This window comes from Rhinichthys klamathensis, unplaced genomic scaffold (assembly GCF_029890125.1).
Source record: "Rhinichthys klamathensis goyatoka isolate OS25496 unplaced genomic scaffold, OSU_Roscu_1.1 h1tg000161l_1, whole genome shotgun sequence".
In the NCBI taxonomy this organism is placed as follows: Eukaryota; Metazoa; Chordata; class Actinopteri; order Cypriniformes; family Leuciscidae; genus Rhinichthys; species Rhinichthys klamathensis.
The window spans coordinates 3,670,109-3,792,324 of record NW_026606695.1 but is presented as its reverse complement, the minus strand read 5'-3'; the positions used below and the strand labels follow the sequence as shown (position 1 = coordinate 3,792,324).

The window sequence follows — 122,216 nt, the reverse complement described above, 5'->3', positions numbered from 1 at the left end:
AGAGAGGCCATTGCCCCACTACTGGGGTAAGAAGCCCCACATGTCTAAACTTTTACAAAATGCATAAATGACTTTTGATATAATTCTTATTAATATCTATATATTTTTTAAAGTGTCATTCGTGTAAAATCAACTACTCTATTAAAAATTTAATTTTGAAAATTTAGTTGAATCACAGACAAAGCAGAATCCCATAAAGGGACTTTTCTAAAGGTATAAGTTGACTTAGCCTATATATGCATATGAATATTTACATATTTAATTGCCCATATTTTAATTGAAGATATGTCATAATAGGCTAGCATTACTATGAATCCAAACTGAATGATTTCACTCAACTAACCTTTTAATGAACAGACACAAATATAACAACGCAGGCCTTACAAAGGTTTTTAAGTTGAAATACTGTTTCGTATTTAATTAACTATTTAATCAATACTTTTTATTATATTTTACTATGCAAAACATAATGTGGGGGTAAAAATCAAAATAGCTGATATGTTTTTCAGGTGAAATTTAACACAAATTACTTATGACATATTTCATGCAAATATTAGAAACATCTTCTAAGCAAGATATCATGAGTGCTCTATTATTCGCTCTTATTTTTAATATGCTTATTTTGCTTATAAATTTAACATATATGCTTTATCGATTATACATACCTGTACTACAATTGCTTGAGCTGTCTGTTTCTCCCTTGTTCTTGTCTTGGTTTTTATTTTCTCGGCCACACTAAAATAAACAATATGTAGCTTACATTTTTCTTTTCAAAATGCATCTTGATTTTCACGTTACTGCCAGATTTGTTTTTGAGGTAGTTATTACTCGTCGTTCAAATGTATCAAATAAAGTGCAAACAACAAAAGACAATGCTAATCAAGAAAATTGTAAGTGGGCAGGTTAAGTCACTGGACAACCTGAGTTATAACAAAAGACATGGATAAAAGTTTGACTCTTTATACATAAAAAGAAAGATAATAGAAAATTTATATCAGATCCTTGAAAGTGGATACACACACCTAAAACACACATTTAAATCGGAACACACTATAGTCTATATTTCAGTAAAAACAACTATTACTACAGACTAAGTTTAACCCAAGCACATTTTTTTTAAAATAAAAGAAAACATTGATTGCTTTATTTTTGAACCACTGTAATTATTTTAGGGCATAAGCATGGATTTTCAGCAATTTTGTCCTCAGTGTTTGGGTACAAAATACGCACACAGACTGTGCAGATGGTTTCTACAATGCTTTTGGGAAACGCTGGCTAAATCAGTGTGAAGTTTAAATATATTGATGATCCGTAATCAGCATTTACACAATGGGACAAAATGTTTCCCATGTGTCTGATGTTTGATACTGTGTAGGACACCTTGTTTAACATTTGATATAAATGCCCGCTTTATGTGGTTTGAGCCTTAATTTGTAATATGCCACAGTTAAAATTGTGTCATATAAATGCTATTAATAAAAAATGTTTGGTTTGTACTGGCAAACTTGACTCCATATATTGCATGCCAGGAAAGAAAGGACACTTTTATTACCACATTTAGTCTGTTAAAATTGGTCCATGACTTTTAAAAACCTTAATTTAAACATACATACAATAAAATGATGAGTAAAAATATTAGATTCACAGCATTACACACAAAATGGAGAGTAATGACAACCAAAATGTTTTTAATATGTAAAGATGTGATCAAGTAGTCTCAATGTGTGTGTGTGTGTGTGTGTGTGTGTGTGTGTGTGTGTGTGTGTGTGTGTGTGTGTGTGTGTGTGTGTGTGTGTGTGTGTGTGTGTGTGTGTGTGTGTGTGTGTGTGTGTGTGTGTGTGTGTGTGTGTGTGTGTGTGTGTGTGTGTGTGTGTGTGTGTGTGTGTGTGTGTGTGTGTGTGTTTGTAAATAATTTACGAGGACACAAATTTGTATAATGACATGGGTATTACACTGGTGTTACAACATAAATGTGGTTAAATGTAAAAATGCAGAAAGTTTTCTGTGATGGGTTTAAGGGGTTATTGTTGGAAGAGAGAATATACAGTTTGTACAGCATAAAAATCATTATGTCTATGGAAAGTCCCCCATTTTTAGATTTAGATTTCAGTGCCTTCCGGAAAGAAGGTAAGCTGTCATTTTGAAAACCCCAAGTCTCATCATTATCAAGTTACAACCATTCAAAGAACAGTATTATGCAGTAGCTCTGAACTTATAATTTAAAATGTCAAAATCTGTAAAATGACAGACAGAAACGACTGGTGCGTACTGATGCAGAGTTCTCTCTGCAAACTGCAACCACATTGTTTCATTGTGCAAATTAAATAAATAAAGAATTACAGTATATTGCAATATTCTTCTATGCTTATCATTGTCCAGTCTGTATAGGTCAGGAATTGGAGATTTACTGAGGAGTTTCTTGAACAACCAACATATTTCAAGCATACAGTGAACAATAAAATCTGTCTAATGTAAGATCTATATAAACCCATTTCACATATATAAAGAAATCTTTAAGGAGATCTCTAAAGTGTCACATGAGAGAAAAATGCAGCCGGTTCTCTGCACATCTAAGCCGTGAGTATTACTGTTGGCAGGTGCACTCCTTACTCAGTATTCCGAATTGTGTTTATCCTGAAAAATGCTTCATTTTAAATCACTTGAATTGTTTTAATGTAAGTTTGCAATAGCATGATGAGTAATATTGAACCTGTCACAATGTCAAGAGCACAGAAAAGGCAGAGAATACAGTACATGGTTTGTATAAAACTTACAGGAAAAAAAGGAAGCCCTTTATTTAATTATTTAATTAAAATTAGTGCTGTCAAATCGATTAATTTCAATTAATTGCATATAGCATAAAAGTTTGTAAATATATAATGTGTGTGTATGTGTGTGCTTGCGTGCCTGTGCGTGTGTGTGTGTGTGAGAGAGAGAGAGTGAATACATCACACACAGACACACACACACACACACACACACACACACACATATATATATACATATACATAAACATACATATATTCAAACTTTTATGTTAGATGTGATTAGTTGCGATTAATCAATTTGACAACTAAAAAATATAAAATATTTCCATCATATTTTGCTGGTTTAATTGACCTTGTACTGTCATTAAAAAAGCTGTACATCACTTTTGACCACTACTGTATATCAAGCATGTCCATTAAAATGTCAACCAAAAAAAAATGTGTACCAATCATTTTATTTTGAGAATTCATATATTTTTTTAAATAAATCCAGCATAATCTGAATCTCACTTTAAGACAAATATAGTGAGGTAAAATCACATTGTGTTTTGTTAAGCAATACAAGAAAACTAGAAAACAAAAGCAAATCTGTCTTCTTTGTATTTAGAAAAAATGTAAAAAGCATCTCTTGTTTGAACAACAAGGATGTTAAGGATGCGTCTTTTTAATTAACCAAAAAAAGAGTATTGTAATGAGAGTATTGTTGAGTTTAGAAAGAAAAATGTAATTAGTGTTGTTCTTCAAAATCATCATACAATGATGTAGACTGACAACACATGTTATTTTGCAGAAGTCAGGAATCAATGCTCAATACCCTGAATCATCAGTAACACCCACACCACAACACAACCTGTTTTAAGTAATGAAACGGCAAGTTTAAACAATGTGTTAAGCCATAGAAAATGTCCGAGGCTGTCTGTGCCTATAGGAGATGAGTGATTTTTTGTTTTTTTAATAAAAGAAAAAAAACAATGTTATGCATTGTTAAAATATTATACATTATATATATATATATATATATATATATAAAGATTATATATTGCTTTGCTTCTTGCATGATTAATAATTTACTTTGCAGATTTTATAATTAGATTTTTACTGGGCTGGATATCACAACATGAGATTTGTCTTTGAACCTTATGCGTGGTGTGTTTACCAAAACAAACTAACCAGTTTGACCGTCTAGATACTTTACCATACTGCTAAAATTAATTTGAATGAAAACCTTGCTTGTAGTTGTAAACATTTGTTTTGTCATTGATGAATTAATACAAAATAACAATCCACTGTTTGTATATGCGATTTAGAGTAGTATGAGCGCGTCAGCTCCTAAATAGAGTCAGAGGACGGGAGTCAACCTCATGCCATATTTTTTGTTAAAAAGCATAAAAAGGAACAATTCCAAAAGCGTACAGATTTGTAATTCTGAACATTTAAACTAAATATGCAATCAGTGCCTGTTTACAATCTACAGCATTGTAAGAAGAAGACAAAGAAAAAAACAATCCATAAGTGTTGTATCCAGTAGCTATTAAATCAATGACATGATAACAAGCATTTGAGAAAACACACGTCATTATTCACGTGCCTGGCATCTGTTATTTAGGCATGGGCTCTCCTGATCTGTTGACTCGGATTCCCATCCTCTCTCTCTCTCTCTCTCTCTCTCTCTCTCTCTCTCTCTCTCTCTCTCTATGTGTGTGTCTGCTTCTCTCTGTTTAAGCTCAGACCCAGGGCTGGAATAACCTGCACACAAATTAACATGCATTGTTGTTATACATAGTTTTACTTACTTTACTGGACAAAGTGGATTGCTTTAATGGGTTGTGTCTGCTTGATTAGAGGACGAGACTGGAAAATAAAATGGAGAAGGCGGGAAAGTGAGAAGCCCTGAACATAATTTTGTCATAAAAAACTAGTCTGGAGAATAAAAATAAAAAAAGTTTTTGTTGGGGCATTTCAGTTGACCATGACAATTAGAGAGAAGAGAAAATTAAGGAAAGTGCTGTCAGCACCTTCACACTCATACACTTATGACTCATGAATTTGTAAATATTTTTATTTTTTGAAAACCAGGTAATGTTGACACCCAGTCCATTGAACAATTGCTATACTGTAATTGTAAGTCAATCCTTCAATAAACTATCATAACATCAATCATTACATTGCATGTTCTGAAACAATAAAACAAATATTCTCACAAGCAAGATCACCAGTATTTTCTAAACGAGTAATCATATCTCAAAGCATATTGGAGAACATGCAGCATAAAATTAAAAAAAAAAACTTGCATTTAAAACTTAATAATACTGTTGTGTGTTTTTTTCAGTAATGCATTTACATTACAGCACTGCTGCACCTATTGGTTTGCGTTTTTACAGTACAGTAGCACAGTATATTATCAGAAGCTGTGTACAAGTCTCTTTCCATGCCATGATGATGATGATAATATGATTCAGTTAAGGGTTTTTTTTTCTTAAAAGTTAATTAAGAGCTGCCTGATGTGCGGATAAATAATGTTAAGAAGTTATGAAAGCTCCCTTATGATTAGTTTACCTTATCTTGTATGCAATTAATCTGTCCATAACGTGTTAAGGTAAGTGTGAACAAGCTTTATTTTAGAACACAGGTAAGGGCACGTGACACTAGTAGCTGATTCTAAGCAAACATTTTTAAATGTTCCTATAGTGAGCACCTCACACGTGTTTTTAATTGAATTTAGCAAGGAGATATTCAAGGATCGGTCCGTCCATACAACGTTTACTGTTGACTATATTTCCATGTAAACTCATTGTAGTGCCACGAGTCGTGTTTAGAAATTGTGTGGTAAGTCTGCAAACACACTTGATGTTCCACGAGCTGTATGCAACAGCACCTGCGCGCGCGTCAGCTGCGTCTCTGCAAAACTCCAAATAAGATGTCACGATCCAGATGTAATATTCTTTTTATTGCATTTGTGCTTTAATTCAGTTGTTTATTCACATGGGAAACCCGTCAAGCATCGCATCGTTTATATTGGTTATAGTAAGCATGCAGTCCCCAACCCTTACTCTTAAAATTCAGAATAAAATCACATGTTAAATTGATAAGGCGCGGTTGGAGTCACTTGATACTGAAAGGGTGTGCCAGACATAGGTTTAAAAAAAGAAAGGAAATTAGTAAAGACCGAGGATTTGTTCCAGTTAAAAAGAAAAAAATCACATAATAACCATTCTGGGAATGAGTAGAATGATAGTCCAAGAGGAGCAGAAGTAAGAGAGAGCTTTCTTCTATTATTCGCTGTGTGTGCCCTCCGCAAATGCTTTTTGGGGTAAGGGCTTCCCATTGATAGTTGAGAACAGCAAGCCCAGACCGCAAAAAGATTCGTGAAAGACTTTTCCATTCGCTTTGAATGTGGCATCTGAGTTGTAGGCTTGGTCCATAATTACTGACAGTCCATGTTGTTGTAGCCAATGGCCGGACCGTGTGCAGTAGACTCCAATTCTACACATTCGCGGAGAAATGCACGGAATCCGCTCTAGTGTACGACTCCCTTCCCATCCGAGCCCGTGCACCGTCATTTTATCCGTACTCTGATGCCGTTCCTATGGCCATACTGTACATATTATCCTGTTCGTGATGTGGTTAAGCAAAAAGCTGATCTACTCCTGTCAGTCGATAGATCTGTTGAAGGAGGGGAATTACTGCGCTCCAGCTCACAGTAAATAGAGAGCAGTAAAGGATTTCATTGGAGCATGCGAAAACTCGTCATTCGACCAATCCGTGCTATTCTCACACAGGGACCCCCCTTTTTGAAAAAAGGAAAAATATAGAAAACCAATTCTCCACCGAAGTGCGAAATACATTTAATAAATTTGCTTCATTGTTGCCTTTGCAAAGCGCGTTTTCTTAATCCGAATGTGTCACCCTGTCGTTCCACATATCTGATAATGATAGAGAGATATTATACGGGTTTCGGTTGTTTACCGGGTGTTAATCTAAGAGTATTAACTCAAAGCATCTGGAATGATCCATTCAAATACAAAATGCATCTATCCATATCAAATAATAAGCACCACCACCGCCGATAAATATCAAAGGGATCCAGCAGGACACTTACCACAAGTTATTCAAGATCCTTGTGTACAAGCTTGCACACTGCTTCCTCTTTTCCTTGTCTCATAAAATAATGAACACCATTCTCTGAGTCTGGCTATATTTGGATACCCCACTCACGCACGCACACACACGCACACGCGCACAAACACACACACACACACACACACACAACCATAAAATAACCTCATCCTCACAAGCACGAGCACACATGCACACGCACACATAAACTCTCTAGCCAGAGAGCCCTACACTCAAAGTCGCTTTTCTCTCGAATTTCCTCCGGATTCCAAGGTCAGAACTGAGAGTGACAAGGGGAGAACAGCGAGATCCTAACATTTAAGTCCAGTCTTAACAGATAGCGCTCTCGTGGAGACATGATGAGGTTGTGGTTTCATTTGTGGAAGTTTCCAGTCAGTCACGATTCCCTCCATCTGTCTCCGGCACCCAGCGCTTTGCCCCTACTGACGCAGCCGACGCGCATTACTCACTTTAGCAGTCACGACTCGCCAATCTGTGCTGTTTCCGATTAAACCGCACGCCAAAAATGAATTACCAAGGAGCGCTAGGCTCTTACCCACTTCATACGCTTGGCAATTGTGAAGAATTGATTGGTCTTTGAAGTGATGAACACAAACCAAATGTATGACCGAAATTTCACAGCTACGTGTTTAGTCTGACGAGCTGGATTTACAAAGACCACGCTTTGGTCTATAAACAAAACCGGACTGTTTACAAATCAGCGATGCTAGATTTGATGCTTTGGCTCCTATACAGATCATCGATGGCTGTTCCAATTTAATTCTTTATTTTTTTTTGTCACAATTAACGTGATCTTGAGGTGCCATGGTTTATCACAGATTCTTGTAAGATGGATCCCAGGCTGGTTTTAGCTTTTGCGGATGAGGGACCATCTCGATCAGCTTGCCTGGTCATAATTAAGGCAGCTAGGACGAGCAAACCATCTTAGGCTGATTTAGGATGGTGTTTTCAGCAGGGTTCCCAGACTAACCTAAGGATCCCCGTGCAGGGAATGAATTATTAAACGTATGGGATATTCTGAATTATTGAGGAAATGGTCAGATGCTCAAAAGCAGTCTTCTGTATAGGCTGTAAAGACCAGAAAACGCACTGCCACATACAACAATTTCCTCATGACGGAGGTCAGAGGTCTATAAAGGTTTATAAATGTCTATAATGAATCGTCTTTCATGCGTTTCTGTAATGATCTTTGGACTGGGACACAAGCTGCAGCAATTTCAGCACCACTCGTGGTGGACAGCTCCTCTGCATTATAGACGCTTCATCATGTGATATCGGCCACGAATGATAATTATCGGGTTATTCAGAGAACCTTTGTTTTCTTATTTGAGCGTTTTCGTGATTAAATCAAGCTCCAATTAGATCCCCCTCCATCTCCATTCACTGAATGCAGACAGGGTGATTCCCTGACTTCGACATGATGCGTGCGATATTAAACCCATGCGTGCTGAATTGAGTGACCATACAGATCCGTCAAGAAGAAGAAAAATATACATAGCCTTTAAAGCCAGAACATGCAACTGAGGTCACCAGGAGAGCAAGAGATCTCGCCGGTGGAGGGAGCCCTCGATGAGAGAAATACACGTGTCAGTACTGAATGAAACGTTCAATAACACACGGAAATATCTCAAGGACAAAACGAGAGAACATAACGTGCCGCCCTGGTGTGTTTTTATGCCTCAAAACGAAGGCTGCATATGAGGGTGATACCCCTGTCTATTTCTGGATCAAGCTGTAACTATTTTTAGAGCACTTGGAGAAAAAAGCACTCACAAATGCTCCTCAATACGTGATCACCGTGACATGCGCGTTCACATCTACTCTCTAACGCGGGTTGCGTAAAGGGTCGCGAGTCGTGGCGCTCGGTTATGGAGACATGGCATCCTTTAGAAATGACTAATCGTAATTTCTGCTTTTATTCGAATGGATGCGGATTTCTCTCTCTTTTTTGACAGGCTGTTGAACTGATTTGAGCCACTGTTACGCCCCAATTAACGGCATCAAAACGATAATTATTAACAATAGCCTGACAGATACAATCATAGACAAACTCGTAATTATTGCTCATAAATACAATGATGTATGTAATGTATGTATGGAAAATAAGTATTTTCTGTTTCCTCCTTTATCCAAAGCTGCGTCAGTTGCATTGACGTCACGTTCATATTCTCCTCCTTTTGCCGTTGCCTTAATGAAAGACATTACTGCTGTTCGGTGGCTGTTTTTTCGTATAAGGCGATAGTGTGTAAATGTTTGAGGCAAACATTTTAACATTATTTATACCAGGAGGAGTTTTTACACACACAAGCTCCTCAAGCTAACGATTGTTTCTAATCTTAACCTACTCAAATTCGCGCAGTACAAACCAGACTACATGCAATAAAACCTGACACAGGCAGTCATATAATGGTTGTGCCAATGGCTGATGATGATGATGCAAAGACTAGCAGACGTTGCCAGTAAAATCCAGCTCTGGCTAGTCTGAGGCCTTATGCAAGTCCCAAACTACGTCCATCTGATCGCGATTGTGTTGCAAAAAGCCACAGTTTAGCCTTTTCAATTTATCATAAATAATCACAAGTTCTGAAATACTGTTTTGTAATAGCTACATTTGAGGCCGCAGCCCAAAGTACTCGGCCCTTGCAAAAACCTTAACGCAACGCGCAAAACGATAGTAATATATTTAAATGGAAATGTTAATGGTTTGCAAGGTGATCACTGGTGACAAAGCCTATAAAATACGCATTCCATAGTTGCAATGTGTTTATGCATCAATAGACTTGCTAGGCTATTTCATACTGTTTCATGTCAAATGTAGTCCGACGCAGGCGCTCGCATTGAGGCCTGAGGCACAAGTCGTGTAGTCGCTGTCCATGGTGCTGAACCCGTCGTCCGCTCATTTCAGCCGAGGGAACAGATTCTCTTACCCCTCATTGTTGTTACTGGGGGACAGAGTTGGCAGGGTCGGTCAAGAGTAGACATTCCAGGTTACATGTTCAGTGATTTAAGATGTAACGTTAGGTTAGGGAACCATTATCAATACTGTCGCAAATCAAGCTAGAGGCGTAAAACATGAACACTTCTGACAATGGAAAAAACATTGTTTCATTATTTAATCCGTTTGTTTGCTCTTTTTTAAAACGTAAGAGCGGACTCTAAACGTACCGGAGATATGAGTGCGATTCATAAATGTTACAACAGCGCGAATCGTGACCACTCGGCAACAATAAGAACAACACGCTTTGAGAACATCGCAGTAGTGAATTTAAACTTGTGAAAGAGCCGCATAATCGAATGACGAATAATCTGTTCTGCCAAACATCAAGATAAATAAAAAAAGTTAGTAGAAAGACTCATACAAACTGAAGCGTGTGACTCTTAAGTGGCACGTGCGCTTGCTTATTCTCTGTAATCCTGAACACAAACAAAAAAGTAGCATCTTTCGATCTAGTTTTGATCTGAACTGTTTATACTCCAAATGCCTGTATCCAACCAAAAGCAATCAAACTCTGTAGTTATCGCCTATTCAGTTCCTGATCATTTCAAAAACCGACCAAAGTCATAATAAACCCCGCTAAAGTTCAGAACGAGTTCAAAACTGAAACGGAAAGAAATATCACTCACCGTATGCATTCTCAGTCATCGAGGTTAAAAGTGATGTTCACATACATAGGGTTCTTCTGAGAGGATGTCCTATACGGACGCGCGCGTGCATTTGGACCTGCGTGAATGAGCACACTCTTCTTCTTTTTTTGAATGAAGAGAAATACCAAGAGAAAGTATCAGGGTTCCCAGTGTATTTAGGGGTGCGGGATTGAACTTGATTCCTGAGAAGTTAAAGAAGTCTAGGCATATCCCACAAGCTTGTTTTGGCATAGACAGAACACGATGTTCTGCGTATCTTCACATTCAAGGTAAGAATTTACTTAGTTTTGCTAAACAAAATAAATGATTTTAGTATCATTGTTTCACCCCGGGTTTGTGTAATAAAGCAGACATAGTGTAGCCTACGTAGTTTTAAAACGTGTTTTCTCATTCTTTATATTCAAGTACTTTGTGTACATACTCCGTATGCTTTATTGCATTTATATGCTTTAGCGGGGCTTCTTAGATACAGCAGTGTCATTTCTGTTGGGTGGAGAGCACAGCTTTCCCCGCCACCAGCCTATCACTGTGCTATTGACCCGCATTGACGTCATTGCGTCATTAGGTTTCCCTGGGAAACGCAGAAATTCAAAAATAGCATCAAATTAATTCAGCTGACAAAGAGAGGGGGCGGGGCTGTGGGTAAAACGGGTTTGATGGGGATGGCTAGTAGGGGGCTCTCCTATAAGTGTGGCACTCAACTAGACACGGTGTTACTACTGAAGTGTCAAGCAAAATCTATTGATGGGTAAGTCCAACTGCTGGTGTGTAGTTAGTTAATAGCATTTTTTTTTTTTTGTAGCAAAGGATCTTAAATATTCTGTATATTGGGTAAATGATCAGGATTAGCCTGCATCTTGATCTAAGCATAATCTTAAATTAATATTATTGACATTTTAAATAGCAATTCTTTACCATGGATTAATATAAGATTATTTTTTTTAAGTTGTTAATAATACACCTTGTAGTAGGCTACGCATCAAAAATAACCTATCAGTATGTTTATAATTGGCATGTTTTTATGTAGTAAGTGTTATGAGGCTTCACAGCCACCTTGTGGTCAAACTCGGGATAGCATAAACGTATAGCTTCCAATGTTAGAATTAGCCTGCAATCATATTAAAAAGTCAAAACATTTACAACAAATCCATCCTGCATCCCAACTACCACTTTTTATTAATTTAAAGTTAGAATTTTTCAAGGGGGTTGATTTGGTGGAACATTTTATAATGTGACCCATTCACAAGGTTGTTGGGGTAAACGCTTTACAAGAGACACAATGATATTCTTTTTTGCTTAACAATACTGAATGCGTGATTCAAGTTTAATTTAGGTCATTAATCAGAAAACAATCATAAACCTGTCTTTAAAAAGCTCATGTCCATTTCCAATTAAATTTTTGTTTAACTTTCCAAGTATTATACATAGAAAAATACAGTTCAAAACTTAAAGAGTCAACAGCTCAGCTGTGAAAAGTAAAGTGATTGGAAGTGTATTATAGAACTTTGAGCAAAATCGTCTTATTGAAGGTCCCTTTCAAAAAACGACAATAAATATGCTGTTAAAAACACAAACCACATTGTTATTGATCTTTTGCTTAGTTTAAATATTGCCAGTGGCTCTGTCTTCAGCCTGAACATTAAAGATTGTTTCCATGTCAGCTATAACAGTAGTTTGAAAGCAGTGCAGTAAACGATCAGGGGAAACTCTCCTCTCCACATGTTTGCAGTAGTGGATATTTTTAGCTAAGAAAAAGCAACAGGAGGACGTACAAGATGCTTCAGCCTGCTTTGATGGCAGATACAAGGAAATCCTCCGAGCATACAAGCCTAGATAACAGCAAGATGTAACGGTCTGAACTGTTAACATTAGCAATAACTAAATGGATGTGTAAAAGAAAGGATTATAGTGTTTCTTTTAACAATCTGTATTCTGAAAAACATTTTAAGATACCCTTTATACACCTAGCAGCTATTGCTGAGAGAGGGACATATGGATATGGTGGGACTAAAAGATTCATTGTATTATTTGTGTTATTGCAAAAAAACATTAGCATTCAAATAGTCTGGCACATTCCATGTTGACTCTCAACCCCAGAAAAAAATATCCCTTTTTAGAAATATCAGGATGTTTCACTAAAAAAGAAAATAATCAAACAACCCTTAAGCCATAAAACATTATAAAATTGTCTTAAATATCTGAAAAAATTAAACCGTTTTCATTGTTCAATTGAAAGCCAACCTTATAGACAGTAATGGTATGGTTTATATGTATGAAATTAAGACAACAAATAGACAAACACTCTGTTCCTCACTGATAGCTAAGATTAAGGAGCATGTTCAAGTTATGTGTGTGTGTGTATTTTCAGGGAGCTCGCCGGTCCCTCTTGGAGAGGAGGTAGCACTGGATGGTACGCAGACGGTCTTTGGCTGGCCCAAATTCTGGCTGGAGTTTTAGAGTCGACTCATACCAATGCATGGCCTTCTCAAACTCCTCCTATGAAGATATCATTTAAGTATGTATTAGACACAGTCATCATTTAACATCATTAAAAAACTTCATAATAGTGGGTCTCCAAAAAAAAAAAAAAAAAAAAATTATTTCACTGACCATAGCTATATAGACGTTTGCCAGAGTAAAATGATTAACAACAAAGTGAGGAGCAATTTCCACTGCCATGCGCGCCACAGTCAGGGCGTCCCCCCATAGCCTCGCATTTTGGAAGATGTTGGCAAGGCTGATGAGAGGCACATCCTAACAGAACAGGAATAAATATTTATGTCAAGCCAACCAATGGAAAATAACTTTCTGAGACTGCAAAGGCCCCGATATACTCACGGCGAAGTTCTTTTTTTGTTCTTCACTTAGGTGTAAAAATAATTTTGAAATACCTTTAGCGATATACTGTTAGCGAACATCCCAACGCTGCCCAAACTGCAGAGAGCATTTAGATGAATATGTAAATATGTTCTGTGCGCTTTCCTCTCAATAACAAAATAAACGCACAACAAAATATGTAGATATAGATATATTTGTACAAGCTCCGTAATTCAGCCCTTGCCAGGAGTCAGGACACATCAGATTTATTTATATAACACTTCATACAATAGATTGCTTAAAATCAAGCAGCTTTACAATATTAAACATGAAAAAAAGTGTCAGGGTCTCTTTCAATTAGAATTACGACTTCAATTCCTACTATAAAGCAACTCTCCATTATGTTCATGTTTTTACTCATGGACGTCTGACCTCAACAAACTGAACAGATCAACAGAATATATGAACCGGAATGTTTCCACTTCAAAGAAGGTGGAGCCACAGAGTAGAGGTCTGCACAGGCTTTAAACTGAAGCCCGAACACGGCCCGTCACCAAGATCGTTTGACCCGACCCGACCAGTACTGTTGCATTTTAAGACTGAACCCTGTCAGTCAAGGGTCTTTCATGCGGAGAATATTGCATAATGATGCATTTAAAAGTTAATGACCAAACGTATCTTTACAAAAGTTCACAATGCTGTTGCAGATGAAATATAATGATAACATTGAATAAATATACACTCACCGGCCACTTTATTAGGTACACCTGTCCAACTGCTCGTTAACACTTAATTTCTAAGCAGCCAATCACATGGCGGCAACTCAGTGCATTTAGGCATGTAGACATGGTCAAGACAATCTCCTGCAGTTCAAACCGAGCATCAGTATGGGGAAGAAAGTTGATTTGAGTGACTTTGAACGTGGCATGATTGTTGGTGCCAGAAGGGCTGGTCTGAGTATTTCAGAAACTGCTAATCTACTGGGATTTTCACGCACAACCATCTCTAGGGTTTACAGAGAATGGTCCGAAAAAGAAAAAACATCCAGTGAGCGGCAGTTCTGTGGGCGGAAATGCCTTGTTGATGCCAGAGGTCAGAGGAGAATGGCCAGACTGGTTCGAGCTGATAGAAGGGCAACAGTGACTGAAATAACCACTCGTTACAACCGAGGTATGCAGCAAAGCATTTGTGAAGCCACAACACGCACAACCTTGAGGCGGATGGGCTACAACAGCAGAAGACCCCACCGGGTACCACTCATCTCCACTACAAATAGGAAAAAGAGGCTACAATTTGCAAGAGCTCACCAAAATTGGACAGTTGAAGACTGGAAAAATGTTGCCTGGTCTGATGAGTCTCGATTTCTGTTGAGACATTCAGATGGTAGAGTCAGAATTTGGTGTAAACAGAATGAGAAGATGGATCCATCATGCCTTGTTACCACTGTGCAGGCTGGTGGTGGTGGTGTAATGGTGTGGGGGATGTTTTCCTGGCACACTTTAGGCCCCTTAGTGCCAATTGGGCATCGTTTAAATGCCACGGCCTACCTGAGCATTGTTTCTGACCATGTCCATCCCTTTATGGCCACCATGTACCCATCCTCTGATGGCTACTTCCACCATGTCACAAAGCTCTAATCATTTCAAATTGGTTTCTTGAACATGACAATGAGTTCACTGTACTAAAATGGCCTCCACAGTCACCAGATCTCAACCCAATAGAGCATCTTTGGGATGTGGTGGAACGGGAGATTCGCATCATGGATGTGCAGCCGACAAATCTGCGGCAACTGTGTGATGCCATCATGTCAATATGGACCAAACTCCCTGAGGAATGCTTCCAGCACCTTGTTGAATCTATGCCACGAAGAATTGAGGCAGTTCTGAAGGCAAAAGGGGGTCCAACCCGTTACTAGCATGGGGTACCTAATAAAGTGGCCGGTGAGTGTATTTTCGTCAGGGTTAGATACTGATTATTAATCACTCAAACCCCTTTATCTAAACCTCTCTACTTAACCGTCGGACTCGCACACCCGCCATGTTTTTAGTTTTACTTAACACATTTTATTCGTGTTAGTAGTTCTCATCGAATCCTCATCTGATTCGCAATGGGTTGTGGGCAATATTAGCGGTTAGAGTGTGCACGGATCTGCACTTCGAATTCTAACCGGAAAAAGACCATCCGGGTATCTTTGGAATACTCATTTCAACATTCTACAATTTGGGACACACTAATTCTAATTTCAAAAACTATTTAGGATGGATAGTATGCGAATTGGAGCGCAGCATTTGATTTAGAGAGAGATGCACAGAGACAGCTACTTGATTTCATTTAATTCATATAGTTTGCACTCAATCATGTATAATATCATAAAATGTTTTAAACATTTAAATACACCTATTAAATAGTCTAAAATGTGTTTTAGTTGATAGTAGTAGGCTACTCTTGACAAAGCTCTGATTTCTAGAGATGGCAGCGCAACTATTTGATGTGCGACTGCGCTGTGCTTAGTTTACTTTCATTCACTCCACACACTCATTATTGCGTAGTGCAATCCCCTGGCTCACCTGTTATTCAGCAAACACGAGGAGTGACTGTGTCTGCCGAATATTTTACCTATTCGGTAGAATTTGTTGCAGTGCAGCTTTCCCTGCATAAATTGTCATTGTAAAAAGTTCTTTCTTATTAAATTTTTTTTGTCTTATCGCACTCATAGTGAAAGGGTTAGTTCACCCCAAAATGAAAATTCTGTCAGTAATTACTCACCCTCATGTTGTTCCAACCCCGTAAGACTTTCGTTCATCTTCGAAACACAAATTAAGATATTTTTGATTAAATCTGAGAGCTGGCTCACTCCTCCATAGGCTTCTTAAGGGTTCGAAACTTGCCGGCTCAGAAAAGTTAAAGACATAGTTAAAATAATCCAAGTGACTACAGTGGCTCAATCTTTAAGTTTATCAAGCGACGAGAATACTTTTTGTGCGCAAAAAAACAAACAAAAATAACGACTTACTTAATTCAACTATTCATTTCCTTCGCTTCTGTGTTGTACGTCACACGCATCACACACATGACCAGCGTCGGCCAATAGTGAGCCTACGTGTGACGTACAACACTGAAGCGCTGCGCAGTTCCACTACGTGAACTATCTCGAGGCCGAAAGAGAAGGAAATGAATAGTTGAATAAAGTCGTTATTTTTGTTTGTTTTTTGTGCACAAAAAGTATTCTCGTCGCTTGATAAACTTAAGGTTGAGCCACTGTAGTCACTTAGACTATTTTAACGATGTTTTTACTAACTTTTCTGGGCCACCAAGTTTCAATCCCTTAGAAGCCTATGAAGGAATGATCCAGCTCTCAGATTTAATCAAAAATAAATTAATTTGTGCTTCGAAGATGAACGAAAGTCTTACGGGGTTGGAACAACATGAGGGTGAGTAATTACTGACAGAATTTTAATTTTGGGGTGAACTAACTCTTTAAGGTTTGAGTGCCGTCCGCTGTATTGTGACCGAAAGAGCACGTGAGAGCAGGGGCACATGCGCAAAAACAGTTTTGTTAATATATAAATTATTAACCTATATATAAATGTGCTCCCATGCTCTTTCGCCCACAACACAGCACACGGTATGCAAACCTTAATACATTTAGTTTTTCTTGGTTAGAAACCCAAACCCGAAGCTATTCATGAAACATTAAGCTGACTTTCGGGACCTGTCGGGCTTGGGATGGGTAGCAGACCTCTACCACAGAGCACACCTACCCATTACGTAATCGCTATGGACCAATGGTAGTTTGAAGGTGTTTACCAGTCAGAGCAAAGTCAGCGAACCTTTCTGGAAAGTTCGCTTTGGCAAGCTGTATCAAACTCCCGAAACAAACAGGAAATGAACTTCGTTTTAGCCTGATATGGGTTGAAATGACGACACACCAGTTCGTTCTTCGATTTCGCCTGAAGTAAGTCGGGGCCTTAATAGTAAGTGAATGAGCAGAACCTTCATTTGGTGAGGAGCGTAGTTGAGAGCCTGGCGGAGGCAGTCGATGGCTCTCTTTCCCTGACCTTTCACCCTCCAGTACAATGCTGCCATGCTGGACAGAACCCAGGACGTCTGATTCTAATGGATATACAAACAACCAGATCACGAAATATATCAAAATCGATCACTCTTTTTCACTGATAAACTTTCCATTGAGTTGTTCTCAGCTAGATATACAAACAGTCATGAAATATATTTACACGCACAGTTATAATCGAGCAACACTGTTTTTTTTGCACAGTTGAGCTACTGTCCTGTCTGTTTGTAAGGACAATTTTTGTCAGATTATACATGATGGATTTATAACCAAGCCGCACTATCACATTATCTATACTACTGTTCAAAAATTTTGGGGTCAGTAAGATTTTCTTTTTTTTGAAAGAATTGAATTTTGAAGAGCAAAGATATTTATCATGTTACAAAAGATTTAAATTTAGAATAAATCATGTTCTTTTGAACTTTCTATTCATCAAAGAATCCTGAAAAAAAATCTACCACTATTTCCACAAAAAAAAAAAAAAAAAAAAAAAAAAATTAAGCAGCACAACACTGTTTTCGACATCAATAATAATAATATTAATAATGTGTTTCTTGGGCACCAAATCATCATAATAGAATGATTTCTAAATGATCATGTGACACTGAAGACTGGAGTAATGATGCTAAAAATTCTTCAGCTTTGCATCAGGAATAAATTAAATGTTAAAATCTATTTTTTAAATAGATTGTTTTATAATATAAATATGTTTTAATGGTTTTAAATTGTAATTATATTCCATGATTTTAAATAAATGCAGCCTTGGTAACCAAAAAATTACTAAATCTTACCAAACTCAAACTTTTGAATGGCAATGTAGGTCTGATACTTTGCAAAAACCAGACTGATATAAATAATTTCAGACATCATTCAGACTAAAGCCCTATTCGCACTGGATTAGTATTATCTGGGGACATCGTGTGATTTAGAAATTACCCACCCACATCTGAATTTCGTGTGGCGCATTCGCACGGGATAAGCGAAGCCTGTGATTTTTTTTACTCGAATTTACTGACTTATCTCTCGGATATGATGTCGATAGGCTATTGCTTGGAAATGTCTTGTCGTTATTATAGGTCTAGCTGTATGACATGTCATAAACAGAATAATGTTCCTTACCGCATGCTGATGCTATACATGTCATTCATCTCCATCTAATCATTCTTTTTGTTTTCGCTCTTCTGATGATTTTCAGCCTTATCTTTCTGCAAATTGTATAGTTGTGGTGTAGGTATAGCGATATGACCCAGCACCCAAATTAATATCAAAACACTACAACGCAGCCTCCATTCTTCACGAAAGATGGATAAAAAGGTGCACAGGAAATAAAAACCTTGAAAAAAATATATACGTCCCCGCCAAATCAGAGATGCCGATTCGCATGGGACTAATATTATCATAGGACCTCGGTGTTAAAAAATATGATATATGGTAAAAAATATGATATATGGCGAAATATGGTAGGTCATTTGGGGGGGAATTTTTACTTTACAAATAACAGACACGATTCGCACGGGATTAAGATCAGACAACCTCCGCAATTATTATAAATGACTAGAGGTCATAGGTAATACTAATCCAGTGTGAATAGGGCTTAAAGCATTTACATGACATTATAAAAAAAAAATAGTTTTAATCCAACTGAAGGCAACTTTTAAAGCGCATGTGACCGCACTTGGCTACATTCCCATAGCATAAAAACACTCCGTGTCATACCTTTTCCAACACCTTAGCAATACGTGTTCCCACTTGTTCAAAAGACAGTGAGGGAAATTTATCTTTTCCCAGATTCTGCAACACCTGTGACAGAAGAACAAGAGTGAGACAAGACAAGACAAGACAGCCATCCACAAACATCAGACGCTTTCAGATCAGCAGAATCAGTCACGGATGTAAACAGGAGGAAAAAAGCACCTCTCTGAGCTGACTCTCTCCAGTATAGTGAATGCCTCCGCGGTTGGCCACACCGCTCAGATGGTCCAGTGTGTGCATACTAGCAGGGAGGTTGGCATTGCACACCGGCTCCACCGCAGGTTCCTGAAGTGGAGTGGCAAAATCTATATGCTCTGTGATACTGTAAGGAGTTCAGAATCATATGTTAGTGGAAAAGAGCCAACTGTGAAAGCATCCCAATTGTGTTTTAAGAGTACAGAATGACCCTAGGAATGATATCCTACTCTATGTTCTTGGCAGACACAGCCAACCAGGTACTAGCCACAGTTGTGAGGTCCACACGACGTGTGCGCTGACATTCCTCAGGACCGGGCCAACCCAGGCTGCTGTAGTCCTTCCATCGCTCTATGAACACAAAACATTAATGTTGTCTCAATACCTTTTGCAACAAAAAATATAAATATTAAATGAAAATCTTACAACTTAAAACATAAAAGGTTAAAAGTGTTGCCTTGGAAACCAATTTTTCAGAGTTTCCAAGGCAACACTTTCAATCTTTACGGTTTAAGTTTAAGATATTTTTTTCTTATCTTTTTTTTAAATCTTTTTTAAAGGTGCAATGTGTAACATTTTTGAGTATCTATTAACAGAAATGCAATATGACATCCATAACTATGTGTTCAGTGGTGTATAAAGAACTTACTTAATAAACCGTAATGTTTTTATTACCTTAGAATGAGGCATTTATATCTACATAGGCGCGGGAATCCCCTTCTATGAAGGTCGCCATATTGTGACGTCATGTTTCTACCGTAGCCGACAGCGAACAAACAGCGTTACAGAGCGCGTTTCGTCACTACATTGAAAGAGAAGCCGCAGGAAGCTAGAAGAAGCTAGTCATAAACACCGTGAGTAGTGACTTTTCCCTTGTCAGTGGTGTAAATATGTAGTTGGATTGTTTCATGTAACTTAATTCTTCTCCCTCGCTGTGTTATGGCTTTGCTATGTGGGGATAAATGTGCTGGTTAAGTTCGTGAGACAGCTGATAAGTAGGCTACTCTTGTCATTGACCGTAAAACAGTTACAGGAATCACCAACCCGTCGATCTTGGAAGCATTTTAAGTCGATCGAGTTTCCAAAATCAGAGAAAAAAAGCCTATTGTGTGTAGTAAAGGGTGTCTAGGGGAGGCGGAGGCGCGCGCGCTGTCACAATCACGTTATTTTTGCCGCACGCACCTTTGGGCTCATGCGGACGCGTCGAGTTTAAACAAGGCTTAACGCTTTAACCAGCTCAGCCACAGTAACAGCTCATATTAGCCAGCTAAACTTTTACTACCCTGTTAGAAAAAATATATAGTTGCATAGTTTCATGTGGTTCTTCTCCCTCGCTGTATTATGGGTTTGCTTTGTGGGGAGAATGTGCTGGTTACGTTCGTGAGACAATCAGCTGATTACTATTATTATATTATGTAAGGTGCATTGTGTAATATTTCTGAGGATCTATTGACAGAGATGCAATATAAAATCCATAACTATGTTTTCAGTGGTGTATAAAGACCTTACTTAATGAACCGTTATGTTTTTATTACCTTAGAATGAGACATTTATATCTACATAGGCGCGGGAATCCCCTTCTATGAAGGTCTGAAGGTATGTTTCTACCGTAGCCGAAAGCGAACAAACAGCGCTAAAGAAACCTCATTGCTTGACTTACTACTCTCTGCTGCTGACTCAGACGACGACATATTTTGTCTTACGTCGGCCACCGTAGCTTCTCATTCGAGTTTGAAAACCGAGGGATAGGCCGCGAGTGACTAGCTGTTTGCAATTTGCAAGTTTCACCACTAGATGCCGCTAAAAATCCCACACGGCACCTTTAAGTTTAAGATTTTTTGTTAACAAAAATGATTTTAAGACAACTAACTGAAATTTAAGCTGAAGTGGAAGTACTAAAAAATAAAGCTAAACAGAAATATTAAAAAACAAAACAAATAAAACAAAATCAAATAACAAAATTACTCAAATTAAAAAGAAAATATTCATATAAAACTGATAATTATATAAAATATAAGAATATTCAAAATATGAATAAACACTATAATTGTATCTAAATAATACTAAGATAGCACTGCTCTGCGTTGATAGTCAAAGCATTCTCAGTTCATTCTCAGCACCTGAGGGTCCAGGTGAGGGGATTGTGGGCCCACTGATCTCAAGGATGGAGTTGCTTGATGTTGGTTCACTCTGACGAACATCTCCATCTCCCACCCAACCCTCTGAGGTATCGGTTTTGGGCTTTTTCACACGTTTCACCTGGAATGTTATCTGAAGAGATAGAAAAGAACAGCAGTCAAATTCACTTCGATTTCAAATGCAAAACGTTCCTGGACTTTTCAACAGACAGACGTACCCATTCAGCCCCCTCATCATCCTCACAGTTGCCGAAGCAGGGTCCTCCCGCTCTCGCCCCCATGACCCTGTCGTTTTTCAGCACGCGGATGCCCCGTAGGTCCCCTGTCTTCCCGTTCATGTCCAGAGCCCCCTCAAACGCTCCTATCAGCTCTTCTCTCAGACGCCAGTCCTGTTCCTCTTCCTCCACCCCCTCGGCCTTTTGCTCTCGGCCCCTCTCCTGCCCACTCGCCTCCCCTGAGCCGTTACTGTCCACCACCACCTCTGCACAAGACGAGATAATGAAAGTAAAGAGGAAAGCTGTTGTTTAGAAGCACACTGTATTAGAATCAAGAGTTAAGCAGAAGTCCTTATTCAGATGATTTAATTCATTTATTTCCATGTGGATTGACATCAGCAATGTGATAATGGCTGTTTGAAATAAAATACTATTGTACACCATGTGTCCTGCCAACTATTGTTTAAAAATAGTAAGTGAAACAGCATGAAATATGAAACAGTATAAATTATGCAACCATACATTTTTAAAATAGAAGTGTACTATACTGCTGTATCACATGACCTCACAACAGTGCATGTTTAATTTATCAAGGACAGGACAGTTACCATCTCAGACTTTTTTTCACACTTTTAAATTGAATCTCGAGTAAAATGTCCATAAAGCATGGAGAAAGTTGTTGTATTACAAAATTATTACACTGAGTTCCATGTTTGCATTTTCTATGCGTTTTAATGCCGTTTAAGACATATAGAATCTGTTGTTTTTTTGTTTGAAAATCACATTGAAATATTTCAATGCAGTCTCGAGGCAGTCTCTTGATTTCTGATAAAATAATCAAAATGAGTTGAGAAAGACATAAATATCACAGATATAGTATTCTTACTATGGTGCCATCCTTTCCTGCACAGAGCCAATTTAAGACCCTAAAGATGCAGTCACAGTTATTTTGTAATGAAGTTTAGTGGACATACCAGGCATTTTAACAGGAATCCACAAGACCAGGAATTTCATGTGAGAGCAAAATTTCCCCACAGTTAATCCAACGTGTTCAAGTTGGTTGAGCTTAATGTGAACAAAAAGCTGCTTGGTTTGAAAATGACTTTCGTGTGTTGTGCTTCTTACATTGCTACACTATTGACAATAGACAATGGACCTATTTAACCTCAATAATTTACACAATCAATTTTAACCTGGAAAGAGAGATTTAGGATTTTGAACAATGTCAAAAGGAAATACTACAACATAAAAATGAATAGGAGATATTTAAGATTCATTGCTATTCATAAGTCACTAAAGGAATAAATATATTTGTGACAATGAGCATGTGAACGCACTTAAATTGTTATGCTAATATCATAATTTGTAATATATATATATATATACAGTATATATTGTATGTACACACATATATATATATAAAAAAAATTATTATTTTATTTTTATTTACTAAATTACAAAAATGCTAAATAAAAATTGTTTTGCTAGTGGTCTCAGACTGTTGGATGGAGTCCACTGCATCTTATGTGAACATCAAACACAAAGAAAGAAGCCACATAAGCTCCATTATTAATCTTACTCTCAAAGAGGAGAGAGTCTTCTAAAGCAGACACAGGCATGGCATCAGTGTCCCAGGCCTCCTGCCTGCCGCTGCTGCCCGAGTCCCAGTCCTCCAGCTCAGAGTCTTCCTCTGCCTCACAGCCAGAGCCAGCTATACACACACACATTACACACACACATTTCAGCTCACATGTTGCTTAACTTGCATTCAATCAATATAACTGCATTATTTATATAAAAAAGTAACAAAAGGTAGAAAAACAGGACACTTGGACACATTTTTATCATTTGGACTGTGAATAAACGAGTGTGTTAGTTCAGAAGGTGGTCACCAAATTAATCCCTAAATCATTAGCTTAGAGTTCCCCCAAATGAGAAGAGGACAATGAGTTCATTTTTGTCTGCAGAGTGCAGCGGCATCTAAATAAAGCCTGTGCTATTTTCAGTGCCCTGAATTATTGAGAACACGATTTCGCTATTTCAAAGTGTCTCTCGCTCAGATGAGTGCCAGGGGAGAGAGAGCTGAGCTAGAGAAGGGGAGCAGCACAGGATGCTGAGGAGAAGAGAAAAGGGGAGCAGGAGAGGGAATGGAGCAAACCCAGAATAGAAGATGCAACGGTAAAGAGTCTAAAATTGGCTCAAAGATTACAGTGCCTGGGCTATAAAAAGAGTGCTGAGCGCTCTGCCGCTGAAGTTGCAACATCAGGGAGAAGGAAGGAGTAAGTGATGGAGGAAGGTGAAGGGGGGTAGCTGTCCAGGGGGAAAACTCTTGGATCAGTGATGGGAGGGTCCTATGGGTTTACATAGGAGGATACTTACATGGACAGGCCTGGTGCTGGAGATTGTAAAGAAAGGGGTAAAACTGGAGACAGCGCATTAGAGGCAGGCTGGCACGACACTGGGGACAGTGAACCGTGAGAGTCAGGGCCCGACGAAACACTGCCAGAGCGCCAGACAGGTTACCCTGACAGAGGTGAACGTTGACCAGACTTAACAGGGTGTGAGGCTGGTAGAGAGAGAGAGAGAGAGAGAGAGAGAGAGAGAGAGAGAGAGAGAGAGAGAGAGAGAGAGAGAGAGAGAGAGAGAGAGAGAGAGAGAGAGAGAGAGAGAGAGAGAGAGAGAGAGAGAGAGAGAGAGAGAGAGAGAGAGAGACTTTTTTTTAATAAAGCTTTTGTTGGGCATCTACTGAAAGAGTCACAAGTAAGAAAAAGCATACACCCAATTTTCTTATATTAAACATTTTTAATTTATAAAATACATTTATAATAGGGCTGTCAACTAAACATGTAAGTGGCCAATGATTCCAAAGAAAATGATGGGAAAAAATGAATGCCCTCTGACTTGTATCAAAATACTACAATTTTAATTCAAGTTTGAAGTGACACCTGCATGTCCACAGGTAAGCTAACAATCAACTAGCCACACTTACTAGAAGCAGCTAAGCACAGTCACGAACGTAAGAGCCAGCGAGAGCAGCTATTATAAATTTGAATGTACATAAAAATAAATTATTAAATTATTAAAATTAGGTTCCTAGAGAAATGCTGTCCTAGGACTGGAGTCCTGAAACTGCAGCCTCCAGAATTGCAGGAATACCCTACTCACTTTTTCTAACTATGCAGACTACCGGTATGTGGTCACCTAACACATGCACTTATTTTCACAACTTTTTTGCACTGATTAGTTTGGACACAAGGTGGCAACGCTAATCAAAAAAGAAATGAACGAGACCAGAGATGCCAAGTCCACTTGTAATAAGCGACTGTGGGCTTCTTTTTTTGGTAAGTTGTTTAAATATATATTTTTTTTTTAATCACGGGTCACGGTTTGTTGGGCCTATTTTAAAAAATATGGTTGCTTGTTAGGAAAATCTGACAAGCAACTTTTTCTCCTTACATTTATGGTCGCTGTTTCCTCCAATACATTGCTCAACACGGTCTGCTCACAGCTAATAGCTAATATCAGTGCAATAATACAAGTGCTGTAGCCCCCTCCTCCCCCTCATTGGAGAAAAATCACGCTCAACGTGCAGGCATGTGACACTAAATCAACGCAAGCAATGATAGTTAGTAGACGTAAATAGACTTATGTACAAATAATGCCACCAACAGAGATGTACTAGAGATGGAGAGGAAACACGGGAGATCATGGACGGTGTATTCTTATTGCACGTTCATTGTGATATGAGTGAACCGTCTTTGTATATGTATAGTCTTTGGTGGCATGTCAAAATAAGATAATCAACAAGCTGTCTACACTGCAATCCAGTTATGTAATCACTTACAGTGTAAAGTGGGTGGTTGAAGTCAAAGTCTGCACTATAACAGGTGTGGTGTTCAACGGTCTCCATTGTAGGTCAGTGTCAGTACGTACCTCAGAGCGGTTGATCTGCAGGGCCTGTTGCAGCAGATCATGAGCCTCTTCATGCAAGCCGTAGTGCAGCAGCAGGTTGGCAGTGTTGACCAGAGGCATGTCTCTGTGCTGAGGAGGGGTAGAATGGAGCGCCTGACGCAGACACAGCAAAGCTTGTGAGCCATTTCCTTTAGCACGCCAGAAAAGACCTGCCTCATTCTGCATCAACCACAGCGGTCCATTCATCTGTGAGAAAGAGACTTTCCATTTGATCTTCTTTAATGCTCTTGATTTTACTGTCACATTTCTATTTCTATTTTAAAAATGCTGCAGACAGACAAATTCTGATGTTATACAACAACCAATTATAAGCAGCTAACAATTTCTAAGATGTGAATCCAATCAAAAATGAAACGTCTGTCATTATTTACTCACCTGCATTAGGTTCCAATATTTATTCAGTGGAACACACATACACAAATGTTTTTAAAGACTCTTCACATTGAAATGTTCCCCATCAAGACAGTGAACATGTGCTGTTCAGTTCCTAAAAGGCCAATTCAGCACTATAAAAGCACCATTCACCACCTATGTGTGTACCATATATACCACCATTCAAAAGTTTGGGTCAATAAGATTTTTTTTTATAAATACTTTTATCAGCAAAAATACATCTTGTGATCAGTGATCTTTTACATTGTTACAAAATTTATTTCAAATAGATCCTGTTCATATAAACGTTCCATTATTTAAAGAATCCTGAAAAACAAGTATCAAGGTTTTCACAAAAATATAAAGCAGAACTCTTTTCAACACTGATAATAATAATAAATGTTTCTTGAGCAGCAAATCATCATATTAGAATGATTTCTGAAGGATCATGTGACACTGAAGACTGGAGTAATGATGCAGAAAATACAGCTTTGCATCACAGGAATAAATAGGCTTTATGCACAGCTTCACTACTTCCTGAACTTCAGCCAGCCCTTTGTTTCCTGTCTGTCATTATTGGACAAACTGATTAGTCCAGGTGTGCCTGATTATTGTTACTGAGGCCAGGCACACCTGAATTAATCAGTTTGTCCAATAATGACAGACAGGAAACAAAGGGCTGGCTGAAGTTCAGGAAGTAGTGAAGCTGTGCATAAAGCCAATTACATTATAAAATAGATTGTAAAAGAGATTATCAGTGAATAATGGCTATAATTTGGGATTGTTCCTCATGCAAATGCATTGCATGGTTTCAGAACACTTTATATTATTTACATTACACTACAGCGACACAAGTCGTATTTTATGGTGCTTTTATTGTGATTATTTTTGTCCTATTCTGAGCTGAACAGTCAATAGTAACTATGAACTCTCATTGAATAGAAAAAAAAACCTTAGCAAAATGAACAGTATATGGGTGTGGAAAGACATGAGGGTATATTGCTATTACTTTTTACATTTTCATTTTAAATTGATTTGATTCTTCAATTCTGTCCGTACAGCTCCACACTGTCCATCCTTACACAATTAGTCTAATCTTTTTTACACATTTTTTTTAATCAAATTTTTAAATCTTTCATTTACATTTCAATGGAGTAATTTGGTCTCCAATTATCGACACAAAGCAAATTGTGCAACTGCTAATGCACTCGACATGAGCCATATGCAACCTTGATTCTTTTACCTTGTCCAGAGCCTGAGCAATCAGTGCTCCGGTTTGCTCCAAACTCCTCCCACCACTGCGCTTCAGCAGCACCTTCACAAAACACACACACACACACAGAATGACTCACCTGAGAAAACACAACCCTCCTACATACCAAATACCCCACTGCTTCATCTACCTGCACAAATAGCTCAGCTAAACTAAGGGTGTGGTACCAGAACTTCTTTTACACTGACAGTGTTGACAGCGGGCTCATACCTCGGCAGCATGTGGATCAGGCCGCTCCTTCTCCAATGTCCAGGCCAGAGAGTCCAGCGGGTCTCTAGCGGTGACAAGACTTTTAAAGCTACAGTCAGGTGTCTTTTCTGATGGTGGAGGACTTTTGCTGTCCAAGAGGATATGCAGAGCCCTGGTAACAATGATAAAAAGCTCATTGATTAATACAATTCAGAGAAATAAAAATACACCAGACCTGCTTTCCAGCTTCCAAATCCAGCCAAAACTCTCAAGCTTTCTGCCCTTAAAATAGCATCAATTATAATAAATGATGTAACATCTGGAAAGGTTATGCTACTATACATTGTGTCTGTGATCTTGTAGTTTATACTGATGAAGTAACATAAGAGTTCATGTTACGGTTCCGCATGTCTTACTTAAAGTTGCGGGACTCAGGGACCAGGTAATAGGTGGGAAGTAGGTGCACAGGAGGGATCGTGGGGAATCGTTGTGCACAGTCAGACCTCCTGGGCCACAGCACCGTCTGACTCTCCTGTTCACACACAACAACCAGAGAGAATGTGACGTCTAGATATACAGGACAGTACAGACATATGGTGCTTTCACACCAATTACAGTAATTACTAGATGACATGACAACCTGGACTTTCTACTCTGAGCTTTACTTCCTCAGAATTGGAATTATGCGTTTCTGTGGCAACATTATAAACACAAAATTACGCAACGCAAACTTTAAGTAATCAATAGGCAAAACCACAAAAAAAACTTGTCTTAAAATGTTAATGTTCATTTGTCTTATTTAGTAGGAAATTAGTTAGTTATCCAACTCTGTGCTATTAAATTATATTGTAGCCTGTTTTTCGTTTATTTTTCAGATTATGCTTGCATTATTAAGACATTACCAATTGTTGGACTTGTTAAACAGAAAAATTCAGAGATAACTACTGAACTACATTTTACTGCTGAAGCTGCCACAATTTTGAGTGTCTTCTCATGGTGTTACAATGGTCAAGTGACACTCTGAAATATCTCCAGAGCTCTCCGAAGTTGTAATCGTGAGTTCCAGGAGGATATGACTTTTTACGAGTCAGAATAATGTAATTACAGTAACTCCAACATAGTGTGAACACACCTTTATATTGTGTTCTAACATACACTGATCAGCCACAGCATTAAACCACCTGCCTAATATTGTATAAGTCCCCCTCGTGCTGCCAAAACAGCTCTAATTCATTGAGGCATGGACTCCACAAGACCTATGATGTGTCCTGTGGTATCTGGCACCAATACATTAGCAGCAGATCCTTTAAGTCTGGCAAGTAGCGATGTGGGGCTCCTACTGATCAGATTTGTTAGTCCAGCACATCACACAGGTGCTCGATTGGATTGAGATCTGGGGAATTTGGTCTGTGGCCACGGTGATCCATATACAGCAAACTGCGATGCACTGTGTGTTCTCACATCTTCCTATCATGGGCAACATTAAGTTTTTGCCACTGCATACAGGGAACACCCCACAAGACATGCCGTTTTGGAGATGCTTTGACCCAGTCGTCCAGCTAACTATCACTATTTGGCCCTTGTCAAAGTCACTCAGTTCATTTTTCCTGCTTCAATACATGAAATTCAATCATTTGTTTAATCAATCCCATCCCTATGTCATTGCATAACAATATAATCAAGATAATTCACTTTACCTCTCAGTCGTTTTAATGTTGTGGTTGATCAGGGTATATATTAGGGCTGTCACTTTTGTGAAAAAATCCTGATCGATTTTTGAGACATAAGTGTTCATTGAATCGATTGTAAAATCGATTGTTTCCATTTTCAACGCCAAATATAGGCAAATCCATGGACAACTAACAGGCATTAGGACGAACGTAAAGAGTGCGCTTGAGGCGTGCACAAGTCAGCAATATTTCTGATCTTATTGGCGTGAAGTTTCATGCACAATGACAAACAGGAGTGCAACATTCTCGAAAAACAATAAGCAGAGTGGACTGCCATAACATCAATGAAATACATTACTGCAGGCTTCAACATGGCTGTGCTCTCACGATAAGAAATGTCAAACAAATTTCGCCTACGTAGGCGATTGTAGCCCGTAGCCCGAATCTGTATCTGTATGCATGAAACTGTCTGAATACGGGCAGAATTCACATTTTTGTTGTAAAAAGAGACACATTATGCAGAAGTAGTTTGCTGTTATGTGTTTGTCAGAGCCTGCAGTTGCTGTCTGACGCGCGTTCGCTGCAGGCGTGTCGTGACGAGCTGGACGCTCTCCAAGAGAAGGCCGTTAAAATCAATTCCCTATTTTCGTTTTTGATACTTGTGTTGGTTGGTCCGATCGATTGTGCAATCGATTTTCGAACGTAAAGTGACAGCCCTAGTATATATATATATATATATATATTAGTGCTGTCAAACGATTAAATATTTAATCGCGATTAATCGCATTAATGTCATAGTTAACTCGCGATTAATCGCACATTTTTATATATTCTAAATGTCTCTTGATTTCTTTTTGTCCCATTCTTTTTTCTCATTTTAATGCTCTTATCAACATGGAAAAGTGCATCGGCTTGCTTAGTATTGTCAATGTTGTTTTCAATTAAAAAAACATTTGCACAGTGTTCAATTTCACACTAATATTCTCACTTGGAGCAAATAATCTCTCACACAATGTAACACTGTCCATCAATAAAAGGGTGAAAGAAATACTGACGAGGTCCTGATATTGACGAGGGGGCGGAGAATTCGCATCAGCTGTGTGTGTGTGTGCGCTTGGCCATCATCAAGTGGTATTTCAGACTGGACGTGCTGTGATGATGATAGCTCAGTTCACAACAACAAAACACACAGATCATTTTGGTCTTGTCAATGGAACCATTTGGCAACTTTTTAAAAGTAAACTTTCCATTCAGAATCTTATTGGCATCCATTTCGGCGTCTCGCGCTCATCATCCACTCAAAACGTAACGTTAACCAACTATATGGCCGGCTCGCAAGCCCAAACGAGTGTGTGCGGCGTGCCTGTTGTTTTGTTTCCGGTCTAGCTAGATCCGCTTGCGCTTTCAAAATGTCCTTGCGCGGCGCAAAACGTCCTTGCGCGTCCTGTTCCAAAAGCATGTGAAAAAAACTACAAAGTTTACTAGGCCAAAAAGACTGTTAATCGCGCGATAAAAAAATTAACGCCGTTAATAACGCGTTTAACTGATAGTCCTAATATATATATATATATATATACACACATATATATATAGACATATATACTCACCGTATACGGTGTGTGTATGTACAGTATATTTATCTCTATATATCTATCTATACTGTATGCTGTGTATGTATATATATATATATATATATATATATATATATATATAATAAACTAACCATAAGAGTGCTTATCAGCTCTTGACCATATTTAAACCCATTTCACAGAATTTTCATCTTTCATTCAAACTTTCATCAGATCTTACATCAGTAGAGGTGATCTCCTTGTCCCAGTGGGCTGCAGGTTCCCGTCCTAAGGACACAGTGTAGGACTGCTGAGGACTGTGACTCTCATTCACACTCAACTCGGACACCAGAGCAACACTGTTGGCTATTGACACCTCCTCACCGAACTACAAACACACACAACATGTCAGAGAATGAGATGACTGACATCTAAAGCAATATCGCACAAGCAGGAGATATTGCATTCATAAAACATTTTATAACCGTTTTATAATCAAGTTCGTTTCAGCTAATCAGACACCAAAAAGGTTGAGAACCACAGCTATAGACAGCTGCGCAGTGGTGATGTTTAAGAGTAAAAAAAATGCTCACTATTAAAGCCCACGTGAACCTGAAGTTGCAACCAACATTACATCAGTATTGCCACATGTTTTCAGTCTCACCTGAATGTAGTGGACATTTTCAAACACTTCTCCACGGTGATACCGTACAGGCAAATCAAAAGGGCAGTGCAGGGTGAACTTCTGCTGGCCCATATGACACATTTGGTGATTTCCTGAAACAAAACATCACATACCTCTTATGCACATTCATGTGAGCAACAAGGAGAGACAATAAACCTGGCGTCAACAATATCTGGCAGGCTTGCGAAACTTGTTTATCCAGTATATTGCACAATCTTATATAGAACCTTGAGTTTGAGGGTCTATGTAACAGAAACTGTATGAATGGAACTGAAAGGTGAAGATATGCAGTCTAACCGAGTTGTGCTTCTTTAGCCATCTGGGTCTCGTGGATGATGTTTCTCAGGATTTGCTCCTCCTGAATGAGCTTGTGCTTGTCCAGCATCTCCTGCTGCCGCAGGTAATGATCGTGTTGCTTCTGGTACTCCTTCAGTTCATTCAGGGTGCGTTGCAAAGACCTGCACAAACAGTGAAAGAAGATGTGTGTACATTTCACACTCGCAGTGTTTTTTTTTATTTGTGCTCCCTTCCTTGGGAGTAAGAAATGCAGAACAGTAGTCATTTTATTCCGTTTATTTGTTGTAACTACCAAAATATTGACAGAAACAAGAATATTGTGTCAATATTGACAAACTATTTACAACCGAATACGTGGTTCTTGGTTTGTAAGACAAAGTCTACAAGAAACAAGTAACTTTATGCTCAATCATATGAATTAAGTGTTATTTGTATTTATTTGTATGTTATTTGTATATATATTGAGCTACTTATTCATTTAACCTCATTTGACGTAAACACGTTTACGTCATTTACTGCTTCAAAATACATACTGTTATTGAAAACTATGTTTTTTACTATACAAATAAAAACAATATTATATAACACAACATCTACATAACCACAGTGAATAACTGCACATTGTGAATTAAGCAGTATGCACAAGCCTTACAAAGCATAAATATGTATTCAGATTTCAGAAGAATCATTTTGACATTTGTAATACAAATGTTGAGGCGTCTCGTCCATCAGCAGATCTGATATTCGCTACTGTAATGAAAATGAATGTAACTTAATAAGTGGGGAAACTTCCCTACTTTAAGCAAATTAAAGTTGGGAATTTAACCCTCTGGGGTCCGCAATCACGCCGGCGTGATCTGCTCGCTTTTTTTCTTATCAGTGCAAAAGAGACTCAAAATACTCAGTTGATTTTGATCTTACATTGAAGTGTTATACATCATTAGATCCTGTTAAGTTTCTATTTTTTTTGTGGATACTCACAATAAAAACAAAGTGTTGTGCTTTTCACCAAATAAAGAAAAACAAACATGATGCGAGTTCTGCGTTCTCTCTGTCAGTGAAGTCCATTCTGAAACGCGTCCTAAGATTAACTGTAACTCCGCGAATACTTGTCACACAGGCACGAGAGATTTTTCTTTATGAAGCTTGAATTCTCTTCTTTTAAATGAAGTAATTTATATAAAAAACAAATATTCTCAGTTTATGCAATCTGTATGAAAAGAGAGTGCTGTCAGTATTTTTTTCCCCAGCTCATTACACTTCATTACGCGTTAATCTGACACGCCCACGGAGGACGCGCGCTATTCAAACGCAAATGTGAGGCAAGCCATGACAATGCCCACATCAGCCGTTCCACCGCGGCGGTAAAATGTGTGGTGTATTTGCTGCCTTTTACCGCTAAGAGGCGCTACAATCATAAAAGTGTTCGTTTTTTCCGGTTTATTCTCCCTAATGCGTAATCTGCTGCCGCACCGCGCTGATTCAGAGCGATTGAAAGCTGGTAGCAGATGAATTCAACAAGTGAAACGTAGTTAAAATAATTCATAATCACAATACTGAAATTAGGCTACTGAAATGTAATTGAATAAATAGCTAATGAAAACATTTCAACATAAAACATAGCAATAAAAACATTTAGGCTACATCAATGAGGCTTTACAATTTTAACAGCGTACAGACGGTAGCTCAGTGATCTACGCATCAACACGAGCTTCGAGGAGCTTCAATCGACCCGAGATCGAATCTCAATGTAGCATACATGTTGTTAACCGATGTTGGCCTACAGCGTTTATATTTTACCACCTTGATGCTTAAATAGTAACTGTTTATAACTGTTTACTTATTTAAAGTCAAGAGTTTTGTTTAATTATCATTACAACATAAATTTGCTACATTCCTGTAGAACCGCAGCCGCTGCACAAACGACAAAAACTGATGAAGGAAGATTGTCAGCCGATTGCATCAGAAAATGAAAATGAAGAAGCTCGTCTTTAGTCTGCTAAATTATTGTGTAATGTAAAAGAACACTAAAATTACTTAAGTTTGAAACCAAGTTCGAACATTTCAAGGTTTAAATAAAGTGTCGGGACAGTTTTTTTAAATTTAAAACAGGGTTGCATCGGTTTAGAGTTTATTTCTTTTGCGATGCAAAATAAGAAACACTAGGCTAATCTTATTCTTGCGACATTTTAAATTTGTATTGCCAAAGAAATTACAGCTAAATTAAACAATTAAAACAGTACAAAACGAAAATTGTCCAAAGAAACATAATTAAATTAAAAACATGCGTTTCTCTTTGCCTCTCTCGCACTGGATCTCTTTTTAACAAGTTTATTTAGTCTCCCTCGCTGGGCGCGCTGGGTATCTCTCGAAATTAAACATCAGGGTGAAAACACATCATACAGCTGATAATACTGTATATGTCGCTGCGTGTCAGCCATACAAATCACGAAAAAATTATTTAGCCTTTAATTGTTGCTTCAAAGACACAGCATGCCTTGTTGAATTCACCTTACAATAACTTCAATTGAAATTTTTTACAGTCTGTAAGAATGACCAGAGTCCAAATTAAAAATATCGGAGATCGTTGTTTCCCCTGTCCCCTCCTCCTCAGACTTGGTGCTCACGCGTGTTGCCAGTTTGAGGACACGCAACAGGAACGAGCGCAATTGACAATGAAAGCCGAGGAGACTTACACACAGTAAGTTGATGAGTTGATTTATCCACGTTTTAATATGCTCTCGTTCATAGAGATTTTTAGATGGACGCCGAGGCTTTTTAGGTTGGGTAGAATTTACAATCTCTGACCCAGTTTGTTTGCTGGCTGCAATACGCTGTGTTTCCTGCCAACTGGCATCCCGGGGTGTCGAAATACTATTGGTTGAACTGGCAGTGGGCGAGATCACACAAACATTCCGACACAGAAAGCCCATTTCAAAGTAAAATAACTGGCTGTAGAAGTGTTTTTCAGAGAAACGAGTATGTGAACTCAGCATGTTTTCTAAATATCTCCAAACATATTTTATGCTTTAGAAGAGTGAAAAAGTTACCTATAGCACTTTTAAACCATTTAAATGTTTAGGACATTTGCGTTGTAAGAATGTACAGGGAGTCTTCAGATTTAAAAGCGTGGATTTGTTAGGTAATGTTTTCTCATTAAAATCAGATGATTTCTTTTTAATTCAATAGAATGTAAAGGAATACCAATACAGAAGCCAAGTGGATTCAATGTTTATGACGTCATGATCAATCCAGTCATTTATATAGATTATATATTATAGTGGTTTGAGACCTACAGTACCACCCTAGAGGTCACGGATCCCCTGTTGAACGGCTCTGCAATGATCCAAAATCAATTCCTCATTATAAACAGAGTGTATGGGGAGCCACTCATTAGCAGTAACAAGGCTAGGGCTGGGAATCGCTGGGTACTTCACGATACGATACGATATGCGATACATTGTTCACGATACCGATAATATCACGATATGGCGATACTGCGATAATCGACATATTATCAGTAATAACTCACAATATATCATGTTTTAAGAAATACAATTTTTTTTTTAATTAGGAAAATTAATCTCCATTTATTTTTTGGGATGAAACACAATAACAAAAACAACTTGTGTCTTATCAGTTGCAACAAAACAGTCACAGACACTATTTTAGTGTAGCATTGCTGCAATCAGTAGTAATAAAAATGTTTACGCCGGGGTGTGTCGGCTTCGAGCCAGCACCAACCACGGCTTTCTCACAGAGCTCCGGGTGATGCCGCGTGAGGTGTCTGTACATGTGGTCGTGTTTCCCGTTTTGCGGACTTTTGCAAAGCCAGACATCCCAAGTCTCCCGGAAGTTCCGGGAGTCTCCCGCATAATGATAGCGTCTCCCTGATGCCCGCAAATTAGTTCAAATCTCCCGGAATCTAGAGCACGCATGCGAGACAGAACAGCCTACTGCGCGCATAACACATAGCACGGAGAGAGGGAGAGAGCGAGAGACTTTGCGTGTGTGCCTCATGAAAGCTAGTCAAATCCAGTCAACTCGGATAATGAATAGAGCGTTTTATAACGGCTTTTAAGATCGATACTTGGCAAGAGCGCATCGAGAATCGATCACGGGAGTAAATATCGTGAGATATCGCCATATCGATATTTTGGCGCACCCCTAAACAAGGCTACTTCATACTCTGAAGGTTTTACCAATGAGATTGCATGGAAAAAGAGTGACAGTCCATGAGAAAACAAATGTTACCGGTGTTGAGCCTCAAGCCGCTGCTCCAGCTTTTGCTGACACAGGACGGCATGTTTCCTCCTCAGGGCCTGTTCAAAGCCTGGCTGAGCCTGCAGGGCCTGCTCATAGCACAGCACCGAGTGATTATACTCCCCCAACATCTACCACAGACACAGGAGGAAGGAGAGAGATGCAAAAGGAACATGTCATTTGATACAAAACAAGGAAATCAGATACTAAACCAAAACTGCCATTTCCTGTCCAGCAGAAAGTGCGAGCACAGACTGGATTATCAGGAAGTTCATAAACATTTTTAAAATGTAGCCATCCCTCTTCTTCACAACGCTGCACTCACAGCGTAAATGTTGCCCAGGGTGTAATGGCTGGTTAGCAGATCTGTGGTGAGATCCAGAGCCGCATGGGCAAGGATGGCTGCGTCAGCTGAGAAGTGTGCTCGGTGAAGTACATTTGCCATATTGACGAGAGCAACGTCTTTGTGCTGCCTGCAAAAAAAAAAAAAGTGGAAATACATGAAAATTTATGCAAAACAAGATGACACAACTTGTGCAGTTCTTTGTGCAGGTGGCGAGAGACCAATTTTACTGGTGATATGCTATGCACGCAATACATCTGCCATTTGTATCCATGTGTCATTTCCAGTTACCTTGGAGAAAAATGGAGGGCACGGACCACACAGTCCACAGTTCGGCTGGGTTCATTCTTTATCCGCCAATAGAAAGAGGCCAAGTTATAAAGCACCCATGAAGAGGAATTCTTAAAAAAAAAAAAAAAAAAAGTCATCATTAATCTTCAGGGATAACCATTTCAGCTGACTTCTGCTGTTATATGTGAAACTTTAACGGCTGCAATCATAGAGGAAAAACTGCACCATAGAGAAAAATGAAGAGATTTTCCACTAATGGATTTCAATTACTTCACCAGTTATGAGTACATTTTCCTAGATTCACATTTGTATTTCATGTACCAATCCTAAGAATTAAATAACAATTATTTTTTATTAATGTCTTCAATAAAGCAAATATTAGGCTGATAAATGCCCGATATTAAAATGATCTACTATTTTGTCTAAATAAATAAAACAAAATGAATCATTTCAAACACCACAAGAGCATCACATCATTATAATTTACACAGTATAAAAATGGGTATTCATTTTGAGATCTGCTAAAAAATTACATTTAACAATGTTATTAAATTATTAGTGTTATTAAAGATGAACTTTATGAAAATTTAAGTTGGTTAAATGTAAAAATAAGGGATATGAGAAATTGAGAATGCACAATTAAATATCCAATATTAACCAAAACCGATATAAAAAAATAAAAAAACATGCAGGTATGATGTTCATTCTATTCATCAGGATTAGTGTCCATATGTTTCATAAACAGTTCATGTTAGTGTTGTGTATCAGTGTATGTAACCTGATAACTGTATTTTCTGTAACCTTAACCAGAAATACCACTTTATTTTAGATTTTTGTTATTTTCTATACTTTTAATGACTGTGGTGGCTTATATACCTACTAACACAACATAAACTAGTTTGTGACTGCTATTTAATAGCCTGACCTTATTATACAGTCTTTATTTTTCTTTTTTTATCAGTGTTAGTGATACTCTTACAATTTATGTGTATGTTAATTAAAGTGGGACGGTGTGTGTGTGTGTGTACCATTATTGAGAAATACATTTTCTTGGTTTAAATTCCGAAAAATCTAGGTCGCAGCTTATTGGCCATGGGAAAATGTGGATCCCATGGCAAAACCAGTTGAGAACCACTGCCAAAAGAAACTATTAGCTTTGTGTCACAATGGCTGCTTCCCTCATTCCTGCATATTGATACTGCTTGCATCTTAAGAAGAATAATCATATTACATTAGAGGAGAACATAACAACAAAGATTTCCAGTCACTATAGAAAATTTGGTCACACTTATTATATTAGGTGTCCTTAACTACTATGTACTTACATCAAAAAATAATTACAAAGTACTTATTGTGTTCATATTGTATTGCAAAAAACACTTTTGCTGCTATTGAGGTGGGATACGGGTAAGGTTAAGGTTAAGGACAGGTTTGATGGTATGGGTAAGTTTAAGGGTGTATTAAATGGTACGGGAAGGTCAACAGTGTAATTAGGCTATATGTATTAACATAAATAAATTACAGCTGCAATTACATTGTAATAATGTAAAAACATGTACACAATTTAATTGTATCAAATGATTAATTTCAATGTAAGTATATAGTAGTTAAAGACACCTAATATAAAGTGGAACCAAAAATCCCAGACTTTTCCAGGCTTAGAAATTATAACTGTAACATTTCAAGGATTTCCATGATTGTGGAAACCCAGAATATAAAATCAAGAAAAACAACTTACTTTTAGTAGGGCCTGGTGTATCTGATGCCCAACCTCATCCATACTCTGCCCCAGCTTAAGAGGCAGGGAGGCAAAGATTGGGTCATCCTTTGAAAGCAAGGGTGATGTTAGGTTTACCTTCTCTTGGACACCCTTAGAGAGAAAAACCAGAATGAGGGTACATGTGAGAGAATAAAATAAAGATATGTGTAAGGGTGCAGCTTAAAACACTCAAAACACTCACCCTGAGGTGCTGAAATGCATGAATGCTGTAAGGGAGATCGAGAATTTTTTTGCAGTCAGGTTTTTCCAGGTCTGTGGGTAGAGGTGACATCTGATCTAAAAAATCCGCTGGACTAGAAAAAATGGAATGGCGTATGTGATAACAACGACTGAAATGTTCATTAAATTAAAATAAATAAATAAAAAAAATGCTGAGGAAACACATTTCCTCCATAAGCAAACACTTACTTTATGTCTTTGCTTTCCAGGGATATAAAAGTGCCATCATAGAGATCCAAGTCTCCCAAAGGAACCTTAGCTGTGACACAGTCAGCATCTTCTTTGTAATGCCGCTGCTCTAAACCAGTATCCCGGTCCTCGTTCTCTTCAATATGAATCTTCTGAGCAACTAGTTGCTTCTGCAAAATGTACAATAATTCACTGTCAGGCTAATAGTTTAGGGAAGCGTGTTTACTTTAGAGCGGTCTTCTTCAAGACACGGCACATTATAAAAGATCCTTTTAGGCTGTTGAATGTGAGACTTAACATCACCTCTAACTTCTTGAGGTAGTTCACACGAGTCTCTTGTTGCATGAAAAGAACTAAATGGTGGGGATGTTTCAAGTTAAGAGGAGAGTCCACCTGAAAACGAAAGAGTGTGTGAAAGGCAAAATCAATGCACACACATGCTTTAGAGCAAGAGTCACTATCTGATAGATATTAGATCACAGGTTATATGACATCAGGAAGCCAAAACAGGCTGATGATTTGAACAGTATTATTGAATCAGTACACAAGAGAGCGCTGTGATATCATGATAAGCAGCAGACAACAGCTGTCAACGCACGCATCTGCCTGACAGCTGTATAAAGCAGTGTTAGTGGGTAACAATCAGATCAGAAAGTGATTGTTGAGGCTCTCTCGTCTTTCTTGTCTTGTAAATATGATCTAGATAGCGATGGAGTGACTAAACACGACACAGTTGCTTACCTGCTGTTGGATTTTCCCGTCCTCCGTCACCACCCAGTGCGTCGTGGCTCGCCCGGGCTCGGCCAACAGTACACAGATAAAAATGAACGCCGGTCCTCGTACGGACGGGCTCCAGAAGATTTTATTACTGGAATGATTGCCTAAGCTATTGCTTTTGACACCCGCCATATTTCTACCGTCTGTCCATTCGACCCTAAAGGTTCGCGTCATTCACCTCAATCTGCTTCCGGGTTACAGAGTGACTCCGCCTCTCCGCATGACCTAAACATTCGCCAACTGTTTTTTTTATTATTATTATTAAAGAATATGTCATCATTACAATCAAATAAATAAACATGGCAAATGTTATTTTATTTAGGTAAAACGCTACTCTTTTTCAAACTACTATATGCATTCTATATTTTATTCCTTTTTTTAGTCAGAGTGCAATAACATTTAGGTTACATTTGATAACCTATAATTAATAAATAATTGCATGTACAAATTAACCATACAAATTTTGGAAGCATATTTTAAAGAGTCCATAATTTACCCACTAGTTTCACATGTTAGAAATACAGAGTTGGGGTTTCTATTTGTACATTTACATACACACTTATATATTTGTGTGTATAAATATAAATATATACACACACACACAAGTTTAAAATCAACAAAGTAGTTCAAAAGACTGCTCTTTAATATTTTTGGACAGTTACTATGGAGGACCAGGAGTGCCACTTAAAAATAAATAAATTTGTCCATTTAAAAGTGATGTATTTATATTTTATGTTTGAATTATTAAATTGATATATTGAATCTTCATTCTATTTTTGAGTGGCACTCCTGGTCCTCCATAAGTTACCACACTTTTCCCCCCAACTAATCAGTTTTCTGCTCAAAAAGAAAAATACAAATAGAAAAGTCATAGCAATAACTTTTTGAAAAAGGACTCCATTATTATTATTATGCATTTTCTGAATTTGCTTGTTTTTTTTAAATGTAAGTTGCTAACAAATAGCTAATGAACAACTGGATGTGAAATTACATGCTTGAGAAATATAATAACTTAAATCCATAAATTAAATAGCAACTTGTTTGGAATAAAACAATTTAAGATTAAATAATATTAGATATTGTGAACATAAGGAATAGTTTGAATAATGACAGGATTCATAGAATGTTCAAATGTGAATCTTTTATGTAGTAAATTGTACAATACTAAAGAATGCAATAAAGATTTATTTTTTTTACATTGTGCAAAACATTCAAAAGCATAAAAACTGTGATTTTGACAAAGTAGCTAATACTGAGAAAGAACTATAAAGTATTTCATTTTTTAATGTCTTAATCGGTTTGAGACAGCAGACCAGTTGTAACATTAAAAATGTACCTTCATTTGTTAAAATACAAATAAAGCAGGGCTTGTTCTAGTGTTAAAGTGAACATACAAGTAGAATCCCTCAAAAGCATTTAAATATATATTACCTTCATTTACATATAAAATGCATAGCTATAGCTATACAGAACAAGAACCCACAAGCATCATGTAAAGATCCCAGTCCTAATAGCACAAAGTGTTGCATGCGGTAGAGTTAAAGTTGAATGATGGTTGAGTTCAGGATTTCAGGCACGTGTTTTGATTTAGATGACTTGGAGAGGTCTCGCTGTGACAAGAAAATGACACATTAAGAGATTTTTAACTGGTTAATATGTTCTGAATATTGATTTGAACAGTGGTTATTCATAATAGATACTGATTATATTTACAGCCTAGAAAACAATATGAAACCTGTCATATACTGTAACAAACAGAGCGACGGATAATGGCAGAAAGGCATTAGACTGATTTGTAAATAAAGCTAGTCTTGGTTAGAAGTGTGGATTAGGAGAAAACACAGTCCAGTTCAAAGAGAGGACAAGAGGATGTAAAAGAGCAAACTAATCAGAGATTTACACACCCACAACCGTAGAGGCAAAATCATTCATTGTTGTTTTTATTTTATTCCGTACTTCTTTATACAATGCCGTCCTATGATATATCTCAGGATACAAAATAATGAATCGGCCATTTAACATATAAAGCATGTCCCACAGCAAATTAAAACATTACAAAAGTCAGAGGCAATGTAAATATAATAAATACAATTTGACAATATTGTATAAAAGATACAACATTAGATACAATTTGGTAAATATTCAGTTAACATTGTACAGTTAGCAAGTCATTACAAGACTGTAAGAGTCCTGATCACCCTGTCAGGGTTTATTTTTCAATAATCTGAATGCATATTATCCCTTACATACTTTTTAAAAGAGGTGTTATTTGTATTATACAGTACAGAATAAAGTTTAAACAATGTAAGCCAATAAAATGTTGTTTAAGTGGTGCATTGTTTAACCATGCAGTTGCCAAATTTAGGTTGTCTGGAAATAAATCATCTCAAACAAACCTTGATTATATGGATTCAGCCTTGACAACTTCCTTTAGAAACAAGTTTTTTTATTAGTAAAACATTGTGCCAGTAACACCAATATTTATATAGGAATTTATACAACTTAAAGCACATTTAAGTTTAAGCTCTTGCTCTCTTTGACCAGACTGTGAGTTACTGATGAAGAAGATGAAGAGTTTACCTGAAATTCTGAATAGGTGCTTGCAACAGAGTTAATGCTGAAGTTACGCTGTGGACTAGCTGGCACCTTCATCACCCCAGCCCCGCCGCCAGTTAGATGACAGATATTTTCCTTATTGCGTTCTAGCAAGCCTTGATGAGGAGGTTTGCTTTGGCCTGGAGTCCTCACTGCATTACCCTGCTTTGAAATAAGACATATAAGGGAAGAGGAAATGTAACATTACCTAAGTTAATCAGTAAATGATTGAGCAAATTAGTTCATTAAAAGCTTGAGAACAATAGTTTTGTCATAGCCATGCACTGACCTTGCTAGCAGATATCGGAGGGCGCGATATAGGAGAATTACAGACAGTACCACCAAAGACAGATCGGATAGTGCTGTTAGAAGTGCCAGTACTGGAGGTAGCATTTAGCTGAGGAAAAGTCAAAGAGTTAATACTACAAATGCCATGCATTCATTTAAAATGTACAGTGCATCACGGTGTGTTGTGTAATGAGAATATTACTTAAAATCGGTATAAACGCGCATTTTTCAGTACGTTTTCTAATGCAATACTTTTTTTTCCACTCAGAAATGTCACATTACAAGAAGTAAAGTGGACTGTGAACTAGGTTTCACATGGACTTTAAATATGCTGTTTTCATCAGGAAATAAATTCCCATTGTACTTGCCTTTCGAGCTTTGCAAGGTGTCGTGCTGCCCAGAAATCTTCGTTTAGTTGGTGTCCGGACCACAGTGCCATAGACCATGTCCTCCTCTGTCTGCTTGCTCTTCTTTAGTTGCTGCAAGACAGTTCTTGTATTACTAAAATCTACAACTAAATCTCTCTCTCTCATGGGTTTAAAGTTTAAACCGGTCATTCCATAGTAATGTATTGATTAACAAATACAAACGACTCTGTAGATTTGGTTGATGCAGATTCACAGCTCTAGGCTAGAGCACATATTTTCTTATGCCCAGTAATGTGAAGTACATACCCGCTCCTGCTTTTCCCGCTCCTTCTCCTGCCGGTACGTCTCCCATTGATCAGTAACAAACTGCATGAACTTCTGACCATTCACCAGGAACTCTCTGTTCTGTTCTTGTTCCCACTGTTCAATCTCAGCCTTCAGTTTCTTCTCAAGCTAAATAAGAGATACTCAGTTACTAAGCTTTTTGAAAAGAAAGTTTAAAAGAACAGCATTTAATTGTAATAGAAGTCTTTGTTACAATTTAAAACATTACATTTAATGCATCCTTGCTGAATAAAATAATTAATTTCTTTAAAAAAATCTTACTGACCCCAAACTTTTGAACAGTAGTGTGTATATAATTACCTTGGGGAGACCTTTGATCAGATCTGCCCGTTGTTTCTCCTCCTTTAGAAGGTTTCCTCCTCTGTTGGTGAATCTGGATGGATCTTTGGCCTTTTCCTACCACAAAACGTGCAATGTTAGTTAATGCAAAAACAGTTGACAAAGATTTTCAGACAGTTTAACTTACTTCAAGCTCTAGGAAAAGTCTCCAGCTCTCATCCCATTTGTGAACACCCTCAAAGAGTTCTTTATGATCCTCGTAATACTGTTTTAGTCGCACATTTTCTTCATCATGTAAGCTCAGGAGTTCCTCACTAAAATCATCTGAGAGAAAAGGCACCCCTTAAATCTTTATATTTTTAGAAAAAGACGGGCAGATTTCGAAAAGTCAACGGTGTAATTTTGAAAATTACAACTCACCAACATAATAAGGCACAAAAGCTTGCCGCTGGTCAGCACTATAAAAGCACTTATCCCAGAGCACAGCAATCTCCTTCCGAATGGCCTCAGTAACATTTTGCATATTTTTAAGCTTCAGTTCTTCAAGACGTTGGACCTCAGCTTGTAACTGGCAGTAGAGGACATAAAAATGTAAACTTTTGTGTTCAATGCAATGGTTAGCAATTTAAAAGCCTTAATTAATGCAGCATAGATAGTATAAGTGAAGAAAGGAAAAAGAAAAGCAGAAATTCAAAAGGTTACTAACAGCTTCCATATTCCTTTTCTTTGGCAGGGTCATGTGTTCAGAAATTTCATCACGCTCTTTCTGTGGAATCTGCAACCTTTCCCACAGTTCCTGGATCTTCTCCCGATAAGAGCCGCAGACATGTTCATTCTCAGCCTTTCTGCTCTCCAACTAAAATATCAGAATAATGTATTATACAATTGTTAATGCTCAAGTTTATAGTTTGTCAGACTGAGTTTATATTGTACCTGGTGAAGAAGGACTTTGAGTGAATCAATGTTTTCTTTAGACAGGCAAAAACTCTCCTCATCTTCACATACAACATCCTTTTCAAAACTAGTCTCAGGCAACTGATCCAGATCATCCATGCAAAGTATTATCTTCTTCTTCAATGTGACAAATTCGTTATGTCTCCGCACCTTGAAAGATAAAAAAAAAATTGTACATCAAACTGAACACAACTTTCATAAATCACTATGACTTTTATAAATAAATTAAAAGTCTAGTGTTTAAAACAAGGACTTATTGTTATACTTTCTCAGCAGTGAGACAGGAGATGTGCTGACGGAAATTCTCCAGCTGTTCCAGAGAAGGAACAGAATTGTCAGAGATAGAAAACGGCTGTGAGCAGAGAAGGTCACAGAGATCCTGATCCTGCTCGGTTAAGGCTTTGAGCGCCTGCATTCTCTGATTTTTCTCCTTTAACATCACTTCAACACGGGTCCGGAGGTCTTTTTCCTGCTGGAGCACAGTGCTACTCCTCTCCTCCTAAAATGATTAGGAACCACAAAAAAAGTTTTTTTGAAGACATTTCTGTTACTTCGTTCTGTAGATGCCCCATAAAATCAAAACAAAATTGTGGCTTTCAGTCCATGTCTATTAGTTATGAAGTCATCTACACTACCCCTCAAAAGTTTGGCATCATAAATGCAGCCTTTGTGAACATTAATTTGATCAAAAATACAGTAAAACCAATAATAGTTTGAAATATTATTATAATTTAAGATAAATGTTTATATATATATATATATATATAGTTAAAATGTAATTTATTCTTGTGATGTCAAAGCTGAATTTTCAGCATCATTACTCCAGTCTTCAGTGTCATACGATCCTTCAAAAAGCATTCTAATATGCTGATTCTGTATGAGCTGCAGGGCTAAGTAGATATGTGTGTCATCTGCATAGCTGTGGTAAGCGATTTGGTTCTTTCTCATTATTTGGCTCAGTGCGAGCATATACAGGTTGAATAGGAGAGGCGCAAGAATTGAGCCTTGAGGGACTCCGCATATCATGGATGTCCACTCAGACTTATGGTCTCCTATACTCACATAATAACCTCTCCCCCCTAAGTATGACCTGAATCATTTTAGGACTATCCCCAGTTTTCCAGCCTATCATCTCCTATACTCACATAATAACCTCTCCCTCCTAAGTATGACCTGAACCATTTTAGGACTATCCCCAGTTTTCCAGCCTATCAAGAAGTATGTTGTGATCAACAGTGTCAAATGCAGCACTGAGGTCGAGTAGTACCAGCACTGGTAATTTGCCTGTATCAGCATTTAAGCAAATATCGTTTATTATCTTTATGAGCGCCGTCTCTGTGCTGTGATGCGGTCGGAAACTAGATTGAAAATTGTCAAAGTATCCGTTCGAGCTTAAGAATTTGTTCAGCTGATTGAAAACAACTTTTTCAAATGACCAGAGAGAAGTGAGGCATTTACCACTTATAGGAGATCTGCTTCTAAACAGTTTAACACACTTTTGAAAAAAGATGTGGGAAGTGCGTTAAGGGTGCCGGTGGATGTTTTTAAGTGCTGTACGGTTTCTTCTAAAATTTTGCCATCAATTTCTTCGCAATCAGACATAGTAACTACTTTCTCAGGTTGTGGTCTGATCTGTCTGACCCCTGTGCAACTCAAGGATGAGCTGATCACCTTTCTGATATTATTGATTTTCTCAAAGAAGGAAGAAGCAAACTCACTGCACTTGCTGTCTGAGAGCATTTCACTGGGAATCTGGCTTGGGGGGTTTGTCAGTCTCTCTACAGTAGCAAAAAGAGTGTGTGTGTGTGTGTGTGTGTGTGTGTGTGTGTGTGTGTGTGTGTGTGTGTGTGTGTGTTGTTTAAGTTGCTGTTTATAATATTCGAGAAGAAAGTCTGTCTAGCTTTGCCTAGTTCCATATTGAAAGCATGGATGCTGTCTTTGTAGATGTTATAATGGACTACAAGTTTTGTCTTCCGGTACATGCGCTTTGCTTTTCTGCATTGTCTTTTCATATTTTGCACTGCTGTTGAGTTTCTCCAAGGTCTGCCACTCTTCTTTCTGACTTTCACAGGAGCAATATCATCAATTACGCTTTTAACGTTTGAGTTAAAAGAATCAAGGAGAAAATCAACAGTCAGCAGATATGCTTGGTGTTAAAGATATAGCCTTCATAAATAGTACACTAGTGTTCTCATTTAAGCATCTCTTCTTGACAGACACAGATCTAGCTTCAATGGCAGAATATCAATATATCAAAGAAAATACAGAAATGATCAGACAGTGCTACATCCTTAATAGCAATCGATGAGATGTGTAGATCTATTTTTTACAGTCTATGGTGTAGACCCTTACTGATAAGTAAGTCCGTGTACATGCTGAGTCAGATAAAAAAAATTGCAAACAGTCAAAACAGTCAAACTCTGAGGGAATTGTTGATAACAGTTCTGTAAAGTCCTCAGCAAAGGCTGGAGAGTATTTTGGAGGCCTGTAAAATGCGTGGAGCACCTTTTAACACAATACCCAGATATTTGAAAGACAGGTAATTCCCAAATGATATTTGATTACATTGATAGACACCTTTAAAAAGAGCAACTACACCCCCACTAAACTAAATGATAAAAAGTGACAAAGACATTCATAATGATGTCTTTTTTAAAATGCTGTTCTTTCAAATAATTCATGAAACATGCATCACAGTTTCCACAAAAATATTAAGTTGAACAACTGTTTTGAACATTGTTGAGATTGCATTTCACAATATTTCACTGTATTTTTTTTATCAAATAAATGCAGCCTTGGTGAGTATAAGAGGCTCTTTCTTTATAAAAAAAAATTAAAATTAAAATCTTAATGATTCCAAACTTTTGACTGGTAGTGCCATATGCTAGTGTACTCCCTATTGTTGTAAGAAAACAAAACTGTCTCTCAAACTTCCCATTTCAATAGGAAATACATTAACACAAGACAGACATTTGGTCAGGCATTTTCATGAGATCTTTGAGGTTAACATGGGGTCATCTAAAGATTGTATCCATGTTAAATACTTGCCTGAAATGGGGGAAGCTGCAGTTCCGAGCACAATTGACTCAGCTCTTTGTGACACATGTCAATACTGGTCATCAGTCGTTTACGCAGACTCTCTTCCTCTGCAATCATCATGTCCAGAAGACCCTACAGTACATGTTTTGTTAGTTTATCACTGAAACATATTTCATAGGATCCATGTTGCACAAGTACACTCAACACTCACTTTGATATGATTCTTAACCACATTTGTTCTTTCTAAACGCTGATCCTCAGGGATGCCAATTTCCTCCCAGATATCCTTCAGATGGCAGAGAGCTTTATTCAGACATGCCACTGATTCTGCAGCAATCACCTCACTAAAATCATGGAGAGAAAGAACATACAATACATTATTGATAAACATCCATTCTATGTGCTACTTTGATCCACGAGTGATAACATTCATTAAAAACATTCAGTAACAGAAGTTATTAACGTTACATTATTAACGTACATAAGTTACTTCACAAATCTTTCATTTTGTAATTTCAGGTGGTTGCAAGATGTTATTAAAACGTTTTCATATATTCATTCTAATGCACATGTACTAACGTTACTGCACTACTGAGCATTAACGTTATATATAATGTTTGCTAAAGGCATTAACGTTTATGAATAGAGACCCACCCATACGAGCTAGTCAAATGTGCTAAAAACACCTGCTGTCAATAGCATTAACGTTACCGCGTTAATCTCAGGAGTCAAATGCCATTTTGATCGCGTTTTGATTAACATACAATGCTAATGTCATATTCAAAACTATCTAACGTTAACTTAACTTACTGCTCAAACTTCATATTGATCAAATTAAGTTACACAAATGTTTAAATCTGTCTCCGTATTCGTAGAAAAACACCCAAAAATTATAACGTATCAGTAAACATACTCACCTCTTCCTCATCCTAGAACCCCAATACAAGGCTTTTAGCTTGTTTATTTGTATTTTAAAAAGGAATATTTGACTGTACAGTCCTCAAACTCGTACGCGTAACCGTTTCTGTCCGATTCAAAATATGCATCAAAATAGCGCCGCTCGTCTGATTGGCTGGTTAGAGCATACCTGCGCATGCGTGAAGATGTGTCACACAACAGAGGCGGATTGTTCCACCATGACTCATTTTTTAGTCTACACTCTATGCCATGACTTCAGAAACATTTTCAAAATGACCACTCCTGATTTTTTACTTCAAAATACACAGCTAAACAGGGCCACTTCACTGTGTATTCAATAATAAAATATTTATAAATATTATTAATAAATAATAACAATAAAATATTCACCTGACACCAGTAACTGTTTATTGTTCAGTCTTAAATCAGTTATTACAGTTCTTGCCACACTCTGAACAAAGTTTTAAAAAACTTTAAAAAGTGCAATTTAGTATCCTATGTTTGCCACTTCTCCATTCATAAATTCAGATACCTGCCTAGACAATTAAAGGGATAGTTCACTCAAAATGACAATTCTGTCATCGTTTATTCACCTTTTTTCTGTGAAACATAAAAGAATTTTGAGAAATGTCTCACTGTTTTTTGTCCATAGAATAAAAGTCAATGGTAACCAAAGCATTTTGGTTATGAACAATGGTCAAAATATCTTCTATAATGTTCTGCAAAAAAGGGAAGTCATCCAGGTTTGGAACATGACAGTTTTCCTTTTTGGGTGAACTATACCTGAACACATTTTATTGTCATCCCCTCAAACAATTGGTTATGAACAATGGTCAAAATGTCTTCTATAATGTTCTGCAAAAAAGGGAAGTCATCCAGGATTGGAACATGACAGATTTCCTTTTTGGGTGAACTATACCTGAACACATTTTATTGTCATCCCCTCAAACAATCCATTTGTTTTTGGGAGATATAAATGACCAGGATGATTAGTACACATTTTGTCCTTTTTGCTGTCCTAGGATCAGTCATAAAGTGTCCTCTTGTGGAATGTTGTCACAGACTCAAGGGTGGTTATCCAGTAATGCTTCCAGAAGCCGCGCACTGTTCGTGATGGCTGTAGTGAGCACTATGAATCTGCAACCTTTCAAATGGACAATTTTATGTTAATCAAATATTCCAATTTGTTGACTTACTAATATATTTATTTATATATAATATATGAATAATACTAATAAATTATAGAAATACCAATATATTAACTTATATACAGTATAATATTACTTACTAATAATAAGTAACTATAAAAACACAAAAAATACATTCTGGAATATTTCACCTCTTTCCTTGCCAAGGAACCGGAGTGCAGAGATCTCAGAGAAGGTGCAGCCACCAAGGAACATCACTAGAACGATCCTTTGAGCATCAGTTTTGGTCCTGGCTTCCGAACTACTACTGCCACCTGAAACAAAAATGGGGAAATGAGGGGTAAAAAGCAGGCTTGATAGGAGCAAAAAAGGTCCATTTCTAAGAAAAAATAAATGACTTCTAATTAAATCATTTTATAAGACACCTTCCAGGGTGCCCCCAATAAGTCTTAGGATTATTTATATTCAGTTATATTAAAATAATCTTAATTAAAATGTTACAAAATAAATAAAGATAAACATTAAACTGACATATTTTACTAGATATACATATAAGCCTAAATAGATGGGCCTTTGACTCTTAAAGCTTAATACAAACAAATACTTTGTTCAAACCTGTTACAGCAAACTCCTGTCCATTTAGCATACGGGAGACCTCCTCTAGACCAGTCCAACCATCTCTCTCCAACACCTGCGAGGAGCACAGTCCAGAAGCAAACACTGTGAGTTGTTCAGCAAGAGAGAGAAAAAAATAATGGCTAACCAGTCAAAGCCTTTTTGGAAAGCTAACCTGTTCGATAAGTTTGCAGCTCAGAGGAATATAAGCACCACTAAAAATATATGCCATGTCTCGTGGAACGCGAAGATCATATTCCTCCCCAGACTTTGGTACCTGTACACGTAGATCAGATGATTATGATCATTTTATACATCCTTTTTTGTGTTCTTTTTAGTAATTAAAAAAACTGGACATATTTGCTAACCAGAGTCAGTTTTTTACTCAGAGCTCGAAAATTGCTCTTCTTAGCCAGTGAGGAGAAAGCATCTGTCAGCTTCCCTGGACAGAAAACATAAGTAACTATCCAGTGCATGTACAATATGTGCACATTATAGTCAGTGACCTCAGTGTCATAAATTTGAGAGCGAGGGAGATAGATAGAGAGAGGGAGACTGCACTGGTCAAGATTCTCACCTCCAGTCTTGTCATTGACAAGTTTCCCTACTTTACTCTCCATGACTGTCAGAGTTTCTCCAGCTTGCTGTTCTTCCAGTAGACCCAGTTGCTTCAGGTTTGCAAACGTCAGCAGGTGCTCTATACCATAACTCTGAACAAGAGACAACAAAAACATCTTCAGTAATTTCATATGATTCACTTAAACACTTACTTTAGAGACATTGTTATTAAGTAAAAATATATGGCTTTATAAAGGGTTATGTAAATGAAGAGTTCACAAATGTGCAATTTCAATTCATAACATACCTGAAGGTACTGAGCTTTAAGAGATCGATAGTCTTTGGACAGAAGGCCTGTTGGACAATTAAATGCAATATTTAAAAGAAATTGTTGGAATAAACAACTTGAGCCATAAAACTTGCATACAAGAGTAAATCAGTCTCACCATTTTCTGTGATGGACAACAGGCAAAGGAGTCTAAGGCTTTCAATCATTGACACCTGATGGACAGAGTTTTTTTCATTCTTTAAATCAAGCATCAATCTTATTGTAGTGTTATTATACCAGGGCTTGACATTAACTTTTTTGCTCACCAGCCACTGTGGCTAGTGGTTTTCAAAAGTTACTAGCCACTCAGCAGCATTTTCACTGGCCACAATTTTGACATCAATACCATGGGGAAAACTGCCATATAGATATTTTTAATATTATCTCATAATGTGGCAGCAGGTTTATTAGGCTGCTGTTACTTTAAGACCTGACACACGCATCCATTATACTGTTACACATGCGTTTTCATTCTCAACTGTTTACATTCACTTAAAACATACGTGAATACTCGCCAAGTATTTTAACATTATGTTGTGTGTATTTGACTGTTAAAGTGCAATAAGCAGCGAATACTAACTCAATACTGAGAGGCAGCGTTATGTGCGCACACTTCGGGTGTGAGAACAAATTACATTGTGAAAACACAATACGTGCAATCGCCCACCGTAATTCAAGCCCTGTGACAGCAGCAACATTCATCCGGAGCAAATGAATCAAGTGAGTGAAGGGAGACGTGTTTGTGTGTAACTCGCTGTCGGAGAGATGAGAGAGTGAGAAAGCACAACTGCTATTGTGTATCTATTCGGCAGAAAATGAGTATTTCAGTATCGATATTTATTGAAAAATTTATATTTTTGTCAACACTACACATTGCACTTAGTTTTTTATTTCAGATGCCTTTTTAAAAGACTACAATTGGAAAACGTATATATTATATATAAAACTCAACCCGCCAAAGTGGCTAGTAGAAGTGACTGCATTAAACGACACTGCTGAAATATCCATCCACATTTGGAGGGTTGGCGGGTGTTTATGTCAAGCCCTGCCAGTGTCTTAGTAAAATAAATCTTTATTTTGTATACCTGTCTGTTGATATGTTCTTCAATGCAGGTGATGCATTCACGGATCTCAAAACCTTCAAGTAAAGCTGGATTTTTATAAAGGGCGGAAATATAGAAATGGGTGAGGTTACAGTGTCATGGTGTAGATTTCTATGTAGAAATTGTGTATCATGAGCTCACATTTATCAAGACAACTTACAATGTTCTGTCTTCAACAATTCCTGGAAGTCTTGCTTTGTTTTCTTCTTCATCATCGATTCACTAGCACCAATATCTAGTGGAAGAACATGAAAGCATGTTCTTTTATTTATTACTAAGAAAATTTGCTGCTCAAGACACATTTCTTATTATTATCCATCTTGAAAACAGTCATGCTGCTTAATACATATAATATATTATATATAATATATATATTTTTGTGGAAAACTGTGTAATTGTTTTCAGGATTCTTTGATGAATAGGCAGTTCAAAAGAAATTTGAAATAGAAATCTTTTGTAACTTTACTGCTACTTTCAGTCAATTTAATGCACCCTTGCTGAAATAAGTATTAATTATGATTTTCTAAAAAATCTCATTGACCCCAAACTTTTGAGCAATAGTGTATACAAAACTTACGAAGACTGAGAAGACGATGTTCCTGTTTCAGGCCTTTCAGTTCATCTGCAACAAACGCCTTCATCTGCTGGATGTCCATCCCACGCCGTTTCTGTTACCAATTCACACACATTTTTTGATAATCGTCACACTCAGAATATGCTCAAATGTATCCTGTTGTCTTTACACTAATGCGCTTTGAAACACATGCCATCTGCAGAAGACACTTACATCATATGCTGTTTGAAGATTTTTGGCCTTCTGACTTAAAAAGCCAAACACATTAGAGAAATGCTCGTTCCTTATTTCATTGAACACCTGATGAATTAAAACAAGCAGGGTCGTTTTTTAAAATAGCAGTTTCTAACCACTTTCAATTAAATAAAGTCTATATCACTCTTACTTTATCTTGAGAGTTAAGCATCACTTTTATACTCTTGTCAGAGGAAGTGACATCAGGCCCAAACTCCACACTACCTGGTAACAAAATAAAAAATGTTGGACAAAGGATGAACTTGAAGATGTCAGAAATAACTGTTCAGCTGGTGATGTTTTCATTAAAGGACAAGTTCGGTATTTTACACTTGAAACCCTGTTTCAAGATCGTTTCTGGTGAAATAGAACGGTTAAGATTAAAATTTGGACACATGCTGCTGTCCCGAGAAATTTCGGTTTCTGTGGTCGCACCCCCCCCCACCTCCACAATGGTTGCATAGGTGCACAGAAACAATCCTTCCTAAAACGCATTAAACTTTAGTTTACAAAGACGTGAAACTCACCGAGTGGTCAGGGGTGTTCACTGATATGCTCACACAAAAATCGCTGCAAAAGATGCTTTCCAACAGGTTTTATTGTAGTTTTTGTCCAAGTCAAGTCAAATGGAGTTGTTCAAAAACTACGATAAAACCTGTTGGAAAGCATCTTTTGCAGCGATTTTTGTGTGAGCATATCAGTGAACACCCCTGACCACTCGGTGAGTTTCATGTCTTTGTAAACTAGAGTTTAATGCGTTTTAGGAAGGATTGTTTCTGTGCACCTATGCAACCATTGTGGACGTGGGGGGGTGCAACCACAGAAACCGAAATTTCTCGGGACAGCAGCATGTGTCCACATTTTAATCTTAACCGTTCTATTTCACCAGAAACGATCTTGAAACAGGGCTTTAAGTGTAAAATACCGAACTTGTCCTTTAAACATGTTTTGAACAATTTCTTATTATTAAGACACAAAGACTCTGTAATAAAAACAATGGTTACTTACCACATTTTATTCTGAAAATGTCATCTACTAATCCCTCATAAACAACTTGAGAGCAGAGAGGAGTAACAAAGTCCACATCTAAAACAGTAAAATCCAGTGATCAGGATATAAGCGTTATTTTCAAGTTTCAAAAAAACTATAAGAATACATCAAAAGGTACATTTATTTTCATTTTAAATAACTGACCTCTGTCAATAAGAAAGACTTTAGCGAATTCAGGTTGCCTTGTTCTCTGTTCCCCCTCCTCCATTAGCTCCCTCCAGGATTCATACACCATCTACATAACAAGAGACATATGAAACGAAAGACTACCTTGATTTTCATCCACCAAAATCTCTTAATCTTTGAGGTTAAGGGTTTTGTCGCAAATCCTCACCTTGGCACATCTACCAATACCATAAATCTTTGAGAAGGAACCATAGACAGACTGTAAAAGATTTAGAGCACTTCCTCCAGCGGTCACCCAGCGCTGGTCTCCCTCCTGACAAATCACATACATATCAATTATCACTTATCAAAAATTAGACTACTGGTCAAAAGTGTGGGTTAATAATTATTATTTTTAAAGAAATTAATCATTTTATTCAGCAGGGGCACAAAAAATTAATTACAAGTGACAGTGAGGACACTTATAATGTTACAAAATATGATACTGATTTCAAATAAATAATTCAAATAAGTCTTATTTTTGAATTTTCTATTCATTAAATAATCAGCACAGCACTAATACTAATATGAAATGTTTCTTGAGAAGCAAATCAGCATATTAGAATGATTTCTGAAGGATCATGTGACACTGAAGACCATGGCTTTGCCATCACAGGAAAATATTTATTTTAAATTAATATTTCAAAATATTACTGTTTTTTGCTTTTGTTCTTAAAATAATGATATCAAGAATGATATCAAGATAATATCAAGAATACTTGTCATACTAGAAATCTCAAAAGAGGTAAAAATCTCACTAAAACTAAGCAAACATTACAAAACAAAAGCTTTCCTTAGCTCTAAAGATATGTACATACATAGCATCCAGAACAGCATTACCAGAAAGTTATCTCTGAAGAATTCAGGCAGCTCTAAACTCAGGATATCATCATCCAGAGGAAGAATGTAGAAATTCCACTCGTCGGTTGTAACGTCTATTAAAAGAACAACATAGTTAATGTCTGTATTAGGAGATGCGTTAACAAAGCTAGAAAAATTAAGCACACTTAACCCACCTCCATAGACTCCCTGCTCCTCCAAAACCGTCTCACATGCATAAAACTGTAAAGTTTTACGATAACATTAGAATCGGACAACAAAATAAAGTATTTGTGAAATTTACCATAATTCTCAGATCACTAGTTACCTTTTGTGGAGTAAATATGATCTTATATCTTCTGAATCTTCCAGCCGTCTTATCTGAATTGACTAACTCTGTAAACACAGTTAAGACAAACTATTAAACTATACTTCCTCCTGCTTTTATCAAATAGATTATTTATCACTATCGAACAGCCACACCAACCTGAAATCCACTTCACAGTTTGTATTCGAGGACGTATCAGGAAGCACAGCCTGTGAAAATTATCGAATATGTATAAGGCATGTATATAACCAAAACTAGTTTTCACTTGTTAAGAACTAAAGTTTACGCTCAACAAAAAAGGACCTTATTGGCAACAAGCACTGCTGCCAAAAATACTATTTTAAAGCTATGGATAGAACCATCCATACCTACAACTTTAATTTGGCTATCTTATTTTAGAGACATTGTATTGCTGGAAGGTACCACTGGCAAGGTCAACGGCGCAAAGGACAAGACTATTCAAAGCTGGACAAAAATAATAATTTATTTAGATAAGCTGAGATTTTGACATACTACATTTCTCTCTCTCCCCTTTTGCTTTTCATTTTCCCTCCATATTCTACATATCCCTTTTTATGTTATTGTTTTTTTTTTTTTTATATATATATATATATATGTGGACACTAGTTTTCATGGCATCTGTCTGTATATAGTTCATCTGAACTCTGATATGTTCCTGGTATGGTAAATAAAATAAAAATTTTGATCACAAAAAAGAGCTAAAGTTTACTTACTGGTCTGAACTGCTGACAATTGGCTTGAGCTCAACTTTGTACAATTTGTCGACTTCATGTTGCTAAAAGGCAAAATCAAGCATAGACTTGTTAGAATTATAAGGGTGCGACAACATATTTGTATATCAATAATATTTCAAGATGATATAAATTGCTAGTCATTTAGAAATACAGAGTGCCAAATTTTTCACCTAAAATTTCATACATGTTATCATACCTTCAAGATTGTGACATTTGCTATTCGATCAAGAGGGCTCATTAAATCTGCATCAATAAATAAATCCTTCTTCCCTGGCAACTGTGAAACATACAATAGAATTATTAAATGAAAAGTACTTATTTGCATTTAAAGAAACGGTGGGTGGTGGCCATGTCACCTGTTCAAGCAGGAAGATGAGCTGGTCTCTGGCTAGTCTTTTGAGCAGAGAGAAATCAGGCAGCTCAGGAGCATCTCTCCTCTCTGTCTGTGCCATATGGAGAGATCCTACCACACTATCCACAGCTGGATAAACCTGTCAAACATTTCAGCATAACATTAATGCCACTTAGATCTGTGGAGACTGAATTTTGAAGCTGATTTTCATCCAGCAGCTCAAACTGTCATTTATTTCCACAGTTTATAAAAAGATCGGAACGTCCAACCCCACATCCCAAGTTAGCCACATTAATAGCATTTTTGTAGTTATCCGAATTCTTTTAATTAGCATGTAAAGTTACACAAAAGGCAGTGCATTCGTATAATACCTCGTCCACCTTTTCCCGGAAGTGGTTTTGCTATCTGACGCTCGCTTAGTGAAAGTCCGATTCATTTCCGCAAATCGATTCTTTCGAACAGCAAAACCAATTCAGTGATTCTTTTCTCCATCCCGTGGTCTTTCAGTGTGGCATGTGCTGAAACTTTACAATAAAACCATACATGTAAGCACATATCGCTATTTACTACGTTTTTCTAATAAATCACGATGTTTGTTGTACTTTCATTCGATCTGGTCCAGTTGCAGCCATAATTCATCATAAAAGTTATTTACAAGTTGCAACCTTAATTTGTTTTTACAATGAGCAATATTTACAAGTTGTTAAACGTACTTTTGCCGTTTCAGGTAATGACATCACTTATGTTTCATCTTTACGATGATACATTTATTACTTGGCTAAAAATCATTTTTGCACGCTTTAAAAAAGATAATTATTGTTGATAAAAATGTAATACAATAACATGTTAAATGTTAATACATGTTAAATATTTTTTGAACCACCTGTCAAATATTCGGTACACAAACAAATCATCAAGGAATTGCAAACCGGTGAACTGATTCATTGGAAATATTTGACTCAAACGAACAATTCTTTGACGAATCTAATATTGCGATGCTTGTTTCAGTACGGACATCTTAGACTTGCGGACACAATACACCAGCCGTCAATACACAAACATCATAGATGTATAACATTGTCCACGGTTTTAATAGATACGTTACCTGTATATTCTGGCCAATCTATTTATAGACCCAATTATCAGACTGTGCATTCTCTTATTCTTCTTTAAAGTAACTATGAGTTCGTCGACTGCAGTGCTGCTGGAAACGGTCAACTTCGCTGCAGAGAAACATCGTAATCAGCGCCGTAAGGATCCTGATGCCACACCATATATCAATCACCCTATAGGTACTTTAAACTAGAGCACTTCACTTCAAATTATATTTAATCCGTCTCACTCCAAAAAATAATATGGTGCTCTTCTTATCTTTACAGGGGTGGCAAGGATTTTAAGTTATGAGGGTGGAATCACAGATATCGAAGTTTTACAAGTGAGTCAGATATATGTTTGTGTGTGACTTTTAAGGTACAGTTTGTGCTTCATCTATAAATATTGTAATCTATAGAGAAATAACAAGAGGTTTGTTTCATGAGCCATGCAATGATTTATTACAGAGGCTAATGGAATTTTGCAAATGCATTGATGTGATTGAACTGTGCACTTGTGATACAGGCAGCATTGCTTCATGACACAGTAGAGGACACTGACACAACTTTTGATGAGCTGGAGTCTGTGTTTGGAACCACAGTGGCAAGAATTGTCCAGGAGGTGACAGACGACAAGTCGCTGCCAAAAGAGGAAAGAAAACGCCTGCAAGTGGTGCATGCGCCACATCGCAGTCATCAGGCCAAGCTAGTTAAACTAGCTGACAAGTTGTATAATTTACGGGACCTCAATCGTTGCACTCCCACAAGTGAGATATTGAAACTGCTGCTCTGGAGATTTGCGTACGCATGAGTATATTTACCATATGTAATTTTACCGGTAGTGTAAAAATGCTGCCTTGTATCTATGTTGACAGGTTGGACGGCAGAAAGGGTTCAAGAATACTTTGTATGGGCATCTCAGGTGGCAAAAGGGCTTCGTGGCACCAATCCAGCTCTTGAGGAAAAAATGCAGCAGCTGTTTTTGGAGAGAGGAGTGCAGTTCTGATGTGTTTTTGATGCAACTGATCATCATGGAATGCTCTTTAACCTAAAGGAACAGTTCAGCAAAAATTATCATTCTGTCACCATTACCTGCCCTGATGTTGCTCCAAACCTGTATGAGATTCTTGTGTATTATTAATACAAAAGGAGATGTAAGGAAGAAGGACATTTAATTTTGTGTTCTGCTTAGTAAAGTCATACAGAGTTAGAACAACATCCGGGGAGGTAAAGGATGACTGAATTAAATTTTTTAAGGTAACTGTCCCTTTAATATAAAGATTGGTAGATTTTTTTTTTCTTCAATTAGTTAATTTTGTTATTTCATAATAATGACAATAATAATAAGTGTACAATACATGCACAGTTATGCAATTTAATTAAAGTTTTGTTAAATGTGATAAGTGTTGTGTATTATTTCAGAAATGTATCAATATGAATAATAAAATATAAGATTTTTCCCCCCCCCCAAAAAAGTATCTAGGTAAACATATAGTTTAGAGTATATACATTTAATATAAATATAAATTTACAGTTATTGTTTCTACAATAAAACTGTACAAGAGTCGTTTAGGCTTGGTACCTTTGGAATAAACCACCACAGTGGTTTTTAAAATAATAATAATAAGATGATTAAACAATCCTAAAAGCTTCTAACACTGTTTGAAGGAGATATTAATTTGAGCAAGAGGAGAGTATAATTACTGTATTATTTTAGGATAAAAAAAAACAGCTGTAAAATGTAACTGGTTTCCATAGTAGTTGTTCGATAAAGAATAAATAAAAGTTGATATCAATATAAATATGTATAAAAATTATATTTTAAAAATGCATCACTTTTATCTGATTATTATTATACATCTGATAACTTATCAGTCACCACCAAAAGAAAAGGACAGGTGAAAATTAATAATAAAGCGTCGTTGAATATTAAAAGTGATTGAAGGTAGGAACTACTAAAAAGGTCAGTGTTTCCGCGGGGGAACTTTACGTCCGCCAGTTACCGTCATATTTCCGGGACGTCCATGTTAGTGGATAAAGAACTGTAAACAGGATTTTTACGCAGACTTTCATCGACCGTGTATTCTTCAAGTGTAAAGGGACACACTTGAACTGTCCAAAATGTCAGGACCAAATGCATTAAATTCCAAGCAGCCGCCGATTCAGTCGACGGCAGGAGCTGTGCCGATCCGCAATGAAAAAGGTATTTTTCGGAGAAACTGAGAAGCAGTTTGCTTTGACTATTAGCATGTCATGTACGAAATCATTATAATGGAAATCTTCGTCTCAAACATAATAAAACCACTGTAATTAGATTGGTTTGGATGAATCTTGTCCCGTATTCTGAGTATTTTCGTATATTGAGTCTAGTGGTGGTTGTGGGAACATGCTCTAAATGTTACTCATGTCTGAGAGAAGATGACGCGAAAAGCACTTTTTAACTTTTTTTAATAACTTGACACACAGCTTATGACAATATCATCATTGTTTTGTTTTTATTTAATTTCAGGTGAGCTTTCTATGGAGAAGGTGAAGGTGAAGCGATATGTGTCAGGTAAGCGTCCAGATTATGCCCCAATGGAGTCCTCCGATGAAGAAGAGGAGGATTTCCAGTTTGTTAAGAAAGGCAAAGAGGCTGAGGCAGAAATGGAAGTTGAAGAGGAGGAAAAATCTGATCCTCGTCTTCGACGTCTCTTGAATCGAGTCTCCGAAGATGTTGAAGAAAGGTATAGCTGATTTATCTGTGCAAAACATTTTATTCTCATATATTATTCTTGTACTGAGGACCGGTTGGTGTTAATGTGAAATGCACTGTTATGACTTCCACAGGCTTGCTAGACACAGGCAGATAGCAGAGCCAGAGCTGATTGTTCAAAGCAGCGAGGACTCGGATGAAGGAACCTGGCACCCTGAGCGAGAGGAGAGCAGCGAAGATGAAGAGGAGGAGGAAGTTGATGATGAAGTGGGTCACTTGAACAAAATATTTAGGAAAAGCAAAGACTTGAATATGCATTAAATGAGTTTACAAGTAAGTGGTGTTATTTCTTCTGTATAGGAAATTGAGAGGAGGAGAGCAATGATGCGTCAACGTGCACAAGAGAAGAAGAACGAGGAAATGGAGATCATGGAGGTGGAGGAGGAGGGGAAGTCCGGTGAGGAGTCTGAATCAGAGTCAGAGTATGAGGAATACACAGACAGTGAGGATGAAGCTGAGCCTCGGTTGAAACCGGTGTTCATTCGCAAGTGAGTTTCTTAATATAAATGAATCTTAAAAAGGACCTATTATGGCTTTTTTTTTTTTTACATATTCAATGTGTGTATTGTTGCCGTTTGAGCTTGAAAAAGGTCTGCAAAGCTACAAAGCAGAATTTCCCCTCCAAAAGAAGTTATTCTCTATAAGTTATTTTTCGTTCTTCGTTTAGGGGTAAAACAAAGTTCGAAATACGTGAGCAGCAATATACTGATATCGAACATCTGACTCCGCCCACTTTGCTGAGAGCGGCGTTTAGATGAATATGTAAATATGTGCTGTGTGCTTTCCTCTCAATAACAAAATAAACACACAAGAAAATTGAGAGAACTGCAAATATTTTAAATAAAGTATAAGAAAAGCAGATGATTATAGCAATGTGAATGTTTGCACGAGCTCTGCGATTTAGCACTCTAGTAAAGTCACGTCACGTTTATTTGTATAGCACTTTATACAATAGATTGCTTAAAGGGGTCATATAATGGTACATGCACTTTTACAAGTTGATTGTACTGACATGTGTGTTGGCAGTGCCTGGACACAACCATCATATAATGATAAAAATCCATCCAGTGTTTTTGTTTTAATCTCCTTATATGTTTTCCCTGCCTCAAATTGACCCGTTCGACCGCGTGACGTCAATAAAACGGACGCCCCTTCTACAATTGTTGACTGACAGCAGTGTTTCAACACAGACCCGCCCTGAGCGAGCTATCATCATAGTCCGCTATTGTTGATACGCTAGAGCAGAATGGCGTCTAAGCGATTGTGGTGTTCTGTTCTTGGGTGTAATAACGAACAGTCATTTTAATGTTCCTAAATCCGAACCGCTGAAGACGCAGTGGCTGAGTTTTTTGTTTTCGATGGGAATATTCCCCACGAGCAACGTCAATGCTCTCATGTTTGCGCGAATAATTTATCGCAGACTTCTTTATAAACGAGGGTCAGTATAAAGCTGGTTTTGCTAAGAAGCTGCTCCTGAAAAAGGAATCGGTAGCAACTATTTATGTTCCCTCTGCACCTCCAGAAGAAGTAAGTGTAAGGTTTTATTAACCTTTATATTAATCTTTGCAAATCGCGGAAAAAGTGTTTCATGACCATTAGTTGTAACGTCAATCTGTCAATGAACTAACGTATACATCAGTAAACACACAGCGTTCGTATCTCACTACTCTACCCAGCCAGTGCATACAAAAATAGATCAAAGTGACATTACGTTAACCAACCATTCAGAAACGTCCTGTTCGAGCCTTAATTGTCGAACTTCTTCGGGACCGTCATCTTGTTCCCGGTGCGACTCCTGTTCAAACTGATACGTTTGCACAGATGTGTCCTCAGAGACTGCCGCTGCCATTCTTTCTCCAAAATATACCCTCAACTGTTGTCAAGGCAACACTCCACATGTGTTGTGTTAAAAACGCCCCACAGAACAGAGGGGCGGAGTGAGCGAATCTCATTATCATTTAAAGTCATATGCACTGAAACGGCGTGCTGAAAACAGAGCTGTTTTTGATCAGGTAAAATTAGTGTTTTCTTACAATACTAATGAGAATTTTTGATAAAAGTATATTACAAAGTTTTCATTTAGACCCTAAACATTCATATTAACTTGTACACAAATGGCATTAAATGACCCCTTTAAAATCAATTTGCTTTACCATATTAAACATGTAAAACAGTGTCAGTGTTTCGTCAGAAGTACAACTTCATTTTCTATAAAGCAGCTCTCCAGTGTGTTTGTTCACTCGCAAATCACGTCTGATCGCAACGAACTCGTGAGGAGAAATTTACTGGAAAAGATTTTCACTTGAAAGAAGGCGGAGCCTCCACGCACACCTACCTATTATGTAATCGCAACGGACCGATGGTAGTACAAAGGTGTTTTCGAACGCCAAACGAAGTTTGTTTTTGCCTGATTTTGTTCGAAATGACGTCACATCAGTTCGTTCTTCGATTTGCGCTTGAAGTATATTGGGGCTTTAAGTCTCTTTATTCAGCAAACAGGCACTTGTTACATTACATGCTTTACAGTGCCGGTGAATGTTATTTTAATCTTGTGCTGTCTAACACTGAGATTAATATAAAGCTAGACAGTTGACCCTTGATAAATGAAAATATAATAAAAGCTTATTCAAAATATGAAGGAAAACTATAATATTATTTACACAACACTGATAGATACTTAAATTGTTCATCAATGTGACATTTCAGGAAGGACAGGGTGACCGTCGCAGAACGAGAAGCAGAGGAGCAGAAACAGAAAGAACTGGAAGTCGAAGCCAAAAAACAAGTTGAAGAGAGACGCCGCTACACGCTGAAGATTGTAGAGGAAGAGGCCAAGAAAGAGTTTGAGGAGAACAAACGTACGCTGGCTGCTCTTGATGCTCTGGACACAGATGGAGAAAATGAAGAGGAGGAATATGAGGCCTGGAAAGTGAGAGAACTGAAGCGTATTAAGAGGGACAGAGAATGCAGAGAAGCGTGAGTACTCATCATTTTCACAACAAAAACATTACATTATTTTTTAGAAAGTAAGTCATTCAAAATTTGACATGGCATTTCTTTCAATTACAGAATGGAGAAAGAGAAAGCAGAAATCGAGAGGTTTCACAGTCTTACCGAGGAAGAGCGCAGAGCAGAACTGCGCACAAATGGAAAAGTTGTCACCAACAAAGCATCAAAGGGCAAATACAAGTTTCTGCAGAAGTATTATCACAGAGGAGCTTTCTTCATGGTGAGTGATAAGCAGATCATCATTACCAGATTACCATCATTTGTTGTTTTGTCTGATATACATTTAATCTTTTCTGCAGGATGAAGAGCAAGACGTCTTCAGGAGAGACTTTAGTGCTCCAACTCTTGAGGACCATTTCAACAAAACAATCTTACCCAAAGTCATGCAGGTCAGTGCCATGTATTTGAATCCATCATACTGGTTTAGAAATAAATGTAATTCTATAGCTGTATAGTTTATTCCTCAGATCAGTTTATTTTGGGTGTTGGGTTAGTTTTCCAAAGGTCGCAATGTTAAATACTTAAAATCAGATTTTGGAAATTAGTACCACTGCCAATCAGATCTCAGATTTTGACATCCGAAGTTGCAATGAAATGGAAGTAGCGGCAGATCTTTTCTGATGTATTCTGACATACATCTGAGTGAAAAGGATTATCGTAAAGGAAAAGATTGTTGATTGGATAGAGGCAGATTGGAATGCGAGTTTGTGGTCAATTGTATAAAATAAAATAAAATAAAAAGAGGTGGTTAAAGCAGACTAAATCATGTGGGATAATGTCTGTTCAATTTAGTAGTTAGCAGTTAAATGTAGTACCTTCCAGCAAATCTGCTTTGTCATATTTTGGGACCATAACTTTAGTAGTCTAGCATCCATGTTTATACTAATAAAACTGATTATTCAATATATTTTGTAGGTCAAAAACTTTGGACGTTCTGGACGCACCAAATACACACATCTGGTGGATCAGGACACCACTTCATTTGATTCTGCCTGGGCTCAGGAGAGCGCTCAGAACAGCAAGTTCTTCAAACAGAAGGCAGGGGGCGTGAGGGACGTGTTCGATCGGCCGACAGTGCATAAGAGGAAGACATAATCCTGTTATTTATGCTAGAAGAGCAAATTCAGCTCAAACAAGGACACTTTTAAACTCCCCACCCACATCACCCTTATTTTACATGCGAGTGTTGGAGAAACCTCATAAATCCATTAAATCTTTATTGCATTTAGATTGTGTACATCTAGATGTTTCATGTGTACAGAATGCGGACTCTTTAGTTTCTTTGTTTCTAGTGGGAAAAAAAATGTACTTTGTTTTATGGTAATAAATTACTATGACACTGATCTCCAGGTTTCCTTAAGTCTTAAATTAGATTTGAAATATTTAAGGCCATACAAAGTCTCATTTTTATTTATGAGAGGACTTAAATTTCGGATGACACTTTGACATATCTGAATGCTTTACCAAATTAAAGGAGCTGTATGTAAGAAATGTATTTGAATTAATCATAAAATGGCCCTGATATGTCACTAGACATTGAGAAATCATGTTCATTTCAAATACTTATATCACTGACAACAGTAGTCTGGCCAGGATATTGTCATTTAAAAAGTGAAGTTGCAGCCCTCAACTGATGTTGATGTTGTCATGTTGTGTTTTGGTCTGATGCTCCACCCTCCACCCATCGTCCATTCACGAAGTCAGTAGTGTTGCGCCATCCGGGTTGCCAGCTCTGCTCTAGTTACCACAGCTGCAGCTACACACGTGTCGGATAAAAAAATGCAGCCGATCTGGCAATCTTGAGTCAGGGGGGAGGGGGAGGGGATACACCGCTCTACAGTAATTTGAAAGTGATTGCAGTACCGGTTTTGGCCACAATCTTACATACAGCTCCTTTAAAACGATTTAATTAGCGTACATCTTGTTCACGTGACAATTCGCCTCATTTACGGCACCATATTACGTCTGTCCCATGCACGCGCAACAGGAGGAGAAAATGGATAATTGAATTGTCAGTTTATTCTTTATGTGCTGGGGCCTGTGCAATATGTATTGTTATGATGATATTGTAATCATTGTTTTAACGATGTGCTAGTCACTGCGAGCTGACATCGCAAGTGTCACTCGTGCTTTCACTGCGTGATGTGTGCAGTTGTAGGTAAGTTCCCGAATGAGTTTTTGTCTTATATTTGTTTCATATTATGTAGCTATATTACAATATCACGAGCAAGAGTGCCGTTTTCCCCAGCACAATTGCAAATGTGATATTTATTTTATACAACAGTTAAATGAACAATAAGTTAAAATTGTTAGTTACATTTTAGACTCAATATTGTTTGTTCCTTTATTTCGCCGGCAAAAATTTAAAAATGAAACCGTAGCAGAACCTTGCAAATAACAGCGATGTGGTTTTTTTTTTACTGAATCCGCGTTTTGAACGAATCAGTTTTAATTAATGATGCAATGGCCCATCACTTGCTTCTTTCCCGAATGAATCAACCGTTTGAACAAATCGACTCCCTCAACTCTAAGACAGTGACTTGCTGCCACCTACTGGCGGTTTTAGTTTCATAATTAAAATACCCTTAAATTGAAAAGTTAAAATTAGAAATAATTTTATTTAAAAAATATTGAATAATAGAATTCTCATAGCATTATTTATGCAATTGTAAATATATTAATGCCACTTCTGATGCATTGCAAACATGGATTTTGTTGATAATGATTTAAATTGACTGGTAACAGCCCTATGCTGTTATTATTCTAATATAATTTAATCTGAATGTTTTAATTTGACATAAAAGGTGATGCATACATCTTCTAATACATTTAGAAAAATTGCCCTTATATAGATAAAAATGCCCCTGGAAATCAATTTAAGGTGGCAAATATTGCCCCTTAATAAAAATGTTAATTTCTGTCACTGCTGTAAACTGACCAGCACATAGAATATGAATATCTTCGTGAGTCAGCTGTCAACAACAGGCCCAAACCAGCCATGGTACCAGCACAAAAACACATAATCAACAAAACCTTGGAAATATCACAATATAATTGGTTTTTGTCAATATTGCACACCCCTAATGTACAGTATTCATTTTTATTTCTTCAGGCCTTAAATTTGACTTTAAAAAGTGTCCAGCAACCATGATCTCATTGGTTCATCTGGAATGCATTATCAAAAAGGAGGCTGGAGCTTCTTAGAAATGAAAAGAGGTGAGTTGTACCGTTTAAGACTGTTAAAAAAAAAAAGTTCCTTTATTAGAGACTAAATACAGTGTGAAAAGGGTTGATCATGAGCAGGAAGGAGGCAGTCCAATGTGTCCATACATCTCAAAGCAGTCTCATCCACTCAATTGGTCAGAGCAATCAAAGCCTCCACCACATTTCCCATGTGTTCTCTCAGACTGCGCTCCGCCACTGATCGGGGAATCTCCATCTCTCCCATCTGTCAGGATGGCATTATCATGTTTCTTCATTTCCATGTTAAAGTAAACAGGTTCATGAATCTCGCATAAAAATACACCTCTGTATACTTACAATGAGTTCCACATCTTCCTTCTTTATTGTTACCTTGGCCAGTTCTTTTTCTCTGTGGAAGTGATAGAAAGGAGTATTGTCGTGGCGGTCATTTATTAACTTCTGTTGTTAAAATATTTATTTTATTGTTGAAACAAGATGATGAGGGATAAAAATTTCCCACCTTTCCTGTTTCGCCTTTTGCTCTCTGGATCTTCTGTCTCCAATCACGGACATGGCCTTTAAAAACGCACGTCAAATGCGCATTAAGATTCATAACATAACTCATGTATTCTTCATATTACTTAAGATTTTTGAGCATCTCCTTTTAAGGAACACATTAATGCTTTAATGATCATTTTGAAAGGGTAGGTCTCACTTGGTAACACAGTAACTAAGCCGGCTGAGCAGTCTACTGCTGAAAAATTATAATATTAAAACTTTGTCATAATTTGTGTAATTACAGAGGATGCACCATACCCAGCTAACATGAGTCCAGCGGTCCAGTGGTGGACCACCGGTGGCAAAGTCGGCGGCCCACTGGCGGACGCCGCCGGCGGATCACTGGCGTTTTGCTCATCGTTATTCTAGCGGACCTCCAGCGGCAGACGCCGCTTTCCCGACGGTGGTCCGCTATCGTGCCGCTGGTTTATAATAAGTGTTTTCTGGCGGACCACGGTCGGTCCACGGTTTATAATCAGTTACTCATGCTAACCAAAATGGCCTTACACTATAATGGATAAAAAAAATAAGCAATGTACACCAGTCTCAATAGCAGTTGCAAATATATTTTTATTAGATTAATTTTCAGTGGACAGATTAAATTAACAACACATTTATATTTATCAGATTATTTTACTCAACGTGACTATTAGTCAAGTACATTATAGGATAATTTAAGTATATTTGTAGTACCCTTATGAAAATTAACCATATGGTTTTACCACAGCATTTGCAGCATTTTCACAACAACCAAGGTTTAAAAACCTATGGTTATAGTCATGGTTACCATAATTTTACAGCAATTATTACAGCAATATTACTAGTTGAACCATGGTTTTGAAAAAAAATAACATGGTTGATAGTTTTACCATAGTAAAACCATATAGTGCTCTTCACAACACAAATCGTTTCAAAGAAGCTTTACAGAAAATGCATGTTCATGGTTACAATCACAAAATATAATTTAATCAGCCAGAGGCGACTGCTACTCACTGGAGAGCATCTTCTGGCAACAAAGTAAAGTCCATAAGATACAAGTCATGAGTTTAAAGTCATGTTCAGTTAAGCCTGGAACACACCAAGCCGACGGTCGGCCGTCGGGCAGTTTTTGTGCGTCGTCCGACTGAGTTTCCTCGGTGTGTTCCGCACGGTTCCGTGCCGTCGGCTGAAATTGGTCCTCGTCGGCTTTGTTTCGGCCGATTCGACATGTTGAATCGGCGTCGGGCCGTCGGTGAAAGAGAGAACTCTGATTGGCTGTTCAGCATAGTGAAAGAGTCAATGCAGGAGAATAATAGCAAAACAGCGAGCAAAGAAGTCAAAACTTCTTTGAATATTTCAATATTAACACGAGCGGAGTGGAATAAAGAAAGTGTTTAGCAGGATTGATATTCAGAACGGTAAGCACACACTGCTTTGTTTATGGTTTGTGTATCTGCAGCCGACAGCGTCGGTTTCCCTTTTTGAATGACGAATATAGAGAATATATCTGCAGAAATAGACAGTTAATTGTCTCATTTACACGCAGGCGCAGAACGCGCATTCTAGCTGACAGTCGCCTGTAGTTCTCTCGGTGTGTTCAAGTGCAGCTTTTTACCCCGACGAGAGGCGACAACACAGTCGGCTTTCATCGGCGCTAGTTCGTCAGCGTCGGCTTGGTGTGTTCCAGGCTTTAAACAGACAAATTTTTGCTATCCTTCAACATTTCAAAAGGGCAAGTTTGCAGATTGTCTGTGAAACCGGGCCAATGCAATATAAGGTTAATATCTGGCAGTTTTTTATGTCCATCTATAGTTGTCATCATCTGAAGTCTTCAAGAGTGTTGGTGTCATTAGAAGTCTTCACAAGTGAGGCTGGATCCAAACTGGAGCTGCTGTAATATCTAGTAAACTTGCCGAGCATCCTGAGATAGAAACAGGGAAACAATAGGAGAAAGATTAGCATACCTGCTGTAATATTTCAGGCAAAAGATGATCATGTGCACTTTTTACTATTTTATAGTCTTATAGTGCAAGATTATGAGATGTGTTAATTGAATGCTTGGATAAAGAGATGCGTCTTTAATCTAGATTTAAATTAGGATTGTGTTTCTGGGCCCCAAACATTATCAGGAAGGTTATTCTAGAGTTATTCCCTCACATTCAATTGAATTAATAGGAACTTGTCTGATTTTAATGAGAAAACATGACTAACGAGTCAGCATTTTTATATTTGAACACCATACATTATTACAATGCAAACGTCCTAAACATTTCTGAGTATTATCAATGTTAAAAACAGTTGTGCTGATTAATATTTTTGTGTAAACCAGTGTAACAATTTATTCCATTTTCTTTTTTCTCTCTCCAGAATTAATTGTTAAATAGACCCAACATACGTAAATGGTAGTTTATACTACTGTTCAAAAGTTTGGGTTCAATAGAATTAAAAAAATTAAATAAATTCATATTTTTATTCAGCAAGGATGCATTAAATTGACCAGAAGAGAGAGTAAAGATTTCTGTTTCAAATAAATGCTGCTTTTTTCCTTTCTATTCATCAAATAATCCTGAAAAACACAAAAATATGAAGCAGCACTGTTGTGAATTAATTAGAATAGAAATGTTTAATTAATTATCTTTAATAATAACAGAAACAGTGTTGTCATTTACAAGGTTGTTCAGCTTTAAGAAAAGTCGACCCAAAATGCATCGGGGCGAGAGCGCGCAGATAGAATAGAGAGAAGAGTGATGAGATTGACATCCATGTGTGTGCGCTGTATTCATTTGTAATCCTGTTCGTAAACTTCAGTAAACAGTTAGTTTTATGTAATTCAAGTCGTCAGTGGTCATTACTGCTTAAGGAAGAAAAGATATGACAAGCACAACTGATTTCAACACTGATAATAATCATAAATGTTTCATCAAATTATAATATTAGAATGATTTCTGAAGGATGATTTGATGCTTCTCCATAGAAAACAATTATTTAAATGTTTTAATATTATTTCACAATATTATTGTTTTTACTGTATTTTTAATTAAATAAATGCAGTCTTGGTGAGCATAAGAGACTTCTTTCAAAACATAAAAAAATTGTACCAACAACATTAGTGTGTTTAACATTAGTGTATGTTTGAAGTTTTAGTTTAGTTCCTTTGTCCACAAGTGGAAATTTGTCTTTGGTTTAGTTTTACTTACTAGTCATGTATGGTTGATGGTGCCTTAGAGATGATGATCAGCTCAACTCTGCTACGATGCAGGGCATCAGCATGGAAGATCTAGGAACACAACAAACCATTTGTTACAGAGCCAACAATATTATACAATAACAGGTTTATTAAAAGGAAAGAAGCTACAGCAGAAGTGAATTGCAGAAAAGAGAAAGAATATACAGAAAATGATTTCTTAATTAGGATAACAGAATTTATGTTTTTAGGTTTACTTATCCATTATGTTGTGTTCAAACCCCTATAACACTTGTGGTGTTCCTGGTAAAAAATGACCGGCCTTTAAAGAAATAGCTTATAAATCACTTGTTATGCATATTATCACCCAATATTGGATTCAATCTTTTTGTCAACTTGTTCTCTTTTAATTAGTACTGGTTTTATAATTCTGTTTGCATCTGATTAATCATAGGCCTCATTTATCTAAGAGTAGGCATCTCATTTTCTTTGTAAAAAAAGCATTATTTATAAATAATTTCGAAAATATTAAATACAATATGAACATCTTCATGTACACATATGTACATGTGTGCTTGCAAACATTGAGCCCTTGGATCTGTGCATGTGTCGATACATGCAAACGCGCTTCCCAAACAAACACACACATTAAAACACACAAACTATTTTGAGTATTACACATTCTTTTCCACAGAAAGAAACTTGATCCTACCCTGAACTGCATCTAATATCCATTCATCTATCTGACATACACTCTCACACTCACACACACACACACACACACACACACACACACACACACACACACACACACACACACGCAAACTGGCTTTAGTCTGCAGTGACCCTGTTTCAAAAGAATCTTTCATGTTCTTTGTTTCATCACAGTTTTCAGACTAAATATTATGACATTGTGTTTTGGGACTAGATGTTCTCACACAGAAAAAGATGAAAATTTACAGATATAGATGTTATAGCACAGACACATATAAATGATTCACAGTATCTTGCTTGTCATTTATTTTGTAGCAGCACAATGGCGAAGAAGCTCTCTGTGCATGATGTTCTTCATCAGATCATTGATCGAGATTCTAGTGAGGATGAATCTCAGAAGAAAAACTACCTTGCCTCGTGGGGATGAAGACCAGGACAAACTTACATCTTTCGACCAGAATGTAGCATCAGCTGGCCCTCATCATCAGAAGATGCTGCTCATCAGTGGTTTCAAGGTCTCTAGCTCAGTGGTGGCTTCTTCTAAAACATCTTTCTAATGCTCCTTCACTGCAAGATTCATCCTGCATCGCCTCCTCCTCACTGGTGTCTCGATCAATGATCTGATGAAGAACATCATGCACAGAGAGCTTATTCGCCATTGTGCTGCTACAAAATGAATGCCAAGCAAGACACTGTGAAGCATTTATATGTGTCTGTGCTCAGGGCCGGATTAAGAGTTCAGAGGCCCCTGGGCACAATGTCTTGTAGGCCCCCCCTTAGGCAAGCCAAATGTATATTTTGTCCAAGGACATTTTAATATTGCATTTACAGTTTTACTGTAGGAACTTTGTACTATGCTGGATTAAAGTTCATAAATGGTTGTTCTTTCCCATAGGAATTTATAAAACTATGTTGGGTGGACCTCTGTGCCTGTAGGGGGGTTCGGGGGCATGCTCCCCCGCAAGAAAATTTTGTACATTTTAAGGTTAAATGCATCAATCTCGTGCTCTTTGAGAGATCAAAATTAGCTTCAACCCATGAACTGCTCATTGAACAAAGAAAAAGCATTGATTTGTACCAGGACAATAAAGAGGGCTCAAACATCTTTTTAGTTATGATATATAGAGTCTTAAGTCTACATTACATCATCACTGGTGTTTTAGGATGCCAAACAATTATTATAATAATGTAATAATGATTTATATAATTATTCCTATGACGTAAAATCGATATAGCCTATAAAATGTACTATATAAATGAAAATGAATATTTCAAAAGTATATTTTAGGCTACATTACACTATAATACAGGAAAATTAAAATACTTTTGTCCTAATTTCTTCACTTGCAAGAAATAAACCCTTGAGCTTTTATTTAGGAGAAAACACCAGATAACCATGCTGATCGCGTGAGCAAAGAGCGCACTTCTCTTTAAATCACGCAGCACAAAGGATGTCTATTCTTAAAGTCTTATGCTGTTTTATAAAGGCACAAAGCCATATCATGGTTTCGATTTTAGTTCGTTGGCAAAATATAACGCTTGAGACCTTTATGTTAGGTTATACATTTTACATCTCATATGTGTTGGGAAAAGGGAGAGAGAGTTCGGCAAAAGGCGGATTCGAACTCGGGTCGAGCGCATCAAAAGTTGCTTTTGAGCACTTCACGCGTTACGACCTACGCCACTGCAGCTATTCCGTGACAGCCGTCTTTTTGCTAAAAAGACAGGCACTTACTGCAAATATACGCTCCGTTCTCTAAAATACATTTTATCAGACCGGCCCTCGCGGCCTCGAAACACTACCGGCCCACCGGGGAAACTCCCGACTCTCCCGATTGCCACTCCGCCCCTGGTGCCCAGGGCCCCTTAGATGTCGTGGGCCCCTGGGCAAGTGCCCAGTTGCCCTAATGGTTAATCCGGCCCTGTCTGTTCTATAACATCTATATTTTTACATTTTAGTCCCAAAACACAATGTCATAATATTTTGTCTGAAAACTGTGATGAAACTAAGAACATGAAAGAAAGATTCTTTTGAAACAGGGTCACTGCAGACTAAAACCAGTTTGTGCATAGATATATAACTTAATTATATCCTTTGTGAACAAAGTCACCAAGTTTCAGTCCAATGCAATGACATTAACTAGTATTTTAGGGAAAAATAAAATCTTCTCTGGGTCAAAATGACCCAAACACAAAATGAGGGTTAATATTGCTCAAACAGTGTAACTTACATTTGGATGTCAAAACCTTAAAATAAATTAAACAAATAAAAAATGTAAATATGAGAAATTTAAAAAATGAGAACAGATGCATGGTGATATAGGTGAAAAATATAGTGAAAAAAATGATATGAGATTATTTAATGAGCTTCCTCACTTCACCTGTGTTTCCCACTTCTCCAGCAGCAGCTTTCTTCAGAAATGTTGAAGTAGTGGAACTTTTCCTCTGTTGTAGAGGGATTATTTTGTTGCTGCTGAAATCACAGAACAATTTTTATCAATATTTATTAACCATTGAGCTAGTTTCAGTCGTGTAAGTGACGTCATCGATTAACAGCACTTTTATGTTAAATACATACGTTTATGTTAAATAAATTAGCTCACTTCCAAGCAAAATCTTTACAAAACTATCAAAACCTCTCATCTACACATAAGATGTGATTAAAAGCCCAAACCTTCATAAACAAAAGCAAGCTATAACGTTAGCCTAACAACGTTACCTCTTCTGAAAACGGTTGAGATGCTAACGGACTTTCTCGAAGACAGTAAACCATTTCTATAAAGTAAATATTCAACAGAAGCGTGTCAATTACAAGTAAGAGAAGTGTCAAGAACAGTTGTGTGTATTATTTGTGTGATTTTAGGGACTAAACTCACCTGAAAGCAGTGAAATCAACAGCGAGAGTCGGAGTTTTGCTGCTTGTCTGTTGCACTGGTGACGCGTCCTGCGCCGTTTCCATGGTAACTCATCTCTGCTCCAGTGTTTTAAGGCGACTCGAATATTCACGCGCACGTCCATTAAAACGCGTCAAAGTCACGCAGCATTTACAAACATACATCTAGAATTAGAACCTTACTTGAATAAAAATCTCATTATTAAATCATGAATTTAAAACTTATTTTGAAGTTATATGACCCGTTCATAGGTGCAAATTACCACTCCAGCACGTGATAGTGGGACAATTGTGGCACTTTTATAATATCAGATCTTTTTATTATTGTTTTTACGAACACTCAAGCCCCATATTTCATTTGAACGCGTGCTAAAAATGCTTATAGGCAGTGTTTTTTATACCACCAACACTTTGCTTTTGATATAGCTACTTGCAGCTATGTCAGTTTCACATTTTTTTTATTCAGTGCTTTCAGATTCTTTTTAACTGTAAAAAATAAATTAAAAATAAATATACATTTATAAATTAAAGATGTCCTGTAAGTGCTCAGCAACACTGGACCGACTATCGGCTTGCCACTGGTGTGCCGACGTTGGCCCAGCCGCGGAAAGCCGCCGGTGGCGTGCCACCCAAAAAACGCTGGCGGACCGACCGCATTTTCAGATTGGTCGTTTTGCCAATGGTGTGCCGCCGGAGGTCCGACCGTGTCAAGCCGCTGACTTTGTGCCGCCCAAAAAACGCTGGTGGACCGCCAGGTCATTGTTAGCTGGGTAGTTATATGGGTGTTAATAGAGAAATCTACTGTCCACTCGTGCCGCACATGCTCAGCTAGCCAGGTTATCTTCATTCGCTGCTGATACTTCTGTCAACTCACCGTTTCCAAATTCGAGCTGGATATTTCTTTTTCCTCCGCATAGTCGGTAACCCTTTCCAAATCAGCAGCTCCACTGTCATGTTTTCGGGGCTTTTCTGTTGGTTTTCCCGTGCAGTTCTCATCAGCTTCCAGGTCCAAATCCACATCTCCCTCAGCCGCCATGTTTGCTTCTACACGCAGCCGGAACACAAAACAGTTATGAAACCACCCGGACTGAGATTCATGTAACACGTGTGTGTGTGTGTGTGTGTGCGTGTGTGTGTGTGTAATATAATAATTATAATAACAAAGTAGAAATACTCTCTAAAACTGTGTTTGTTTGTGTAATATATAATAATTATAATAACAAAGTAGAAATATAGAAATACTCTCTATAACTGTAAATCTCTACATGGGTTTAATAACAAAATAGGAGAAATCTTTTAAAATCTACTTTAAAACACAAATCAACAGCGAAACCATTTCTTAATTATTATTATTGTTTTACAAAATGAAAGTCCTCAAGTATGCTTGTTGGCCTCTTTTCCCTCACAATCTTTTAAAGTCACTGTGAAATCAATTTCCTTTTTATGGAATATTGCAGTATTTATTATAAATGAATTTTCCATGCACATTATTTTTATTTTATTTTCTTACACACCCTTGTAATCTTTAAAGGGGTGGTATAATGCCCTTTTCACAAGATGTAAAATAAATCTCTGATGTCCCCAGAGTGTGTATGTGAAGTTTTAGCTCAAAATACCCCACAGATATTTTTATATAGCATGTTAAAATTTTCACTTTTTGAGGGTGAGCAGAACGTGCCGTTTTTGTGTCTGTCCCTTTAAATGCAAATGAGCTGCTGGCACAGAGGGCGGAGCTTCAAGAGCTTGTCTGTGTCAGCAGCTCCGATTCCCTCCCACACGCACTGAAAATTTCAAAAACTTTTACGCCGCCTTCACACTGGCAGTTGAAATCATCTCCGATACGGCTCCGAAACGACCGGAAGTCATTCATTTCCTATGGAGATTCGCAGACTGCATGCGAATGGGTCCGAAACGGGTCCGACCGAGTGCGGTGCGAAGAAAACCGTGTCCGTTGGTCATCCGGATGCGTTCAAAAAATTTAACTCTTGCGAAAAGCTACGGACGGTTCCTATCCGACAATTCCAGCGGAAGTTAGCGTTGCTATGATACTGATAAACAAACCTGAATTTTTATCGTTATAAAATCATTATTTATTTTATTAAAAGTTAAGTTGTCATGTAATTTTTTATTTTCATGATTTGCTAACGTTATTAGGGCAGTTAATACAATTAAATTGTAGGCAGACATCGAACTAAATATGATATAGTGGTATAAATTATACCACTATATCACATTTTTTAGCCGACCTGACATGTCAACGTCCTGAGCAACTTTCCTCACGCAGCAGCCTTCCTATTAATATCTCTATAACCCTCATCAGAGAGATCATACAGAACTGACAGAATCAAACTTTCTAATCTCTCCGCCATTTTTGTTCTAGCACTACCCGCTTCCGACGCTTTTCACTGTGTAGTACGACGTCCGTTGGGGGCGTATTGCGTATTACGGAGCTGATTTCAACTGCCAGTGTGAAGGCGGCGTTAGCCTTTTATGTTCAAACCGAGTCAGAAAGATGGAGAGACTCAAGAAGAAGTGACAACATTTCTGAATGGTTAGTTGATGAATTTATGTAGCTTATGTGTAGTTATCTTAGTCATTGATTAGCATATTCTGTCTTGATAATCTATCTTGTTCTGGGGGTAAGGTTTATGTAACGTAGACTCACTTTATTCCGGACATCACGGTATTCCGGACACTTGACCTTTTCTCGCAAATTCTATAAATAAAAACTTTCAGGTCACGGCATATATATCCATGTCATCTTTGCCTCCTCCTCTTTCGATTCCGACCAATCCTATGTTTCCAGAGCCAGTCGTTTTAAAGAAATCAACGTGAGTTTCTAACGTACACCAATGACTGTTCAGAAAATTGCGGGGGGGAAGGTTTTCCGGCAGGACAAAAGGAAGAGGGGAGAATTCCTCCGTAGAAAACAGCTCTTAAAACCACATGTTCACCCACCAGAAAATGACAACAACAAAAAAACATTCTTATGGTCTTATAAAATAATTATGAGTTACAATTTGCAAATATTTGTACTTTTTTAAGGGATTTAAACATTTTAAATATTTAAAACTCTTAAATATAACGTTAACGTTAGAATATAATGCTCACATGAGCAATCGTCGATTAAAAGAGTGTATAGACACTTATAAAACAAAGTTATGAAGATTAATATGATTATTTGACCAACTTATAGTTGGTAAAAACGTATGTGTTTTACATTAGAAATGACTCCTCCTTGTCTGTCCGAAACACAGTGAGTAGAAATTTTCAGCCGTCCGGAACACCGTGAGTTCTCACGGTAATCTGGACACTGCGTCTCCCGGCAGTTTTTTCAAGATTTCTCCAAAATGATTAGTCCAAAATGTGTCAATCAAACTTTGGAACATGTAGAAGGCATGTCCCCGGAGACAGACGAGCCAATCAGGTTTATCTTTCTGCGGATTGATATCTTACGGGACGTTTTACTGTGCAAAGTGTCCGGAATACAGTGAGTCTACGTGTTCGTGATGTCACTAACCGGGGAGGAATGTCGTGTAGTCCCTACCAGCCGTTTGTTGTAGTCCTTAAAAAGCAATTTCTGTCAAATAAAATATCTCCCTTTGCTTTGAACATTGGGCGTCGTAACTTTGCAGATGTTGTATATTCTCAAACAGCAACATTACACACTAACTAAAGTTAGAAAAGTTCAATCATAATCAACCACCCCTTTAATCAAAAAAACTTCCCCTCCAACTTGCAGTCTTCTCTGATGACGTGTTTACTGGCGCAAGGGCGGGACAACCTGTCACTCACATGAGCAATAGACCTTATTCAGAGCAGCGCCATAGGTATGAAAGTGAGGCTGTGAGGGAGATTTGCCGTGTTTTCAAAGGCTACCGCTGTAAAAAGACGCATAGGCTCCTAGATCACTTATGAAATTTCCTGGAAAAATATATTTGCAGTGTTTCATCAGCAGAACAATTCAGAAACACGTTAAATAACAGTACAACCCACAGCCTCGCTTTCATTCCTGTAAAAAAAATCAAAAATGGGCCATGGCGCTGCTGTGAATAAGGTCTATAGCAAATCCAATCAATTCTGATCCAACGATCCAATCAATTCAAAACAAAATCCTGCCCTACATTTTTTTTTTCTTGTTTGGGATATGTTACAATAGAGACAATAAGACTTGCAACTTCCGTTTCGTGCAGACTTTAAGCATTAGGATTTAGTTTATATTAAACGTTTCATGAGACAAATTCAACCTTTGACTAGTAGGTACAATGTTGAGCTTTTTTAGAGAGAGGAAATTACAGTTTTTGTTATCTCTGAAAAAAAAATTATATTGATTTTTTTATTTTATTATTACAGTCACTCACAAGGCTGAAGATGATTATGGGCATGAGATGCCATAAAATAGTAGTTCCCAAATTGTAAGCATCCAGACTTCAGTTCTGACATAAAACCATGCACACAATTAAACAGCCTTGCTTATAAACAGACAGATGTTGTTTAGGTCCCAAAGCTTTCACCACACTATTTTTGTCCCTTAATAGGTTTACCAGTGACAAATACTTAAAGCAACACTGTTACTACGAGCCTTTCTCATCCACCTGGGTTTTCCACCTCCTCAACTTCTAATCAGCTTAACAAAAAGGACGCCTTTTCAGAGCACACCTGCTCTTCTCTTCTGCTGTTCTCTGTTGAATATGTTTACATTCTTTGAGGAATGTTACAAAGGTTTCATAGGAAGCCTTTCCCCATCATTACCAGTCTATTTATTCTACTGTACGATTGATCTCTGACAGCCACTGGACTTGGAGATTTCCGCTGACAGCCGGATCAAGTGTGGGAAGTGATGCGTTCTCGCTGTTGCTGGGCACAAGTAAGCTTTCCTGCATGTGATGGTAGTAGCACTGTGTGAGCTTTAGCATTTAGAGATTGACCTAAAATGTAGCTTGATTTTATCATTTAGTAGGGCAGCACACTTCAGTGTGGATGGGATTGAGCTGTGGCTGTCAAATTAGTGAACAGATGTCATGTTTTTTGGAAAGTGTTGGCTCTGTTACAGTGTCTATGATGACAAAATTTGGAATTAATAATTCCTTCATGCTTTATATGATTTTTTTTGTGCAAAGCACATTGATTCTGTACTTATAATTTGTTGTTTTTTAAATTATGAATTTTTGCCGGATTACTTCTGTTCCATCAGACGATGTTTTTCAGATGTGCTAAAACATGAAACACAAAGTAAAGGTATAATAGTGATTAACCCTGCAAACAGGGAACTCTCTCAGAACTCTCAGAACAGTCTGGCAAGGTTATGAACAAATGTTCCTCCAATAATGTTAATAGAACATTTGTTCAGAGTTCTCTGAGCTGTAATAATGTTCTCAAAATGTAAGCACAAAAACATTATGCATGCATCATTCATGGAACGTTTTTTCTGTAACGATGTAGTTGGATGTTCGTCTAACATTTTTAGTTTCACAATGTTGTTAGACCATTAAGAAGTAACGATCCCAAAGTTCTAAAATGGAATGTTCGTGTTCCTTCAACATTCGCATAACCAAGAAAAAAGTTTTTGAAACAGATATGAATATGATGAAACATGAAACACAAAGTAAAGGTAGGCTATAGAGTGACAACATTAACCCTGCAAACAGGGAACGTTCTCAGAATCTTGGCTAATGTTCTGGCAAGGTTCTATCAAAATTATGAACAAATGTTCTTCCAGTAACGTTCATTCTCTCGTAATGGCCAGATTGTAGAACAACACCTCTGTGTATTTGTGGATGATTGTTTTCCATCATTTCTTCTAAAGCCCATTAAATAACATCGATCCGATGTTTCTCATGGAGCTTGCTGAGTGATTTGTATTGTGCGTTGTGCTTTTGTCCGAACAGTGTGCTAGTGTCCTTCTCTCACACAAGGCCCCCAATTATGGAGTGAAAAGACCTCCAGTCATTCTGGGTGTTTCACTCTGAGGGAGAGATTACAGCTTCATTGAATACACTGTATACTTTAAAAACTCTAATTGGTTTAGAAAAGTTCATGCCTGTGTCATTTAGCTGACTAAGGATTAAAGCTGCTAAATTAAACGGCCAGTTCCTAGTAACACACTTTTGTTGTTATGCTCCTATTTACAGAACAAATAACACTGATTCATAAAGCAGAATGTTAGTTACAAAAAGTCATATTTGATTCTCTCATATTTCATAGACATTTCCTTTTCTTAAGAGAGATTAGTACAATGCCCGTGCAGTAATGTGTGGTCACTCTGATAGCTGCATGCCATTACGAACATTGTTACGTAATGATTATTGTCCCAGACAATGTTTCGGCCACATGACCCTGTGGAACTGTCAATACTTTGAAATGTTCTTTCTAGACTGGAATAGTACAGTACTAGTACAGTACAATAGTCTGAACTGAGAGAAGTACTTACACAACAGTAAACTCAAATACTCACTTGAAATGCTTGTAAAGTTTGAAAAGTTCTGCTTTAAAATCATGTCCTCCTATTCATTTCCCTGCAGGATTTTCAGGGACATTAACAAATAGGCCAAACTACTGCACCAGATACAGAGCATTAGTTGATTGGAATATCTTCTTATATTCCCCAAAAAAATTAATTCCACTGTGTTGCTTTTTAAATGATTTATGTTTACAAAAAAAAAAAGTGCTACATGGTGGTCTTTGACAGTTGCATCTGTTTTTCAGCGGTTTGCGCTGCATTTGAGGCCAAGATGTCAAAGAAAAACCTAAAATGTTCTATAAATCTTTTTTTGCCGTTTATTATGATAGGACAGTTTGTTGACAGGAAGCGAAGTTGGAAAGAGAGGGGGACAGGATCGTGAAAGGTCCACGAGCCAGGACTCGAACTCGGGACGCCCGAAGCAACTGCGCTATATGTGGGCGTGCTGCCCACGGGGCTATTGGCACCGACCAAATAACGTTTTTGCTAACGCTTTGAGAACATTAGACCAGATAACTATGAACGAACATTGTATTAACGTTACTGGAAGAATATTTGTTCATTCATAACTTTGAGAGAACTTTAGCTAAAGAGACAGAATGTTAGCCAATGTAGCTGGGTTGACATTAGCACCACATTTGAAGTAAGTGTATCTAGAAAGTTTTAAAGTAAAGACCATGATCTTTGTGCGCAACAGCGGAAAGGGATAGTTCACCCAAAAATATAAATTCTGTCATCATTTACACGCTCTTATGTCCATTGCACATCTGTAAGAAGAAGATATTTTGGGGGAAAACTGTGCATACATGGGGTCCAATGTCATTTGCGTCGCAGCATTCTTTAATACATATTCTTTTGTGTTCCACAGAAATAAATAAGAGTAATGCAGGTTTGGAACGACATGAGGGAGAGTAAATGATGACAGACTTTCTATTTTTGTGTGAACTGTCCCTTCAAGCGTGATTTCTGAATCAACACCGCAACTGTTTTTACCATATGTACGATGTCAAGTTTGTACATGATGCTGAAGGCTGATGAGTTCAAGTGTTTGTCAGACCCTGCTGTCTGGATTAGTGTGTCACTCTACTGGAGAGAGAAGGTCATCCAGGCTGAGACGAGGACTAAAAACTCCAGGATAATCCAAGCACACATACACACTGACCCAAATATAGAGCTACCGGGCGCTCTGCACGCTAGAAACTCATAACACATCCCGTGACACTACATAGACATGAGACACTATCACATATGATGATGTTCACTTCGTTATAATCATTATCTTCAACTGAAACAACTTGTCTCATATTGTGCAAACTTATTATGTGAAGTTTGCCAGTGTTTGAATGTTGAAGTGTACCCCCATTTCACATTGAGACTGTGGGCAATGTATGCAAAAGAATGCGGGATTGGACCTGTGCCGCTCTTCCTGTGCATTCCTCTAAACACCCACTTCATTTGCTTCCCTCTGTTTCTGGGTCGAAGCATAATGACCGGATTACATATGTGGCCTCTATAAAATCAGACAAGTGAGTATTTGCTAAGGTGCCACTTAGCCAGAAAAGGGGGATCCAAAGGTATGTCAACTTTGCGAGAGAAATCACAAAATCGCAAGTAATTACATTATTCTGCCCTAAACCGATTAGAACCCTTGGGAAATCCTATTGTACGTGAGGGTGCTCTGGAGCCGGTGCACTGGAGCGAGGGCCTGGGGGAAGGGAGGGACAGATGGAACCCGCCCCCTCCTCCCGCTGCTCCTGTTGACTAATCTCACTGGGTGAGTACAGGCGACTGGAGGGAGGGCAACTGGGCATCCACTCTTGCTCACAAACTCTCCTGGCACCATTCGATGCCACTAAGCAGCTCGTAGGATATGGGAAGACTGTTCGGATGTTCCAACGCGAGGAACATGAGGGTGTGCAGTTGGAGATCAATGGAACCACACCTGCAGAGGAAACTAGCTGAGGACCATTTCATGTAAAGCTAAGGGACTCCTACAGTTGATAAATTGTCCTGACTCACTGGTTATAGTATATAATTAGATATTTTCTTTTCGGAGGACTTGTTTTAATGACTAAGCGTGCTTGACAAATAAGACGCCATGTCGACAGCTCAAGCTTTACACCACACCGGTGTCTACAACTATTTCCTCAACATGGTGGCTTATCAGGTGAGAGAGAAAGAGAGAGAGATGGATATTATTTCATAGTGATGGGAGATGTGCAGTGACATATCAGGTGTTTTCAGATTCTCATGGATCTATTATTGGAACACAAGAAAAGCTTTACACAAGCATCAATTCTTCTTTTACCAGAACCTAATCTGGCTTTGTAGAATTTAGAAATCAAAGACAAATTATGACGAATGTTGAACGTAAGGAACCTGACAATTTCACTTATCTTACGACTACAACATTTTCAGTTACTGGATTTCACACTTTTTTGCTGATTTGGCTTTTCTATTGTCCTAAATATGAGTAAAGTTGCCACACAATGACACTGACATATTTGACAGAAAATAGAGCTCATTATATGATATAATTTGTATTAGTGGAGCACTATGTACTGTAGTATGTGGAATATATTCTATATATATATATATATATATATATATATATATATATATATATATATATATATACTGGAATTTTTCAAGCTTGCAAAGATTCAAGATATCTACAGGTTGTTGCATAACTTGTCACAATGCTCTGTGATAGGCCTCAATTTATGAGCTCCATATTTTAATTTTATTATTTTAACTAATTAACCTTGCATTTCATTTGAATAACTCAACTTAGATGACTAGAGATTGAGTTCACTCAGTGTTGTCTGCATTAGGATGAACAGTCTCTGAAAAGAATAATCCACAATTAAATGATAATTGCTATTATATTTGCATTGTAAAAATAATTGGTCAGTTGTTGTTGTTTGGTATAAGAAGGTAAAACTCCTCTCTCAACAGAAACGCACAGACATCATGGAAAGTGCTTTCTGTCAAATGAAATTAGAGGATGAATGACTCATTCATCATAAGCTTTAAGAGTCAGTGTGTTTTCACCCTCCTTACTTCTGAGAAGTGAGAATCAATAATAAAACGTTTGTAAATTAATAGAAAGGATCAAATGTTGTCACTCCTTATATTCTTATTTCTAATCCACAACCTGGCACAAAAATCTGAGATTTAATTATAACTTTAGTTGCAAGCATTATTTTGTTGAGTTCTGTTGACATAATGTTGATCATTACATAAACATAATATTGTGTGTAATTAAAACTCAAATTTATGGGTTAATTGTTTTTCTTTTGTAAAGTTAAAGTAATTTAATGAAATAAGTGGATTTCTAGTGGCTTATTAGTGGTGTTTTTTTTTATTGAAGGGAGACACCTGTTAATGTAAACAAGGCCTTGGTGGTTAAATAAGTTATATTTAGCATGTGCTATGTTAGCTGTGGATTTGAACTGAAATAGAGATGAATTGGTTCCAGGGCTACTAAAAAAGTAGTTGAACCGACTTCATTTTTACAGTGTTTATGTTACAAATAATTAAGTTCCTGTAACTCACTGTAGTTTGTTGGTTGAATATAGTCAAAGTTGTCATAATTAACCCTTAAATGCATGAATATTTTGCCAATCATTATTACATATTCGGGTCTTTAGAGACCCAGATCTATATCTAACACGTATGAATCTCTACCCAATTATATAAAACTCTCCTGATATTAGAATAACAATTACAGAAGAATAAAATAAAGCATTTTTGTTATCTTTTGAAGCTTGGAAGGGTTCAGTTTGAGCAGATGTTTTATACCATCATCACTGTCCTTTTTAGAGCTCATTTCCCAGTACATTCAGCATCTGGTTCATATTCGTGATCTCAAACATGTTCTTAAAACTATAATTTTCAACATCTTCAAAATCAATATTTTGATCGCTGATAGCTTCTTCCCCAGATCCACCATCAAGTGACAGTGACACTAATATCTGATTGTGTTCAGTACTTGCTCTGCAGTAAATCGCTGACCCATTTCAAGTTTTGCTGATCATACTTCCTGTTCTTTTGTTTTCTGCCTGCGGTAACTATGAATGAAACGTCACTTCATCATTGTGTATCAGACATGGTCACCTTATGGAATAAAGATGAATTTCACTTATTTAGTCATCAGAGAATCAATTATTGTTGTGCAGCCTATAAAAATTTTACAAAAAAAATGGGTAAACAGGCATGTTTTTTATCATTTTATTATTGTTTATAATGAATTGATGGAGGAATATTAAGATGGTTGATGTCTAACTTTAAAAAATGAATGAGGAGGAGGGTAGTGAATGACGTTTAAAGGGGTCATATAATGCCATTTTTGTACAAGCTAGTATGATTCTTTAGGGTCTAAATTAAAAGTTTGTAATATACTTTAATTAAAAATTCTCATTAGTATTGTAAGAAAACACTTATTTTACTTGGTCAAAAACAGCTCTGTTTTCAGCACGCCGTTTCAGTGCATATGCTTTTAATGATAATGAGCTTTGCTCACCCCGCCTCTCTGTTCTGTGTGTACACCGTTTGTAACACAATAACACAATAACCATAACGCGTTGTTCAGTATAAACGTGGGATTATGAATTATATTGAGAACGTCATACATAGAAAACATGCCGTAATGTATCCTAAGTGTAAACCTTAGACGCATTCATTGTGAAGCGTGCAGCTAGCGATTTGCAAAGATTAATATAAATATTAATATAAAGTTTAATAAAACATTACACTCACTTCAGTTCTTCTGGAGGTTCAGCAGGAACACGAATATCTGGTACCGATCCTTTTTTCATGAGCAGCTTCTTAGCAAAACCAGCTCATACTGACCCTCGTTTATAAAGCAGTCTGGTGAGAAATGATTCGCGCAAACATGAAAGCATTGACGTTGCTCGTGGGGAATATTCCCTTCGAAAACAAACTCAGCCACTGCGTCTTAAGCGGTCTGGATTTAGGAACATTAAAATGACTGCTGTGTTCGTTATTACACACAAGAACAGAACACCACAATCGCTTAGACGCCATTCTGCTCATAGACAGTGCTCCAGCATATCAACAATGACCGCGCCGGTCAGCGCAGACTATGATTGACAGCTCGCTCACAAGTGAGGGCGGGTCTGTGTTGAAACGATGCTGTCAATCAACAATCGTGGGAGGGGCTTCCGAGCGTGTGACGTCACAAAATCGAACGGCTCAATTTGGGGCAGGGGAAAACATATAAGGAGATTAAAACAAAAACACTGGATGGATTTTTATCATTTTATGATGGTTGTGTACAGGCACTGCCAACACACATTTCAGTACAATCAACTTGTAAAAGTGCATGTACCATTATATGACCCCTTTAAGGGTCAAAAGAAAATGATGCACCTGAGACGTTAAGTCTCTAAAAAGCAAAAAATAAATAAATGCAATGATCATTTGCTCATTATTTATTCACCTTCATGTCATTCCAAAACCTTAAGACCTTCTTTCTTCTGTGGAACTTAAAAGAAGTTATTTTCAAGATGGTTTCAACTGTTCTTGTTAATGAAGTCCAAGTTAATGAGGTCCAAAACAACACTGGTCCCCACTGACTTTCATTGTATGAACAAATAAACACTGATACATATTACAAAATATCTTCTTTTTTGTTTGGAAGCTTGTTTCCACCACAGAATTTTTTAAAAGGCAATTCTGACCTTTTTTTTATTTGTGGTGGAAACTAGTTTCTTTTGAAACGAGCTTTGATACTTTTGTGTTCCCGAAAAGAAAAAAAAGCCATATAGATCTTGATCATCATGAGGGTGAGTAAATGTTGACATCATTTTAATTTTGGGGTGAATTATCACTTTAAAGACTACTACAAAAGGGTTAGACATGTATATATCTTGACATTAATTACTCTATATTTTGATGGTTTTCCCCTCGAGTCAAATAGTGAATAACTGTGACAGGACATCATAGTGAAGCATATGCTATCATTAAAAATCCAGTATACGCTAATGAAAAATAGATTGTTAATCTGTCAGTTGGGACCGAGTTTCTGCCCAATTTCTGCTTCTGGGTTTAGCTGAGGATAAAAGATGTTTGGACCCCATCCAGACTAATCCTGAACCCTGAATGGTCTGCTTTCCTTTCTATCAGATATGCTGCTGCTGTGGCCCAGCACCATGTTCCCTGTGTTGCTCCTTCTGTCCGCCCGTCAAATCATCATCCAGCACGCGGGTCATGTACACGTTATTCCACATCCTGGCCTGCACTGTCTCATGCCTCATGCTGTCTAAGACCGTGTCCGAGGCGGTGAGGGAGAATGTAAGTGTTCTTACAAGTTGCACAGGCTCCAGTTGGTCTTCATTCGCCTAACCGACTTGTATATGTGCTGGTGCTGTAAACAGCCAAAACTCTGCTTTATTTGTATCAAGTCTCATCCAATCAAATCTTGGCTAATCTGCTTGGCTGGACACACACCAGCTACACATGCTAGCAGTCTGTACACTACAGGCTGTGACACACAATAACAGACAGCTCTCTTCCTCAGGTGCCTTTCTTTAATGTGGTGTGTGATGAGGCTCATGGTGGAGGAGACTGTCAGATGTTGGTGGGTTACTCTGCCGTCTACCGGGTGTGTTTTGGCACAGCTTGCTTCTACTTAATGATGGCCATCTTCCTCATCGATGTGAAGTCCAGTCAGGATTTCCGAGCCCTCATCCATAACGGGTTAGTGACTGCATTATTCCCTGTATTTTGTTTGCACTGTCTGTAACACAACAGATAGTTGATTCGACTCTTCGCTCTACCGATAGCAGTTGTGGAGACATTAGGTTAAGTTCTTAAGAGGAAGAACATGATCTGGAAGAACCAGATCCTTGGACCATATGGTGTACATGCATCCATGTTTATCAGTAGATTTATTAAGTTACTTCATATGAATAAACTAACACACACTTATTCTCCTCATTCTCACTTAGGTTCTGGTTTCTGAAGTTCATCACCATGCTTGGGATGATCGCTGCTGCCTTTTTTATTCCCACAGAATCCTTTTTGCATGGTGAGCTATTCATCTGTGACACAAATGCTTATATTTGAGAAATAATAGAGATGAACTGATATTAAAATTCTGGCTGAGACCAATAAATAAACGAATAACATTACCATTCAAATGTTTGGGGTCAATAATATGTTTGTTTGTTTTTTAAAGAAATTGATACTTTTATTCAGCAAGGATGCATTAAATTGATAAAAAAGTTAGAGTAAAAACATTCGTTATAAAAGATTTTTATTTCAAATAAATGCTGTTCTTTTGAACTTTCTATTCATCAAAGAATCCTGAAAAAAAATGCATCAGTTTCCACAAAGTATTAAGCAACTGTTTTCAACATTGACAACAAGAAATGTTTCTTGATCAGCTTATTAGAATGATTTATGAAAGATCATGTGACAGTACAACATAAGAAAAACAATTACTGTTTTTTTTTTTTTTAGATTTGCTAAACATTGAATTTAACAGTGTATTTAAATTATTACAATTAAATATTAAGCCTAGTTTAAATGACTGTTACATGATTGCAAAGGTCATCACAATTATGCATGCACAATTAAATATTCAATATCAACAAATTAATATCTAATATTGGCAGATAAACTATATAATATCAATATATATATTTGCATCCCTACTGATATGGGAAAGGAGGTGTATTGATCAAAACATAGTGATGTGTCGTAGACTATCTAAACCGATTATGTGCTTAAAGTGATTATGTTACAGTCTTGGCTCATGGCTCAGTCTGGATCATGTGATTTGCACTTCTCGTTTAAATCCTCCAGGTGGCCCCATGGACATATTGAACGTTTTACATTTGCACAGAAAGTGGGGATTATCTCAGTCAGTGGGCCTAGTTTATAAGACACCAACAAATTTAAAATGTTACAATGTTGCATTCAATTCAGTGAGACATTTTATGTACAAATGGTTTTACATGTCATTTTCAAAAGAATTCGTTCTGATTCATAAATACAGCCCAGTTCACCTCATTTCACTGTACTTTATAAATTGTTTGTTTTTGTCTTATTTTTAATTGTTTTCCCCTTTTTTTCCTCTTTTCATGTAGCTTGGCATTACGTTGGAGTAGTGGGAGGCTTTTCTTTTATCCTAATTCAACTCATTCTCATCACAGCTTTTGCTCATACCTGGAATAAAAACTGGTAAGTGAGGAAACTGGGTTCACACACCAACAGTATGTCCTCTTGAGGCAAACCTGCACTAACCCATAATAACCACTGTAGCAAGGTGCTTATTGCCAGACTATGACGAATCACATCTGGTTCATGTCTGGAGTCACATCTCGCTCAGGAATGATAAAATATCACCCTCCACAGTTGTAGAGTTTTAGATAATCTCTGTCCTTCACTCCCTTCCTGTTTCTCGCTCTGGTATCTCACTTATTCAGATACACACGGATTCATACTCACTCCCCGTTCACCCTCTGACATCCAGTTTATCCCAGATGTTTGTGGAATCCACCTCAAGCCATTTTGAGGCAGAATGTCATCTTAACACAACGGACATAATAGGAATTCTTGTACTTCCTGTTTTTTTTTATTTTTTTTATTTACACGTGAGGCGTCATTGATCTCACTCACCCTGTCTCTGCCCTGCCTCTCATTGCCAGGTTAACCGGTGCAGCTGAGAATAAAAGGTGGTACGTGGCAGTCATGTGCGCTACCCTCTTTTTCTACACCATCGCCACCATGGCCTTCACTTTCATGTACAAATACTACACTCACCCAGCGGGATGCCACCTGAATAAAGCCCTGCTATGGACTAACCTGGCCCTCTGCACCATCATGTCTTTTATTGCGGTCACTCCCTGCGTGCAGCAAAGTTAGTGCTTCATCTGTTTCAGTTCTCTCACCAAAACAATAGTTTGGTAGTTTATATCAGTAGTTTAGATATAAATACTCAACAATTTGACCATAAAATGTATATAAATGAAGAATGATTAGTCATTTAAGTTGACCGTTTGTTTCGCTCTCCCTCTTAGAGCAGCCTCGCTCAGGACTCCTGCAGGCTTCCATCATTTGCTGCTATGTCATGTACCTGACCTTCTCTGCTCTCTCCAGTCGCCCACCAGAAAAAGGTAAGCAAGATTTGCTTGTTTCATCATGCAGAACATGTTCTGAACATTTTCATTTTTTTTCATGCTCTGGTCAATTTTAGGCTATAGTTTGCTTCCATAACATGTCTTCTTTCAGAATGGTAGCAAGAAAACATTTCAAATATGCATTTATCAAATATATAAGATATCAATTCTGCTATTGTTCATTAATAGGCATACCTAGTGATGTTGTACAATGAAGACGGTGCCATGTCGCCGGAAATAGAGTCATCAGTGTCCCACTGTGTAGTGAGCCAGGGTCCTTACTGTCCTTACCGGTGCCGAATTCATGTACACGATATACTGGCTCACGACCTAGGAAGTTAGGGAGCTGATTGAGAAGCACCCATAGTGATAACCATAGCATGGGACAAAAATATGACATGTCAAATTACTGTAGATACGCATTAAGCAATATAAATACAGACATGAAAAATGATTCATATCAAAATAGAATATATTTATAAATAAAACAAAATAGAATATATTTTGAAATTTCTTTTCCAATTTATCGTAAAAGACATTACTTGTGAATAATCTTAAATGTCTCACTGTACATTACATCTGCACTTTTACTAGAGACACCCTCACTAATTTTAGAAGCACCCTCGGTGATTTGATTATTAATTTATTAAAATTTAGATAGTAAAATTTAAATGTTTTAGTAAACTTAAAGCTAAAGTTAGGGAAAATGTTTAATTGTCTATATGACATTAAAATTAAAACGTGAATTATTAGTAAACTCGAAGCTAAAGTTTAGGGAAATGTTTAATGTTCCATCTGACAGTAAAATTTAAAGGTATGAGTCTGCAAATCCATTAAAATAATTGTGATTAAAACAACTGTGAACAAATAATGAATTGTGATTTTACTGCAACATGTATGTTTGTTATGATGCATAAATCTCAATTTTACCATACATGTGCATGCATGTGCACCTAACTGACGCGAACACCTGAGCTGACGATTTGACCAATCAATTGGCACATATTAACATACAACACAGCTCCAGAGTTAGATGGAGATGCATATACTTTTTATTAACAAGCAACAATTATCTAACAAATAAATCAGTTCGACATAAAATGTGTATATGCATATTAAAGTTTTTGACAATCTTTTTTTTTCCATCTCACCATCAACGCAAAGTATGTACAGTCAGGAAGGGTACAAAGCCACGCTAAAGAGGCGTAAGCTGACAGAGCGGTGGAAAGCTTACTGTAGAGGTCACTCGACCAATCACCTCGGGGAAGGTCTGAGACAAGAGGCAATCGCTGTCCTCACAGAGCATCATCTGATCAGATGTGCGATTGCACAGTAAACACGGATCACACAACACGTGGCGTTCTCGAACAAGACTGTCCCGACTGGCGGCTGGCGCGATCAGGGATGCATTAGGAGCTCACTGGGCTCCGGGGCTATGAGTTACTGCAGGCCCAGGACTGTTGCTCAGAAATCCAAAACTTTGCTCAAGATCTCTATGAGTTGTAGCGCTGATCAAGCTCAGCCACAAGTTTGTCAATTATGACATTAAACACACAAACTTGAAACTTCTGTCTTCCTGACATTGTACTCTGTGAATCTGCCACAGATGACTCTTCTCTCCCGTTGCATGTCACTTTTGTATGTATGGGATACACATGACGACATGTTTTTGGCTGTTGACTCAAACTGATCACGGAGATCTGCAATAGAATCTCTCAATGAGCCCACCAGAGCAACAGCATTAGACAGGTCAAGGGCAACCATTTGAAGTTGTGTGCTTGTGTTTTGAACACTGCACAGGATGGCAACTTCAAGCTTCTCCATCTGCCTAGAGAGAGATGTGGCCTCATTGCGAGTGGTCAGGTTTTGATGATCATCTTCTGCTATTGTTTGAAGGGACTGGAAAATGTTGTCATAGTTTAGACAGGGTGCTGGTTGCTTGTGCATGCGCACTCCACCTTGTGTTTGACAAGGATTTCAGAGTTTGAACATCGCCACGCGTTGAGTTCAATGTGTGAGCTGGCACAAGATGCTAGAACCCAATTCAGACTACTCTCCCTCCGCTCTTTTCTTCTTCAAAATCTCACTCTGATTAGTCGAATATTAATATGAAAGAATGTAGCCCAACTCAATTATTAAAACCAGGAGATATAGCTTGCAGTTGCAATGCTATATTACAGACCATTAGAAACTGCATACACAAGAATGACTTAAAAAATTATAAACTTGATGTGTTAGTAAAAAAACGATTAAACTCGTTTTTCATTAATTGAAATAAAGCTGTAATAAAATAAAATAAACGAGAAAACGAAAATTAGAGATGTTTACTTAATTGAAAGCTAACTGAAAATATATATTTTTTTAAAGTAGGCCTACTAAAATAACTAAAACTGAAATAAAATTAAGCTAAATTGAAGTATTTAAAAAACTAAATGATTGAATCACATTATAAAATTACTAAAACCTAAACTAAAATAAAAATGAAAGCTGAAATTATAAAAAAGATCATTCAAAATATTAATAAATAATTAATTTTAAAATAAAAATGATCATAACTTATATTGCTGATGAATCAAGCAACACTTTAATGGCACAGTTACCCATTTGCAAGATCATTAGAGACTTAAAGGTGCAGTGTGTAGATTTTAGCGGCATCTAGTGGTTCGGTTGGGAGTTGCACTAATGGCTCAGCCCACTGCTCACCCCTCCCTTTCGAAGAAGCTACGGTGGCTAAAACGGGACAAACATATCGTCGTCTGAGACAGCAGAGAATAGCCAGAGTAAGCCAAGAGTGTGTAACATTGTCACTGTTTCTGTACCACAGTCCATTATAAACCACATTATGGATAAAGTTTACAAAGCCATAGTCAGGTGAGGATCAAGGGTCTTAATATATAATATAATAATAGTAATCAGCTGATTGTCTCACGAACGCACATTTCTCCCCACATAGCAAACCCATAATACAGCGAGGGAGAAGAACCACATGAAACTATCCAACTAACGTTACATATTTTTTCTAACAGGGTAGTAAAAGTTTAGCTGGCTAATATGAGCTGTTATGCTGTAGGGCTGTGGCTGAGCTGGTTAAAGCGTAAAGCATTGTTTATACTCGACGCGACCGCATGAGCACAAAGGTCTGCGCGGCAAAAATGGCGTGATTGTAACAGCGCGCGCGCCTCCGCATCCCCTAGACACCATTTACTACACACAAATTAATAAATAATAATGAATAAAACTATTGTTTTTTTTCTCTGGTTTTGAAAACTCTTCGCGATCGACTAAAAATGCTTCCAAGCTCGACTTGTCGACTGCGATCGACGGGTCGGTGACTCCTGTAACGTTACCGTTTTACGGTCAATAGTACTAATCAGCTGATTGTCAAAGCCAGGGAGAAGAACTAAGTTACATGAAACAATCCAACTACATATGGGGGGGGGTTGTGAATGGCACTGTGTTTGTATATGTGTGTTTGTTGTGTCCTGTCTTGTTCCCTAACTATCTGTGGGTTTATGGCCTCTGTGTGCTGCATGACTTCATAAAGGACTGAAGTGCACCCTGGGGCATGCTGGGAGTTTAATCCCATCTCAGAGGAATTCTCTCAGACACACAACGCACAATATCCACAGACCTGTAAATCATCTCTGAACCCAGAAACAATGGCCTCAAGAAATCCTTATTGGAGTGTGTAAATGTGACACTAAATGCAATTCGCTGTTGTTTTTAACATGATCCTGAAACCCCAAATGATGGGTTTGTAGAAAATAAATCTTAATCCAAAACTCTCTCTCTCTCTCTCTCTCTCTCTCTCTCTCTGTTTTGTGTTTTGCAGTGGAGTATCAAGGGGTCAACATGACGGTGTGTTACCCCAAAGTCAGCAGAGATGAGATTCAAAATGAAGGCAATGCTGTGGCCATTATTGGGGCTGCAATCATGTACTGCTGTGTTCTCTTTGCATGGTAGGCAAAAAAACGTATTGAGGTGTGAATAATGGAGATATTAATAAAATGTCTACTTTGGCTAATAAAATGTATGCTGATTTTCGTCCTCAGCAATGAGGCTTCATACTTGGCTGAAGTCTTTGGACCTTTCTGGATGATAAAAGTTTACCGCTATGAGTTCCAAGTATGTGACTTTCAGAATGTTTTATAAATAAATAAAAATCTTTTTGAGCTTTTTAACTCCGAATGTCTCTGACAATCTCTGCCACCCTCTGTCTTGAACAGAAAGCCTCCTGTTGCTTTTGCTGCCCAGAGGCAGAAGATGGTGAGAAACATATCACAAATTCCAATATCCATAGATTTCATAAACATATTAAAGAGATAGTTCCCAAAAATTTAAATTATGCCATCATATATTTACCATCATGTTGTTTCAAACCATATGACATTCTTCTGCAGAATACAAAAAGATATTTTGAAAAATGTTGGTAAGCAATAAGTTTCGGTTCCCATTGGACAAAAACCGAAACTGTTTGCTTACCAACATTATTCAAAATATATATATATATTTTGTGTGTTCTTCTTAAGAACGAAAGCCATACAGGCTTGGAACGACATGAGAGTGAGTAAATTATGAAATTTGTGGGGGTGAACTGTGCCTTTAATGTCAAGGTATTAACATCTTTGTTTCTGTCCTGACAGAGGAGGAGTTTGTCATTGACGAGAGCAAAGGCTGTCAGAAAGTCATCCACAACGAGGCCCATCGCGTTGCCTACAGCTACTTTTTCTTCCATTTTGTTTTCTTTCTGGCCTCCCTCTACGTAATGATGACCCTCACTAATTGGTTCAGGTCAGTTGTTAAAGAGCTCGTCTGAGCTGTTCTGAAGATCCGAGCAGAAAGCCCTGGAACAACAGGAAACACACAAAAGAGTTTTTGTGGATAGAACCAATATACAAGCACAGACACACAACTATCTAAACAGAGAATTACTTTTGTTTATAAAAATAAATTAAGCTAATTTCCTGGGGTTTCAGGAGTTTGTGAGGACCCGGCTGCAGGTGTATATATATATATATATATATATATATATATACACTGTTGAAAAGTTTGGGGTCAGTAAGTTTTTTTTTGTTTTTTTTGCTCACTATTTACAATTTAAAATAACTGTTTTCTGTTTGAATATATTTTTAAAAGTAATTTATTCCTGTGATGGTAAAGCTGAATTTTCAGCATCATCTCCAGTCTTCAGTGTCTCATAATCCTTCAGAAATCATTCTAACATGCTGATTTGCTGCTCTAAAAACATTATTATCAATGTTAAAACAGTTGTGCTGCTTAAAAATTTTCGTAGAAACCGTGACACATTTCTTTTCTTAATTCTTTGAAGAATAGAATTTTTAAAATAACATTTTTTATTTCAAATAGAAATCTTCCTGACCCAAAACTTTTTTTATTTATATATATATATATATGTTTTATTTGACTATATTTCAGCCTTTTTTAAATGTGGTGTATTATTGCTCTTTTAAATATTATAAACGGTGTTAATATTTGTCATCAATTAATGTTATAAAGTGTAACAGAGAAAAAAATATATATATTGGGCTCCCTGAGTTGACTGAGTTGAATGGAGTCTGTAAAGTCTAAAAACCCTTGTTATAGATTAGCCCGAGCCTGAAATAAAATGTTGGCAGTTTTAGAGGTAAATAAAAAGATGATTATTTTCTCCTATATATATATATATATATATATTTTTTTTTTTTTTCTAAAATAGGTTTTTGCAGAATCAGTTAACATCTGGGGATTATTTAAAGCAATTTTGTTGCCAAAAGATTAACACACACAAATCCCAATTTTGACCAATTTTTATAATGTCATTCTGTCTCCCCAGTTATGAGACTGCTGTGCTGGAGACAACCTTCACCCACGGGAGTTACTCCACATTCTGGGTCAAGCTCTCTTCCTGCTGGGCATGTGTTGTTCTGTATCTCTGGCTCCTCCTGAGTCCCCTGTGCCACTGCCAGTCTGATCACAAACGACCTCGCCGCGCCCGCATCAAGAGACGGACCACCTCCCACCGTCACGTTAGCGTCAGCGTGTGAATCACACAAAACAGACTGTTCAACAGTGTCAAAGACAGTGGGGATGGGTGCAGGTTACTGGGGATTTCCACTGCAAAGGAAATGGGTCATGCAGGATCTCTGAACGCTGAAGAGTAGACTCTATTAAATGAACATTGATCCTCCTGATAATCCTGTTAGGATTAAAATCACCAGCACTATCAATGCAATCCAACATGCATGGAACGGAAAATGTTAACCATGTTTAAGACTGTACGCGCATATCTTTAGGGGATGTGCTAAAGTTGCCAAATGGAATATGACATTAACATTTAAAAAAGCTGGATGTCTGTATATTTAGTGAGGTTTTTTTCGTTTCGTTTTTTTTAAATGTAGAAGAATTCTTCATTGGCTTACAGTGTAGACATACGGAGATACCTGAAATAGGCTTTTTCCTATTTAATTTAACCTTTTGATACATTTATGCTTATCAAGTTGTATAGATTATGTGAGCAATGCTTTATTTCAGTGATCTGTGGCTTGTATATATATATATATATATATATATATATATATATATATATATATATATATATATATATATATATATATATATATGCTCTCTGGGGGATTGCCCCGCCCACTCTCTCAGCCAATCAGAGGCCATAGGGAGAAAAGGCTGTTATCTACAGTAAAATTACTTTAATAGCTCGGCGACAGTCAGCCTATTTAACTCTAATTGCGTGTTTATGTTAGAAAGTTTTGTCACTGTAATAAAAGATAAGTTATTTTTGTAAATATATTTTTAACAAAACACATTCTAGAGTTTATGTGTGTTTTGCCGAAAGGCTGGACTATAATTTCACAACCACATCAAAGTAATAGGATAATCTTAGTTAGTCTACTAATGATTAAAGAGAAAAACAGCTGCCAAAAATAGAGGTGAAAAACTGTTTATCGGCAAAAGCGCTCCGCCATAGACGGTTATACAGTGCTTGGCAGAAGTGAATACACCCATGTAAAAGTTAACTAAAAAGAGGAATAAAAAATCATCTTTTGGAAATTGATCTTAATGCCTTAATTTAAAAAATGAGGAAAAATCCAACCTTTAAAGACACCAATTTTCTTTGTGAATGAATAATGTATCGTAAATAAATAAATGGGCTTCCTTAAAAATACAGGGTGCATAAGTCTGGACACCCCTATGTTAAATTCCCATACAGGCAGGCATATTTTTATTTTTAAAGGCCAGTTATTTCATGGATCCAGGATACTATGCATCCTGATAAAGTTCCCCTGGCCTTTGGAATTAAAATAGCCCCACATCATCACATACCCTTCACCATACCTAGAGATTGGCATGGGGTACTTTCCATAAGATCATCTCAATGCAAATCAAACCAGCTATTAGGCTAACTGAAATAAAACCATGCCAATCTCTAGGTATGGTGAAGGGTATGTGATGATGTGGGGCTATTTTAATTTGATTTTTCCTCTTTTTTTTATTAAGGCATTAAGATCAATTTCCAAAAGATGATTTTGTATTCCTCTTTTTAGTCAACTTTAGCATGGGTGTATTCACTTATGCTAAGCACTGTATGTGTGTGCTGCTTATCTTGAATGTGTAAATGTGACTCATAAACACTCATTATCATTTCACTTTATAAGGGACTTTATAACCGTAGATAAAAGCAATTATATATATGGTAAAACATTTAAAATTATAAGGCAATATATAAATCAAGGTTTCCTTTAGAAATACTGTCAACTTATAAATACATATATAAAAAACAACATCAAAATGCACATGATAAAGATATACATGCTGTCAAGTGATTTTAAGCCATTAACAGACACGTTGTGCTAGAAAGGGCATCATGCTGTGTAAATTATTTACTTTGGTGTATACGTTTTAAAAGAAGGTGACTGTCCACCTAAAGTGCTTCATTTAGTGACTTTCTTTACTTTAATTAACCTCATGCCCCCATGGACATAATTCATCCCGACAAAAGTGTCCATTATCCTTGCTGCGGAATGCGAAATGCTTCAGTATTTCAAGTCAGCGTCAGCGTGGTTTCTGTCTGTGCCTTGTTTTTTGGCATAAGAGCTGAGCTTCAGAATAATCGTGCAGTGAAAGTGTGATCGTTCATGCGTTTAACCCAAAAACTGAGTCCTGCTACCTCTGTTACCGCAGAGCTCCTCTAGGGGGCGCAGCAGGCCATCTTCACGTGCTCGATAAGGCTGAGCGTAGCTGTCCTCCTCTATCAGGATGCGATTGAGAGTGCGTTCGTAATTTATATGCCGTCGCAGCATCAACACGTACTGGTGGCCTTCCTCTAGAAGGGGACAGTCACATTTGTTGGGGGCCCACAGGAACTCACGGTGCTCCAGACGATAACGGTTGCGGTATGTGTGGATGATTTGGACGTCATAGCGGGTCTCCTCACCATGATAGACTCTTTCCAGCACTTTTGCTCGAAGTACTGTCACAGCAGAAAAATGTATTGCCATCATCAAATATATTATGTACATTAAACCAAAATTTCCGTTGTGTTGGGAGACATACCGATTGAACTCACCAAAATCTTTTTGGCAGTACTGTCTCTGGCGCTCACCTTTCCCTCGAACCCGGCGGCATTTCCCACAGTGGCCTACGAAAGTATCAAATGTTTTCATGACGTAACAAAAAAAGCCCAGACTTTGTCATCCGTGCAAACAACAATCAACAATGGAAATTAACTATGAACATTAAGGAAAAAAATGTGTTTGGCATTGTATGTTAGATTTTACATGGCAATTAGTGTTGTCATTAGTACCGGCACTTCGGTACCAAGTCGATACTGACATTTTAAAACTGTTTCTGGAATACCAGGAGTACAGAGTATCACAGATAGATAGGTGCTTTCAAATGCTCCTGTGTGTACAGTGCTTTTGTGTGTGCTCTGTGAAAAGCTTCAGAGGTTTCAATTTACAACGTGCTTAGAGAAGCGCTGAGAATTATAGCCAATCATAGACATCTTAGCACATGTACGCAATTTCACTCGGTGGCCATCTTTGAAACTTCTCTCGGGCATCTATTTCAGTCATGCAAGTACAGCTCATATCTCTTTGAATGGGGAAACATCAAATTCTCCAAAACTGTTCGCCAAGCTTACGATTAAACTTCGGGAGGAGCCCGTTCAGGTAATCAACCAATCAGCACAAGAGGAACCCGGTATAAATATAGCCTTCCCTCACATCTGTCCCCTGACAGTTTCACAGCACCCCTCCACCACCCCATCACCTCACTCTTGGCTGGTTTTCTATCCCAGTCAAAAGGGGGTAGTACTCTGGGTTCGGGCCAAATTCCGAGCTCGGAGCCCTCCCCCGGACAGCACGCCAAATACGCATAAATTACTGTATCTCGAATCATGACAAAAGATACTAATGCGCCGTCTTAAACGTGCGTCTTCTTCTAACGCCAGCTGCAGTGACGCGATGACTTTACCAATCGGCGATTGGCTCTTTTCTTTAGAAGGTTGGACCACCATATTTGCACGTTACCCGTTCTCACTCCCATTCATAAGTAATAGGAGTGAATCGTCTTTCTGTATATATAAAGTCTTTGACTAAATGATTGATGGACAGCTTTAGTGATTATAAAAGGGAGCGCTCTTTTCCTCGCTTTCTGTATATAACCCATTTACAATTTGAATAATAGTTATTTTTCATGCTGCTACGCACTGCAAAGTTTTGGGAAAGACAACCGTATTGAATTCAGAATTGCGATGATATGCATAATGATAACAATATAGCAGCGGACGGGGGGAAAAATCTACGTTCAATATAAAGTGTAATTATTTCTTTGTTCTTCATTTTAATAACATTGCTCAAATCTCGACCATTTTACTTGAGCAATGTTTATTTAATTAATATACAAATATTTGATGTATTTATGTATTATTTAATTATTATTATTATTATTCATAATAATTAACTAATTTATTTATTTTTATTTAAAAATAGGGTTTCACTTTATTTGGATGGTCCCTTTAATACATTCAGTTGACTATAAGTAACGTTGCACCTACATCTCTACTAACTCTCACTAGAGTGTTAGTAGAGTATTAGTAGACTGGTAGGGTTAGGGATAGAATAAGTTGACATGTAGTTGCAAAAGTTACTTACAGTCAGTAGATTGTCTGTTGGAGGAGCATCACAATAAAGAGTTGGCAGATATTAAGCAGACAGTCTACTAATACTCTAATGAGAGTTAGTTGACATGTAGTTGCAAAGTTACTTATAGTCAACAGGATGTTCAAAAGGGACCATCAAAATAAAGTGTTACCAAAAATAGTTAAATAGTTCCATTGGTAGTACCAAAATATTGTTGAGTTCTGTGAAATTGTACTGGTATCGGTACGGACTACAAAAATGTTGGTCTCGTGACAACACTAATGGCAATGATAAAGTTCTGACCTCTATGATGTATTTCAGGCAGTCGGTTCCTGCGGTTTTCATCTCTTTCCAAACGTGGGACTGGCTGCTGTTGATAGGGGGGCTGAAGGGGCCAGCGAGCAGCGGGACCTGAGATCATGACCTCGTAAATCACAGTTGTATTTACAAAAGGCTCCGAACATTACACTTTAAGCAAATGGGACATTTCTGCCAAATACTAACCACCACATGTAGTACTTCAAATGGACTCGACATTCAATCTATAACTTTATCTCAAGATCTATTCACAGCACAGATAATACTTCTAAATACTAAAAGCTTGATAGATTCCTAAATACCAGGAATGAAAGGTTTTTACCCCAGAAAAAAGGTTTTGTGGCTGGATGTGTTGTAGTAGTGGTTGTGGTTGTGGTCGTCATAGTGGTTGGAGGTTCGAATGGCAAGTGGTTTGCAGTGTGGTGAGGCTGCCGGAGTTGACTTCTCCCGTGGTACAGGGCGTATCGGTCTGGAGGGAGCCAGTACTCATATTCTATCCCAGAGTTCTTATCAGTTGACAAGACCTACAATCAAATCAGTACCAATGAACAAAAATGGGCTGCTAGGCATTAAAGGGTTAGTTCACCCAAAAATGAAAATTATGTCATTAATGACTCACCCTCATGTCGTCCCAAGCCCGTAAGACCTCCGTTCATCTTCGGAACACAGTTTAATATATTTTAGATTTAGTCCCGAGAGTTTTCTGTCCCTCCATTGAAAATGTATACACAGTATACTGTCCTTGTCCAGAAAGGAAATAAAGACATCATCAAAGTAGTCCATGTGACATCAGTGGGTTAGTTAGAATGTTTTGAAGCATCGAAAATAGATTTTGGTCCAAAAATAACAAAAACTACGACTTTATTCAGCATTGTATTCTCTTCCGGTTCTGTTGTCGAGCCGCGTTCAGTGACGCTGCTGACGTGTGTCTGGTGCGAAAGAGCTTCGTTCACAGTCTGAGGGAGACGCACGCTGTAAACAAAACAATCTTTGCAAACATGTCTAAGGATTTCGACACAGAGGAAGATTTGCATTTTTTTGCCCAGCCATATTTATTTGAACCTGAATACACGGACGCACCAGATCTTAGTCAGCAGCGTCTTACGTCAGCAGCGCCACTGCGGACTCGTGAACGCGGATTGACAACAGAACCGGAAGAGAATACAATGCTGAATAAAGTCGTAGTTTTTGTTATTTTTGGACCAAAATGTATTTTCGATGCTTCAAACATTCTAACTAACCCACTGATGTCACATGGACTACTTTGATGATGTCTTTATTTCCTTTCTGGACAAGGACAGTATACCGTACACACATTTTCAATGGAGGGACAGAAAACTCTCAGACTAAATCTAAAATATCTTAAACTGTGTTCCGAAGATGAACGGAGGTCTTACGGGCTTGGAACGACATGAGGGTGAGTCATTAATGACATAATTTTCATTTTTGGGTGAACTAACCCTTTAAGAATCATGAACTGAAGCTTACCATGATGTGCAGGTCCTCCTGAGTAGGTCCTGGAACTTCAAAACTCTCCCAGGTATCGGCAGAGCGGCGATACAGCAGTTTGGTTCCTGCAATGTTGTACTCTCCAGGAATATTGATCTTCCAGTGCCCATTGATCACAAACTGAGAGCGCCCATTCTGGAGTGCTTTTAAAAAATGTTTCAAAAAGGTGATTTTTTTTCCCTAAAAACATTGGACTACACAGCATTATTGTCATTTTCTCATACAGTGCACAAACTGTTTTGTTACTGCAAGAAAAGTGTGAAAAATTACTGCAAGTTGTCCAATACATTAGGCTTATTTTATCGCACTAATAAATGCGAAGTAAATGCTTTTGTCTGTAGTCATCTACAGTTCTATCTCACACTGTGCACCTTTTTTTACTTTTGCTTTGAGAAACACATGTTGAACCTCCGGTGGAGAGATCACACGCAAGGCTGTTCTCTAACCTAGATAGTTTCTGCTGTTATCAGTCACTCTGATGTGTGTGGCTCCGGCCGGGATCATAGTGACCTCACTATACCCAAACAGTCCTGCAGGGAAACACAGATGAGAGAGTAATGCGCCTCAGCCCATTTGAAAAAAAAAACCCCACAGTTATTTCCAACAGGTGCGCAATCCTGCACGTAACAAGACTATATGTTTCCATGCTGTGTCTTGCTGCAGCCGCAACATGGACTTGGTCTAGCTGGAAGGCACTGAACTCCAGAATTACGACCCAGGCTGAACTTTTCCTTTCTCCTTTGACTTTTGACCCTCTTTACAGAGCGTTGTGCTGGCAACCTCGAATCTGTTATATTACTCTAAGAAATCCACATGCAAGAGAGGGGGAAACGGAGTGGTATTCGGATAGCCTAACAATAACAGTATTATGACTTTGTTTTCCCCGATGTAAACACTCTGTATTTTCAGTCGGCCAGCGTGAAGGACGCTTTTAAAAGAGGTTCTGTTTCATGCGGAGAAGTTCAAAGGCAGAGGTGTCAGTGCTCTAAGTGTGTAGGAGAGAGAGAAACGACAAGATAAAGAAGGGAAAGAGAGGTCACTGTCTGCAAGAATCCACTTAATCTACCTTTCAAAAGTTTGAAGTCAGTACGATTTTTTTTTTAAAGAATGGATTAAATTGACCAAAAGGGACAGTAAAGACATTTAGATTGTTACAGAAAAACATTCTCTCTTTTAAACTTTCTATTCATCAAAGAATCCTGAAAGAAATGTATCACAATTTCCACAAAAATATTAAGCAGCAGCACAACTGTTTTTACCATTGATAATAGTAAAAAAAAAACTATTCTTGAGCAGCAAATCAGCATTTTAGAATGATTTCTGAAGGATCATGTGACACTGAAGACTGGAGTAAAAGCCCGATTTTACAGTTTCAGTGCTCTGAATAACAAGATTCACACAAGGGTTTATTCACATCTCTTATATTAATGTTGAAATAAAACTATTGATTTCTGTTCTACTGAGTCAGAGTGTATTTGGATTCATAGCTGACCATTGTTCTGCCCGTTGCTTTGATAAACACTTCTGTGATGAAGGCAGGTTGAGTTGTGGCCTCCACACACCATGCAGGCGTCCTCCTGCTGCTGTGATCCAAAGATCAAGTCACATCCTGGCTTCTGCGCACACACACACACACACATACACACACACAAACCCTGCGATTAGAAGGCAAAATATCAAGCACCGTCACATTCTGTTTCAACAGTACAAGCTGATCCCACAACACTCCTGATAAAAACTGGAACAGCTCATGGCCTACAGAATCTTGGAGATTTTCCAAGAAATAAATTTAGACACTACTAAAGAGAGAAGCATCCAAGATTAAAGATCCTCAAAATAAATGCGTTTCATCATTTTAATAGCACCATGTTTGTTTTCATCAGTTTTCAGAGTTTCAACTTGATTTCTTTAATCATAAGTATAATCAGAGTGGTTGTATTAAGTGTAATGAATTTAACACTGTAAATTGCCTCTCATGCTGTAATCCTACTTCTGTTCCCAGCATGTAAAGAAGCATACATACCTGTAATGCAGATTGCAGATTATCGTTTGCTGCTTTTACTTGTGGTGTTGTTTTTGTGTTTATTGTCATTTACAGCTATTAAATGTTTAATTATTGTTTTGGAATATGTACAGTACAGTTTAAAAATTTGGGTGTTGGTAAGATTTGTTAAAGAAATTAATACTGTTGTTCAGTAAGGATGCAATTAAGTTGATGAAAAGTGACGAAAAAGTAAAAAGACCTTTATAATTTTACAAAAGACTTCTATTTTAAATAAATGCTGTTCTCTTGAACTTGTTTTATTCATCAGGGAATCCTGAAATACATGTATCAGGATTTGTTTCCACAAAAACATTAAGCAGCACAACTGTTTTCAACATTGATAATAAGAAATGTTCCCTATCGGTCAGTCACTACTACGTAGGTCATGACTGACCAATAGGAATCTCGCTAGAGAGGCCAATCTACTTCGAGTGAAACTAAAACAAGCCAATGCACATTGGCGTGCAATCATTTGCATCAGCTGTGCAGCCTCGCAGCGTGGGTATTTGCTTCGGAGCCAAGCACTTCATATGCTGACTACACAGAGTGAATCTGTAACCCTCTTCTGGATCTCTCCACTTTGGTGCGGGCGTGCCGCGTGACAGCCCACCAGCGCGAGCGGTCTTCTTTTCTCTCACTCTTTTTTCACAGCTGGTAAGGTGCGCGGTGAAGAGCGCTCAACAGCCGTTTTCACGGCTGGTAAGACAAGCGAGAGAGAACAGCGCACAGACAGATGCACATTCCTGTCTGTGTTCGCGGTGACCGTTCCCCTGCGTGCTTCAGCATTAAGGAGAGCAGTCTCTAAAAGAGCTTACACAGATAGTTCGCGTCTTTTTCAAGATGACATTCTATCTGTGTGTTTCTGGATGTGGTCGTTACCTGGGGTCACGGGTTTTGGTCACGATCGCTGCCTCGTGTGTCTGGGCCTCGAACACGCTGAGGCAGCGCTCGTGGATGAGTCATGTACCCATTAATGGAAGATGACCATCTAGGAACTGCGGTCGAGACTCTCGTTCCTGCAAAGGGGCGGAGTCCCCGTGCCTCTGCCTCGATCCAATCCTCCTCAGAGGGTTGCTTTGGGCAGTGACACGGGAGACCTGAGGATTACGGTGAGCGCGCTTCCTTCGGGAAACCAACCTCCTAGGAACCCTCACCCCTCTCACGCTCCGCAGCCAGTTGAGCCACCAAAGGAACGTGCTGGACCATCCTCGAGGTGTGTACCAGTCGTTTCATTTGGTGCTCACCGCGACGATCAGATGTCGATCGCTGCATTGGAGGGTGGGTCAGACTTCTCCGCAGACGACGGCTTGGAGCCGCTGCCTTCTTTCAATTGTGCCAGAGGTGCCCGACTCGGACCCAGAGATGATGACCATGCTTTCCGGGGGCCGTCAACAGGATCGGGTTCGAATGGAACCCTCCACTGTGTCCCGAGCCCTCGAGGCTGGACGATTGGTATCTCGGGGTGGTGCACGCTGGTTCTCAGCAACCCACCCCATTACCTTTCTTCCCGGAGGTGCATGAGGAGCTCACGGGGACGTGGACGGTACCTTTTACTGCCAGAAACCGTCTCAGTAGCTCCTCCTCCCTCACCACCCTTGATGGCGGGGCAGCTAAGGGATACACGCGTGTCCCGCCAGTGGAGCGGGCAGCTGTGCCCTAACACCACTTGGCACGGAGAACCGTGTCTTCCTTCCCGGGCCTGTAGGTACTCGCCGGACCTATTCGACGAGGCTTAAAAGGCCTGTGGGGAAGCTGCCTCTGCCATGCACGCCATGGCGTTGCTGCAGGTCCATCAGGCCAAGGCACTGAAGGACCTGCACGAGGGTGGTCATGATCCACAAGTTCTCCAAGAACTTCGTACCGCAACGGACCTCACGCTTCGTGCGACGAAGGTCACCGCGCGGTCAGTGGGTCGTGCGATGTCCACCTTGGTGGTCCAGGAACGCCATCTCTGGCTGTGTCTGGCTGACATGAGAGAGACCGACAAGCTCCGGTTCCTTAACTCCCCTGTGTCCCAGACCGGCCTCTTCGGCGACGCGGTCGAGAACTTCGCACAGGAGTTCTTGGCTGTACAAAAGCAGAGGCTATCAAATACATCCTGCTCCTCAGTCTGCTCGTCGCCGGGGGCGTCCTCCTGCGTCTGCCCGTGCTCCCGCGCCGCAGCAGCAGCCTCCACCTAAACGGCGCCGTGGTGATGGATGGGACTGCTCTCCAGGAGACGGTGAGCGCAGCGCTCCTCCCCCGGAAAAGGGCCGGGTGGAAAAATCTTCTGTTTGTGTTCCGCCGCTGGCCTCAAAAACCAGCGGTACCCAAATTTTCAATATAAGAGCAGTTTCCTTCATCTCTGGGTCCGAAGAGGGCCCGGAGAGCAGTGGGAGGAGAGAATCCTCACCACTCTCATCTGCCTCTTCTATCGCCAGCGGGCAGCAGTGTGCGGTCCAAGAACGCCACGAGCCGCCTCCTGCACCTCCTGCCCCGTGGAACCAGGTAAGTGTTGGGAAACACAACACAACACAAAAGGTGTTGGGAAAAGAGCAAACTCTCCCCTGTGCAGAGTGTCAGGGAGAACGAGGAGCAGGTCCTTCTGGTGGCTCCCTATTGGCCCACCTGGACTTGGACCCAGAACTCATGCTCCTCATGACAGTCCCTCCCTGGCCCATTCCTCTGAGGAAGGGTCTTCTGACTTCTGAAGGATCTTCTGAAGGATCTGAGACCCTATGGCACCCGCGTCCAGACCTCTGGAAACTCCATGTCTGGTCCCTGGATGGGACGCTGAGGTTCTAGGTGACTTACCCCCAGAGGTACTTAACACCATCACTTCAGCACGGGCGCCGTCCATGAGATTTACACCCTGAAGTGGAACCTGTTCGTCGAGTGGTGTTCTTCTCATCAAGAAGACCCCCGAAGATGTCGATAGGGTCTGTGCTTTCCTTCTTTAAGCAAGGGTTAGAGCGAAGTCTCACTCCACCCTCAAAGTACATGCTGCAGCTATTTCAGCATTTCACGACCACATAGATGGCAAAACAGTTGAAAAGCACGACCTGGTCGCCAGGTTCCTTAGGGGGGCGAGACGATTAAATCCTCCTCGACCCCCCTCCTTACCTTCTTGGGACCTTTCCCTGGTGCTTTGAGCACTTCAGGATGCTCCCTTTGAGCCTTTGCAATCAGTAGACTTAAAGCTTCTTTCCATGGAGATTTTGCTGCTGGTTGCACTGGCCTCTGTCAAGAGGGTAGGGGACCTGCACGCATTTTCTGTCGACGCATTTTCTGGTGTAACGGTACATGTATTCGTAATTATTGAACCGTTTCAGTACGAGGCTTCCGGTTCGGTACGCATACAAACCCAACGATTCCTAGGACCATTTTTCCTGCAGACAAAATCCGCGCTGGTGCGATCACCACAACGTTGCGCAACATCAAATGGCAAACGTAATGAAAGCGGAACGAAACTGCGCTACTCATTATATTGTGCTTAACGGAACATTTATCAGTTCGGACCAGCAACATCTGTGCAGCGCGAGATCAAGCGACACTGTGCTAAGAGATCAAGTGAAGAAAACATTTGAATTCGCCACTGAAGTAATAACATCGCTGCGAGATCTAGTGAGAAGCATTCACATTTCTCCGTTATTAACCGTAGATCTCTATTAGATCAAACAGCGCTGACGTGGGAACCAGGAGAAACATTGTGCCGTGAATGAACATGGATTTAATGTTGCACTTCAAAACTCAAATATTATATAAATCTATATTTAAATGTTATTTTTAATGTGATTACCAAAACATTATTTGTTCATCCTTCAAAGATTACCCCCATTTATAAACCTGTAAGTTTCAAGATGTAGGAAAACTCAAACTTATTTAAAAATAGTTTTTCTTTTAATAAATAAGAAATTTCTCTGGCATTTCTTTCTTTTTGCTGTATCGTATCGAACCGCATCGCAAATTTTGTGAACTGTTACACCCCTAATGTATATATATATTCTCATTATTTTTTATACACTTTTAAAACATTTTTATTTTTTGTTTACATGCCTGCCGGGTATTTTAAGTTAAGGTGCTATTTGTTTTTATATTAGACTTTTTCTATATTTACTGTTGCACTAAAGTCCAAAAGTGAAGAATTTATGTTATTTATTACTTGATTGTCCAAGCTACCTCACAGAAGTGCTCTGTTTGTTAACAGAGTTGTTGAATGTTAAAATAAGATGAATTAAATAAAAAATAAGGAACATCCTGGATGTGTTTTTTCTCTCTTCTTTATTCTTGTATTATATTGTATTATAATATGTATTATATAAGTATCGGATCGGGACTCGGTATCGGTAGATACTCAAAATCAAATGACTCGGACTCGGGGGCAAAAAACCTGATCGGGACATCCCTAGTTTCTACCACTCCCTTCAGGAACCAGGCAGTGAACCTGCAAGCGCTGCCCTTGGAGGAGGCAGACCCAGCCCTGGCTTTGCTCTGTCCCGTTCGTGCTCTGCGTATGTACGTGGACAGAACTCAAAGCGTCAGGACCTCAGACCAGCTCTTTGTCTGTTACGGAGGCCAGCAGAAGGGAAAGGCTGTCTCCAAGCAGAGGATGGCCCACTGGATAGTGGATGCCATCACCTTGGCTTATCAAGCGCAAGGCGTGCCCTTACCAGGTTGCATGGACACTCCACGAGAGGCGTTGCATCCTCCTGGGCACTGGCACGTGGCTCCTCGCTAACAGATATCTGTAGAGCTGCGGGCTGGGCGACACCTAACACGTTGGCTAGATATTATAGCCTACGTGTAGAGCCGGTCTCCTCCCGTGTTCTCAACCTAAACGGGTAGAAGCACCGAGAGGTCCGGCTCTGTCGGCTTGCTGCACCCTACTGTGCACCCTTATTGCTCCAGAGTAAAAACCTGTTGAGTCCTCCACCACCCCTCGGCCCGGACATGGCGGAGCGTCTGGCACCAGGCATTTATCCGCTGAATCCTTGAGAACCGGTTCTGGGCTGGGTTCCATATGTGTGACCCTACGGGGATCCCATATGTGTATATTCTCCACGGCTGCTCCTAACGGAACCCCATGTCTTTCCCTTGGGCTAAGTCACCCACTATCTCATATGTAGTACAGCCTTCGGGCTAGTCCATATGTATTCCCCACATAACTCCTTGAAGTAAGTGGCTTCTGCAGCGTCCTCCTTTCTAACTGAAGGGCACGCTTTCCCAGTGTTATCCAATAATCTCACTGTATGGGTTATTACGGAACAACAGTGACAGATACACTCTGTGTAAGCCTCCTCCTATCGTCCTTCTAGGCAAGAAGTTGTAGAGGCTTGCACAGGGCGCTGGATCGGATGCAGCAGCTGTGGCGCTTTGCTAGGGATTCCTATTGGTCAGTCATGACCTACGTAGTAGTGACTGACCGATAGGGAACGTCTCGGTTACATATGGTAACCCTCGTTCCCTGAGGGAACCAATAGGAATCTCGCTAGGGATCAAAGACTATCAGTAGTGACAACACAATCTGCTTTAACCTCCACTACTGGAGATAACCTTAAGTAAAGCTGCACCGTCCTTTGTGTGTGTGTGTGTGTGTGTGTGTGTGTGTGTGTGTGTGTGTGTGTGTGTGTGTGTGTGTGTGTGTGTGTGTGTGTGTGTGTGTGTGTGTGTGTGTGTGTGTGTGTGTGTGTGTGTGTGTGTGTGTGTGTGTGTGTGTGTGTGTGTGTGTGTGTGTGTGTTTGTGTGTAGGTCCACAGGTCCAAACAGAGGCAGGTGAAAACAGATGGGCAGCAGAATGACAGAGATCTCTCTCTGAGCCACCACACACAAACAAGAGTAGGATCATGAGGCCCAGGCAGGGATCACGAGCATTCAGGCAGAAGTTTGGCTTAAGCTCCTGAGAGCAGGGGTGGAGGAGGAGACATCAGAGGTAGAAGGACTACACTGTCCTCAGCAACTCCTGCAGGATATAATTAAGCCCCTCTTTCTTTTTAGACCTGTCATGCACTCCCTTCCACGCAGGTGCAACCCTCCTCCTAATGCGTGACCTCCTGTTATGTCTCTCCTAGTCCTTATCTTTATCTTTGCCTTTCTCTACCCATCCTCTCTTAATCTCAGTAGTTTGTGCAATAATGATTCTCAATGGCACATTCCCATGATTGAGGGGGCCTCACAGAGGGGCAACCACACACACACACACACACACACACACAAGGTGTGCTTCACACATATGGATTCAATCTGCCACATGCTGCTATTGGGCCCCACTATGCATGTACTTCTCTTTTAGTCCACACACACACACACACACACACACACACACACACACACACACACACACACACACACACACACACACACACACACACACACACACACACACACACACCCACACCCACACACACACACACACACACACACTTACTTATATATGACAATCTTGTACCATATTGATATAAATAAATATATTTCTTCAGTTCTTTGTTACCAACAGCATGAAGTGCATTAAATATTACTGGAGTTCTTTAATGAAAAGCCATTAAGTAATTAAATCATAAAAATGTCAAATTAAAATAGATAATTTAAAAATAAAACACTTAATAATAATAAAAAAAACTTTTTTTAAATTTGTTTACCTGCATGTCATGTGACCATTAACCAACGTCAGAGAACCGTGAACTTAATTTTATCATTTATTATTATTGACTTAATTGTATTATTTACCTAACACATTAACTTAAAAATCTCAGCCAGGGGGGTACATATATTAAAAATTGTACATTAATGTGTTTGAAAGACAAAAGCCTTTCAAAGACAGTAATACATAGTTAAATGACTCACAGAGTGATAATTTAAATAATGATTAACGTGTTTGTCAGGAGTTGATTAGATATGCTATGTTGCAATGTTGAGAAAACACTTTTTAAAAGTAAAAAGATTTCTGTAAATCCAGTGATCAAATGCTGTGTGGGTCTCAGGTATATGCTCACAGTTTCTTGTAATATGTAAATATTAATTGTACTGGCAAAAAACAAAACAAACAACAACAACAAAAAAAAACCCTGTGGTGAAACCATGATACTTTGATGGTATCAGATGATAATACTATGATATATATGGTTACCACATGTCCAAAATACTCTGCCAAAACATGATTAGAAGTGTGTGAACAGGACAAAAGCACAGTAAAAATGTTTTATAAGGTAACTTAAAAAGATGCTTTACGTTGAGACTTCTGAATAAACTGGTTTTAGTTAACTCCAAAATCCAGAATAAACCTGAATGATTTTCATTTAAAACTGATTTTTATTTGAAACATGAATAAAAAAGGACTGTTAAATATATCTATTAGTCAATTTAATTATGTTAGGCTATATTTAAAAAAAGAAATTGTCTATTTATTTGTCTTTAAAAATAAATTATATATTTACTTTTTTATGTTTGAGTTATTTAATAATTCATTGGTAAATTGTTCCTTCTTTTTATAAGTGGCACTCCTAACAAAAGTCATTTTTAAATGTCATCTGAATAGGTAGAAATAGCTCTTCAAAGCAAAACCTGCACATTTTTGGTGAGGGTGTACATTTTGTGATTATTAGCAATGAAACTTAAAAACAGCTACTCACTAGACACTTTCCATTCACACAGACTGTCCCCTGATCTGATTGGCATGATGTGCCATCAAGCACCCGTCCAAAGTTGTAATAGAAGTTGTGTCCAATCGCCAGGCAGCTGAGCTCACATGGGTTGGAGCCTGAAAGCAAGATTTAAATCAGGTTTCAGTCAGTATAAGCACGTAGCAGAAGGAGAAATCCACACAGTAACACAACACATGCTTCAAAGAGGAGAGTCATGCTTCACTGACCTCCATGAAAGGTAGTCCAATGGTAACTGCTGCCAGCGACCAGGGGTCTGTCATTGAAAGCTTTACACTGCAGTTCTCTGAAGTCCATAGAGTCAGCAGGACACTCCTGATGTTACAGACGCAAAGCTCAGGAGAGAAAATACGCACATCTAAAGCTCCTAAAGCCCTGATTCATTAACACTTTCAAAATCATTAGAACAGCTTTGGAGGACTCAGGATAAACACAACACATGCATCTGTGTGCTGACACATGACCCCATTTAAACCTGGTATTAACATCTGTCCTGGGTGATGGGATAACTATGGGTAAATGGGGTACAAATCATTTGTGATCTGCTCAGTTAAACCACATTCAGAGGTAGTCAGGAACATATCACCATTATTGTTTTTGTAAACGCCAGCACACCTCAAGGCATCGCAGATAACAGTGAAGGGCCGCTTACTCATCTGTTAATCATCAAATGTACTAAAATAGGGGGTTTTAAAGTCCCCCTGTGGTGAAAATCAAAGTTTTAATGTTGTTATATGTCTATGTGGTGTTTTTAATATGCTTTAAGACGTGCAAATGCATAAGTCAACACTATTGCTGAGTATTATATCCTTAAAACTGCAAAGACAGTCTCAAAAATGCTATTTGAAATTGCTAGTGTTTCTGACGTCACAAACTACATAAACTACCACAAACTACCCACAAACTGACGTCACAAACTACCCAATCACGTCAACTTGTGATCCTCAATGAGTGGATCTCTGAGCTGGTTTGAGTGAGTGGAGGCGGGGCTAATACATTAATTGAACTGTGTATACTAAATGAGGCAAGGGTGTAGAGTTACATTCAAGCTATTTTAAGGCATGACAATTTTTTTTCAAGGAAAAAACTTTTAAATATGAGTTTTAAGGGATAAAATGATTGACTACGAGGGACTTTATATTAAAACCATTATTTGCCATTTGCCATTATGTCTTTGCCATGATCTATACATTTACATGCACAAGACTTCGGTTTGCCTGACATCAATATAGTGGTAGATCAAGTAAAGCATGCACATCCAAAGCAAATATAGCATCTTGACTTAAATTTCATTTTAATTAATTAATTTTGCATGTACAAATACTGTTTGGGTTTTGTGGCCTTTTTTTTTTTTTTTTTTTTTTTTTTACTTTTTGGTGTTATGTTATAATGTTAAAGTCCCCCAATTATGCCATTTAGAAAGTTCCTCATTTTGTTTTGGAGTTCTCATACAATAGGTTTACATGCATTCAAGGTCAAAAAACACTTTTCTCAAGTTTCTCATAACATACATTGCACATCACTTCAATTCTCAAAGAGTCTGAAAATGGTTTGTTTGAAGATTTAGTCTCTCTCTAAACCCCTCCTTTCCACGAGCTTTCTCTGCACTGTTTGGTCAGTCTGTTGTGATTGGTCTACCGCTTACAGAGTGTGTCAGAAACGAAACAGCCATAACCATATCTGAATTTCACCTCCGGATGCTTCCTCAGCACTTGTGTACGCAGTAATACGAACCGGAACAATAGCGTTTGTTTTTTCCGTATCAATTCCATTGCAATTAAGTCTTCATCCTTTTGAAGTGCACACACAGCGCTAAATATAGCATCTCCTCGACATGTTGACAACACGGACCAAACTCTTCCAGGCCTCAGCTACAAATGCAGTGTTTGAGGGTGGATCAAAGTAGACGTTTGCAGGCAGCCAATGAAGAACGAAGGCTGCCACTATGCAAATTTGTTACATTGTTATGTAGGTTAGTAACAGGAAGTGTTAACTGCAATTGCTCGAAATTACTTGTTTCAGGCAGTTCAGAATCGATTGTTTCTTTTAGGAAACAATAACTTTGTGTTTCCTGCACTTCGATCTTTAAAACTTTTACAGACCTTTTACATTCACAAACAGCTATATTACACACTGCATGAAAGGTAATATTCGAAAAAGCAAAACAGGGGAACTTTAGCGTGCATCAACACACTTATGTAGTAAGTGATATATAATAATGAAGTGAAGTTATGAAATTGAAGACCATCCATTCGAAATCTGATATGTTGGAGGCCAGATGACCTCTTTGTCTATCAATAAATACAATAGAATACACTGTAGAATTACTTAACTAATTGCACATAAATGCTATCGATATTATGCACTGAGGATAAGGTGTTACTGAATATTTAGACTTTCTGTTCTAACTGTAAAGAATTTACTGCACCTTTGTGTTACAAATCTTGTATTGCCTGGTGTCCCCTGGGCACGGCCCTCCCACCAGATTTCTAGAGAGAGAGAAAATAACAAAGATGTCAGATGCAACAAATTAGTGTATTTAACGTTATAAACAAATCACATGAGCATGATCAAGCAGAACACCAAAAGGCCATTCACAAAGGATGTGTTCTTGCATTTTTCACTGTCGGAATTTTTTTTTTCTAAAATTGAACATTTAGGGCTACAACAGCTTGTCGCTGGAGTACCCTTAAAGGGAACGCATGTATGATCATTATCTGACAGCAGAGAAGATGGTGTGATGGACTCAACCTGGTGATGCAGGTGCGTGTACGGACAGAGGCCCCTCCACCACAGGAGAGCGAACATACAGACCAACCGCCCCACGAGGCCCACTCATTCATGAAATGCATTTGGCTACGCATCTGTGGCCCCTCACGTCCCATCTCTACTCGTCGGGATGACTGCAAATATACAAACAACAAAGTGCATGAAAGGTTGCAGAACAACAACAAAGAGAGACAGCATGGTGGCAGATTTGATCAACTAACTTGTGTTTTTGGCAAGCTCATTCATTAGAACAACAGTATGTAAAATATATATATTTGTAGAGGGATTTTAGTTATTAGGCCATTTGATGTATGTTAAAGGATCATGAAACCCTAAAACATTTGTTGATAAGTTAACAGATATGTACAGGTTGCACATCAAGCACATCAGTGACAATAGCACTCATTATGTTTGTTATTAAGGGGAAAGTGTGTGTGTGTGTGTGTGTGTGTGTGGCGGGGAGGGGGGGGGGGGGGGGGGGGGGGTCTTAATTTTTTGGAGCCATTTCGTTATATTTTAAACATTAAATACATAATTTAATTATGATACTCTTTGTTTGTAGAGAAGATATAGGTTCTTTTTAACCATGTGACGGGTTGTTGCATTCCAAAGAGATCATAGCATAAATTTAAAAGTGAAATGCCCAGCAGACAAGCTATGCATATTTATTTATTTTTCGGTTAAAACATTTGGTCACACAAATAATATTTCATATGAATCAGACTTAATCGTTTTTGATTGTAAAAGTAACTTAGAGCATCCAAAAGAAAAGCAAAGATGTATTTTTCAGCATTGGAAGATTTTTATTTGCATTATCCACTCACAAAACCCCATCACTGATGGTCATTTGGGCTTATATTTGGTATTATACATGATATGATATCCTTTATTTGTCACAGCAATTGTGCTTTAAAAGGTAAAATCAGTTATTGTGCCATGTCTAGACTGGACGCGTCAAAGCGAATGTGCGAATCCTTTGTGTAAATTAGCGCAAGTATGTGCTTTAGATGTAGCGAGAACATGCTACGATTGCGCACACATCAAGTCTTCTTCAAATTAAATATATAGCCTATGTGCAAATAACTAGGACACTTATACAGCAGTACTTCTGATCATGAATGCGACGACACGATGGATTATTCTTATACACAGAAGACAATGATGTAGACCGAAAATTCAATGAAGAATGGACAAAAAAGTAACTATGCCTTTATTATTTCTGTGTTAAACGGATGTGTGCCATGCCCATTTGTTCACATGACATCATGACTTTGCGTAAACATACACGCCACTTTCAATTCAAGTGGCGTGTTATCTATACGCATTTTGAACTATCCGCGTGTATGTCCACGCCGAAATCTTTTGCGTGTATGTCTACGCCATTAAATGTCCGAGTGATTCCGCGTGTATGTGTACGCCGTTAAATGTCCGAGCGAAACGAAGCAAAATCTATATCTACATCTGTGGAGCGATATTTCTTTTCCTAGGATGGTAGGAGAACACTCATAAATGGTATTAACCCCAGTGACGGGTAGGTTTAGGGACGGGGTTGGGGTAGGTCATATATTTATATATACATAATACAGTAGCCTAATATAACGTTAAGTCAAAGGCGTTGATAAACACGCTGAAAAGCGATTATGCGTGTTGATAGCACGCCAAAAATGGAAATACGAATTGGCGTGTCATACATACGCCATTTCATGAGATCAGTCTGTGTTAAGAGACTGTAGTGCTCGTTTGTTTGATTTGTTCATGATAGTTGTTAGTGGTCTTATTGGTTGTTTTCTCTTCTCTTCCCAACCTCTACACTTCCACTTTTCCACAGCTTTACACACCCATTTCTTGAGTCTTTTTCAAATCTGTGGTGTGAACGACAACGACCAGTGATAAAACAGGGGGTTTCATGACACTTTAAGCACTAAACTGAAGCTATCCTGTGCTTACAGCCGAAATTATTGCTCACTAGTGCTCAGGACACATGATATAAGAGGCCACCAAAACATTTCCTGTTCATCGGTTATGCTAGACTGCACTTGACATTTGTGGAAGTGTTTGAGTGTTCCCCAGGTGCGCGACTGAGGACGCCACATTAGCTCTATTGCAAACAGCCTACATTACACAAGCGGTATTCCTATCAGACCACCACTAATAGTCCTCAAGGATAACATTACTCTGTCATTCTTAGATCCGCTGCTGGCTTTGATCCGAGACAAACAGGCAGTAACAGCCCGTGAAGAATGAGGAGCTTCCATAGGTTGCTAACCGTCCCCTGAAGGTGTGTGTGTATATTCTTGTAAATGTAATGTAGGTGTGTAGAGCATGCTTTTCTGCTTCTATCATGTTAAACAACTTCATGCACAGCAGCTGTTTGTCTTCCTAAAATAATATTCATCCATGATATCACGTAAATCTAATTTGAGCAACACCAAGAGTCACATGAGAACACATTGCAACAAAATGAAATTATTTCGCAGTACAAACAGAGCATTGAACTTGCATTCCAAAGTTTGATTCCTAAAGGGATGTTTTACTGGCACACATATGACTGCTTTTTGGTGCAGAGCTTTGTACCGGTTCCAAAGGATTAACCCTTTCAATGGAAATGTTAAAAAAAGAGAAGTTTGGTTGGACTCATCTAATAAGGGTATCATGGCAGGAGATCATTGAATATGGTCAAAATCTCCTGACCTTATTTAGTCTAAAGACCTGTGGTGAATAAAAGTCTGATAATGAGTCAGGATGTCTATCTGTGAGGGTTAAAATAACAGATGACTGAACACACACAGACACAATAGCGCTTTATGACCGACGTCCATCATCTTCAATACAAGAATGACCTGGAACTGCCCTCATTACCGTAGCAAAGACTCAAATTAGTGTTGATGACAGTCTTCCATGGGGCCCGTGGGCAAGGCGGATTAATAAAATCGACCTTTCACCTTCAGAACACCAGCTTCCCCCCAAAGGCAAGATTTGCAAAAACACATGTTGACTTGGAACACACGTATGTTTCTTGGAAAGAGATTTTGTTTGGAAATTAAATTCATAATTCTAAAAAATGAACTTGTTGGCTTTCTGTCGATGGGTCCTGTTTGTGTTTTTAATACAGATGGTGAAAGTCATTCCAGTGGAATGAGGATGATAATGACTGGTGGACATGACCTAGCTTGGATCTCGTACTTTGGGAGGGGAACTGGGAAAATGACTGGTTGAGGTCCAGAAGGTACCAAAGGCAGAGTAGTGCATGCAAACATTTTGTATAGTTACCAGTGAAACTTAAAGACTTAAAGACCATAAGACTTTCACTTTCATAATTTTAATGAAACCTGAGAGATTTCTGTCCCTCCACTGAAAGTCCATTCCACCAAAACTTTGATACCTATCATGGAAAGTAATTAATATGAATCGAGCGGTTTATTCTGAAGAGACACATTCATATTATATGATGAACAGATTTAACTTAGGCTTTTATTCATATATAAACATTGATCAATGCGCATAGTTAGAGCACGTCAAATTGGATCATCGGAAGATCAAATGCGCTTCCTTGATGTCTTTTTGAAATTTCTGAAACTTCACAGTTTTGGTGGCATGTACCATAGTATAGAATAGAGGGAGAAATCTCTCAGGTTTCATTACAAATATCATACATTTTCTTAAAGCCTTTATGTATAATGCATTTTAAAGGTATTCATAATTTTAGTTATAATGCATTATCTCCTTTCATAAATAATTGTAACCGAAGTTAAAATGGATCATAATCTTCACAGATCTGAAATTGGTTGTTTCTCGGGTTTTAATCCATTATACTTTCTAAAGGTATATTATAATGTATAATAACTGTGGTTACAATTATTCATGAGACCATACAACGCATTATAAGGTGCATTACTATATAGGCATAAATAATGCATTAAAGTGTTACCAAAATATCTTCATATGTGTTTCAAAGATTAATGAAAGTCCTACAGATTTGTAATGACATGAGGGTGAGTGAGTATGATGACAGAATTGAGCATTTTTGGGTGAACTATTTCTTTAAAGATTAAAAAGAGAGCATGAGCCAAACGTCATGTTTTCGTAACTGCACATTTCTGCATTGTGTGTAAACAGCAATTTGGAAACAATACAGGGTGGCATCCCAGTCTCTGAATCCCCCTATGGGTGAGCCTGCCCGGATTGCTCTGATTAAGCTCTGCTCTTGGCAATCAACGGGAAAGACAACACTCTAGTTAAAGTGAGCAAAACCTTGGCAGAGAGCCTTGCCAATCTGAGCATACCCAACTGACTGTTCAAAGTGGTCCTTAAAAAATAATATATAAGAGGCTAACAAAATAACTTCTGCAAACAGTCTATAAACTGAAGGATAATGGGACAGGGACTATCTTACAGGTATAGATGACAGGCAACCTGGAGACAGCAGCAGTGTAATGAGGGTGAGGACCTGGCACAGAGACAGTTTCCTATAGAGACAGAGAAAATAAATCATGTAAATCAATCAACAAATCCACTCACAAACCATGCCATTTGACTTTAAAATTACAGCGACTTCAGGGCTTACTGTATAAGTGTTGTTGCTCTACATCAAAGACTCTTGATTCATGACAACAAATAGTGACAGTGTGTCCTATACATTAAGAAATCACCGCCACTGAGAAAACATGTTTATGTGCATTTTTAGAGGATGAGTCTAACTCCCACCAATGAGGTCATAATACTGAGAGACCACACAACGATTGACTCATCAAAAGAGCAGCTTCTCAGAAACTCTTTACAGCTTTGCTAAAGCCCAACTGTCTTCTTTGCATTGTTGCAATGACTATGACTTTGAAATGTGAGTTTACAGGGGGAAACTGATGTAAACATCCCACAATATTCATTTCTCCAGCACAGATTTGTGTACAAACAATTTTCCTCTTCCTAATCTTCTCTAACGTGTGCTTATGGACCTAAAGGTTTATTTGAATGTCAACTTAGAGTGGACACTGGTCAATTATAAACAATACACTCGCATAAAAAAAAACAGTATGATGAAATCTTACATGTCCATTCCTAATCATAGACACTGAATAAACCAGATAAAAAAGATATACAGACTGTAAGTAATGCATCATAATTATCTCAATTAAAATGAACAACCTGCACTTAACAGTCTAGCATATTAGAGCTTAGTTTATTGTCAAGGTCAAGGGTCAAGGAGTCTATAGTTAAAAGACAATAATGATGTTCATTTAGATGGTTTTGATTGCTGTTGTAGCCTAAAGGTAAGAACATAAACCTGAGCCTCCAATGAGCATGTGATACAAAAACAATGTGATTTCACATTAATAATGGTTGAAATGCTAAATGTATGTATAAACCATATGAAGCCACATGAAAGAAACATTAAATGGGTCTCTGCAACCATTAGGTTTCTGGCAGACAAACCACAAAAGCGCTAAATCTGTACATAACTGGAGTCTTAAATCTGTTTATGGGTCGTGCCGAAGCACCTCAAGTTTATGTGAACAGTAAACTGTTCTCCTCTTAAAGATTAGATTAAACAGCTGTTTCCTGGATGCTGGAATAGACCATTTTACTCAAGAATTCTTTTTCTGCACAACCAAGAATTCTACTAACAAGACGAATAACCTAAAACTACACCAAGCCACCAGCAATGCAAAAGCTTATAATGATATTATTTTGATCTGGTGTTGCAGATTTAAAATTGCCAGTTGTGCTGAAAAGCTATATTATTGTTGAAAATATTAAAAACATTCAAAATAAATCAATATAGTGATTTTCCAGTTAAACTGATTATGTGGGGAAAAAAACATGAGCAAAGTTAATTCAATATCTGTGGCTGAAATAAAATTTGGCTTAGTAATTACAACAAATAAAACAGCACATCTGTTAAAGAAAATGAGAATGTCTGAGAAGATCAAAATAGGCCAACGTGTTTCCATAAGTAGAGGTGATCCACATACCTGTTGTTTGACTTCTGCATTTTAGGTCTTCGTCAGGTGTCACGCCTTAAAAACCTCTGGAGATCTAAAACTGGGCTCATCTGATAAAGTAAAGACCACGAGGTGTATGATCCCAATCGTTTTTCTCATCAAAAAAGTCGGGAAACCTAATTGCATCCATGCTTCACGAGCGTTTCCTCTGCTAGGTACTTTTCCTGACGTTTTCTCAAACGCTGAACCCAAAGAGGATGAGCTGTTTACAGAAACCTACATAATCCTCAACACAAACGAATAATTGAACATCAATATAGGCTGCTTCAAAGCGTCTCAGCTTATTTGCATTATTTAAGGTTCTTCTCGCGTCTCCATGATTGCAAGGTGCCGTTTCATAGAGAAAACCTCTGAATCGCTTTCAGTTTCATATCAGTGTCCAGAGTCCGACCTCACAAGCAGAAGGTAAGGTTATAAGCGTCAGACTTCAGATCTTCTGTCTTCAGGTGAACTTTACCTGAGTCTCTCAATCACACACATCCGTTTTCCTTGAGCGAAAATAACGGCGCTTTGGTCAGGACCCTTGATCCTCCGGTAGATTTCACATTCCCTTTCAGGTCCACACCTTCACTCGCTATATATATCATCTGAGAAGAGATAATATTGCGTTTGTTCTAATTTGATCTTTGCACAAACATTATGAGTCATAATTGATAACTCAAGGGGATATTTTTTTAGGATATAGCTACAATAAAAACATAATATAATAATTCATAATCGTTAAGTCACAGTCAATTTCTGTCTTATTATATTAATAGTAAAAGCAGTGACAAATGAATGAATTGCACGAATGTGGCGGATAAAGAAAATCAAGTTGAAACTCCAGAAATTGTTGTGCCTTATTAAACGGATGAAAACATCATATTGAAATATTTGTTTACAGTAGGCTACACATGCAGTTTGGTTATACAGAGCATCTTCTGTGAGTGTAACACATAGACATGCATCAAGTATAACAATGTAGCAGTGAGTTACCCGTCCAACAGCCCGCGCGCGTCTGCGAGGATCCAGTGTTTGTCGGAGTTATTGATGTGAATGAGTATGTGCTCATGAGCATTGCGTGCCGCCGCGTCCACCTGAAGCTCAGCCCAGTGTGTGCCTACATTCCGATGAAAAACTAGTAAACACACCCCTCTTAAACGGAATGTTGCCCAATTCAACGTGTAAATGCTCAAGTAGCTGTAGTTCGTTCATGTAGCTACTTAATTGTCCTTGTATTGTGACCCTACAGAAAGTTCAAATAAGTTGAAGCATGTGCTTAGCCAATCAGAGTGTAAATTAGAAAATGACTTCCAGAGGTATTAACCTTTTAAAATGGATTTTCTATAGGTAATTGTCGAGCTCAATCTGTTGAGGCTCGTTTTGGGAAAGTCAGATTGCCCTTTGGCACGGTTGGATACATACACGTCAATTTATAGGCTTTTAAAACAAAATCCAAAAAGTGATGGAAACAACTCAGGCAGATGTGGTTTCTGTTTGTCAGAGTTTGTTTCTTTATAACGTGAAAACGTACTTTGTAGTTGCATAAATTACTATGCAAGATTGTTTGAAACATTCCTCTTGTAAATATATATATTTAGCCTCTTTGACTTTTGGTTTGTGCTGCATGGGTTGTAACAGGCCTATGATTAAAATTATTGGAAATGACCAAAATTTGACAAAAGTAAAAATATCTGTTTGGGTTTACTGGCTGCGATTCTGAAGTTTTTAAGATGCTCAGTGGTTACAGACATCAGATCATTCTTGAGAAAAAGGGGAGAGCGGGGCACAACCTAACGCTTTTTTTTACTTTTTCAGTTTGTGAAGACCTACCTTTGGTTCAGAGTATTTATTGTTTCCCCGCATTCATTTCACACATGTCTAGTTCAATTATGTGGTTTTGTTTCATTAATACAGTGTATGCTTTTTTTTCTTGATTTGAAATCTTTTCTCGAAGTGAAATGTGACAACATGCCCCATAAGTGGGTTACATTGTAACATGCAGGGGCACATTGTAACATGACCATATGACAGATGAGCATAAATCTGATCTAATCAAAAAATATACAAGTCAAACTAAAATATTTTCTCAATAAAATACGTTTTCATATAATGGCATTTTTTTATAAATAAAAATAAACCAATTTAGCTTTTACAGCTTTACAGCATGATAATAATAATTCAAGGGGTCATATAATGGTACATGCACTTTTACAAGTTGATTGTACTGAAATGTGTGTTGGCAGTGCCTGTACACAACCATCATAAAATGATAAAAATCCATCCAGTGTTTTTGTTTTAATCTCCTTATATGTTTTCCCCTGCCTCAAATCAAGCCGTTCGACCGTGTGACGTCACACGGTCGGAAGCCCCTCCCACGATTGTTGATT

At 38.2% G+C, this 122,216-nt stretch overlaps 8 protein-coding genes and 1 long non-coding RNA gene across 12 annotated transcripts; 3 read left to right on the top strand and 6 right to left on the bottom strand.

The window, feature by feature from the left end:
• Positions 1 to 11,856: 11,856 nt before the first annotated feature.
• ttc17 (tetratricopeptide repeat domain 17) lies at positions 11,857 to 39,828 on the bottom strand. The gene is made up of 25 exons (XM_056259032.1): positions 39,592 to 39,828; positions 39,154 to 39,243; positions 38,851 to 39,020; positions 38,624 to 38,735; positions 38,401 to 38,532; positions 36,663 to 36,772; positions 36,354 to 36,501; positions 36,020 to 36,159; positions 31,766 to 31,926; positions 31,448 to 31,560; positions 31,025 to 31,171; positions 27,962 to 28,077; positions 27,567 to 27,717; positions 27,327 to 27,398; positions 25,673 to 25,897; positions 24,119 to 24,305; positions 23,319 to 23,450; positions 21,743 to 22,005; positions 21,507 to 21,657; positions 19,617 to 19,737; positions 19,354 to 19,513; positions 19,156 to 19,239; positions 17,361 to 17,480; positions 13,161 to 13,304; positions 11,857 to 13,046 (listed from the first exon to the last, which is right to left on the bottom strand). Exons 1-25 carry the CDS (start codon positions 39,799 to 39,801, stop codon positions 12,915 to 12,917), a joined length of 3,591 nt encoding a protein of 1,196 aa, XP_056115007.1. The 5' UTR covers positions 39,802 to 39,828; the 3' UTR covers positions 11,857 to 12,914.
• Positions 39,829 to 40,981: 1,153 nt separating this feature from the next.
• prc1b (protein regulator of cytokinesis 1b) lies at positions 40,982 to 48,541 on the bottom strand. 3 transcript variants are annotated; one of them, XM_056259031.1, is made up of 15 exons: positions 48,413 to 48,541; positions 47,707 to 47,839; positions 47,505 to 47,627; positions 44,722 to 44,955; positions 44,436 to 44,606; positions 44,209 to 44,358; positions 43,923 to 44,070; positions 43,690 to 43,826; positions 43,524 to 43,619; positions 43,185 to 43,331; positions 42,879 to 42,989; positions 42,512 to 42,619; positions 42,208 to 42,387; positions 42,024 to 42,055; positions 40,982 to 41,237 (listed from the first exon to the last, which is right to left on the bottom strand). In XM_056259031.1, the coding sequence occupies exons 1-14, from the start codon at positions 48,421 to 48,423 to the stop codon at positions 42,029 to 42,031; spliced, it is 1,776 nt and encodes a 591-aa protein (XP_056115006.1). In that variant the 5' UTR covers positions 48,424 to 48,541; the 3' UTR covers positions 40,982 to 41,237; positions 42,024 to 42,028. The 3 variants fall into 3 exon arrangements, with proteins under 3 accessions (XP_056115006.1, XP_056115004.1, XP_056115005.1); XM_056259029.1 differs by lacking the exon at positions 42,024 to 42,055 and having other exon boundaries at positions 48,413 to 48,540; XM_056259030.1 differs by lacking the exon at positions 42,024 to 42,055 and having other exon boundaries at positions 42,208 to 42,384; positions 48,413 to 48,540.
• Positions 48,542 to 48,798: 257 nt separating this feature from the next.
• On the bottom strand, positions 48,799 to 49,224 carry LOC130091233 (uncharacterized). The gene is made up of 2 exons (XR_008807787.1): positions 48,985 to 49,224; positions 48,799 to 48,945 (listed from the first exon to the last, which is right to left on the bottom strand). It is a non-coding gene; the product is annotated as an uncharacterized LOC130091233 (long non-coding RNA).
• A 14-nt stretch (positions 49,225 to 49,238) lies between these two features.
• On the bottom strand, positions 49,239 to 56,856 carry vps33b (VPS33B late endosome and lysosome associated). Its single transcript, XM_056259026.1, has 24 exons — positions 56,814 to 56,856; positions 56,447 to 56,581; positions 56,287 to 56,367; positions 56,070 to 56,131; positions 55,495 to 55,544; positions 55,336 to 55,403; positions 55,205 to 55,250; positions 55,029 to 55,123; positions 54,358 to 54,462; positions 54,168 to 54,258; positions 53,982 to 54,059; positions 53,125 to 53,198; positions 52,953 to 53,039; positions 52,743 to 52,833; positions 52,326 to 52,400; positions 52,148 to 52,212; positions 51,181 to 51,235; positions 51,042 to 51,088; positions 50,754 to 50,886; positions 50,545 to 50,618; positions 50,352 to 50,453; positions 50,177 to 50,252; positions 49,753 to 49,875; positions 49,239 to 49,557 (listed from the first exon to the last, which is right to left on the bottom strand). The coding sequence occupies exons 2-24, from the start codon at positions 56,540 to 56,542 to the stop codon at positions 49,478 to 49,480; spliced, it is 1,854 nt and encodes a 617-aa protein (XP_056115001.1). The 5' UTR covers positions 56,543 to 56,581; positions 56,814 to 56,856; the 3' UTR covers positions 49,239 to 49,477.
• Positions 56,857 to 57,482: 626 nt separating this feature from the next.
• On the top strand, positions 57,483 to 58,668 carry hddc3 (HD domain containing 3). The gene is made up of 4 exons (XM_056259027.1): positions 57,483 to 57,734; positions 57,822 to 57,877; positions 58,060 to 58,300; positions 58,409 to 58,668. The coding sequence occupies exons 1-4, from the start codon at positions 57,623 to 57,625 to the stop codon at positions 58,537 to 58,539; spliced, it is 540 nt and encodes a 179-aa protein (XP_056115002.1). The 5' UTR covers positions 57,483 to 57,622; the 3' UTR covers positions 58,540 to 58,668.
• Positions 58,669 to 59,522: 854 nt separating this feature from the next.
• mfap1 (microfibril associated protein 1) lies at positions 59,523 to 64,640 on the top strand. Its single transcript, XM_056259025.1, has 8 exons — positions 59,523 to 59,736; positions 60,043 to 60,259; positions 60,363 to 60,495; positions 60,589 to 60,776; positions 62,995 to 63,264; positions 63,358 to 63,517; positions 63,597 to 63,686; positions 64,213 to 64,640. The coding sequence occupies exons 1-8, from the start codon at positions 59,655 to 59,657 to the stop codon at positions 64,390 to 64,392; spliced, it is 1,320 nt and encodes a 439-aa protein (XP_056115000.1). The 5' UTR covers positions 59,523 to 59,654; the 3' UTR covers positions 64,393 to 64,640.
• A 1,874-nt stretch (positions 64,641 to 66,514) lies between these two features.
• On the bottom strand, positions 66,515 to 74,880 carry hypk (huntingtin interacting protein K). The gene is made up of 4 exons (XM_056258900.1): positions 74,683 to 74,880; positions 67,001 to 67,056; positions 66,838 to 66,889; positions 66,515 to 66,745 (listed from the first exon to the last, which is right to left on the bottom strand). The coding sequence occupies exons 1-4, from the start codon at positions 74,842 to 74,844 to the stop codon at positions 66,650 to 66,652; spliced, it is 366 nt and encodes a 121-aa protein (XP_056114875.1). The 5' UTR covers positions 74,845 to 74,880; the 3' UTR covers positions 66,515 to 66,649.
• A 3,585-nt stretch (positions 74,881 to 78,465) lies between these two features.
• Positions 78,466 to 95,999, top strand: serinc4 (serine incorporator 4). Of its 2 annotated transcripts, none has more exons than XM_056259024.1 (12): positions 78,466 to 78,675; positions 86,419 to 86,586; positions 86,813 to 86,991; positions 87,243 to 87,322; positions 88,386 to 88,479; positions 88,947 to 89,158; positions 89,319 to 89,414; positions 93,250 to 93,376; positions 93,470 to 93,542; positions 93,644 to 93,683; positions 94,061 to 94,208; positions 95,251 to 95,999. In XM_056259024.1, exons 1-12 carry the CDS (start codon positions 78,649 to 78,651, stop codon positions 95,459 to 95,461), a joined length of 1,455 nt encoding a protein of 484 aa, XP_056114999.1. In that variant the 5' UTR covers positions 78,466 to 78,648; the 3' UTR covers positions 95,462 to 95,999. The 2 variants fall into 2 exon arrangements, with proteins under 2 accessions (XP_056114999.1, XP_056114998.1); XM_056259023.1 differs by lacking the exon at positions 78,466 to 78,675 and adding an exon at positions 81,999 to 82,435.
• Positions 96,000 to 97,073: 1,074 nt separating this feature from the next.
• Positions 97,074 to 120,410, bottom strand: adamtsl5 (ADAMTS like 5). Its single transcript, XM_056259022.1, has 13 exons — positions 119,818 to 120,410; positions 118,242 to 118,314; positions 113,831 to 113,982; positions 113,508 to 113,568; positions 111,289 to 111,394; positions 111,050 to 111,177; positions 102,894 to 103,017; positions 101,848 to 101,931; positions 101,381 to 101,544; positions 100,215 to 100,416; positions 99,878 to 99,985; positions 97,999 to 98,070; positions 97,074 to 97,902 (listed from the first exon to the last, which is right to left on the bottom strand). Exons 1-13 carry the CDS (start codon positions 119,835 to 119,837, stop codon positions 97,574 to 97,576), a joined length of 1,623 nt encoding a protein of 540 aa, XP_056114997.1. The 5' UTR covers positions 119,838 to 120,410; the 3' UTR covers positions 97,074 to 97,573.
• Between the last annotated feature and the right edge of the window lie 1,806 nt (positions 120,411 to 122,216).

Bases quoted from the DNA above. Each gene is read 5' to 3' on its own strand.
- serinc4 (XM_056259023.1), top strand. From the start codon at position 82,367: ATGTCGACAGCTCAAGCTTTACACCACACCGGTGTCTACAACTATTTC. The intron at 86,992-87,242 runs GTTAGTGACTGC...ATTCTCACTTAG, and splicing joins CGAGCCCTCATCCATAACGG to GTTCTGGTTTCTGAAGTTCA. The intron at 88,480-88,946 runs GTAAGTGAGGAA...TCTCATTGCCAG, and splicing joins CATACCTGGAATAAAAACTG to GTTAACCGGTGCAGCTGAGA.
- mfap1 (XM_056259025.1), top strand. From the start codon at position 59,655: ATGTCAGGACCAAATGCATTAAATTCCAAGCAGCCGCCGATTCAGTCG. The intron at 60,260-60,362 runs GTATAGCTGATT...TGACTTCCACAG, and splicing joins TCCGAAGATGTTGAAGAAAG to GCTTGCTAGACACAGGCAGA. The intron at 63,687-64,212 runs GTCAGTGCCATG...TATATTTTGTAG, and splicing joins TCTTACCCAAAGTCATGCAG to GTCAAAAACTTTGGACGTTC.
- hypk (XM_056258900.1), bottom strand. From the start codon at position 74,844: ATGGCGGCTGAGGGAGATGTGGATTTGGACCTGGAAGCTGATGAGAAC. The intron at 67,057-74,682 runs GTGAGTTGACAG...GCGTTTTTAAAG, and splicing joins CCAGCTCGAATTTGGAAACG to GCCATGTCCGTGATTGGAGA. The intron at 66,746-66,837 runs GTAAGTATACAG...CCATCCTGACAG, and splicing joins AGGAAGATGTGGAACTCATT to ATGGGAGAGATGGAGATTCC.
- ttc17 (XM_056259032.1), bottom strand. From the start codon at position 39,801: ATGACGCGAACCTTTAGGGTCGAATGGACAGACGGTAGAAATATGGCG. The intron at 31,927-36,019 runs GTAACATTTGTT...CTGTTTGTGCAG, and splicing joins CGGCTTGAGGCTCAACACCG to GTCTTTGCAACGCACCCTGA. The intron at 19,240-19,353 runs GTGCTTTTTTCC...CTTCTGTCACAG, and splicing joins GAGAGAGTCAGCTCAGAGAG to GTGTTGCAGAATCTGGGAAA.
- prc1b (XM_056259029.1), bottom strand. The intron at 43,620-43,689 runs GTAAGTTAAACT...GTTTTGTGGTAG, and splicing joins GACTTTTCCTAGAGCTTGAA to GAAAAGGCCAAAGATCCATC. The intron at 43,332-43,523 runs GTAATTATATAC...TCTCTTATTTAG, and splicing joins TGATCAAAGGTCTCCCCAAG to CTTGAGAAGAAACTGAAGGC.
- adamtsl5 (XM_056259022.1), bottom strand. From the start codon at position 119,837: ATGCAGAAGTCAAACAACAG. The intron at 118,315-119,817 runs GTATGTGGATCA...CTGTCTCTATAG, and splicing joins ATGCAGAAGTCAAACAACAG to GAAACTGTCTCTGTGCCAGG. The intron at 113,569-113,830 runs GTTGAGTCCATC...CTCTCTCTCTAG, and splicing joins ACACGCACCTGCATCACCAG to AAATCTGGTGGGAGGGCCGT.
- hddc3 (XM_056259027.1), top strand. From the start codon at position 57,623: ATGAGTTCGTCGACTGCAGTGCTGCTGGAAACGGTCAACTTCGCTGCA. The intron at 57,735-57,821 runs GTACTTTAAACT...TTATCTTTACAG, and splicing joins ATATATCAATCACCCTATAG to GGGTGGCAAGGATTTTAAGT. The intron at 58,301-58,408 runs GTGAGATATTGA...CTATGTTGACAG, and splicing joins CAATCGTTGCACTCCCACAA to GTTGGACGGCAGAAAGGGTT.
- vps33b (XM_056259026.1), bottom strand. From the start codon at position 56,542: ATGGCACAGACAGAGAGGAGAGATGCTCCTGAGCTGCCTGATTTCTCT. The intron at 55,251-55,335 runs GTAACTAGTGAT...AAAACTTTACAG, and splicing joins TCATATTTACTCCACAAAAG to TTTTATGCATGTGAGACGGT. The intron at 50,253-50,351 runs GTTAGCTTTCCA...TGCTCCTCGCAG, and splicing joins GCTGCAAACTTATCGAACAG to GTGTTGGAGAGAGATGGTTG.